Source organism: Salvia hispanica, chromosome 1 (genome assembly GCF_023119035.1).
Source record: "Salvia hispanica cultivar TCC Black 2014 chromosome 1, UniMelb_Shisp_WGS_1.0, whole genome shotgun sequence".
Taxonomy (NCBI): Eukaryota; Viridiplantae; Streptophyta; class Magnoliopsida; order Lamiales; family Lamiaceae; genus Salvia; species Salvia hispanica.
In genome coordinates this window covers 25099224-25225665 of record NC_062965.1, presented here as the reverse complement: position 1 = coordinate 25225665, position 126442 = coordinate 25099224, and the positions used below count along the sequence as shown (strand labels likewise).

Here is a 126442-nt window from a genome sequence, read left to right as displayed (position 1 = left end):
CATGATTTTGCTTAACCAAACAAATCAACGATCTTCATCTTCTCCTTCTTCATCTTGACCTCCTTCTTAGGCACAGTGATTGTTAGCACCCCATTTCCCATGCACACCTTCATCTCATCAAAATTACCATTCTCCGGCATCCTCCACCGCTGGACAAACCCACTCCTCCTCTCCTTACGGTGCCACTTGCCGCCGCCCTCCTCCTCCTCCTCCTTGTTTCCCTCTGCAAAAATCCGGAGAATCCCACCCTCTTCAACCTCAAACTTAACCTCCTCCTTGTTGAAACCAGGCACATCCACCTTCAACAAATGCACCTTCTCCGTCTCTTTCCAATCAACATTAGCCACACCCGTGTCGCTAGAGGTCGCCTTCTCTTCGCCAGAGAGACTTCCACGGCCTATTTTGCTCCAGTCCGTCGAGCCTATGGCGAAGAGGTTTTCAATTTGCGTCTCACCCCAAGAGATTGTCTTGGTCACCACACGTTGTTGAGCAATATTAGTGACATATAAGGTGGTTTTTCCTTGCTCATCGACAACATTACGTCTCACAAATGTTGTTAACGCACCCTTCTTCAACAACCTATAAGTCAACCTAAAGAAAAGAGTGACGTTCCGATTTCCCCCATCCTTCAAACTAGAACCATCGATTTTAACATTGATGAAAAAATAATCGGAAGACGAGGAACCAGAGAGATCTAAGTAATCACAATTAGGGAAGCAGGAGAAACAAATTGGGCCATCATATAAACTCGATTCAGCCATTGCTAGCACCGAGTCTTGATAGTTGGGACGTCTCATGTCAACAACACAAATTTTTGCAGAGGTGCTTGAACCTAGATTTTTGGGTTTCAAACCAACTTGAATCATTCCAACCTCAAGGTAGTCATGATAACTCCAATTTGCTATTTTAGAACATTTAGCCAAGAGAGGAATTGTTGAATATCCTTGAGGTAAGGAAATTTTTTTCTCTAAGGTTTTGATTGTATAAAGTGGAGAAGGATTGAAACAACTGCGTGGCTTATACTCATTGGCAAATGGGGGTGAGAATGGAGGCAGTTTCCAATCTCGAAAAGACTTTTTCTTTTCGATTTCGGAATCGTAAATAAGCCGTTTAACATTAAAACAATTATATCTATATACTCTGTACCAAGATTGCTGCTCCATATTGAAGAGGGTGGAAAATCAGGTGTAGAAGACCTACCTGAAGATCAGTTGAGAAGCATTTTAGTCATTAAATAGGTGTGGCTAAACAGAATTGAAGATTCACAACTCACCAATTTCAAGTAAGCACTGTAAGAGGTTCTCAGAAATAAGATAGCTCTATTACATGAGTTGCAGCCCTTTTAAAACAATGAAATGCATGTACTTCCTCCGTTTCTTTTCTTTATAGTTGAGTCATTTTTCCATTTTGGAAAGTTTCTTCATAGTTGAGTCATTTTCATATATGGTAATTTTTTTTTCTTTCTTACTTTACTCTCTCTTACTTTATTATCTCTACTTTATTCACTTTATACTTTATTTTCTCTACATTTTTCTCTCTCTTACTTTTTTTATCTATTTATTTAACACACCCAACATTTCTTTCTAAAACTCCGTGCCCAAAAGTTCCGCCTCAACTATGGCGAAACGAAGGGAGTATAATTGTATGCCCTTCCAAATTAAATACTCCTCTTTATGCCACTTTGACTTGTCATATTCTATCAGTTCGTACCAATATTTTAAAAATTGGACCGGTAAGCGAATCGGTGAGGCTATTGGTTCATAGTTCAACTGATCTGACCGGTTAAACCATTGGTCGGACCGGAATACTGTACATAACTAAATATATATTATAAAAAATATTATAATTTAATATATTACCAAATATTGTATTAATTATCCATCATAAATCATATATATATATATATATATATATGGATGTACTAAGATGACAACCCTCATACCACCAATTTAGGCCATTGGATCTGAAAATCGTGTGATTGTCATGCTGCCACGTGTAAAAACACGGAGGGATAAAATAGGAAATTTCTAATTTTACGTTACCAGATTGCAGTGCTGTTCATTGAATATTGCATTCTTACCACAACAATATTGCAGTTTACCACGACTGCAATATCCAATACAGTAGACTGCAAACCCGTGTTTTTTCACGAAACTTAATCCTAGGCGTCCATAAATGAGATCTAACGGACTATATTGGTAGTATGGTGTTATCCTATCTATGGTGGCACCATAGTGCACCCCTATATGTATATATATATCTAAAAAATAAATTTAGTATCATTAAATACAAATTATTATACAAAAATGATTAAAGTATTGTATTATATGTATATATTACTATCATATAGTAACAATAAAATTTAATTATAGATAAAATTATAATTAAAACTTAGAAATGATAAACATAATTTCATTAGTGGTTGATAAACAAAATTACTACATTATTATACATAAAATGATTAAATTTATACAAAAATTATAAAATGATAATTTATTAGTTTATAGGAGTATATCATTGCAACATAATATTAAATTGATTTAAAAAATATGTATAAATATATATTTTAAAGATTTTGCAAGTATAATACTTACGTATACATAAAATGTTGATAGTATTAGTTATTTAAGGAATAGTATATAAAAGTGTTTACAGTATGGATGATAAATTCGGCAGTTTGCATATTAATATAACTATAATTAAAGTTCATGCTACGTCAGATACGTGAAAGTGGTGGAGTGGTGGAGGTTACAGTCTATTGACAACAAGGAGGTCTAAGGATCAATTCTTGTGGGAGCAATTTTATAATTTTTGAAAAACCATAGTAAAATGAAAAAGCGGTCGACCCGGTTTCTAGCTGAACCGCCGGTTTATCCGGTCCAAAACAGCCCAATCTCCAACTGGTTTAATAGACCAAAACGGACAAGACTAGGCACCGGTTCGCGGCCAAATCGTTCCGACCGGCCGGTCCGGTCCGTTTTTTAAAACACTGGTTCCTACCACTAATATGATTAGGGATGTCAATTGGGTCAGTCCACCGGATTTCGGGCCAATCCTATTTGGGTTGCGGTCTAATCAGGTTGTCATTTTTTTCGGGTTATAAAAGTTTAACCCTAACTCTAAAAGTTCGGGTTTCGGGCTAATCCAGCGGGTTAATCAGGTTGCTACCGATAAAATTAAATTCGACCAATCCAATAAATAATGGTGAAAATTAGTTGTATTTATTAAATGTAAAATATTTAATTATGATAAATTTGAGATATATGCTTAAACTCAAACATAAACATGATCAAATACTAATATTTGAGATTTATGCAAAATAAAACATAAACATCAACAAATTTTAAAGCATGTTTTAGAAATTTATATATTTTTTAGTGAATTTGAAGTTTCTAATTTATATATCTATTATTATGTTAATAAAAATTTAATATATAATTTATATATTTAATATATAAAATTGAAAGTTATTTTTTTAGTAATCTATATTATAAAATAATCAATGAAGTGTCCAATTAGAGTCAAACAAATAGAACGATAGAAATTTTATCGGGTTTTCGGGCCAGCCCATCGGATTTTCGGGTCTGGCCCTAACGGGTTGCGGGTTAATTGGGCTGTAATTTTATCGGGTTAGAAATTTTCAGCTCTAACCCCATAAATTTGGCGGGTTATTCGGGCCGGTCCACGGGTTGCGGGCTACATTGACATCCCTAAATATGATACTCCCTCCGTCCCAGATTAAGTGTCACTTTTTGCCATCAAAGTTCGTCCCAGTTGAAGAGTCACTTTTAGAATTTTCCATATTTGGTCATACAATTTTACCCCATTCTTCATCAAAATTACATAAAAATGTCATTATCTACATTAAAATAAATCAAAACAAAAATCAAAAGTCAAAAGGGACTCACCTTCAACCAACTCCACCATCTCACTTCATTTATTACACACTCTATCATTTCAATTCATGTATTACACACTCCAACATCTCACTTCATTTATTACACACTTCAACTCTTTCTTAAAATTCGAGCCATAACAATAAGTGACTTCAAATGTGGGACGGAGGTAGTACATATCTTAGTTCAAATGGAATTTTAGATGTATAGAAAGTAGTTAAATATACTAACGGGAGAGAAAAAAAATATGTTATCTTATTTAAGATAAAGAGTGAACTACATAAATGGTACCTGATCTTTCACTTTCGCACATAAATGGTACCTGATCTTTATTTTATATCGTTTTTGGTACCCAGTGACAAAAATAACCCTAGGTACCAAATATATGATTTTTTTTTCATGGAGGATAATTTTGGAAATTTCCATGAAATAGTACCAAATATGTGATTATTTTTTCTTCCTTTCTTATTTCTCTTTTTCTTCTTTAATTTCTTCTTCTTCTTTCTTTTTTCTTCATTTTCTTTCTTTTTAGTATTTTATCTTCCTTTCTTTTATCTTTTTTCTCCTTAGTAAAATGTTTCTTCTTCCTTCTTTTTTCTTCTTTCTTTTTAGTAGTTTATACTTGCATCTAATTGCATTCATAATATAAATAAAAAAACAAAATACCTAATTAAATTAATTATTTTAAATAATTAAATCAATTGAATATTTTTTATTAAATTATTTTATACTCATTTTAAGGTTGAAACACATAACTAAAAATATTCAACTTTTTATATCATTATGAATACAATTCACAATATTAAATTTTTATTAAGGCTATATTGATTAGTTACTAATTTAATGTAAAATAATAATTATTATTATTACATAATATTATGTGATTCATAATTATATAATTATACTATAATTATTTATTAATTACTATTAATTTTTAGTATTATAACAATAATAATTATAACTATAATTATATTTAAGTATATTTGAATGATATTAAAAATAAATATTAATCTTAATATTGATTAATAATAATAGTATAAAGAATTAGGAGAATGAGAGAAGATATTATAATATCACTCTTGGTACTAATTTTATATTTGCCAAAAATACCCTCTATGACATAAATGGGAAAATATATTTGCTTAAAGGGCATTTTGGGAAAAAAAATTGCATCAGGTACTAAAAATGTGATTTATAGGTACCAAAAATGATAAAAAAAAATAAAGATCAGGTACCATTTACGTGCGAAAGTGAAAGATCAGGTACCATTTATGTAATTCACTCTAAGATAAATTATAAAGAAAATTGTGTTAGCTAGTTGGGACGGAGGGAGTACATTTTAAGAAATAATCTCTCTATCATATTCTAAGTGGAGCATTTCTTTAGGGCGGAAGGAGTATTTTTAATTACTCCCTTCATTTCATGTTATATGAGACATTTCTCTCTTTAACGAAAATTAACCCTCTATTTGACTCACTCTATTTCCTTATAGTTGAATCATTTTTTCATTTCGAGAAATTCTCTTTTGAGTCATTTCCTTATATATTAATTACATTTTTCTCTTTACTACTTTACATTTTCTTACTTTATTCTCTTTATTGTATTCACTTTTTACTTTAATTTAATTTCTCTACTTTTTTTACTTTTATTATTTATTTAATGCATTCAACATCTGTTTCTTAAACTTAGTACCGAAAAATTTCGTTTGTAGTCTTAGCCAATAGAGGATTTTTATTATAGAAATTAAGAATAGTGTTTTAAGTGGATGGTGAATAAAATAACATAAAATTAAATACTCCCCCGTTCTCTTAGTTGAAGTGAAATTTTTCAGTATGATGTTTAAAAAATAAATATTGAATGTATTAAATAAATAAATAAATAAAGTAAGAAAGACTAGTTAATATTTCTCAAGTTTAATCACAGTCCAATTAAAATCCTATTCTTAATATCTTTAACAAAAATCTTCCATTGGCTAAGAGAGCATCGACAATGGATGCCCTAGTGGAAGCCCTAGTGGAAGCCCTAGTGAGAGCCCTAGTGGTTGCCACGTCAGCATGCCCTATCTTTCTGCAATGGTGGAGCCCTAGTGCATGCCCTATCTCTTATCCACTTTTCATTTCAATTTTAAATCATTGTTTTTTAATTTTGTTTTTAATTACTATAAAATACCAAAATATATTATTTTAAACACCACAAATGCAAAAAAAAAAAAAAAAAAAAAACTACAATACTTAATTGAAAAGTGGAACTACATCATACTTAGATAAAAAAAAAAAAAACTACATTAAAACTAAAATACTAAAAAAAAGAAAAAACCAAACTAGTCATCTAAATTCAACCTTTGCGTCAAATTCTTGATCATATTCTTAGTCCTCTGTCGGGCTTCCGGGTCGGTTTTCTTGACGAAGGTTGTTTTGGGCGTCAAGTATAAACCTATACTCAACCACCTCGCGATAACCTCCGAACTCCTCGATCGCCCTGTCCATGAGCTGAACAGATGGAGGAGGCGCAGGCTGCGGGGGGCCGCTGATCCAGACGCGACAGCCTTCGCCTTCCCTTTGGCCTGGGCTTTAGCAGCCTTAGTACCAATGGGACGTCTAAAAGTAGACGTAGGCATGCCGGAACTCCCTTCCGGCTCAGCGTTCAGATCCACAGGAGATGGGTCGCTGCTCGTGTAATCGACAGCGCTGGTGTTCTTCGTCCGCTTCGGAGCCGAGGATCCAACCGGTATCCCACCGTTGAACTTCCTCTTGTCTTTCATGATCAGCCAAACATTGTACAGCTTGATCTGCCCGAACTGCCGTTGGTACTCGGACAACGACTTGTTGAGGACATCCTCCATGCTCTCACCCCTTCCGTCTCCCTGTTCCTGTTGTAGATATAGCAGAAGTTGTTGATGTGTACCTTGATCCGATCCCAACACTTGCGCAGCTGAACCTTGGTCCGCTTGAATGCCCACTTCGGTTTCACCTCGTTGTAGCGTTCTTCAATGCGATCCAACATCCTGGCCGAAGTCTGGTTGTTGGAGGATATCGAATCCTCCGATACATCGACCCAACACTGAGCCACCTTCAGGTACTCATCCAACTCGTAGTCAATACGCCCTGTTGCGTACTCCTCGTTCGGCTCGTCGTGTGGGAGTGGGACTGGGACCGATGGCGCCTTTTCTTTCCGCGCCATCTTCTTCCTCCCTTTCTTCGGCGGCGGCCGAACAGGGGCAGGAGGTTGCCCACAACTAGGCTCCATATCCTCAACCCGATACTCCTCGGTGCCGAAGAACGGATCGAACTCGAGTCGGAGACGAAAGTGGATCCTACAGATCCGGACGTCTCAACCTGGTAGTCTTCGTGGCCGGGCCACCGGGCGCCGCCGCCGCCGCCTCCTCCTCCAAACATGGGCATATCGTCGTCGACATTATTCGGGCTTGGGTATTGACTCGGATCCATTGTTGAAAGTGTGGATATTGAGAGAATATAGAAGAGAAAGTGAAAGGTTTGGTGTGTGAAAACTGAAGAAAATGGAGTATTTATAGTGGTTTAAATTAGGGTTAAATAATTTATAAAAAAAAAAACCGAAAAAATCAGGCTGGGACTCGGGCGCGCCTCTGCAATGGGCGCCCGATTTCACGCCCGATCGATCGGGCGGGCGATCGGACGTGACCGACGCCTGCAATAGATGTCCGACCACCTCCAAACCCGATCTCTACCGACCGGGCGCGCGATAGGACATCCATTGTGGATGCTCTGACCATAATGTCACATCAGATCTCATCAAGCATGCAAAGCAAATATTGTCCGGTCATTTCCTAGGAACCAGATGTGCAGGTCTAGTTCATTTTCTTTTGAACCCATCAAATTCATGCACAGCTTTCTGTAGGAGTAATTGAATTTACTCTAGCTTTAAAAGCAGATTCTCAATCACCTAGATTGATCTGCTGTACCTCAGGATTGTGTAAATAATTTTTTTTCTTTTCATTTTTTATAGCTATTGAATGAATTACTGCCTTCCTTCGTTCCCTAAATTTTGACACATTTTGATCTGGCACGGATTTTAAGAAATGTAATAGAAAGTAAGTTAAAAAAGTTGCTAGAAAGTATTAGTTTTATAATAAAATGTGAGTAGGAATGAGTTAGTAGAATATGAGGTCCACTACCAAAAATTAGTAAAAAGTGAAGTGTGTCAAATTTTCAAGGACGGACTGAAATAGTAAAATGTGTCAAAATTTGAGGGACGGAGGTAATAATTTTTAAGACAAATCTATGTGACCAAATTTTTAATGGCCTACTTTTAGCTTCAAGATAGTGCATATTTTAAACAATCTGTCGTGATCCTCATCTAATTTTTTTCGTACTACTACTCAACTTATTAAAATATTGGACAAATTTTGAGACACAAATAAATTTTTTAAAAATAATAATAATTTAGGATGCAAAAGAAAACATTTTTAATAAATGATTAATTGACTTAATCTATTGTTTTTTTAATTTAGGACGCTTCCATTTACGTTCTCTAATTTTAATTAGGACACCAAAAATAAGGACATTTTTTGAGGCGTTGGTGTTATATTAGCGTCCTTAATTGTTTTAAAATATGTCTTAACGGTTTTTTTGTTGTAGTGTCCCCACATCATTAAAAAAAATAATTTTCAAAATTAAAAAAAGTATATACACTTGTAGAAAGGACTAATAAAGAAAGAGTGCATATTCTTATGAGACAGAGATATTATATATTATGAATATATTATGATTCATAAACATTGTATATATTACTCCCTCCGTCCCACATTAGGAGTGTCATTTAGTTATGACACGGATTTTGATAAATTGGTGGAATGTGTAATAAATGAAGTGAGATGATTGAGTGTAATTAATGAAGTGGATTAGTTGAAGGTGAGAGTCCCTTTTAGACTTTTTGATTTTTTTGATTTTTGTTTTGGTTTATTTTTATGTAGACGGAGTGTGTAATGACATTTTGATGTAATTTTGATAAACAATGGGATAAATTTGTATGACTAAATCTGAAAAATTCTAAATGTGACTCTGAAACTAGGACGAACTTTTATGGCAAAATTTGAGTCTTAAACTGAGACTGAGCGAGTATATATTATAAATATATATAATGATTCATAAACATTGTATAAATTAAACTAGACTTCCAATGAATATTAATGCTATTATTTAAATTAGGGGTGTCGAAACGGGTAGCGGGTAACGGGTAATCCCGAACCCGACCCGATACCCGGCGGGTATCGGGTACCCGTTACCCGACGGAATCGGGACACGGGGCGGGGTCGGGTATAATTATTTTGGGTTTTGCGGGTATCGGGTATCCCGATATCCGACCGGATAATCCCGATAGTCCCGAAATACCCGATATGTATATTAATATTCTATAATTTTTAATTTTAAGTGAACACAATTTCTTCCATTACCAGTTATCATAAAGATTTACAAACCTTTTTAATGGAGGATTTGGCATAAAGAACATATAAGAAGAAGCATGAATAACAGTGTACCACTATACCAGTTAGCCATCAAAATTAAAGTTCAGACATATGTTTGCTAATCTGAATTATTGATTTACCATGAATAGACTTTCTTAGTCATTTCTTCCATCTACGTGAAAATTGTATTTCAAAATGTGTTAATAGTATATAGATCGATACCTCATAGAAACAAAAGAACTTGAATCATTTTCCTACTAAAAACAATACTCATTCAGTTATTGAAGTGTTAGCATACATAACAAAATAGTAATAAGCTTAATATTAAAAAAATATATGAAAAATAAGATTTTAAAAAAAATGTTGCGGGTCGGGTACCCGCAGCGTCGGGTGCGGGATACCCGACTCGGGTATCGGGTTATACCCGACTCACTGCGGGACGGGTATCGGGACTGCCATTTTGTCCGAAACGGGTAGCGGATACCCGACTCGTCGGGTGCGGGTATCCGCAGGTACCCGTTTCGACACCCCTAATTTAAACCATATCAACAACAATCTTATATGTATAGTAGGGTTGCATTATAATGCTAACTTTTCTTAATTTGCTAACTTGCTAATTCATCAACGTAGTGCATAAAAAATGTCAACACGATCCAATAAAATATTAACTTAAATTTGTATTGACATTTAAATATCAATATCAACACACTGTATTAAAAATCAACTAAGTTTATGTTGACATTTCAATGTCATCTTGTTAACATTTTTAATAATTGCATTAATAATTAGTAAAATTAACAACTTAAGAAAGTTAACAACTATGCATTGATAAATTAGTATAATTAGCCACTAAGAAAATTAGCAACAGATCACATCTCTCTTATATATATACTTCATATGTTTTATATTTTTCTAACCAACATAAGTTTACAAAATCCGAGGGCTTATTTTGCAAATGTATCTTAAATATTTGGGTTGTGCTACTTAACGTGTATCGGCCCACATTCGTAATATATTCGCTAATTCTGTTACACACCGATTCATTGTCCCTACTCCGAGCTGACTTGAATAATGAAAAGTACTCCATTCAATATCAATTTTCTTTTCAAAGCAAAAAATAATTAATTCTTTTGACAGTAGGGAATAATAACGTGTTAGTAGCGAGATAAAAAAAGAAAAATAAATAAAGAAAAATAGACCAAAAAGAGCCTTTTATTAAATAATTAGAAAGTATTCCTCTATCCCACTTAAAATGTTTATATTCTTGGATTATATGGAATTTTAGAAAATATTGTTGTGTATAGTAAGTAAATAGAAAAAAATAGTTGAATATGTTAATAAAAAGAGAGTAGAGACATTTAATGTCAAATATAGAGAGCGGCATTTTAAGCAGGATAGACTAAAAAAATGGACATCTTAAATAGAACGAAAGAAATATTGATTAAATAACCTCCCATATTCCATTATTTATTTAATTGAAACAAGAGAAGGATAATGCTTTAGTTCTCATATTAAAGTATTATTCCTACAAATAAAAATAGTAGTATCATCCTAATTTTTTGGTAGGCAACTAAATTCTTGATGACTCTTGTCAAACAAACTCATAAGTTTGATAAGGAGTAAATATTTGGACAACATACTTGAAGTAAAAATATACTATCGTTTAATCGATAGATTAGGAGTTCTAAGTCACTATATTATATTCCTCTCTATTATATTCAAAATATTCATCATTTCTTTTTAATTTATTCCATCGAAGATGTCCGCAAATAAATCATTCACTATATTTTCTCTCTATACACCCCCTAATATCTCATACCTCCAAAAAATATGAACACCTATATTCCATGTTAATTGAATATTTTTTTTCAATTTAAAAGATCTCAATATAATTAAGTTATTTTCATTTCTATAAAAAATTATTCTCTCACTCATTTTATTCTTTATTCACTTTCTTACTTTATTCTAAATTATTTTGATTTCTACAAAAAACTATTCTCTCCCTCATTTTATTCTTTATTCACTCTCTTACTTTATTCTAAATTATTTTCATTTCTACAAAAAATTATTCTCTCACTCATTTTATTCTTTATTCCCTCTCTTACTTTATTCAAAAGCCATTAATCTTTATTCAAAATTATTCAAGATCTATTAACAAATTATTCTTAATCCTCGTACCAGGAAAAAAATTCTATCTACTAACACGAAATAGGAATATTATTGTTTTGTTTTTCAAAGTATAAATATACTTTGTAATAAAACTTGTTGTTTGGGCTTTGGATAGATAAAAAGTTCAAACACTTAATTTAAGACTCTTTATTTATGTATTCAATCTTTTACATAACTTCTTGGAAAATAGTAACATTAAGAAACACCAATCTCCACAAAGCACAAACTGAAAATCAAGAAAGACTTAGCCAGAGATATCAATAGCCTTCACTTCAGGCTTCTTGGCTTCCTCCTTTGGCACCGTCACTGTCAGCACCCCATTCTCCATGGCCGCCTTCACCTGCTCCAGCTTGGCACTCTCCGGCAGCCTAAAGCGGCGGCAGAACTTGCCACTGCTCCTTTCCACACGGTGCCACTTATCATTCTTCTCCTCATGCTCTTTGCTCCTCTCTCCACTGATTTGCAGAATGCCACCATCTTCAACCTCAACCTTCACTTCTTCCTTCTTCAATCCGGGAACATCAACTTTGAAGAGATGAGCCTCCGGCGTCTCTTTCCAGTCGATGCGGGCGTTGGCCACCGCGCTGGTTTCTCGGGCAGAGGAAGGGAAGTTAGCGACGGCGGAGGAGAGAGGAAAGTCCTGAAAAGGATCCCAAACATCAAGGGAGAATGGGTCGAACACGTTGCTGCTGCGGCGCCCGAAGAAGCTTGGGATCAGAGACATCTTTGCTTCTAATCGGAAAATTAGTATGTGCGGTTGTTTTGATTGATGGATTGATGTGAGACTTGAGATTTCTGATGAGGAATCGGGATGAAGAAGGAGGAGAATTTATAGTAATGAAGGAGAAATCGGTCCGTTTCGTGCGGATTCTGGAATGCTCTGTTTTGGGATAGAAACGGTAGATTCTAGATTCTACTCTTATGTTCTACACACGTCTCACAAGGATGATTAATAAAATTCACGGCCCATGACCAGCCAGCCCAAATTGTAGTAGCTCTTTTTTTAGTACTTGTATAGTTAATTTGAAGTTCATGAAAATCAATTAAAATATGGAGTACAACTTTGAGTAATGATTGTTTTATTAGCAACATTTTTGTTAAAAATAACCTGATTATGATTTTTTTTACTACACTTTTTATAATAATCTCAAACAGCTTATAAGTTTAACTATTTAAATACTTTATAATTTATGATCTAGCAAGATATTGCATCTTATAAATTCCAAAAATATCTCAAAAACTCATGAATAAGCTCTCTCTAAAATAGAGGATAAATAATGAAAAGTGCAGATATATAATATTCGGTGCCTTAATTAACATGGAATAGAGAGACTGTGTACAATAAGTCTTACAAATCAACTACAAACATACAAGTCCTAAGACATGGACTCCACAATTCTTAATCACCACAATTGTCTTAATCAACCAGAGATATCTTCAACCTTCACTTGCACTTTCCCACTCACTTCCTCTTTCGGCACCGTTACCGTCAGCACCCCTTTCTCCAACCCGGCCTTCAACTCATCCAGCCTGGCATTCTCCGGCAACCTCAACCGACGAAGGAACTTCCCACCGCCCCTCTCCGCACAGTGCCACTTGTCTCCCTCCTCCCCCCCTCCCTCCTCCCTTCTCTCCCCACTAATCTGTAGAATTCCACCACCATCTTCAACCTCAACCTTCACCTCCTCTTCATTAAATCCCGGAACATCCACCTTCAACACATGCGCCTCAGCCGCCTCCCTCCAGTCCACCCGAGCCCGCTGCCACTCCGAGAAGGGGCTCTCCTCAACCAACCATCTCTCCGGTATCGAAACCCTATCCCAATAAATCTGACTCGACACCACACGGTTGCTTTGAGCAACTTTGGTAACGCACAATGTCGTTTTCCCACTCTCATAAACAAAATTACCACCAATCCTCAAGCTTGCATTTTGCATCTTCATCGCATTGTAATGGAACCTAAACATGAGAATTACTTTTTCTTCCTCACTAGAATTGGATCCGTTGATTTTGATATCAAGGGTTAAACTAGTAGCCAAATCAGGATCACGCAAGGTAAAATATGCATGTTTAGGCTTAGTAGAGACGTGGGAGAAATAAATTGGGCCGTCACATAAACTTGATTCAACCATGCTCAATATAGTAGTCTTGTTACGAAGGCATATAGTTGCGGATTTGGTTGAACCTAGTTTTGTCGGTTTCAATCCTACTTGGACCATTCCTAGATGAAGGAAGTGAAATGATGAGTATTCATCAGATATAGGAATTTCTGCCTCCTCAGATTTGACTCTATAATTACGACTATTATTGAAAATACCATTTCGATGGTAAATATCTGAGGCTGAAGATGGAGGGAGTTTCCAATCTTGAGAGATTTTTCAAAATTTTCTGAGATCGTTGCTTCTTTGTTTTTCTTAGAATTATTCATAATCTAGATAGTACTATGTGTCTATAAAAATTGCCCAAGATTTATGAATAAGGAGAAAAAAGAAGTGTAGTGTAGTGGACTTACCTTTACGACACTCTTAACACAATTTCAGACTTAAAGATGTGAGCTGTGGAGAGAGTTGAGTTGAGACTTGAGAGGATTGGTTTGCTATATAGAAGGACGAAGGTGCTTAGTAATGATATTATAGTAAATTTTAGCGGCAATAATTGTGTCGAAACGGTACATCCACTTGTTGATTGAAAATAAATTTGGCTTAAAAAATTGGAGGGCACGTCAATAATTGTGTCGAAATAGTACATCCACATCCACTATGTTATTTTCTCTTGGCGAAATACAATAGAAACTTCACCTGCTTATTTGTTTACACATATATATTAAGGACTTTTTACAAAAGCAAAGTCTTGGTCATCTGATAAACTATAAATTTTCAATTACAGCATCACCGAACACACCCTAGCGTGACAACTTAAATCGTATTCTACATAATAGACATCGTGAAGGAATCAAATCAAAGCAAACGGAAATAGACAAAAATAAATATTAAATGAATTTATATTAACCTAATCCTCCCACAATACAACATCGTGCCACACGCAGCTTTGAGGGTGATCTAAGAAGTTTTAGAACTTAATTTCTTAAAGAACGGTCATATAACTTCAACTAATCAAAAATGTTCTAGTCCATTTCCATGGAACTAATTGCAGGCCAGTCTACACCATTTCCTCGGTAAAAAAAGCTCACCTTAATTTCTCTACTCAATAAATGATCGGACAAAATTTAAGCGCAAACTTCGCCTTAATTATTTCACCAATTTTTTATGATCAATGGTACCAAATTATCAAGCAATTCAAGAGGAGGTACATTAATCATACATCAGACTCGTGTCAAACAACCACAATAGAAACTTTTTCGTTGACGAGAAAAGTAGAGTACTACGTAACATTTGATGCTTCGAATTTAAACATAGAATAAAAGTAGACTAAATATAATAGTCTTAAAACTTAACCACCAGTCTTACTATTATTACTACCAACACACATATAGAATTAGCACCACAACAAATATTAATAAGGCAATTCAGTTAATTAACCAAACACTTAATTAATTTTCGGCACCGTTACCGTCAGCACCCCTTTCTCCAAGCCCACCGTCGATTCATCCAACTTAGCATTCTCCGGCAACTTCAACCGGCGGAGGAACTTTCCACCGCCCCTCTCCACGCAGTGCCACTTGTCTCCCTCCTCCCCCCGCTCCACCCTTCTCTCCCCACTGATCTGGAGAATTCCAGTGTCACCATCTTCAACCTCAACCTTGACTTCCTCTTCACCGAATCCAGGAACATCCACCCTCAACACATGCGCCTCCGCCGTCTCCTTCCAATCCACGCGAGCATTACCACGGCGCTGCTCCTTCGAAAAGGCAGCATTGTTCTCATCCAGCCACCTTTCCGGCACCGAAACCCTATCCCAGATGATCTTTCTCGACACCACACGGTTGTTTTGAGCAACTTTAGTAACATACAATGTTGTTCTTCCACTCTCCTCAACAAAATGACTACTTCTCATTCCCACATACTGACAATCTTTCATCACATTGTAATGAAACCTAAACATAAGAATCACCTTTTCTTCCCCAAGCATCTCACCAGAATTAGATCCGTTGATTTGGATATCAAGGGTTAAGCTAGTAGCCAAATCAGGATCATACAAAGTGAAATCATATTGAGAATCGGTAGAGAAGTGGGAGAAGTAAATTGGACCTTCGCTTAAACTTGATTCAACCATGCTCAATATAGTGCTCTTCTTACGAAGACAGATGGTTGCAGATTTGTTTGAAGCTAGTTTTGTAGGTTTCAAAGCAACCTCAACTCTTCCTAAATGAAGGTAGACAAATTTTCGGTAAGTCAATTTTAGATCATCGGAGAAGAGGTTAAATGATGCGTATCCTTCAGATAAAGGAATTTCTTCCTCTACTGTTTTGAGTTTGAAATGAAGACTGTAATTGAAAATACCATTTCTCTTGTAAATATCTGAAGCTGAAGAAGGAGGAAGTTTCCAATTTTGAAGATATTGTTCGGTGCTCTTAGGATTTTTACAGCTATTTTCACCAAGACAGAAATTTCTAGATAATTTATCCATGTCTAACTATACAATTCATAGACTTACCTGGAATACTTGGCAAAAAACAGATTTCACGAGGTGAAGTGTAATTAAATAGGAGTACTGAGAAAAGAATTTGGGCACATGTTTTCTCACAAGAGTTGGTGTATGTTGAAGAGGTAAATATAAACTGGAGTGATTATATTGCCTGTACGTACTTGATTTTGAGTTGCTTTCTTTATTCAGGGCGTCTCCGGTGGCGCCCTCCCACTCGTTCCTCCACTAGCCTTTCTCACAAAAACTGCATGTCACGTCAGCACTAGCCCTTCCCGAATACTGCCATAACACTAGCCCTTCCCACTGCACTAGCCCTTTCCACTAGCCATTTCCACAATTAAATTAATTCACAATTAAATTAAAATTCACGGAATTAAAATTCGACACAAATACGAACGGGAAATACGAATATTTCATTAAAAAAAAAAACATACATCATTCGAAAAAAAAAATTACATAGTAGATAGAAAAAAAAAACAACCACATCAGTGTCCACCCCTCCGCATCCAAACCTCTTCGATGATATCCTCCCCGAGTATTGGCGTGTGTCCGGGTTTGCCAGCCGCATCCTCCCTGATCCTGAAAAACTCGTACCTTCTCTCTAATGCACCAACGATATGCATAAACAGAGGACGATGCATCCTAAAACGTCGGCGGAATAAGGCATCCCCAAAACACGGCTGCGGAGCAAAGTAGTCCTCATACAACCGAATATGTGCAACAATGTGGTCCCGGGATACATGCCGTCGGCGATGGATCGGCCGAGGCACGGCCGCCGCCGCCTGCTGTCGCCGCTGCTATCTCTGCCGGATCCGTCGATCAATTGTTTCTTGCACAGCGAGATCCAATTCATTATCACTATATCCATCACCATCACTAGCGCTTCCGCCACTACCACCCGCACGACTACTCGTCATTATAGATAATTGAAAAAAGAGGTTAGAGAGAGAAATTTGTCAACACAAGTGGTGTGAATGGAATGATGTTGGAGGAGCCCTATTTATAGAGTTTTTTTTTTTTAAATAAAAAAAATTAAAAATTCTCGACGTCCGACCTTCGCCATAGTGGCGGACGTCCGGTCGGACGTCGACGCGAGGGGCGAGCCCTTCGCAGGGGCACTCGGGACGGGCGTGGGCGCCCTTCCCGCTCCCTACGGCGGACGTCCGGTCGGACGTCGCCGACGAGCAACCGAGAGGGGCGCCGGTGGAGATACCCTTAGAGCTCTCAAATTATTATTGCATCCTATTTTGGACTCAATGTCGTATATCACTTGTGGGAATAATGGGTGTGGGTTGGATAGACTAAAATTTACTCTGTCCGTCCAACAAAAGATATCACACTTGTGAGACGGCACGAGATTTTAGGAGATTTGTTTTATGTGTTAAATGGAGAGATAAAATATGATTTTTATATTCATGTGAGAGAGAATTTTTCCAAAAGGAGAAATGTGACATCTTTTGTGAGACAAACTAAAAAGGAAAGTGTGATATCTTTTATGAGACGAAGGGAGTACTAGTCTTTTGTGTTGAGTAGCAAAAGCTTGTCGAATCGCTCGGGCATTGAAGTCCACGGCATCTCCCATTGCAGGGTGGGGGGAACCAAAGACGGGGCATGGTGGAGAGCCACTCCGGGCTGGGAGAGACGGCTTGCGTCTCTGTCCGACACCTGTCCAGAGTCAGACCCCGGGAGGTGGAGTGGGTTCAATCTCATTTTTGTCATGGTTTTGCAGTGAGATCACCCTCATTTCAACCATAATTTAGTTTTTATTAAAATTATGATATTTGTAAGGACAATTGGTTACTATATTATTGAAATTGGACCAATTTCAGATTTTCCATCGACTTAGAAAATTGTCCTAACATTATTATTAAATTAAGCTGAAGTGTTAATTAAATATTGAACCATTGTTCCTAGTATAAATATCACTAATTTCGACAGCAATCCAACTTTTCTCACGACTTAAAATTTGATCCTAAATACTCTTGGTCATCGAAGATGACCCATTTTTTTTATTGTCCTAATCAAAATGACTCATTACTTAAAATAATTTTTTCTTTCTTACTTTCTCTGTCCCACTGCAAGTGAAACATTTCTTTTTAGCTGTTATTTTTCGAAGATGATAATAAATAGTTAAAGTAGAGATACAATAAAGTACTCCCTTTGTCCCACAAAAGATGTTCACTTTCCTTTTTAGTTTGTACCACAAAAAATGTCACATTTTCTTTTTTTTTGGAAAAAGTTCTCTCTCACATGAATATAAAAATTATATTTTCTCTCTCTATTTAACACACAAAACAAAGCCTCCTAAAATTCTGTGTCGTCCCACAAGTGTAATATCTTTTATACTCCTTCCGTCCCATTGAAGATGACCCACTTTCTTTTTTAGTTTTCTCAACTAAGATGATCCATTACTTAAAATGGAAACACCTTTATCTCTACTTTATTCTCTCTCTCTTACTTTACTCTCTCCTCTCAACATACAAAATAAAGTTGCATAAAATCCTGTGCCGCTTAAGAAAAGGGTCATTTTTCTTGGGACGAAAGGTGTAATAAAGAGAACAATATAGTGATTACTACGTATATTTTATCCGTATTTTATCTATCTCCTCTTGCCACACAAAAGTAGTCATGTTCCTTGGATGGGGTGAGTATCATAAATTTGTCTGTTGTTGATTTTTTAAAATGTTTGATGGATAGCATATCACGTCAAGCTAGACAAGTAGTATTGACTAGTCATTTCGTAGGAACTAGTTGAGCAGGTCTATCTAGTACACTTCATTGGCACCAACTTTCCAATTCACACTCAACATAAATAAATAAATTTGTGTCCAAAGTAGTTTTGCCTCCGAGAATCTCTTCACCACTGTCTTGGTGTTCATCATTTTATTCCCATCATTATGTACAGCTATTCTTTATCAATTCAACTTCCAATCTTCAAAAACGTACGTTGATGGGTGACCATGCATGTATTTGAACATTCATGCCAAGCAAAGATTAACCTTGTGATGTTCTCTACATTCGTTGCTACATTACGTAAACACTACAAAAAACACGCTGATTACCAACGGCAAAATCCGTGGGTAAAATTAAATTATCCGTTGGAAAACTGTGATACTAAGGGATTACCAAGGGACACCAGACGTGAGGAAAAGGCACGTCGCAAATTTTTTTTACCAAGGGATATTTGTCGTTGGAAAAATTCCCAACGGCAAATCCCTTGGTAAATCTTGGGTTATGGTTTAGGGAATTTCCAACGGCAGTTGTCCGTTGGTAACTGATGATTATGGTTTAGAGAATTACCAACGGCAATTGACCGTTGGTAATAATGCAGAAATTTTATACCGCTCCATTTCACTTTTCATCATGCCTGTACACAATATCATGTTTCTAGCTATATAATAAAATCCATAATAAACAAATAATGACCAACAAAATAAGAATCACAATAGATAAAATTCACCAAAATATAACCAATATCGTACGAATCAAAAAGAAGCATAGAGTATCAAGTTTAGAAGTTAGTTTGTGAGACATCAATTCTAATAACTAATAGCAGCAGCATCATCATCATCAATTCTAGCTAGTAGCATCATTATCATCGTCATCATCAACAACAGGAGTGTGACTTGATTGTTGGGGTAGCTTGGACATAAACCGCTTCATCAACTCTTCCATCTCCAGTTTTCACTCGCGTCTTTCCTTAAGAAATTCTAGCTCCATTTTAGCCATCATTTCCTGTTGCAATCCATCTCGTATTCGGTCCACAATGGAAGGATCCAAGCCAACTGAGGGGTTTTGTGTCGAGTTGTTACACATAAAGCGTTTTGCAAAGTTCCCTGCCCCTATAATCCTCTTTTTCTTGTCGAGCTTGCCTCCAAGAACATCATCTATGAAAATCTTGCTCAAATTTGGATTGTCACCCTTTGTTGCAGCAATAGCTTTCACTTTCGCCTAAATAATAACAAATTTATACGTGTAAAATTAGCATTCAAGGATATTCAGACATAAACAACAGCCCCTCGCCACAAGTAAACAGATATTCAGACCTCCATCCCTCTCTCACTCTCTCACACACACTGTGACTTTTATACGTGTAACTCCCATCCTCGTAAGTGTGTAGTGCGTGGAACGAGTCATAAGTACAAAAGGCAGTAGTAGAAACACATGTTGCCATGTAATATTGAAAAATATAGGACATATTTTCATTGAAGTTCCATAAAAAATAAATGAGCTTGCACGAGCAGTAGGAAGCAGAAAATTGGTCCTTCTAGCTAAAAGTTTTGGTTACTCGGTTACTATGCTCATATTGCAAAGAAGTAAACAACACAGTGGATCCTTCATTCATCTAATAAGTAATAAAAAAATCATACCTTATCCAGAAAATCAGACAGGAATCCGGTAAGCAGTCAGCGATCAAATAAATATTAAGTAGGATTTATCGGATCCTTGGTTCATCAATAAGATTCAATATCAGCAAACTTGAGGTAAACCAGAACAACAGAAAATCATCAATGTCAGTTAATTCCTCACCATTGAAAGAAGAAGAAAACGATTGGAAATCAGAGTTAAACCAAGATCTAATGAGAGGAATACCCATAAATGAAAACACAAGGTATGCTCATCCTCTCACATAAATGAAATGGAATTTCTTTGCTTTGTTGTGATGAGAAGAAATGGAAGCAGATTAGTGGCATGACTATTCTACCTTATTATATATAATGGTGTTATAAGTTACATGTCAAAAGACAAATACAGCTAGAAATAAAAAAGAAGCAGCCTGAAATATTATGATGATTGTTACTTTAACTACAAGAATTATACTAGTACTTCGTATGAGTATCATAAATCTCTTTTTCAAGGGAAATGGAATGTCGTCTCAAATATTAGTTAACAATCGCCTGAACGTAATAAAAGTCAGTATTTTGCAATAGTGTACCTCACCGTGGAAGTTGCATAAGTAGGCCCCGATCCTTCTATCAGAATTAAGCCTTGCTCCAAAGCCTGGTCCATTGCCGATAGAGCATAAGCAAGTAGCAGATGAGCACAAAATAAAATGGTACTACATCTGTTCTTCATTGTCCATTTATTTTGACATGTAACTAATAACACCAAAACCAAAAGAAATCATAGAATGAACCATCTATATTTGATCAAACAACTAGCATTTTCTCCTCATTCATTCTTCGCTGCATCAAAGAGTTCAAATAAAAGCAAGCAAAAGCAAGAATATCTGCCAACATAATTAAAGTTAATGATTAGCAACAACAAATAATCAATAGTACAAAAAGAGTTTATTTATCAAAGCGTGAAACTAGAAAAGACCAACTCGGCTATCAAGTTTATTTAGTTTACACGGGAATGGTGGTCTGTTAAACCCATATTTCTGCGTGATATTTTTGTGAATACTACATTTGTCTTTTGAAATGAGTTTGGGAGAAGCAAATGTTTTACATCTACTAGAATGTACAAATGCATTTTGCAGCTATTAGTCCATAACTTCTTATCATTACCGATGTCCTTTCCTCCTCAGTGGCAGCCTTGCGAATGTATTTGGACATAAAAAGGGTAACACGTGAGAAGTATAAAGAAGCTCAACTGAACAATGAGTTTAACTTATATATAAAGAAGCTCTTAGCAGTAATAACTCTCAATAAGAATGAATGCAAACACCACAATTTTTAAGTCCCGGCCAAAGCAATGCTACGTACAGAGATCGCTAGAACATGAAGGTCATACAAATATGCTCTTTTGTTTTCCACTGAGAAGTTTCTCCGCTATCCACAAATCAAAGTATCAAACACAGAGATATAGCAGATGATAGTCACATCAATGTGAAATAATTTCCATAGCCTTGATGGATTCTACTAGTTTGAGAGTTTTTTATAAACTAACGCAATGAAAAAAGGGCATTCTACTGTCAATTGAGAAATGTTTGTGAACACCACAACCTTCTAATGCAATGTATACTAGTAGTTCATAGTTTAACCCAAAATCAACACTAATTCTGAACTAAAAATCAAATGCATCAAACTATAGTTGAATGACAGAGTTGAATATAGAGAATGAGAAAATGCACACCAACACTCAGGGACGAAAATTGACAGAGTTGGATTGATAGAAAAAAATGCATAAATAAAGCATAAAAATGTGGAGAATTCCTAAAGTAAACCGCAGAAAAGAAGAGAGAAATCACCGAATCAGTGTGGGAAAAAACGACAACTCTCTCTCTCCTTCTCTCTCCTTCCTCGCAGTTAAAATGCACAAGCTTCAAAGCAATTTTCCCAGATTGGAGATAGAGAACCGAACGAACAATTTTCACTGATTGGAGATATCAATTTTCGCAGATTGGAGGAGAATCGAGCAATTTTTGATTTCACATAGCTGAGGAAGTAGAACTGTCGAAACGGTAGAAAGAGCTAGGGTTAAAGTAAAAGGCGGAATAGTGCATTTTAATTTCCCATGGATAATGGCCCTCAGAAATTAAATTCATAAACTAATGATTAAAAATGGAATATAGCATTTTAATTTTCCCACGGATGTTTCCTTCGGAAATTAATTCCTAAATTAATGATTATTAAAATAATAGCTTTACCCACGGAAATCTTCCGTTGGTAAAATAAAATGCCAAACTCCGTCCCAGATACGTTGGAAATGACGGCAGGAAAGTTACCAACGACAAATCCCTTGGTAATCCATCGGTAAATTCCTACGGATATTGTGTTCTCGGTAAATCCCTTGGCAATTAGCGGTTTTTTTTAGTGAAAAAAGCAATAGTTAATGATATTTAAACTGAAATGATTAGTTCATAGTAGGAGTACATAACAAAGAACATGGAAACAAGAGTAGACAAATTACAGGAGTCTTACAACTTAATTAAACATAGCAACTCCACCCTACAAACACATAATTAAAATATATTTAAGGCAATACGATTCCTAAAACAAGCATATACTACTATAAACTACTTCAACACATGATTTGCTTGCTTAACCATAGATATCAATGCTCTTCATTTTCAGCCTTCTTCATCTTGACCTCCTTCTTAGGCACAGTGACTGTTAGCCCCAGCCCCCATGCATTACTCCCCTGAAGGCCTGAACCAATCCAACCTCAAGGTAGTCATGATAACTCGAATTTGCTATTTTAGAACATTTAGCTAAGAGAGGAATTGTTGAATATTCTCCAGGTAAGGAGATTTTTTTCTCATAGGTTTTGATTGTATAAAGCGGGGAAGGATTGAAACAACTACGTGGCTTATACTGATTGGCAAATGGGGGTGAGAAAGGAGGCAGTTTCCAATCGCGAAGAGGCTTGTCATTTTCGATTTCGGCATCTAAAATGTTTCTATTAGGATTAAAACACATTGCTATTGAAGAGGATGGAAAATAAGCTGCAGAGCTTCAAGACTTATAAGGTTAGGCTAGAGTGAGTCGATTCGATACATGAGATCTATTAGTACACGAGTTCTTGCCCTTTTTTTTGTCCACAAACTTTGTCAAACTATTATTTTAAATCCTTTAACTTTTAAAATATCATTTGAGGTCCGTCAACTATGAGGTAATATCAATCGAAATACTGTTTTTACTATTTCCAAGTTTTTTCAGATGAAAATACCTCAATAGTGTACTACTCCTACAAAATTGATAATTGAAAAAAAATAATAATGAGGTCAAAAAAACATAATGCAATGCACTCTAAATGACATATTTTTTTAAAATAGAAACATCATTGTTTTACTTTATTCCTTTATTCTTTGACATTTACTCATAAAACAACATTACATAAAATCTTAATGTCAAACAAGAAATGTTTCACTTAGAATGCCACTAGATACCCGATACCCGACCCGAATTTGATTTCGGGTACCCAAATACCCGACTCGGGTATCCAGTCCCGAAAAATCGGGTATCCAGTCCCAATTGTGATTTTGAATTTTTTTTAAAAAAAAATTAACTACAAACTTTTAGAATTTATTTAATATTATTTAATTCAAATTTAATATAAACTTGAAGTACTAATATCCAAGTAAAAATAACTACAAACTTTTAGAAATACAAAATTCTTATAGTAGCTCGAATTAAAGAGAAAATAACTACAAACTTTTAGGAATACAAAATTCTTGTAGTAGTTCGAATTTAAAAGAAAATAACTACAAACTTTGAAAAATACAAAATTCATAAGTTATACATATTAAATTTTTTTATCCATCCATAATAAGTCAATAACCATCAAAATTCATAAGTTCAAACATTTATCCTTTATAAATATCAAAATTCAATAATTCATAAGAATCAAGATCTAACAATAATATCATCAAAAAATTCAAAATTATAAATATCACAAGTCAATGAAATTAAAATTTAATTAAAAAATTAAATTACATATCTTATATGCTAACTATTAAGTATTAATTAAATTATAGTTAAGAAGTTAAATTACATTTAGTTATAATAAAAATATAATTTATTAATTTTAGAAAATAAATCGGATAAATCGGATAATTCGGGTGTACTCGATCGGATATCGGATAACCCGATACCCGATAATCCAAAATTCTCACTACCCGATTCCGATCCGATACCCGAAAAATCAGATTTCGGGTATCCAATTATCCAACTTTTTCGGGTTTGGATATCGGATATCCAATACCCGATATCCATTTTGACAGGCCTAGCTCTTACTGTCACTGTTATTGTACATTACAATAGGATCATTTCTTTTCTAGGAAATTAAACATATTCCACTATTTAATTTCTCTTATTTTACTTTCCTTTACTTTATTACTATTTGCTCCTTTAGAATTGTTTCGTAAGAAATTTAATAACAGAATATTTAGTGTGTAGTACTAATAGGTAATAAAGCAGATAAAGTAGTATTCACTCCGTCTCTAATAATTCGTCACCATTTAATCCGACAAGGATTTTACGAAATGTAAAAGAAAGTGAGTTAAAAGAGTTGGTGACATTTGAGTTCACTTTTATAGAGTCCATTACCAAAAATGATTTAAGTAAAAGGTGACAAATTTTTAAGGACGAACAAAAATATAATTAAAATGATAAATTTTGTGGGACGAAGGAAGTAAAGAAAAACAAATAGATAAAATAAAATCTAAAATTGAATAAAGTTAATTAATTTCCTGGGACGGAGGGAGTAAAAGGAAAACAAATAGAGAAAAAAAAATCTAAAATTGAATAAAGTTAAGATAAAAATTAAAAAGAGAGGATGAAGGAGAAAAAAAAAGTAAATTAATTATTACTTATTAATTAATATTGTATATAGAACTCAACTATAAAGAAATTTCTTGAAATGAAAAAAATTCAATTACTTTTTTATTATTTTATTTTTAACATTTAATTTATTAAATACTCTGTACGTACGTACTGAAAAAAAAATATTCCAGCGGCAATATAGAGTCAATTCAAGCATATGCGCGCAGATGCAGTCAATAGTGTTTTGGTCATTTCCTATGAAGTATGAACAGATCACAGATGTAAAGGTCTAGTTCATTTATTTTGAACAAAACTGCTCCCTCCGTCCCGCTTAAGATGACACGTTTTCCTTTTTAGTTTGTTCCAACTAAGATGACACATTTCCTTTTTTGGTAACTTGCTTTCTCCAATTAATACACTCAACCACTTTTCTCACTCCTATTAAAATATAAATCTTTCTTTATCTCTCTACTTTAATACTTACACTCACCTTCTCTCTCTTCAATTAAACACTTTAACCAATAACTTCTAAAACTCCGTGCCGGCTAAGCAATGTGTCATCTTAGCCGGGACGGAGGGAGTACTACGTACTCCAATTTCTTTTCAAATCAATGAATCATGTTTAATATAAGCAGATTCTCAGTATCCTAATTATTTATGCTGTGCCTCAGGAAAATCTTATCACATCTGTCATGCGGTATTTTTTTCTCCATTTCATTATTTTAAAGCTATTGAGTAAGGTAATTTCAATGGGCTACGTACATTTAGCTTCAAGAATGCAGTAATTACTTTTTTATACTCCCTCCGTGATAGGGTCCTCGATTCAGAAAATATGGCCGAAAATCATTTCCAATATATCTTTCATGAATTTAGATGACAAAGAGTATCTTTACTTTAGTTAGTTATCTTTAGTTATTTTCTATGTCTTTTGCAATCTTTTATTTTAATCATCTTTCTTGATTAGCAAGACTATGTTAGAGTTTAGAATTCTATATAATAGAATTCTATTGTATTTTCAATTATTGAGAAATAAAGTTAATTACTTGTTCTCATTCCCCGGTTCTGGTGAAAATTGCCCCCTAGCATCTAAACTAGGGTTTATCTTTTCCTTTATCTCGTTCTTCAAACATTCGTGCTCTAATTCGATAGAACAAGGTTTCATCAATTGGTGCTTTCATCGAGAGGAATTAAATTATTGCTAATTCCCCGGTTTAGATTCTATTTTATTAACTTTTATAGGCTTCAATTTTATAGGTTCTATCAAGTTATTATTAAAGTTAATAATAACTTTTATTATTATCTGCTTTAATTGCCTATCTTGAAGAAAATGGTGATTGGCCTGAATTTGAGAGAGACTGGGGGAGATATCGGTTTTCTCCAAGAGGGAGAAACCGTGTTTGAGAGAATGATAAATATTAATTTAATTCATTCTGCTTGATAATAATAAAAGACTTCACACATCCTATAAACTAGGGAAGTAAATCAAAAGCAAATCAAATCCTAACTACTAGGGAAAGTAAATAAAATCATAGAAACTAAATAATACTAAAACATAAATAAACTAAATAAATATACGGAGAGAATACCAGCTCCCTTCCAGAATAAAATAGAATATCAGGTCCCTGTCAACTCCCCCACTGTTGAAAACCATCTTGCCCTCAAGGTTGAAGTCGGAAAAATAATCTTCCATCTCGTTGTCATTGTTTAGATCTTCAAGCAAAATTGTATTGCTTGTGACCTCAACGAATGATGGAGAAACCGTCTTCGGGCATGAGATCTCTTCAGCGATTTCAGTGACATAACCAATGATGACAACATTGATTTTTGGGCTATGAGATTGTGGAGGACATTTGGTTTCCACCAAAGCCATTGCCTCATTCAACGCTTGAGGCGATTCGTCGTCATCTTTTTCCGTCTCGTTGATGACGAGATCAGACTTGACATTTGTTGTTGACACATCGTCATTTTTTGCAGTAGTCTCGGCGACAGAATCATATGTGGCCTCCTTTTTAGCCATGGCCTCTTTTTTTGCTAAATATGCAACTGCCTCCGAAATTTTGTTGAGAAGTTTATTCGTCTCGGCGAAATAAATGGCATCCTCATCAAAGTTATGATAAACAGCATCCAGAAATTCTTGCCATGAGCAATTAAGATTCGAGCGTCGATACTCGTGGAGCCATACAGATGCTGGATGGTCAAAAAATAACCTCACAGAAAACAAACGATCAGTATCAGAAAACAAATGATAGTCAAAATACTCCTGGACATCCAAAATCCATCTCACGAGGTTAACACCAGAAAACCGAGGAGGAGAGTCTGGAGGAGAGTTTGACAGCAAGACGGACATGGTAGTAGAAATCAATAGGAGGATGAGAACCTAATAAAAGCACCAATTTGATAGGCTTTAATTGCCTATCTTGAAGAAAAGGGTGATTTGCGTGAATTTGAGAGAGACTGAGGGAGATATCGGTTTTCTCCAAGAGGGAAAAATCGTGTTTGAGAGAATGATAAATATTAATTTAATTTATTCTGCTTGATAATAATAATAGACTTCACACATATTTAGCATATGTGTGGTACAAAAAGATCTCCTATAAACTAGGGAAGTAAATCAAAAGCAAATCAAATCCTAACTACTAGGGAAAGTAAATAAAATCATAGAATCTAAATAATACTAAAACATAAATAAACTAAATAAATATACGAAGAGAATATCAGCTCCCTTCCGGAATAAAATAGAATATCAGGTCCCTATCACTCCGTCTTATAAAACTATGGGAATGAGAATGACACCGAAATTAAGATAAAAATTGATAAAATAAGAGAGAAGAGGAGAAAGAAACGGTAAAGTAAAAAAAATTAGGAGAATGCACATATTTTTATAGGACGGACGAAAATAGAAAGTGCATATATTTTTATGAGATTGGAGAGTAGTATTTTTAAAAAAAAAATTAAATATTGCATAAATTATACTCTTTATGTCCTTAATAAATAGACAATATCATTTTTCTCCGTCTTCCAAAATTAAACCAAGTCTAAATATGAAAAACTTTTAATAAATTATACAATCCATTTATACTATTTATACTAGTTTTCTTCGTATCTCTCTTACTTTATCAGTGGCACGTTAAAATCCTGTGATATTTATAAGTTTGTCTATTTAAATATCCGAGGGCTTCATTTGCTAGATGAATCTTAAATATTTGGGCTCAGCTACTAATAGATATTGGCCCAAACATACGAGTGCCCAAATTCTTAATATCTTCGCTAATACTGCTACATCGGTCCATAGTGTTATCCAACTAGGAATTGCTTTGTATAATGAAAAGTATTCAAAATAAATTTTCTATTTCAAAAATAGTTGTTTAGGTAACACTATGGAGTTATAATCGATGAGTTAGGAGCGAGATAAAAGAAAATAAGAAGAAAATATTAACCCAACAAAAGTCTGTTATAGAGAACTAAGAGTACTTATTAAATAATGAAGAGACATCACTTATTAGAGGATGTACAGTGTTTTATCCTCAAATTATTATCCAACATCAAATTTGTTCGAAGTTCTTGACAAACAAACTTCCAAGTTAGACAAAATACTTATTGTGAACTCAATAAGTACTGTGTTTGAGTGGATCGCCTACTTAAAAAATATGTATCATTTCTATTTCACACTCACAATAAAATAAAATGAACCAATAATCACTTATTAAAATTACTTATAAATGAACTTATTTGGCAGACACAAATTCGAACACCAAATGAAAGACTCCTTTATTTATCAATTATCAATCTTACATAACTTCTTGTCGATATTTTACATTACATTATACACCATATTCAAATAGAAACATAAACAAACACCAATCTCCACACAAAGACTCAAAAAAGACTCAGGCACCAAATTTTCAGCTTAACCAGAGATATCAATAGCCTTCACTTCCGGTTTCTTCACTTCTTCCTTTGGCACTGTCACTGTCAGCACCCCATTCTCCATGGCCGCCTTCACCTGCTCCAGCTTCGCATTCTCCGGCAGCCTAAAGCGGCGGCAGAACTTGCCACTGCTCCTTTCCACACGGTGCCACTTGTCATTCTTCTCCTCTTGCTCTTTGCTTCTCTCTCCACTGATTTGCAGAATGCCACCATCTTCAACCTCAACCTTAACTTCTTCCTTCTTCAATCCGGGAACATCAACTTTGAAGAGATGAGCCTCCGGCGTCTCTTTCCAGTCAATGCGGGCGTTGGCCACCGCGCTGGTTTCTCGGGCAGAGGAAGGGAAGTTAGCGACGGCGGAGGAGAGAGGAAAGTCCTGAAAAGGATCCCAAACATCGAGGGAGAATGGGTCGAACACGTTGCTGCTGCGGCGCCCGAAGAAGCTTGGGATCAGAGACATTTTTGCTTCTAATCGGATAAATTAATGCGTGCGATTATTTTGATTGCTGAGAGCTTATACTTTAAGACTGGAGATGTTTTGATGAGGAAACGGAATAAGTGAGGAGAATTTATAGTAATTTGGGGATAAATCAGTTGGTTTCGCGTGGATTCTGGATTTCTCTGTTGATAGAAATGGTAGATTCTAGATTCTGCGCCCACTTTCTACACGTCTCTGGTTGCTCCTCTATTAGTTAGGATTGTATTATAAATTTGGGCTTGTCAATTAATTAACGGCCCATTTTAAAACAGCCCAAATTGTAGCATCCAAAGTAGGGGGTATTCAATTATGGAGTAATAATCTTATGTCTTGCATATATTTGAACATGTGTCACGTCGAATGGATTTTAAGAAATACCTCTTCCATCCCACTTTAGCAGTTTCGATTATCTATTTTAGTCTATTTTATACTAAGAGTCCTAGTTAAAATGTTCCATAAAGGATAATCAATCCCATATTCCATTAACTTCATATTATTTATTTTATTATAAAACTAATACATAAAGATAAGATCCACATTCCACTATCTTTTTTCACCAATGCTCTTTACATTATTAAAATCTATGCACAATTCAACTTAGACTGTTAAAATGGGACGGAGGAGTTTAAAAGAAAATGAAAAGTTAATGTTATGTGAGTCCTACTTTTACAAAATAAAAAGTAAGTGGAATTGAGTTAGTGGAATATGAAGTCCATTATAAAAATACGAGTAAATATAAAGTGAGCCAAATAATAAGGAACATACCAAACTGAAAAATTAGGGCACGTAATAAGGGATGGAGGAAGTATTATATGTATTCCTCTCTTATGACTATTCACAGTTTCCATTAAAATACTATGAACTTTCAATGAGAAATATAAGGAAAGAAAAAAAAAATGTGATTGAAGTATTGTCAATGGAGAACCGAGAATGAGTCTTACTTCATTTTAGAGAATTTTTTTTCCATATATAGAAAATGCATAATTTTAATGATTCAACTAAAATGAAAATAGTTACTACTATTTTTTATGAACGAAGAAAGTATACTAATTTTTTTGAATGATTAAAATATAAAAATAAGATTATTATTCTGGATAGAAATAGTGTATATCTATATATTTTATTAATTTTAACAAAACATTAGCTAACCCGAACTTAGTCTGTCTTGAGTAATGAAATGTTCAATTCAAATTTCGCCTTTTAAAGTAAACTTTGCTAGTCGATACTGTAATGGGCGAGTTAAGTTCAAGATAAAATTCAATAGCTAATTTTGTTTTTAAAGAAACACACAGACTAATGAGCAAGATAACGCGAGATAAACGAAAAGAGAAACATTAAACTTTTAAATATCTGTTGGTTTTTAATTTTTAATTTAATCGAGTAGCGGATTATACATACAAAATTGTTCTAATATCTGTTGGTTTTTACTCCCTCTATTTTTTTTAATACGTAAGACACTTCTTTTTAGGATAAAATTTAAAAATGGATGTTTTAATATGTTAAGTGGATAGGTAATAAAGAAAGATAGAAAAAATAGAGAAAATTAATATTGGAAAGTGAGAAAGAATGAAATAGGAAAGAAAATGTGAGTTAATTATTTCTGTATATGAAAATGACTATTTTAAATAATAGAAAAATAACTCAATTATAAAAAAACGGAGGAATAATAATACTCTTGAGTACTAATCTTATTTGATTTAAAATGAATCTGCCTTGATCCTGTATGGTCCTGAAATGAATCTTGTTTAATGTTATGTTTTACTATGATCTCCATGTTGGATTATTCAGGAATAGATTGTAAGGTCAGATTCCTCCTAATTGAGAAAAGTTGTATAGTATATTATCTTATTTAAGCTAAAAATTATAATCCGATTAGTGTTTTTAGACTGTCCCAAAAAATAAAATAATTTCATCTTACTCCACCTCTAATCTGATAAGTACCAATGAGGTTGATGCAAGTTTGAAATTGAGCAAACAAACTTTTTATGTTGCTAACTGAAGCATGCGATCTAGTTTAGACGATGACTACTTATAAATTTAGAACATGTATTGGATGTTGCTGAGGATAAATGTTCAAACAATAAATCAAAACACACTGTTTATTTAACGATCTTATACAACATTTTGATGATAGTTTACATTACAGTGTCCGGAAATTAAAAAAAACCACACCCACACAATAAAATCAATCTTCACAAACTGAAAATCAAGAAAGACTTGGCCACCAAAGTTTTCACTTAACCAGAGATATCAATGGCCTTAACTTCAGGCTTCTTGACTTCCTCTTTAGGCACAGTCACCGTGAGCACCCCATTCTCCATGGCCGCCTTCACCTGCTCCAGCTTGGCATTCTCCGGCAGCCTAAAGCGGCGGCAGAACTTGCCGCTGCTCCTCTCAATACGGTGCCACTTGTCATTCTTCTCCTCCTGCTCTTTGCTTCTCTCTCCACTGATTTGCAGAATGCCACCATCTTCAACCTCAACCTTCACTTCTTCCTTCTTCAATCCGGGAACATCAACCTTGAAGAGATGAGCCTCCGGCGTCTCCTTCCAGTCGATGCGGGCGTTGGCCACCGCGCTGGTTTCACGGGCGGAGGAGGGGAAGTTGGTGGAGAGAGGAAAGCCTTGGAAGGGATCCCACACATCGAGGGAGAATGGGTCGAACACGTTGCTGCGGCGATTGCCAAAGAAGCTCGGAATCAGAGACATTTTCGCCTCTAATCAGAGAGTTTATGTGTGCAAATGTTTGATTGATGAGGAATTTTGTATCACTCGAATTGTTGGATGGGGAATTGGGAGAAGGAGGAGGATAATTTACAGCGCGAGGAGAGAATTCTGGTGATTCTAGAAGAGTCGAGGTTGGGCTGAAAATGATGAACTCATGATTTAGCCAGTCGCTTTCCAGATGCATCTATTTATTCATATACGTAATTTACTTAAATATTTCCAACTCGATAACACATAACTATTTTAAGCTTTTAGCATTATTCGGGACTTTCAGATTTTTTTTGTAAGTTGCTGAATATTGCAAATTTTAGGTTCATTCGGGTTTAACTAATATAATAGTCATTTTTTTTTATATTCTCTTAAAATTCTAATTTTTAAATTGATTTATATGAATATATGTTTTCTTTCTCTTGTTGTGTTTATGATGATCGGTTTGCAAAGCAAATTAATTGTTATTGTCGAAAACTATGGAAGCAATTGTCGTATACGTTTATAATAAATCATATAATATTGAATTATAATAATAATTTACTTATTATTTTATTTTATTAATAACTAATATAGAGTTAGTTGAATGAGAGATCTGCTAATAAAAATGAAGTGTGACAATTATTGTGGGACGGACCGAAATGGAAAAGAGTGCTAATTATTATGGGACGGAGGGGGTATACAGCAATTAAATTAAAAATATTCAATTAATTTAATTTAGTTTAAGTAATTAATTTAATTTGGTATTTTTTCCTTAATTTATATTATGAATGTCAATTAGGTGTATATATAAAATACTAAAAAAGAAATAAACCGAAGAAAAAAGAAAGAATTGGAAATAAAAACTAAGAAGTAAAAAGAAAGAAGAAAGGAAAAAATAAAGAAATTATATTTTTGGTACTTATAATTGAAATTTCTAGATATACCCTTTAGTCAACTCAAAGAATCACATGTTTGGTATCTAGGGTTATTTGTGTCACGAGTTACCAAAAATGATATAAAACAAAAAAATCATGTAATTTTTGTGCGTAAGCAGAAGATCAAATACTTCCTCCGTCCCACAAAGATTGTTCCATTTTTCTATTTCCGTCCGTACCACAAAGTTTGTCCCATTTCACTTTTTACCATTTTTGGTAGTGGACCTCATATTCCACTAACTCATTTCGACTCACATTTAATTACTATAAAACTAATATGTAAAAGTAGGACTCACATTTCACTAATTTTTTTAACTCACTTTTCATTATTTCTAAAAACCTATGCTTGGTCAAAATGAGACAATCTTTATGGATGGAGGAAGTACTATTTATATTACTCCCTCCGTTCACAAATAATAGATCACTTTTGCCATTTTGGGACGTCCACAAAAAATATATCACTTTCTTAAAATGAAAAGTTTATTTCTCATACTTTTCCCACTTTTTCTTCCCTCTCTTATATTTTACTCACTTTTTCTCCCTATCTCTCGTACTTTACCTACTTTTTCTCCTCATCTCTCTTACTTTACCAATTCTACATTAAAATTCATGTCATATACCAATTAATCTATATTTTATGAACGGATAAATACTATTTATATAGTTCACTTAAAAAATTAATTGGGACTCCTAATATGGGAAATAAACAACCAGACCCTAATGTGAGAGTGACACGGTTGAAATAATAGGACAATTTACACTGTTAAAAAATGAAATAAATTAAAGATGGGCTCAAATGGGCCTTACTCTTCATGGTCTAAAATTAAATACGCTGATAAGAAAGCCGATTTTGTAATAGTAACTATGAACAGAACGTACGAGAATTGTCCAGAATCTCCGGATCTAAACAGATAAAATTCGCAATTCGTAGATATTACTAGAATTTACTAGAATCAGCACTAGCTGCTATAAATGAAATGCTCACTTGTCAAAGACTATCATCAAATTCCGATAAAATATTTGACAATCAAATCCAACAATCAATTCTTCAAAAATGTCTCTGATCCCAAGCTTCTTCGGCAACCGCCGCAGCAACGTGTTCGACCCATTCTCCCTCGATGTGTGGGATCCCTTCCAAGGCTTTCCTCTCTCAACCAACCTCCCCTCCTCCGCCCGTGAAACCAGCGCGGTGGCCAACGCCCGTATCGACTGGAAGGAGACGCCGGAGGCCCATCTCTTCAAAGTTGATGTTCCCGGATTGAAGAAAGAGGAAGTTAAGGTTGAGGTTGAAGATGGTTGCATTTTGCAAATCAGTGGAGAGAGAAGCAAGGAGCAGGAGGAGAAGAACGACAAGTGGCACCGCGTGGAGAGGAGCAGCGGCAAGTTCCTCCGCCGCTTTAGGCTGCCGGAGAATGCCAAGCTGGAGCAAGTGAAGGCTGCGATGGAGAATGGCGTGCTGACGGTGACCGTGCCCAAGGAGCAAGTCAAGAAACCTGATGTTAAGGCCATTGATATCTCTGGTTAAGTGAATAATATCACAAGAATTTCTGATTTCATCGACGATGTAATAAATTGTGTAATTGTGTAATCTATGCTTGATTTTGTATGTGTGAGATGTTAATAAATTTTTTTTTTTTTAATCTTACTTCTACTCGAAATTTATACCAGTAGTAAAAATTACTTCCAACTATTTACTTATTTTAAAAGTTGAAGGTCTAGTCAGTTTAACGAAATTTTTAGGTTTTCCGGCTAACAAATTAATGGCATTAATAGTCTGCATCTAAACTACTTATATCATCAATTTAATATATATGTATGTTCCACCCTGAATAATTCATGACATATGGACCACTAGAATTTTATTTTATATTAAAATTGCATAAAATCGAATCATCAGATTGAGACACGTAGTATGTGCTATGTTAAGATACATAGATTACTGGACTTTCTATTTTGTGATAATTGCCAAAATTGAAATTTTTTTTATCGCAGAACAATTAAAAAAAAATCATGACAAGCAGCTAATATCAACTTTATGGTGCTAAATAGAATAGAATTTGACATAATTTTGAGATTTCTTGGAAATTTTCAACCAATTGGAAATTTATTGACTATTACCAAATTTGCAGAATTCATTTTAGAAGAAAAAGAAAAGACGATGACAAACGATGTGGTTTGAGATTTTTTATTTTGATTTATAAAATTACAATTTTACATATCATTAAAATGAAATAACTTTATTTACGTCTCGCTTATTCACTTCTACTAATTCCACTCCTTCTAAATTTGTATGCTTATTCGCCATGAAGCACATTGTTAACAAAGCAATCTTATTTAATTTGATCCATCCAAATTGCTACTTATGAATAACAACATACACGACAATTCGTTTCCACCTTTCCATGATCATCCAACACATAGATGATGAATTAAATTGATTAAAACCTTCATAAAACCGTAGACTTCAAGAACTCAATCAATCGATTCAAATTCATATACGAAGACCCCCCTTCACAAATAGCCTTCTTAGCCAAATTCGCCACACCACAAGCCTTCTCCAACAACTCATCTCTCCTAACACCCATCACCTCCCTAACCATCCTCTCAATCACCACCCTATCACAACTATCCTTCATGTCCAATCCAATCCCCCACACCTCACTCACAAACCTACTATTCGTCGTCTGGTCCGCAAAATAAGGCCAGCATAGCATCGGGACCCCAATCACTATACCTTCCAGAGTCGAGTTCCATCCACTGTGCGTAAAAAATGCCCCAACCGACTCATGTCCTAGAACTAGCTCTTGTGGGACCCACTCCACCATCAACCCTCTCAGCCTCGTACCTTCCTCGAGTTCAACTGGGATCTCGTTTCCATCCCCGATAACCGAATCCGGTCTAACCACCCACAAGAATCTATACCCACTATTAACCAAACCATACCAAAACTCCAACAATTCATCTTTTGTCAACATTGTGATACTCCCAAAGCTAACATATATCACAGAATTGGGAGGGTGAGAATCTAACCAGGCAATGCAGGAGTTGTCTTCCTTCCAGAAGCTGCTAGAATGATGAGATGATTCGATTTCTTTTTCCTTTAATAATGCTTTTAAATGGGAGTGTAAGGGGCCGATGGAGTAGAGATTGGGGATGTGTTTGCGGATTTGATCGAGGATTGGACCTTCTAAATCTTCGAATGTGTTGAGTATGAGAGCGGTGGCTTGAGCTGTTCTTTTGGTCTCTGTTTTGATGGATTGGAAGCCGGCATCGTTGATGTCTTCGACTCTGCAGAAGGCCGGGATGTCGCGTCGCCGGAGAAGGTTCTCCATTCCCGGGACGCTTGTGACCATTAAGTCCATCTCTTTCCTTTTCCAGAATGTCAATTTGTCTTCATTTTTATCTGAATTAGATTCATCAATAGTTTGGAGGGTTAGGTTATCAATAGATTGTGTTTAATGAGACATGGTATATTAAATATGATATATATATAGAAGCATTCTTTTTCCTTGATTAAGTGTTTTTTCCTAGTGTGTAACTCTGAGATCTAGTTTTTGTGAACTTCACTATGCTATTGAGTTTGTTAGACTAATAACGTGGTCGTTTTATGTCGATTGCAAATTTAGACCTAACTTTGAGCAAAATTAATTGATTTATTGGTAAAGGTATTTAGTGTGCATGAGTGATTTACTATTTCGTAGTTTCCTTTATCCCACGCGGAACATATTTTTGCGATAAAAAATTGTGTTGAGTTAAGTAAAATAAATAAGGAGAAAATAAGAGAATGAATTAATATATACTCCATTAAGTATGAGAAATAATAAATTAATACTTTTACTCCCTCCGTCCCACGTTACTTGAGGTGTTTCTTTTCGGCACTAGATTTAAGAAAGTTGTGTTTAGTAAATCAAATAAAGTAAAAGAGAGAATAAAGTAAGAGAGATGAGAGAGGATAAAGTAAAAGAATGAATAAAGTAAGTGTGATCAGATGTTTTGTTTTTAGCCAAAAAAAGAAATGACTCAACTCAAGTAACTTAAGACAATTTAAAATGGAATACGACTCAAGTAACTTGAGACGGAGGGAGTATTATAGTTATATAAGGGAAAATTTTAGGGGGTATGCTCCTCCTAGTGAAGTGAAGTACGTTGCAAAATTGAAATTCAAACGGAATTTTGAATCTTTGATAAATGTTTAATGAAAAATAATAGTAGTACTACTAATCATGATACATAGGTATTCTTTTTCATTAATCTTTTTGCTCGTAATTATAGATTGTAATTCTAGTTTTTGCTAACTTCTTTATAGTACCGAATTTATTTGGCTGTGATGTTGTCTTTTTATGCTAATGATTTCAAATTTAGACCTAACTTAGAGATAATTAATGGATCTATAGCTAAAGATGTTTAGTTTATTGTATTTTGTGGTAATTCTTTGAATAATATTTTTTTCCATTTGATTATTTGATGACATTATATTTTTTGGAGCGTTACTTTACAGTTATCGCCGCTTCAATAAAATATTTAAACAAAACATAATAAACAAAATAGTAATGAATAAATACGTAAGAATATACCTTTCAAAGGAACTTCGCCGGCGTCGATGATCTCTTGAATGCAGAAATACGGCCAAAAAGAGCAGGCGCTGATCGTCCGGAAATACACAAACGGAATCCCCATCTCTTCCGCCACCGGTATAGCGAAGCTGAACACCCCGTCCATGATCAGGCAGCTCACGCGCCGCCTACCGCCGCCGTCGCTCGACTCCATGAGGCTGCGGAACTGCGGCCCGCCCACCTCCTTGAGGCTGAGCACGATGTCGAGAATTCGGTGGCCGGAGCGGGGGTGGTCGTCGGGGAGGCCGTCGGAGATGGTGGCGACGCGGAAGGCGGCGGCGTAGCGGGAGAATCGGGAGTCGAGGCTGGCGTGGCGGAGGAGGCGGCCGTGGGTGTGATCGGAGAGGAGGATGGTGACGTGGAGGCCGGAGAGGCAGAGGATCTCCGCCAGGTTGAGCATGGAGTTCACATGGCCTTGCAGTGGGACAGGGAAGAGCAGAATATGCGGCGGCGGCGTAGCGGTGGTTTCTTGCTTCAACATACTGTTATGTTTTGTCTTAGGCAAGAAGTGTATGCTTGATTAAATTAAGTGATACTATTGGAGTTGGGAATATATTTGTAGATCTCAATAAATGGCTCTTTTTTTCTAGGTAGATATTGGACTTTTGTACGAGGGAATCTCGTACACTTATATGCTTTTGCAATCTAATTCATGAAATAATGTCCGGCGATTTAAAATTTTTTAGAGTTTATTTGGAGCATGAAATTAGAATTACTATAATTCTATGAAATTGAATAGAAATTAAATCGTAGGTAAATACAGTAATCGATACTATAAAATTGAATTTGAAGAATTTGTGTGCACGCACACAACACACATAATACACATTGCATGCATGCATAGTGTGTTTGTATGTGTACGTGTGTGTGAGCGCGTGCAAGCGATAGATATATGAGGCAGGGGCGGATTCACCTTGATATAATGTGGGGCAAATGCCCCTCCTCGAATATTTTTAACATATGCTATTTTGTTAATTTTGTGTTTTTTTTAAAAATTTCTTTTTATTTGCCATTTCTCAAATTTTCAAATTTTCCTTACATATAGTTTTCCCCCTGTCCATTTATATTCCTGGATCCGCCCCTGATATGAGGGGAAAGCATACAATTAAAAACTATTTAGAATTTATCTACTTTAGATATAGAATTCAAATTAATATCATTAGATTTGGATTTGAATACTCCAATTCTAATTCTAATTCTAATTCTAATTCCACTTCCACGTTCCAAATTCCATGTTCCCTAACGGGGTCTTACTTTTTTCGTTTTTATTCAATATAAGAATAGTTGGATTAAGTTGAAGCCAACGAACTATTTCAAAATAAAATGACCCATCAAAATGAGCTATTCAAAAAAGTGGAATGTCCAAATTATAAAACAAAAACAAAAACATTTAAATGAGACAGATAGTACATTTTAAAATTTAACCGTAAATGATTGTAAACTAACCATATCGAAAGTGATAAAATAATAAAAACAAAATGGAGACCCTACATTAATTTGAAATTAAAGTACATTAGTGTTTTCTTTTCCGAAGGAACTGGCTTGTGATTGAAATCAAATGAAACTGAATCGCACATGTGACACTCAATAGATGCGTATCATAATACTCTATCCATCCCACTCACTAAATATCAAACATTTAGTTTGTGACACGAAAATCAAATGAAACTGAATCGCACATGTGCACTCACTAGATGCGTAACATATCCCACTCACTAAATATCATACATACACGAAATTTTATATAATGTCGTTTTGTAAATTATTGAAGAGAGAATAAAGTAAGAGAGAAAAAAAAATATAGATGATGTTGTTTCTATTTTAAGAAACGTTTCATTATTAATGAGACAACCCAAAAAGAAAAACGTTTCATTTTTAATGGAACAAAGGGAGTAGTTAATACTATTACGATATTGTCGTTATTGCATACTATAGGGTTTGCACTTAATATATGGTTTAAAATATTCTTATATATATATATATATATATATATATATATATATATATATATATATATATAGGGGCGTTAAAATAACAACACTCTTAAAATGACACTGTGACACCACGCTAGACTCGCAATATTATATATGCTAAACGCAATAGTATAAACGCTAGACTCAGCAATCTATAGATTGCAGTCTAGCGTATTGGATATTGCAATCGGGAAAAATTGCAGTCTAGTGTATTGGATATTGCAGTCCGTGAAAATTTACCCTTGAGCAATTTTTATAATTGCCACATGGCAGCTTATTATTCGTCCACATGTACAAATGATTGGCTAGGAATGGTGGTATGGTGTTACTTTAAGAGGTGTTGTCATTTTAACACAATCCTATATATATATATACATATAGGAGAGCACTAGGGTGCCCCCTTATTTAGAGTCACAACGTACATCCAATCTGGTGCTGCCATATGGCACAAAACATGCAATATTTTAAACACAAAAATGCAATCTAGTTGTATATGCATTTTCGCAGATTGCATTTTAGTTGTATGTAAATTGCATTTTATAGTGTTGAGTTTTGCATTTTCACATAAATTGCATTTTTTATTGTTAAGTTTTGCATTTTCACATATAAAAATGCAATTCGTCTATATATAAAATGCAAATTAAACAGTCAATATCAAAAATGCAAAACTCAATGATAAAAAATGCAATCTGCATATAACAAAAATGCAATCCGCCGAAATTCATTTATAGCTTCTACAAATGTGTATTGCATTTTTCTGTATACAATATTGCATTTTTCGTGCCACATGGCAGCACGTGGTTGGATGTACGTTGTAACTTTAAAATTAGTTGTTATACTAGTACATCCCTATATATATATATATATATATAGGGGTGCGATCATATCATAACTCATATTTATGTGATAACCTAAGGGTAATATCGTCATTATGTTATCATATGATAATTTTCGTGGATGTTTTTTTATATCAACATTGTGTATTACAAATATCAACAATATGACATTAGAATATCAACACAAGGACAAGAAAATATCTAACACATTTTTATTGAGATTGGACATGCATAATATTGAGATTTTGCCTACAATATATTGAGATCTCGTTGGAATCCTTATTAAATTATCTTTAATTTGATATATTTTTTGCGAAAAAATAATTTAAATTGAGAGAGTTACGTAAATTTAAAGATTTGAGATGATTTTGAGGAGAGAGAAAGTAGTTAGTTATAATTACTACATATAGGATTTGACATTAATACCCTTTTAATTTAATTAATAATTATTTAAATTTAAAATATATTACACTTGACATTATATCAACCACAAGATCTTCTAATCTAATGGTTAAAAATTGGTCTCAATTTTGGATTGCTAATTAGTTAGCAATTGATCACCTCCCTATATATATATATATCCCATCCATTATTAAGATCTAAAGGCTGAAATTAGTTCCTGATATAATCATTTTTATTCATTAAAAAACTATAGAAGGGCGTTTAGGGGATATGCATTGACGTCGGTTATGATAAGTCCATGATTCTCTCCCTCACAATATCTTGCAGCGGTTTTTTTCATTCATAGTACAGAATTGTCTCTTCTCTTTCATCGTTCTCCATTCTCCATTCTCTTTCATCATTCTTCATTCTCGAAAATTCTGGTCTTAACAAATAGTGCGATCGTGTGAAACTTGTAGAATTATTTTTTGGAGAGTTCCGGGAAGATTATCTTTACTACAATGGAAGAAGGTGGTTCTTCAACAATGGACGAAGCTTATGATTCAACTATGGAAGAAGGTAAATTTGTCGAAAAGTATTTGATTATTGTATCAACGTTTCATTAATTTCCATATCACACATATTAATGCAACCCTTTTTGATTTTCTGTATCTGTTAATTGGTACTAGTTCCATAATTGACGTTAACAATGGAAGAAGGTTTATGTAACTTGAAACTATCCAGTAGGCTTTACCGGTAATTGGTGGATGTGGTTTAGGGTTTAGTGTTTATTTTGTTTTCTCGGCTGCTGTGTTATGATGTACGAATAGTAGTCTTTTCTGGATTGGAGCAGCCCCGTATCGTGCCATATTTATTTATGTATATACGTGTTCGTTATACTGTTTCAAATCAAGGGATATCGCTTACGCTACGGTTTTATTCGACGGCTTTGAGACTTGACATTGACGTGCTTCGTGCATGACTGTAGGTGGTTTGGAAGAACTTGTTAATTCTCTTTCAAGCTGGAACTCCTCCAACGTCGGCCTTTGAAAAGAGGCGCATGATTGAAGAGTTTTATGCGGAATGCCAAGTGCCTGAAGTAGTAGAGGTCCATCCTCTGGATGTTGGGTGGAAGACCATGGGTCATGCTAGCAGCTCAAGCGAGCCAACTGATTTCAAAGAGAGAAAAGGCTCATAAAGGAGGCTAGTAGGCCTCTTAGAACGTTGTAAGGCGTGCGATGAGTTGGGACATCACGACTCTAGAAACTGTTCCAATGCTTAAAGAGATGACGAAGGAGAAAGAGTTTAGTAAAGGCAAGAGGAAAGCTTGATGTGTTTTGTACCTAAAAAATTAGTTTTATTATTTGTTTCGTTGTCTTAGTTTTATTATTTCTAGCGCTGTGAACAATTTTATGCATAATAAATTTGCATTTTTTGGGAGTTAATGTGCATTATCGAATAATAGCCTTGCATTAATAATGATTTTCTGTGCATTACTCCCTTTTTTATACCATTATTCCATCACTTTGTTAACGTGCATTATCGAACAATAGCCTTGCATTAATAATGATTTTCTGTGCATTACTCCCTTTATTTATATCATTATTCCATTACTTTGTTAACGTGCATTATCGAACAATAGTCTTGCATTAAGAATGATTTTCTGTGCAGTACTCCCTTTATTTAAGTACAGAAAGTTAAGTGCTTGTAGACAATAATGTACAACTTCGTTACTAATAATGTACATTAACAGACTAAAAATGTATAATTATTATGCATAAATTGTTGACAGTGGTAGGATTAATAACACATTCGAAACGAAATGATAACTAAGATTAAACCGAAAACTAGAACTAATAATGTTTTTAGGTACAAGATACATCAAGATTTCCTCTTGCCCTTATGAAGCTCTTTCTCATTCGCCATCTCTTTAACCATTGGACAGTTTCTAGAGTCATGATGTCTCATCTCATCGCAAGCCTTCCACCGTCTAAGAGGCCTAGTAGCCTCCTTTATAGCCTTTTCTCTATTAGAAATCAGACGGGAGGCAATAGGACCTTTGTGCTCAACCAACCTCTCCCTGAACTTTTGCGCAATCGCAAGTGGAAGAACATCATCCACCGCTTCGTCAATATCTAACCAAGGCTGCTTCGCCGCTGCCCGAAAATCAATAATGTATCGCATTAATGCACAATACTAACTGTATAATGTACAAAAGTAAGCAAATAATGCACCAATGAATATTACATTCTATCAACCATTGACCTTTTATAAAACCGAAGCATTTAAAGTAAAACAAAAAACATAATGTACACCACTCCATACAATAATTTACACCACTCCCTACAATAATGTACAAATGGCAACAAATAATGCAAATATGAATACAAATTTCACTCAATTTTAAGGCATTTTATCAAACCGACTGATGTAGATTCAAACAAAAAAGTAATGCACACCACTACCTACAATAATGTACACATTGCATCAAATAATGCATGAATGAATATAAAGGCAAATGCAAGACAAACCAAAAATCAACCCAGATACGATTTCATCTACCAAATCGCCCAATACACAATTGGAAACCAGTCATTCACTACAAACTTCAATAATGGACAGAACCCTATAAAAAATGAACACGATTTTACGATTTACAGTGGGTATTACGAAAAAATAGGCGATTAACAGTGGGTATTACGAAAAAATGAACCCTATCAATAATCGACGATTAGGTTGTGTGTCGGCGGTGAAAATAGGCGATTAACAGTGGGTATTACGAAAAATTGAATCATTAAATGTGTCGACCAAATGTGTGAAAAAATCGTCACTGTTTTAATGACGAAAATTGACGATTAGAAGTGTCTCTTACCAAAAATCGGAACTTTTGAAACCCGCCTTGTTGTCGACTGTAAATCTATCATCGCGCGGCGAAGGAATCACATTAGAACTATGAATCGTCGATCGGCGGTGCTTTCACGGTGAAAAATCGGCGGGAGTGGTGGTGTCTCTTCAATTTGAGTAGCGGCTAGGGTTTTTCCTAGTTTGAAATGGGGGAGACGATTTGAGAATCGTGGGCTGATGGGAAGAGACGTTTGGAGTGAGAGAGAGAGTGAGCATATGGAAGGATTGCTTAAATCTCGCTCCTGCCGTTTTAATTCATGGTTGTTTTACAATTTTACCCATATAAATGCACAGAATGAACCTAATAATGCAACACGGGATGATTTTGTGAGGCTTCATCTAGTCCATCCATCATACTAATCTAATGGATGTGATTAAGAAGGAAATAGTATCTAAAGGGGTAAAAGGAGTTTAATGCTACAAATATATATATATATATATATATATATATATATATATATATATATATATAGTACCTATTATCCACAAATCCACTCTTAAAGACCGAACCACCGAACCCTACCAAATTAGGGCTTTTAGATCAAGTTTTTTATGGATAAGATACAGAAATTTATAAATTATTTTCGCCTTCATCACGAGCCTATTTTAATTCATCTGAAGGTAAATAAGTCATACTAACATGTTACGAAGATTTAACTTCGTTCTAGAATATATTACTTCATTCTAGTAGGTTTTTACTTCATTCTAGTAGGTTTTTACTTCATTCCAGTACGTAAATGTGGTTTCGCCGTCGCGTGCCGTTCTTTCTCTCTACAATATCTATCACCAACGCCATGACGCTAATATGGTTTAATAAACACATGGAATAATGTAATAAATTATTGGAATGAAGTATGTGTAGAAGCATTTGAAGTACAGAATGAAGTAATAAACCTATATAATGAAGTAAAATGGGCTTGTAATGAAGCCGAAAAAATTTTCACAGCAGCACATCTCATCAAAAAAACTAGATCTAATGGCCCAGATTTGGTCTCTAGTTCGGTCTTTAAAATTGGTTCGACATTGATCACAACTCTATATATATATATATATAGGGATGTATTCAGGTCAGAACGCTAAGTATAAGTAAAACTCAAAACACTTGCAGTCCATTGGATCTTATGATCTAACGGTTAGATTAATGCCACGTGTCATCTAATGATGTAGAATTTTAGACTAATAATGTAGCATTTTAGTTTAATAATGTACAGTTTTAGTCTTACAATGTACATTTCTAGTCTAATAATGTACCTTGGCTAATAATGTAGATTTTTAGTATGATAATGTAACTAATCACAACCATCCAATCTAATGATCCAAGGGCTGTGATTAGTGCTGTGTTTTACACTAAGATGCTGTAAGGACCCTAACACACCCCTATATATATATATATATATATATATATATATATATATATATATATATAGGGTTGAAAAAAATATGATCGGTTGAAAACTATCTTAAATTGATAACCCGACAATTGTATCTACAATCTATGTTATGGACATGTCAACGAGAAGACACATATCGTATGTCATTTGTCAACTAAGAGCATCCACAGTGGGGTGGATGATAGGTTAACCATCGTCCGCACCCGATCGATCGTCCGCGGACGATGCTCATCGTCTGTGGCGTCGCTGATGATGCGACGCGTTTTTTATTTTTAATTTTATTTTATTTAATTTTCAAAACCTATATATATTCTCACTCTTTTCACTCATTTTTCACTTCTTTCGCTCTCAAATTCACACTACATATTCTACACTTCAAACAAAATGAATCCCGGAGATTACTTAAGTCTGAATAGTCCGATGTTCGGTGGTGCACGATGGTCGGGTATAGAACCCGATGAATATCGGCCATTCGACACCAACGCCTAGTACGATCCCGAGTTCAGCACGGACTTGTATGGGCTGTCAGACATGGAGCCTTCTCCGAACTGCACAACCGTCGCCGCTGCTCCTCACGGCCGATCCGCCGCCGCCGCCGCGTCGGGCTCCGCCACGAAGAAGAGGCGGCCTAAGGCACGAGCCCAGAAGCACCCCGACTTTTTGACATCATTTAAGCTCTTCTAAAAGGGACGCCGAATGGCTAGACAAAATTTTTTTTACACATAATCGTTAAGACGATCAAAGGAGCATTGGACATTTAACATCGATCAAGAGAATTTTCGAATTTCGTCTAGTACAAAGGAATTCAAATCCAAATAAGCAATCAAGTCCATAATGATAAAGTACAAGTGTTGGCCCATGTTGAATCCAGCCATTGGGCCCAGTACAGCTAGCTAGAATTTTTCAAACAACACCTGCAATGAGTATACAAAGTCATTTAATACCAAGACCCGCAGCCATTCCATTAACATTTATGACACAGCCATGCTTTTCAAAAATAAGCTAAGACCTTACCAAAATAGGACAAGTCAGCCACCTCTTTCCAGCACCTGCATCCCCCAACTTCCCCTGCCACAATGAAACAAAGATAATTATTAGACATGTACCTAGAATTCCTAATAACACAAAGTTCTCTTAAATTAAAGTTGTTGAAGAATCAACAAAGAGAGATCTTGCTGCAAGGAGAAGACAAGAGATAATAGAAACCCAATTAAGTCCTCACAAGATACCAAATCAGCTCCAATAAAGCCATGAGTACACTCTACAAAAGTTGTCACAACAGCTAGTAAGAAGCCAAGAAAGGGCAGACTTCCTTAACCACAATAGAAACAGTCAACAAAGACCAAGGGGACAGGATCCCTCTTTGGCAGAGATTAAGGCAGACCCAATCCCAACAAACTGCAATCCCTCTGCCAAAATCCCAACAACCAAGCAGATTTTTTGCCTATATATATATATGCGTATACATAGCCATCCAATTCCATCCTCTCTCCACAAATACACTTCGCAATCAGTAGCCAAAGAATAGAGGGTAGGGAGAGAGTTTAACAGTGAGTAAGTTGGAGGAGAGTTTGAAGTCAGCAAGGAGAACTCCCCAATCTCACCACAGTTCCTTATCTTTCCAAGAGGTAAACACCACCATACCCTTTGCATCATATAGAACAGTCACAAGAGTAAATTCCAGAACTTAGAATCATAGAAGCATGATCACTTAGGAAGTCATACAAATAAGGTCAATAGCCAAAGATATGATCTTTATGAGCCAATGCATAGCCAAAACATAGTAGTCAATAGGGAATAGCGTAGCATATATATGTAAAGACTCATACCAGTGAGCTAATTTTTCTCTCCAAGATCACAACCTTAAAACTAGGGCTGGGGAAAAATACCGAACAAATGATATATCGCTCGTATCGTATTGAAAAATATCGAAAAATTATCGAATTTTCGATATATCGTAATTTTCGATACAATACGATATCGTATCGTAAGTTTTCGATACGATAACGGTATGAATTTCCTTATATCGCGATATATCGTTTTATATCGAAAATACGATATATATCGAATATTTAACGATATATTGCGATATCTCGATATTTAATGATATATTGAATTTCGGTACGATATATCGAAATATCGATACGATAACGATATAAAATTTTTTTATATCGAAAGTTCGATATATCGAAACTTTCGATACGATAACGTTATGAAATTCTTTCATATCGATATTTTCGATACGATACACGATACAACGTTTTCGATACGATATATCGTATCGACCCAATCCTACTTAAAACACTATAATCAAAAGTCTCCAACATAGCTACTGTCCAAGAACTCAAAGCTTAATAGACCGAGCTTTAAAAGGATAAGAAAGAGATAGAGGACTTAGCTTAGTGCGTAAGGCTGTCCGCGGAAGCCGAGTGACGACAGAGCCCCAAAAATCACCGCGGGGCAGCGACGGAGGGCCACACTGCGAGGCAGCGCACGGCAGCGTTGAGGAGTGACGGACAGCAGCGGCACTGTCCAGCCTCACGACGCAAGCAGCATCGGTGAGATTTCTGCCGACGCAAAGCGAAAGGAGACCCGACGTTGGCCCGAAAGGGAGTCGGAGTTGGATAGTACGAAAGAGGGGAAGCAGTGGCAGGTTGCTGCTGTCAAAGGGTCGGCCGACGACGCACGGCGGAGAGTCGAAAACGCCGAGAGCTCCTCCGTAACTTGTCGAGAGTAATTGAGGGAGAATCACGCCGACCGTGAATTAGCCGGCGAGGCGGCGGCGAGTCGCAGAGCAGTCGACGGCGGGCGGTGTTGAGCACAGAAAAATGAAGATCCTTCGATATATTAGTACTTGGATGCGTCGTGTCTCCATACACGATGTCATCTGCTCTTGACTCTTCCGCTGCAATGTAAAAGTCGAGTTCACATTCTCTTTACCATGTACTCTAATTTATATAAATTCCAAGTTATTTCAGTTCATGTTCAGTTGTGCCACAGTTTTCCCCCTTTCTTCCCCGCTTCTTTCATCCTCCTCTAGTCGCGATCAGCCGGGTTTTCTATCCTTAGAAAGTGCGGTCGTGACAGAGTGGTATCAGAGCAATTTTCTTCCTGCTCTGGACCCAAGATTCTTATTCAGTCTTAGTCTAGATTTGTATCCCTAGACTAAAAGGTTAAACGTCGAAGGATCAACACCCCGACTCATCACGCTCAACTAGGAAATGATGTAACCTTACATTTTTCAGAAAGAGACCAAATTAAAAAAAAAAAAAAAAAAAAAAAAAAAAAAAAAAAAAAAAAAAAAAAAAAAAAAAAAAAAAAAAAAAGTTTTTGCCTAAAGGAATTAAATTCCCTTTGTGGAGCAGTTTTACAATTTTTCAGTTTTAAAGGAAAAGTGTTGTGCAATCCCTTTGTGGGACAGTTTTCAGTTTTAAGGAAATGTGCTTTTTCTTTTTTTCCTCTGTGGGACAGTTTCAATTTAAAAATAAGAAAAAGTATGTTGTGTTTTGCAAAATAGTGCTTTTTGAAGTAAGAACATAGTTTGATTCTCAAATTGAAAGTTTGAAAGTTTTTCTATAGTGATGTTTAATTTCAGTCAGAGAGTTGGAAAAGTACAAGATATCTTTTATGAGTCAAGTTTTCAAACAGTGAGACCTATAGAGTAGAGAACCTAGACATTTCTCGCAGAACATAGAGTGCTTTAAGATGCATGCCTTTCTCCTAGAACATGGTTCGACCTCGAACTTAAATGGAATAATTTCCAAGATCACTACTGCTTTCCAGAGCGATAAAAAAATGAGAAAGGACTAAAGGGAAGATTAGAAAAAAAAACAGATTAGAGCTATGAAGAGAAACTTGGTAGTAAATTTTTGGCCGATGGGCGCAATAGTTAGGGAATCGGTCGATTGTCCACAGTAAAGGTGTTAGGGAAACACCACAGACAAGAAGGGGCTACATGAGAATTGGAATGAGATTTAGGAGAAATATAAAACGATTTAAAGTATATCGAAATATCGATACGATAACGATATGAAATTTTTTTATATCGAAAGTTCGATATATCAAAACTTTCGATACGATAACGTTATGAAATTCTTTCATATCGATATTTTCGATACGATACACGATACAACGTTTTCGATACGATATATCGTATCAACCCACTCCTACTTAAAACACTATAATCAAAAGTCTCCAACATAGCTACTGTCCAAGAACTCAAAGCTTAATAGACCGAGCTTTAAAAGGATAAGAAAGAGATAGAGGACTTAGCTTAGACTGTAAGGCTGTCCGGCGGAAGCCGAGTGACGACGGAGCCCCGAAAATCACCGCGGGGCAGCGACGAACCGGTAGCGACGGAGGGCCACACTGCGAGGCAACGCACGGCGGCGTTGAGGAGTGACGGACAGCAGCGGCACTGTCCAGCCTCACGACACAAGCAGCATCGGTGAGATTTCTGCCGATGCGAAGCGAAAGGAGACCCGACGCTGGCCCGAAAGGGAGTCGGAGTTGGATAGTACGAAAGAGGGGAAGCAGTGGCAGGTTGCTGCTGTCAAAGGGTCGGCCGATGACGCACGGCGGAGAGTCGAAAACGCCGAGAGCTCCTCCGTAACTTGTCGAGAGTAATTGAGGGAGAATCACGCCGACCGTGAATTAGCCGGCGAGGCGGCGGCGAGTCGTAGAGCAGTCGACGGCGGGCGGTGTTGAGCACAGAAAAATGAAGATCCTTCGATAGATTAGTACTTGGATGCGTCGTGTCTCCATACACGATGTCATCTGCTCTTGATTCTTCCGCTGCAATGTAAAAGTCGAGTTCACATTCTCTTTACCATGCACTTTGATTTATATATATTCCAAGTTATTTCAGTTCATGTTCAGTTGTGCCACAGTTTTCCCCCTTTCTTCCCCGCTTCTTTCATCTTCCCCTAGTAGCGATCAACCGGGTTTTCTATCCTTAGAAAGTGCGGTCGTGACAATGCCGCAATCCCGGCCCTGAGCTCGACCCCGACCGAGACTTCGGCTGCGTCCCATGCCTATACCGATTTGGTGGCCTCCCCCGACTACAGGACGTTGTTGGACGCGCACAACGTCCTGATGCAGGCGACCAACCCGGCTCAAATCGAAGGCATCCAGCGGATGATCGATGGCCTCAGCCGCAGATTGGGACTACTCTAGACCGGATTTAGTGCACTTTTGTTTTAATTTCTTAGGTTGTAACTTTTTTTTTATTTCTTATTTTGTATCTTTTTTTTAATTAAGTAAATGTAGGATATCTTACTTGTGTTGTTTTTATTTATTTATTTTGCTTGATATATTTGCATGAATTGTATAAAAATATAAAATAGAAGTAAAATGTTTAGGGCGTGGCTTAGGGCGGGCTATAGTCCGCCCCATTGCAGGTGGAAGTGGCGGAGGATAAAATGCTGACGTGGCGCTGCATAGGGCGTCGCTTAGGGCGGGCTATAGTCCGTCCCACTGTGGATGCCCTAAATGTAACTACATTTAATCGACTTACAATTGTCTTTGTGTTGATATCCATAAAATAGATTGTTAACATAATTATCAGCTATGAATATAAGATAGTTGTCAACGTAGCAAGACCATACAGGTATATATTACAGTTGGGTAGTGATAAAATACAAAATATATAACTTATATATTGTACAAACTCAAAATTTCTCAACACAGCTTCAACACAGTTTCAATACAATATCAACACAGTGTAAAATTTCAAGATTTTAATGTCAACACAGTATCAACACAACATCAATCATTCACTACCGTTAAAATGTTGTTGACATTTTTCTATTGATGTTTTTTTGTGATCTGTTGATATTTTTCAATAGTCCAGATCATAGTTTTGAGTTTATATAATATTTATAGTTTTCATTTGATCAGATCTATGTCTTCTTTATAAATTCCTCATTAATTCTTGTCTTGGTAGTCTAAAAATAGTTTCTCCATATTTGACTATGTTACGAAAATACGTTTGCCTATTAGTGAAATATTCATATACATTTGGACCAAACCGGTATTAATTATTAACAATGCTTTAATATTATATTATCTTTCAAATAATAAAGTCCTATCAGAATTGTTATATAGGAGTATGACGGCCCATGTGTTTTGACCCAAAACAATACTTAAATTCCACTGACCCATCTAGGAGTATTAGATTTACTTCAAAGTTCTTGCATCTTGTGTTTGTTGTAATGGATCTATTACCTCTTCAAATTACTAGCAAAGAAATTCCCAATCATGTAGATATGATCCTTACAAAAATTCATACTCCCTGTATCTCAAGTTACTCAAGTTACTTGGAGCCTATTCCATTTTGAATCATATCATATTCTATTTTGATTTAAAATTATTTAAATCATTTCTTTTTTTAACTAAAAATAAAAAATCTAATTATATTTTATTTATTTTGGATAAATAATTTTACTTTTATTTTATTATCTCTATTTTATTTTTTACTTTATTCTCTATTTTATTATCTATATTTTATTTTTTACTTTATTCTCTCATCTACCTAATATGAATTTATTAAACACAATTTTCTTAAATCTCATATAAAAAAAAACTTTATTCTCTCATCTACTTAATTTAAATATATTAGTTTATGTCTTCTTTATAAATTCCTCATTAATTCTTGTCTTGGTAGTCTAAAAATAGTTTCTCCATATTTGACTACGTTACGAAAATACGTTTGCCTATTAGTGAAATATTCATATACATTTGGACCAAACCGGTATTAATTATTAACAATGCTTTAATATTATATTATCTTTCAAATAATAAAGTCCTATCAGAATTGTTATATAGGAGTATGACGGCCCCATGTGTTTTGACCCAAAACAATACCTAAATTCCACTGACCCATCTAGGAGTATTAGACCCATCTAGGAGTATTAGATTTACTTCAACGTTCTTGCATCTTGTGTTTGTTGTAATGGATCTATTACCTCTTCAATTTACTAGCAAAGAAATTCCCAATCATGTAGATATGATCCTTACAAAAATTCATAGTCCCTGTATCTCAAGTTACTCAAGTTACTTGGAGCCTATTCCATTTTGAATCATATCATATTCTATTTTGATTTAAAATTATTTAAATTATTTCTTTTTTTAACTAAAAATAAAAAATCTAATTATATTTTATTTATTTTGGATAAATATTTTTACTTTTATTTTATTATCTCTATTTTATTTTTTACTTTATTCTCTCGTCTATCTAATATTGTTTTTTACTTTATTCTCTCATCTGCCTAATGTGAATTTATTAAACACAATTTTCTTAAATTTTATATAAAAAAAACTTTATCTCTTTTTCTTAAATTTTATATAAAAAAACTTTATTCTCTCATCTACTTAAGTATATTAAACATAATTTTCTTAAATCACTTATTAAAAAAAAACAGATATATTAAACATAATTTTCTTAAATCATGTATTAAAAAAAAACCTAGAAGCGAAAATAATATAAAAATTGTCTCATACTATTAAATTAAAAACTCCAACCCCATAGAACAAACACAGTATGATATTATTTCATTTCACTTCATTGCACATATGTTACATTCGACTCGATACATATTCAAACATGATTACAAAATAAAACACAACACACTTCTTATTCAAATTCCAACCACATTTCTCAACCTGAGATATCAATGGACTTGACCTCAGGCTTCTTGACTTCCTCCTTGGGCACCGTCACCGTCAGCACCCCGTTCTCCATACTCGCCTTCACCTGATCAACCTTCGCATTCTCCGGGAGGCGGAAGCGCCTGAGGAACTTTCCAGAGCTCCTCTCCACGCGATGCCACGTGTCGTTCTTCTCCTCCTTGTCGCGGCTGCGCTCGCCGCTAATCTGGAGGACGTTCCCTTCCTCCACCTCCACCTTCACCTCCTCCTTCTTGAGGCCGGGCACGTCGGCCTTGAACACGTGGGCCTCCGGCGTCTCCTTCCAGTCCACCCGAGTCGCCGCGAACTGCGACGTCTCGTGGCCGGAGGAGGCCACGGGCCAGTCGCGGAAGGGGTCTAGGAGATCGAGGGAGAAAGGGTCGGAGCTGCGGCGGCCGAAGAAGCTGGGGATGAGCGACATTGTGATTGATGATTTGTGATTTTGAGAGTGAATTTTACTATGAAATGATGATCAAAGTGATTCTGATTTCTGATGTTGTTGATCGGTGAGGAGGAGGTGCAAGCTATTTATATGGTCATGAAATGGTGAATTTATGAATTTTAAATTGTTTTGCTAGAAGGATATGGTGTTAGGGAGAATGTTATGGAGGATTCGAGATTTAAAAAGTTGTTTCTAGAGATATGTCGTGTATGTAGGCCGTGTTGATAGCCAATCAGGTGTTAACACGTGTTTATTTGCTATACTTTTTTGTTAACACGTTTTTATATATTTAAACTTTTATGTTCTCATATTTCATGAAATAGTTATACAGAAACCATTTGTAATTTACAAGAACTCATGAATATTTAAAAATTTGTGGACTTTAAATTAAGTATATGAAAAAAATGCACTTTACAGTTTACATCTTTTAGATTTCTGAATTTAAAATAATATTGCTAAAATTACTGAAAAATGTAAAAAAAAATATGAATCTAGTCAGTTCATTATCGTTCTCGCCATGGTTAATTAAATTATACTATCTTGACAGAATCACCAAATTCAAGAAACCATTTCAGAAAACATGGTTATGGTTTTCTGAGCTTCAAAAATGAATTAAATACTTTTGGAAAAGCAAAAGAAGTTTATTAAGAATGCCCTCAAAAAATATGACTGCTTGAATGCTACAAACACATCCAAATTCTAGACTGAATTGTTGGGCGTTTCCAATATTAGGAATGCCCTCAAAAAATATGAGTATGTTGCTTGAATGCAACGAACACACGGTATTCTTTAGTAAAAGGCGAAAGAATAGTTCGCTTTGTGCTCGAGGCGCAACTGCTTGAACCAAGTCACACACAACCAGGAGAATTTGAGTAAGGAGTTTCCTACCTCATTTTTTCCTTTTATTCGATGTGGGACATATATATAGTATACTACTACTATTCAAGTTGGTTGTGTCTCATTTTTCTTTCATAGTTGTTTGGGGAGTAGTTTTTAAGCTTCTTCCAAAAATAGTTTTAGTTAACTCTTTGACAGAGTTCTTTTATACTACCTCAATTTTCTTAGTTCAAGAAAATGGAGGTCGTTTTAGCCTTCTTAATCCACCCATTCACCATGACTAAGAAAAAAGCTTGAGTAGGAACAAGAAAGTTCTACTTCTTTTAATTACCGCTCGGACACACTCTATACTCACGCTGTCACGGACATTCGATGACTGAAACAATCGACTTATTAATTAGAAAGCAAACGTTTTTACCAATTGAGTAGTTCACCGTCAAGGGAAGATGCAAAATAAAATAAGTTAATGTAATGTATTCAGGTGTACTATATTATGAACTGAACATCTCCAAAATATACATGATGACTAGGGGTAAAATCTAGACTGAATTGCTGGGAGTTTCCAATTATTGGAATCACCCTTCAAAAATTATAGTATGCTGCTTGAATGCAACGAGCACAAGAATAGTTCGCTTTGTGCTCAGTGCACAGCTGCTTGACTCAAATGCTGCAAACAATGGATGATTTATACAAGTTGTTTCCTAGGTTGTTTGGTTGTTATTCAATGTGGGATGTATATCATGACAAAGCTACATCTCCTCTTAACTCTTTCGTACAAGCTAAATCAATATTAGTATTAAAATGACAAATCCATTAGATTATTTTACTTATAATCCGTGTCATCCATGTCAAAGTTGTTTCTGGATGAAAGCAGAATTAGTTATAATCTATACAAGGAAACATAAAAAATCTTATAAGAGAGAGTGACATAAAATAAATTAATGATTCCAACAAGACTTCATAGACTTCCTAGAAATTTCTTTGAAATATGGTCATTACCTAATTCAAAGTGCTTTACAAATTTATGTTTTCACCTGAAACAATGAATACCTCAAAAAACAGAGCTTTCTTCTTCCTCCTCATCACCATCTTCTCCAACTCCCATTCCTTCATATCAATCCATGGCGGCAGCACAAGTTTCTGCCACAAAATCGAAAAGCAATCTCTTCTAACCATGAAGCAATCCTTAAAAATTACCAACCACACCCTCTCCTCATGGAACACCACCAACTCCAACTGCCGAGCATGGAACGGCGTCGTTTGCAGCAATCTAACCGTTCACGTTCATCGCCTCCATCTCCGTTCTCAATCCTTACACGGCAAGCTAAATCTCTCCACACTTCTTGATCTCAAGCACCTCACTTATCTTGATCTCTGCCAAAACAGCTTCCAAGGATCAATCCCTTCATCCATAGCTTCACTCAAGAATCTCGAGTATCTGAATCTCTCCAACGCCGGATTCCACGGAAAGATTCCTCCGACGATAGGGAATCTTTCGAGCCAACGCACTTTGGTTCTAGAAGGATCTTTGTTGTTTCCTCTAAAATAATTTGATTATGAGTAAAAAATAACAATATTCCAATAAAATTAACCGCAGTTGTGAACCTCTACAATAGTTCAGTTAAATTAGAATATGAAGTGTGAACCATGTCAGTGATTTAAACTAGAATTAATGTCAAATATAACTGTGAAACTCTTTATTAATAAATTACTCTAAATTTTTTAAAAGGTCCCGCAAACTTAGAGGTGGATGGGGATCCTTTGAACCCCCGACAACTTGAGGTATTACAATATTATACCGTAGTAAAATAATAAGTTCACTCTTTAGCATAGTTGGTTTGTGAAGCTGCCTTGGTCTTGGAACCAACAAAGCATAAGTTCCCGCATTTGTATAAATTTTCTTATACTAATTCATATCTCTAGTAAATACTCTTTCCGTCTCACTTTAGGAGTCTCAGTTTATCAATTTTAGATATCCTACTTTAGAAGTCCCGGTTGAAATATTCCATAAATAGTATTAGGTACAACATTCCACTAACCTTTTTCCACTCATATTTTATTATAGAACTAATATAAAAAAGTAGGACCCACATTCCACTATCTTTTTTCACCAACTTTCCTTTGCATTTTTAAAATCCGTGCCGAACTCAACCAGGACTTCTAAAGTGGGACGGAAAGAGTAATTTTTTTTATGATTCTCATAGTAAATTCATTAGCTACTAATTAATTACTTTATACATTTTTAATTTTCTCACTCTAGTAATTTTATGTAATTGTTATTGTAAGATTATAAAGAAATGTATCTTTTATTTATGGAGTATAGTTCATTCTTAAATTATTTATCTTTACCATCCATCTCTATATCTCGTAGCTTTATATGTTCTTGTCGGACTGTTTATGACGTCGTTGACACTAAAAATATACAACAATTGATAATACTAATTCATTTGTGAAAAATATTCTCATTAATGGACGACACGAATATGTAAAGTAGTATATAAATTCGGAATGACTTTCCATTTTTAGTATGAGACTAATTTTGGTAGACAGATGGAAGTAGAAAGATGAAACAATTTTTTTGTGAACTAAAGAAATACTAGTAATTTGGACCCAGTATCAAAATCTTGCATCCGCCACTCGCCACTGCGCCACAAAGTAAGCTCGGCCATTTGGGTCGACCTTAAGTAGATGTCTCTCCAAAATGCAATGGAGATCACCAACTTAACCCATCGTAGAAATATTAGATCAGTGCAAATTAAAATTGATCGGTTTGACAGTGAACCGGCCACCGAGTAAACCTGTTCGCGTCGCTCTTGTTCTTTTATATTTCGCCAATTGAATTCTCGTTTATTATTTCTTGGGCCTTTTTGATTTATTATTAAATGTGTTCAGTGTGTGTGGGAATGCATGTGTACATTTTCCTAGGATGTAGGGTAAAAGTGTTAATAATGCCTTTCCTTCAGAGCTAGGTTATGTTAGTACTATTATATTAATTCGGTTTGAGCAGTTGTCAAGATCAGTAAACATAGTAAACGATAGCTTCTTTCATTTTAATTTCTAGTGGTTAGGTACTTAAGTATCAAGTCATTGTAAATAGGGAGCTAGCCCGGCGTATGAAACCCAATCATAAGGTTAATTTTGTAATTATTTAATACTAGTACTAGGATTTATTGTACTTAATCAGAGTATATACTGATAATTTCAAACTCTTAAAATTAAGTTTATCATTTAATAGTAGTGGAGTAGTAAGTATCAAAAATGACAAATCCATATTAGATTATTTTATTAAAATCCACATCATCTTTGTCAAAGTTGCTTCTAGATGAATGTAACATTATACAATATACAGTTATAAGAAAACATAAAAAAATCATAGAAACAGAGAGTGACATACAAAAGTAATGTTGGTAAACAGGATTCCTAGAAATTTCTGAATTTTGATAAATTTGGTGCATGATTACCTAATCCAAAGTCTTGATTTCACAAATCAAATGATGATTACCTCTAAACACAGTGCTTTCTTCTTCCTCATCATCACCTTCTTCTCCAATTCCAATTCCTTCATATCAATCCATGGCGGCAGCACAAGTTTCTGCCACAAAATCGAAAAGCAATATCTTCTAACCATGAAGCAATCCTTAAAAATCACCAACCACACCCTCTCCTCATGGACCACCACCAACTCCAACTGCTGCGCATGGAACGGCGTCGTTTGCAGCAATCTAACCGGCCACATTCATCGCCTCCATCTCCGTTCTCAATCCTTACACGGCAAGCTAAACCTCTCCGCACTTGTTGGTCTCAAGCACCTCACATATCTTGATCTCAGCCACAACAGCTTCCAAGGATCAATCCCTTCATCCATAGCTTTACTCAAGAATCTCGAGTATCTCAATCTCTCCAACGCCGGATTCCATGGAAAGATTCCTCCGACGATAGGGAATCTTTCGAGTCTACGCACTTTGGTTCTAGAAGGTTCTGGCCAGAAAGTGCATGGCCTCGAATGGCTGTCTGGTCTAGTCCGTTTGAAGCATCTCAACATGAATTTCATCGATGTCGGAAGGGATAACAAGTGGTTGCAAATCATCAACGCTCTTCCTCGTTTGGTTGAGCTGCATCTTCGTGGCTGCAAGCTTCTCTCACCTAGAATTGATCATGTTAATGTCACTTCTCTAACCTTTCTTGATCTCTCTAGGAATGAGATTGCCTCATTTTCCATTGCGAGGTGGATTTTCAGACAAGGTAGCCTTCTGTTTCTTGATATGAGTCGAAACTATTTCGAAGGCTACATTCCATCTACTAGCAACACAACCAAATTGCAACACATTGATCTCTCTTGGAATAAACTTAGCTCCCCAATTCCGGATTGGATTTACTCATGCCATGATCTGAAGTTTTTGTATCTGGGAAACAATTTCTTGAACGGTACGATTTCAAAACACGTAGCGAATCTAACGTCTCTTGAAACTTATGATTTAAGGTACAATGTGATTTCGGGGGAAATACCAAGAGAGATTGGTAGTCTGTGCATGATGCGAGTGTTGGACTTGTCTGGTAACAGACTGGAAGGGAATGTATCTCGTTTATTTGAAAATATGTCAAGTTGCTTCTTAGAAGCGGTCGTGATATTGCGCCTGAGGCAGAATAAACTGTCTGGTCACTTGACGGATCAGTTTGGTGAGTTCAAGAATGCGAGGTTTCTTGATCTCACCAAGAACTCAATATCCGGAGTGATTCCTAACAGTATAGGTAAATTATCGCGCCTAAGGAGATTATGGCTCGGATTCAACAAACTGAGTGGAGAGCTGCCAGTGAGCATAGGGCAGCTTTCGAAGTTGAGAAGTCTTACATTCGGGCGTAATATGATGGAAGGAGTTGTGAACGAAACTCACTTCGAAAAACTCACTAAACTGAAGTACTTGTTTGCATCTGGAAACAACTTTACTTTGAAAGTGAGCCCAGATTGGATTCCACCTTTCCAACTTGAGGAGATTGGCATTGGTTCATGGAATCTAGGGACAGTTTCTGAGATACCCTCATGGATTCAACTACATTGTAAGAATGTTTTAGTTCTTGATTTATCTGACACTGGGCTGTCTGGTGAAGTTCCAATATGGGTTTGGGATGTGATTTCACTCAACCTTTCTCACAACAATTTTCATGGAGAAATCCCGGATTTTAAACCGTGGGGAAATCGCCTTGTTTTCCCTTATTATCGTCACGCTTATTTGAGTTCCAATCGATTTAGTGGCTCGTTGCCTCGAGTGTCATATGATACATTGGAGTTGGATCTTTCCAACAATTCTTTCTCGGGCACTTTGTCACACTTTCTATGTAATGCCACAAGTGATAGTACTAATATACTGAAGATTCTCCATTTGGGAAACAATTTGATAAGTGGGGAGATTCCAAATTGCTGGATGAATTGGTCTTCTTTGGAATACATCAATCTAGGTAACAACTTGTTGTTTGGAAGAATCTCTAGCTCTATAGGGTCTTTGTCTAATTTGTTATCCTTGAATCTTTATGGAAACAATTTCTCTGGACAAATACCTTTGTCAATACAAAATTGCACCAAACTAATGAAGTTTGATCTTGGTGGCAATGGCCTTGTTGGGAAAATGCCAACATGGATTGGAACAAGCTTCTCCAATTTGATGATTCTTATCTTGAACTCCAACAAATTTAGTGGTGACATTCCTTCAACTTTATGTCACTTGCACACTCTCCAAATCTTGGATATCTCAAGTAATGATTTCTCTGGGTTGATACCTCCTTGTGTTCATAACCTCACTGCAATGGCTACAAGAAGAGGTTTTGGTGGTGGAGGCATACAATATTCTCAAGTGTTTGATGCATTTATAGAAAGTGTGTTAATTGATGCAAAAGGATTAGTACTTCAGTATGATACCATTCTTGTATTGGTGACAAGCATCAATCTCTCTGATAACAATCTGACCGGGGAAATCCCGGAAGGATTGACAAGCTTGGTCGAGCTCAAATTCTTGAACCTGTCGAGGAATCACTTGAGAGGGTCGATCCCGCGTGGAATTGGAGATTTAAGGGAGTTGGAGTCACTTGATCTCTCAAGAAACTCCCTGGTTGGTCAGATACCAATTACCATTACAGCACTCTCATTTCTGAGTTACATCGACTTGTCTTATAATTTGTTGGAGGGTAAGATTCCGGAAAGTACTCAAATTCTTAGCATGGGTGCGTTGAGCTTTGTCGGGAACCATCTTTGTGGGCCACCGTTGCCATGTAACTGCAATGAGCCTTGTAGCGACGACGAGGACGAGGAAGAGGATGAGAATGTTGATCATGAGAATGAAATAGATTGGTATAAAGTGCTGGTGTTGTTAGGATATGTAGTTGGATTTGTAGTTGTGTGCATTATATTGGTGTTGAACAAATCATGGAGTGAAGCCTATTTTGGTTTGGTGGAGAGAGTTTGGCACAAAATTTGTGTCTATTCCACCATAAAATGGGTGAGGCTCAAAGTATCATTGATAGGATAATAAGGTAGTAGTGCAAGAAAGTCCAATCTCTATTGTATTATCGTGTAACATCTCTTATTTTATATAGAGGTCGAAAATGTACTTATGAATTAGATTAGCATATTTGGTTTTAATGAATCAAATTGGGACCATATATTAATTCATCCAAAAAAAAGTATACAGGCTCTGAGCCCTGAGGCTCATGAGGCCATGCTGATGGGTCACTCGCGATGCTGTAGTAGCATTTGTTTTTCTCAATAAAAAAAGAGAGTAATAAATTATAGAACACATGATTATGAATTAATCACCAATGAATATGAATATGAATATGAATATGATACAGTGGCTAATCAATACTCTAACAACTGAAATGGACACGTGCCCACATAGTAACAGTCGGTTGATGTATATATCTAGATTCACTCTATTTGGAATTGGAATTGGAACATGTGATAAACTTCTGGAATCCTAAATTCAGTTTCAAATCAATAATCAAATTGCGGAAAATCCTCATATTCCATAGTATAATTATGCCACGTGTCATTAGCACCGAAATTCTACGAGGAAAAGTTAAAACAGTATGTTGTCGACACATCCAGCATATTGGACCCATGCCTACACATTAGCATTAAACATTTCCAAATTATGCATTATCGTCAGTAGTAATAGTGATAAATTTAATTAAATAATTGCATTAAAATCATCGTACTTTTGACGAATTATTTTCAGCGTTTGAGCCCAATTAAAAGGGCCTAGTTTAGAACAATGCGAGAATCCACGCTTGGTATGATTGAGCCCAATTAGTTTCTTTCTAAGGTAATTACAAAGGTTATTCATGGACAGTAACTATTTCCACGCTAATTTATAGTCACATATCACTCAATTACACCCCTTGACCCTTTGATAGTTTGATTTCTTAATGTTATCACTCAATTACACCCCTTGACCCTTTAATAGTTTGATTTCTTAATGTTAGAACACAGTGATTATAGACTTTAGAGTAAAATTTAAAGTACATAAGAAACTCCAAAGACCAAATTTTCGATTTTAGAAGCCATTATCCCTTGAGTAATCAGAGATTAATTAGTTGAACTTGAATTATTCGAGAGAATTCTGTGTCTATTTCAGATAAAGGTTACTATCTATCACACATGTTCCTGAACTCTCTAAACTTCTCCACATAACTTATTTTTAAATAAAACAAATCTAAAGCTGCACATATATATAAATACCTCAATCTCCCTCCTTCAAAATCACTCATCAAATTCAAACATCAAAAATTCACTCAAACATATCTCAATCTCACCATCAAATCAAAACAGGAAAAAAAATGTCTTTGATCCCAAGCATCTTTGGGCAGAGCGGGGCAATCGACCCCTTCTCCGGCGACCTGTGGGGCCCATTCCGCGACATGCGCGGTGACGAGGCGTCGCAGTTCGCGGCGGCACGCATCGACTGGAAGGAGACGGCGGAGGCGCACGTGTTCAAGGCGGACCTGCCCGGGCTGAAGAAGGAGGAGGTGAAGGTGGAGGTGGAGGACGGGAACGTCCTCCAGATAAGCGGCGAGCGCAGCCGCGACAAGGAGGAGAAGAACGACACGTGGCACCGCATCGAGAGGAGCTCTGGAAAGTTCCTGCGCCGCTTCCGCCTCCCGGAGAATGTGAAGATGGAGGAGGTGAAGGCCGGCATGGAGAATGGGGTGCTGACTGTTACCGTGCCGAAGGCGGAGGTCAAGAAGCCGGAGGTGAAGGCGATTGAGATTTCCGGTTGAGACGGCGGCGGAGTGGAGTTCGGAGGCTTGTTTTTTTATCAGTGTGATTGAATAATGAATTTGTTGTTTGTGTTTGTAATATACTTCTACTTTGTATTGCAATAAATAAATTTTACTACTATATTTTGTTTTAAATTTGAATGATTAAATTTATGATTCGACATGTTAATTTTAGACATTCATATGTAAGAATTTGGTTTATTGTTTGAACATGGGGTGATGTTATTGTATTGAAGAGAATATAAAATGAAACGTGAGAAACATCGTTTTAGAACGAAAGACTTTATATTCGGAAATGACGTGACTCATGTTTAAGAGTTTTTATAAAATAGAACATGAGAATCATTTTTCGGCATTGAGGAGAAAGGCATTTGAGTGTTACGTGTATGCATATCACGCCTCGCGCAACCATAAACACATATCACGCTTCACGCAACCATAAACGAATATTTCGTATCATTTGAATTGTATCACCGATATAATGTGACCATATTACCCTAATTTTGAAAAATCTATAAATTCTGTTTTGTAAGCTATATAATTATAAAAAAAAATTATTGATTGTATTACGACTATATTAAGTTATTTAAGTTTAATTTCGATTATTTACATGTAAATTCAGATATAGCACTTAGCCACTTAGACAAAAATATTGGCGTCCCATTAAATGAGTCTTGTGCTGATATTCGGTCAAATTTTACAGAAATAGTATGAGGCAAATCTCTTGTTCATTTTTAAGAAAATACAAAAATCAAAAATTAAAAAATATCCTTCTAATTTATTTTTTATACAAACTTCATCTCATTTTCAAACTAATCTTCTAATTAAGCTAATTATGCTTTTAATTTTAATGTAAATAGTTTATATGTTGGGCCATAATATATGACGATATATAGACATAATTTTCTACCTTACTCTATTTATACCAAAATTCGAGCCCATTTTAAAAGGTCCAAAACTCAAAGTCCTAAAATGCAATCAATCATTTACTTTTGATACAGACGTACAGTGTATTAAATCTAAACACTAAAGAATACGCTTCTCTTTTCCCTATGAATTGTAAATTAGTGTCCAAAAATGGAAAAGGCAAATAAACGTAAAATAATGTTAGTATTGATTTTATAATAAATGCCCATTGACGGTGAGAGTAATTTTATCACCTGCCAAGACATGAACCATTCAAAGAACCTAATCATATATTTAAACCACAAAGCCAACTCCAAATATCAATAATTGCAATTCAATAGCATACCTACTACAAATAAATTAATAAGAGTAATAACAACAGTCACAAATGATATAACACAATTCCAATTACTATTCATGATTATTGCCATTCAATAATAGCCTCCAATATTACCAAAACATTAAGAATTATATTTACATTTCTATCTACCATCCAACAACACAAAGGGTAATAATTTAAAGAGGGCAGATTGGCAATAAATAGATAAATATGATACATTAATAAGCAAAGCTACCATTCTTATTACATTATACTTCAGCAATTAAATACTCTATCTATTACAACAGCAAAAGGGGGACTGTGGATTTTCCTTCACTAAAACATTTTCCCAAAATGAAACTAAAACCCAATTTTTTCCAACATCCCTATTTCACACATAGGAATAAGCCCACTTATTTCTTGAAAACATTACAAAAAACCCCCAACTTCAAACTAATTTTCTTGCTGTTCTATACTAGTACTAATTCATACCCCCTTCTTCCTAATCTTGTAAAAAGGATAAAATCTCAAAAAAAAAGGAAAAATAACATGGGATTATCCTATTATTACCCTTCCCCTAACTACAATCATTCAAATTTTGACTGGTAAATCATCATGAAAACCAAACACCATATAGCTAATTATAGCTTAGAATGTTTCTTTTCTACCATCTTCAAAAAAGGCTAAAACACCATTCCTAGATGAACCTGCAGGGCATCATCAATAGGTCCACTCCTGAGGGAGGTAAGCACCACGGTTGATCGGAGACGAACCCTCGAGCAGAAAGCTCCGACGTTGCTGTTGCAACAACAAGGCGTTCCTTCGTGCCATCAACAGATCTGTTCACACATCATTCCACAAATGTAAGCAACAAAACAAATCACTGAACAACCACATCTATGCAACGTGTTAAGTTCCGGGATTACACACCGTAGTCGGAGATAAACCCCCTATCCAGCTTGGGGTGGTAAATTGGCTGAGGTTGAGATTGAGCAAAACCATTCATGTTATCCAAGTTCTTTTTCAAGGCATGAACATTTCTAATTGGAATGGCAGCAGCTGAGTAACCTGAGATTAGGGGAAAAAGAATATGTTAAACAAAAAACACAACTAGTAAAAAGAACAGTATAAGAGCATGTGAATCCAGTCAAATTGTCACACTTTTGGAATATGAACTAAAATGGACATATTCTTTTGACAAAATAGACATTGCAACCTCCAATTTCATACTATATTCATGATGCTATTACTATAAGTTTGTATGTTTCCTTAGTGCTTTAACATGGAATCTTGTGCTAGCACAAGACAAGAGGCATGGATTTGAATTGTTTTGGAAATACATGTATAGTCAAAAGTTTGCTACAAAACCTAAACCTTTGAAAAAGAAAATGGTCAAATTAAGGGCCCATTCCCACTGGCTAGCTATACATGCTTTGCAGTGAGAGAGACAGAGCCCAGTACACTATTTTTCTTTAATTAGTATTTCTTCCTCACCTATACCAACAGATAACAGGCAAGTTATTGAAAAAGAAGACAAAAGTAAAAGGCATAGACGATTCCAAGATCACTTTTTTATCACTACCCATTTCATGAAAAACACAAAACTAATCAAGAAAAGGAAATGAAGAGACGGTGGAGTGTGAAAATATACCTGCAGACTTCTTCCGAGCATCCGAAGCGTAATAAGCGTTACAGTCATTTTTAATAATAACATCATTATTAATAATATAATTATTATTCGGATTAGGATTAGGATTAGTATTATTCCCATATCGCCGTGGCAGAAACACCCCAGTGCCAGCGCACCCCTTTTTCACCGCCGCACCGCCGCTACCAAAAGCCGCCGCCCTTCCGCCCAACCCGACAACCCGAGTCGGGTTGGGCTGAACGGGCCAGGCCTCCTGACCCGCTCTCATTTGGTACTTCTGCTTTACCATTTGCTGCTGCAGCTGTACCCCAACATTTTCAAATTTCAAAATTCAAAATTAAAAAAACAAAATTGAAAACAGAAAACAGAACACGAAAACACCGTGAAATTTTTTTTCAAAAAAAAAAAAGTCGTACATAAATGCTGTGGACGAGAGAGGGATTGGGGGTTTTTGCAGCTGCGGCGTTGAGCTTGAGTTTGGCGAGCTGGCCGGCGGCAAGGTAGACGAGGTCTCCGACGGCGTCGTTTTTGGGGGTGGTGGGGGGAGAGGGGAAGCCGTTGGGGCTGCCGTTGTTTGACCCGGCCCAGCTGCTCAAGTGGGAGAGCGTCGACTGCGGCGACGTCGACATCACCCAACGCTTCTGCAAAAAATTGAAAAATGTGAGAAAAAAAAATCAAACAAAATTGAAAAAAAAGATTGGTACCTGAAGAAGGTGGTCGGTTTTAGCGCCGAAATCGTAAGGGAACTCAGTGGGAAAGCAGAACTCGGGGTCTGACTCAGTGAGATTCTCCTTGTCGAGGAGGAGGTCGTCTAGGAACTCGGAGGGCAAGAAGAACCCAGCTGCTTCGGCGTTACTTGACATTGTGTTTGTAGAGAGAGAGAGAGGGAGTGAGGAGTTGAGTGAGTGTGTTGAGTGAGTGAAAAGGTTTCTGCTTGGAGAAGCTATAATAATGAGGCGGTAATGGGAATGAGTATTTTGTGAGCAGAGAGGGACCCAGTTTAGATAGAGAGAGAAATTGTAGAGAGAGAGGGGGGGGAATGTTGAGGAAGACAAGGGAGAAGCATTTATTATGGGTACAGGGCTATTTTTGGACAAAGAATATAAGAAATTCAAAAATCAAATGGGTTTCTTTCCGCTTGTTTTTGAGACTGCGGTATTCGCTTTTTTAAATTTTAAATTTAAATTGGATAATAATCGAGTTAGGGGAGGGAAATATTTTTAAAAAATTGGTGGGGGTGTGAGTGTGTGTCAAGAGCCCTAAATTCATGCAGGGTTCAAGACATTTGTCACACTTGTGCTCCACTACCATTTCGTATTTTAATATTATTAGCATAAATGCAGATATAATATGATGGGAATTAATGTACTATACTTTTATTTCATAACTTCATAAAAAATTGATTTTACAAGAACGAAGTTACAACTACATTCATTCAACCTCATTTCGTATCCTAATTTATATTACAACTCACAACATTCCGTTTTACTAAAATCACACAATAAATTATAAACCATACCTTTTACTATCATATAGTAACACTTTATATCTATATTTCATCTTTTATAATTATCAATTTTTATAATTTTTATCAATTCAAAATTGCACGGGTGATCATAATCACAATCTAGTCTTTCCCACAACGACTTCATGTTGTTGTACTATGAGGCGATCTTCTCCCAAGAGAATTTCATCTTCTAGTTGTTGTCAAGAATAGATTTTTCGAAACGTCAACTCTGATGTAAGTTGGCATATTCGTCTTCTAAATTGTGTACTTTTTGGCTACTTCTTTGATGGCCGCTTTCTTCCCATTTCGCGAAGGCTTGATGGTTCCATGTCGAAGACTCCATAGTCTTTGATGTTCACCCTCATCAATTAAAAGGGAATATCGGTTGAACCATTCATACGTATTTGGGTTGAGCATGAAATCTGGATTGTTAGGATCCATTCGAGAAAGTTGTTTGAAAGGAAGTTGGATGAATTTATAAATGTAACTTTGAAATCGAAAAATAACTACATATCTTGCTTGATGCACTGCATCGCTCTCGGTATCTAGTGGCCATCGCCCAACCGGTATCGTACTAAGTACGGCATCATGCTCGCCATCCGCAGCACGAGCCACCACGCTATCACACCTCTGGCTCTATCCTAGAGGTGTGGTACCATGGTTTTTTTTTACGGGTCCTAATAGCCGCATACCCCATTCTTTCAACCACCAAAGGTGGTCTTTGTCACACTATTGTAGATTAACATTGCATAGAATTCGAAATTATGTTTAGAATGCTTCCCTATGATCATAGGTGGACCATATGAAATGTCAAACACAATGATGAGAAAGTATCCAAGAATTATTATTTTGGGTCAAAACGAATTAATTAACTAGGGTAACAAATCGCTTTCTATGAGGCCATATGCAATTGTGGTTGCCTCAACATGCATAATTCTCACCCCTTTAATTGCGGCTAAGAAGGACATGTTTGGCAAAAGTTGGTGAGTCTCTACTGTTCTAATTAGGTGAGTAATCATATGCATTGTGGCCTCGACATTGACATTACATCATTTATTTCTTATTGTATAATTTTCTATCAATACAGGTATAATGTATGTACATAGGTGGATAAACATGAAATGATATCACCAGGGTTGCTCATGCACAATGGGTCAAGAAAAAGATCGTTGTCGATGTCAAAAAAACAATGACCATACGTCGATTGTTACTAGCAATGGGCGACAAACAAAGAGCAAAAACAAAGCTGAGTCGAATTTCTTTTTGGGATATCCGAACTAAGTTGAGTCAAATTCTTTTTTTAGCTATCCCAACTAAATTGAGTTTTTTTTTTGACAAAAAGCAAAACATCAAATTGCTGGTACTTTATTTTATTTCATCATCTACTTTACTTTCTCTTTATTTTTTCTAGAGTACTTTTTTCTTCTCTCTTACTTTTTAACATAACAAAAAATATTTATTCAACTTAGTTGGAACGAAGATAACTTTATTTCTTAAGGGCTTGATTGGTAGCAATCTTGGGCTTTTACTGGAATCCCAGTTAACGTGAATTACAATAATTTTAGATTATTAATGTTGGCTTTAATGATGTTTGGTACAGACCTTTTTTAGCTTAAACCATTGTTTGGTAGGCCAAAGTCAATTTACTGGAAAGTCATACTAAACATTGTGCTACCATTTATGTCCTTCCTTTTTGAAGGCAAATGACTCTCTTCTCCCTCTCTTCTTCCTCGTGACCCCTCTGCCTCTCCCTCCCTCTATTCGCCCCCTTCTCTGCCTCTCCCTCCCTCTCTTTGCCCCCCTTCTCTATTGCCTTTGGGGTCCTCCCAACTGCAAAAACCCTCATCCGGAAAACCCCAATTTCCCTTAATCACCGGAAAATCAAACCCAGAGCAAAATCAATCTCATCAAATCGGCTAAACTAGAATGAAATGCTTCCACTTCACTGCCGGCGGAGGGGACGACGACGGTCTCGCGCAAGGTCTCGTGGGCGCGCTCCCTCAGTGTGGCGTCCGTATTGTATTGTATCAGCTTTCAATTTTTCATAACTGAGGGAAAGCTTTCAACGTTTATCAGGCAACCTCGACTCAGCTCCGAGTTCGACACTGAGTCGTGCCAGGATTTCATAACTCAGGGCCGCGCTAATCATCTGTGGGTATTCTCCTTCGCCGACCTCAAATCGGCTACCCGCGGCTTCAGCCGCTCTCTCGTCATCGGCGAGGGCGGCTTCGGCAGCGTCTGTCGGGCCTTCCGGGCTTGTTGTTTCTGGCTAGCTGCGTCTACAGAGTGGAGTCGTTGGTGGACAAAATAGGTACACAGTTGCACTTCACTTTGTCAGAGATCAGGGCAAAAACTAATACCACAAATCTCCTAAGATAAGGAATTGCCAATATCCCAGATTTCAGTATGAATTTGTCGAAGATCCAACATTTTTCTTCCGGGTTTGTCGACTAATTCAAAATCTACCAAACAGGAGATAAGTCAGTAAAAAGGATGGCTTTTTAGGCTTTTTTAGGGTTTTATGGATTTTTAAGAGCTAACAATCAAGCCCTAAATACACATATGTCTAATATTGTTACTCCTAGTAAATGATTCTCCAAATCATGGCCTCTCGTCAAAAGAAATGAAAAAATGGTGCATACCCTGATGTAAGGTCCACCCTTTTTAATTCAGATTCACTAATTTCTAATTATAATTAATTGATTATTAGAGTACATAAATTATTACTACTAATTCTCAGTTAATAAAACTTAGTTTTTTCAATCTATATTCCTTTTTTTTTTGGCAATAATTAAATTGCTGTCAACAGTATCTTTGACACTAGAGATTTTGTTTAAAGATTTTAAAGGCCTCTAGATAATGATATTGTTCCACATGTATATAGGATTTCGGAAGATCATTTGAGTGAAGGTGAGTAATGAGTTGACATCTAATTAAGAATTATAGTACTACACAATTAAATTGGCCTTTGGCATCCGCGGTAGAAATACATATTCCTATATGGCAAGGGTGTGACAGTTATTAGGCAGAAGTACATAGTAGCTAGACTGTGATAAAATAAATGGGGCAAATCGATACATATAAATTATGAGTACAAGGATTTAGATAATTGGAATTATTATAATTTCTGTTTAAATCAAAATATTTTTGTGATAGGAGTATTAAAATGCTATTTTAGATTTGGAGTTGAAAGTTTTAATTTCGTACTCTCATGGATAATTTAAATTTTAAATCCAAATATTTTTACGATTTTAAAATACTCTTTTAGATTTGGAATTAAAGGTTTTAATTCCAATTTCATACTCTCAATTCCATGGTAACAAATAAAATATTTAAATTATCTTATTCATGACACTTTCTCCATTCTATAAAAATAAAGATATTTTTTATTTTGAGATTTCCTATGAAAAAATCTCAGTCAATTTTTGGCAACTTTATGCTCTCTAATATGGTGGACTCCATTCTTCATTAATAATAGGAATATTAGTAGTATTTTTTTATTTCTACTTCTTTATTACTTTACTAATTGTGCATTAATTCATGTATCGTCCTAAATATTCATATTTCTATACGATGAAGCGAGTAGTTCAAAAATCAAAACTATTTAAGTAGAATATTTAAAAAACTTTTATAAAAAACAATTTTCTAAAATTTACTGACAAGCTTTGAGCCCTCTGAGCTGATTGAGAATGCGACTAGAGCAATGATAGTCTTGAAGTGTGTCTCTCTAATTATAGAGCTATATTTATTGAAATTGAAACATCCCCATTTCTAAAGATATTTAATTTTTTTATTTTCTTATAAATCTAGAAAGGTTAGTTATTTTGTTGAACTATATCAACACTTTGCTTCAAACACTTAGAGCATCATCAACGTTGTTGGGCCGGGCTGCAACTCACGAGGTCCCGGCCCAATTTTAGCGTTGGGGGTATTGGAGTCATGGCCTGGGACGGTCCCGAGGACGTAGTTGCGTCCCTGGGCCGCTCCCAAGTCCCGTCTAGGCCTAGCGTTAAACGTGTTGGGCCGTGCCGCGGAGAGTCCCGGCCCGGCGTTATTTGGGGTCCGGGCCGGACCGGGACTCTACTTCATATTTTTTTTTAAATTCGAAAATTTTTATATAAATACCACTCTTCCATCCATTTTCATATTACTTCAACTCCATTTCTCTCATTCTCACAATAAAATTCGAAAAATGCCTCCTCGCCGTGAAGGTCAACGAGCAATCGAAGCTCAAATGGCTTGAATATTAGAGACGGCGATGCCCGCAATCCAAGAAGAAATCAACAACGAGGTGGAACGCTATCAAGCTGCTATTCAAGCGTGGAACGAGCAACACGTCCGGGTACCGTGTACTCGGATGTATATCCACCGAGACCGTGAACAAGCTGGTTTGTGGCTTTTCATGGATTATTTCTCTGCAGATCCTCGATGGAGTGATCAGATGTTCCGTCGCCGGTTCCGGGTGCGGAGGCATGTGTTCTTGCGCATTGTCAACGCAGTTGTAGCTCGTGACGCGTACTTTATGCAAACCTTCGATGCTGTCGGGCGGCAAAGTATATCGACTTTGCAGAAATGCATATCCGCCCTCCGCCAACTCGCTTACGGAACAACTGCAAATATGTTTGATGAGTACCTCCATGTGAGCGAGCATACTGGACGTGATTGCCTAGCCAAATTCCAATGTTGTAATTTTCTATTTTCCAAATGAACAATGAATTTTTCCGATTTTAATTGTTCAACGTATTCTATTTTACGAGTAAAATAGGTAGTAGTTGTGAATAGTGCAAATGAATAGTTGTGGCCCGAGTTGTGGCCTGTGGTGTTAATGTCGTTGTGGCCCGAAACTCCAAATTTAGAGAAATGATGACGTGGAGGGGACTTGCAGCCCAAATCCAGGATGAGGTTAAGGATGCTCTTACTACTTGGTTACTTAAAATTAGTTTTCCCCGAAAATGCTCAAATTGAATTGATTCTTCAATATTAAACCATGTTTCATACTCATCCAATCGAACAATAATTATAAAATATAATTTTACATTAGATAAATTTTTTTTAAAAATCAAGTTTAATTAAATTATGATCCGCAATTTTAAAAATCAATCCAAAAAATTATGTAGATTAAATTTGTCTTAATACAATATGATCATCATGTGCAATATACTCCATTATTCTATGTCCACTTATGATTTTTAAAATTTAGCCAGAATTTGATTTTATTTTTTTTCTAACAGCAATTTAATTTTATATTTTTGGCAGGGATTGAGTGAGAAATTTAGTTTGTACAATACCATTTGCTTCAACGCTTTATACATCAGTCTTTCATTAAACACCACCAATAACAATTGGGGAATTTGCTGCTCCCTGAATACGACCTTTCACTTTCCCGCCCAATTTCAGCCGTCGCTTTCAATATCGGCTTTTTTTTCTTCCAATTTTCCAATTCTTACTCTGCTGTCTCCCATAGACACACAATTCCAAACTTACCTCAAAAACAACAAATATTACTCCTTCACTTTTAATTTTAAATATCCATTTTGAACAATTTTCATTTTCCTAATTTTAGTCCTAATCTTTTACGTCTAAGAATGTGCTCTGCAGCTATTGAATCAAGATCCGATTAACACAGCTGTCTCGAATCCATTTTGAATGGGATGACCAATTAGGAGTACTATATATTTTAAATTTATCTCAGTTTGAAAATGATGCAACATTATTAAACTTGCTTTTGTCTCATTCTTAGACAATTCCAATACAATTCATTCGGACCCATCAACACAAAACTCTAAATTTGTCATATTTTATGATATTTTTGGAATTCGAAATTTTTTGTTTAAGGGAGAAATAAATAGTTACGCCCTCCGTCCCACATTTGAAGTCACTTATTGTTATGGCTCGAATTTTAAGAAATAGTTGAAGTGTGTAATAGATGAAGTGGGATGATGGAGTGTGTAATAAATGAAGTGAGATGGTAGAGTGTGTAATAAATGAAGTGAGATGGTAGAGTTGGTTGAAGATGGGTCCCTTTTGACTTTTGATTTTTGTATTTTAATGTAAATAATGACATTTTTATGTAATTTTGATGAAGAATGGGGTAAAATTGTATGACCAAATATAGAAAATTCTAAAAGTGACTCTTAAACTGGGACGGACTTTTATGGCAAAAAGTGACTCCTAATCTGGGACGGAGGGAGTATATACTACTAGTATGGAAAAATTAACACGCGCAACACGGAGTTGGGAACGTCACAGCCGTCAATGACAATGCAGAGTCAGGGGCGTTCAAGCAGTCGACACCATCGACATAGAATTGGAGGTTCGGATAATATTATAATTTAAAAATAAAATAATAAGTGTGTGGAACGTGGGTTCGGGTTCGGATTATATTTACAATTTAAGAATAAAATAATAAGTGTGTGGAACGAGATCCCCTGTTGTGCTATCAGCCACATCGGGGGATCCAAACCGAGAGTTAGTTCTCTAATTCTTGGTCTCCATTCTTTCGATTTCTTTATGTTAAATCACTCTCACCTCTCTTTCTCTATTTTTGAATGTTCTGAAATATATGGATAAAATAAGCTAATGACCGTAAAAGGGTAAAATAATAGAGTACTGGAATGGTTGATAAGTGAATAATAAGTTGGTAGGAGAGTGATAAATTGCTAACTCATCATTTGATTGCTAACTACAACTAATTTAATGTCATAGGATTTTAGAAAACGTGTGGTTTACAATTTACCACGTGTAATTTTTGTTTTTATTAATTAAATAAAAAAAGATAAAAAAAAACTCCAAATTAAAGTTTTGGATGAAAATGTCAATATAGTGTTTAGAAAATATCAACACAATGCTTTGAGAATGTCAAGATAATGCTTTAAGAATGTTACCCATTGCTTATATTGACATTCTACATGTATTATATTGACATATTTTATATAGTATGTTGACATTTCTGATGTACGAAAAAATTTGAATTTTTTGAATTTTTTTTTTTCAAATTTTGACGTCAGAACATATGCACGTAGGATATCGTTGGAATCCTTATAAAATTATCTTTAATTTGATATATGTTATATGAATTTAAAGTTTTGAGATTTTTTTTAAAAGTTGGTTATAACTAATTTTGTAGTTAATTGACATTAATACCCCTATCGATATTTTTTGTGCATGATATTAATACTCAAGGATTGAATGATCTTCACCTTTAATTTTTGTCACCTAATTCCTTTTTCATCCGTTCCTAAAAATTTGTCACCTTTTACTTTTACCATTTTTGGTAGTGGACCTCATATTCCACTAACTCATTTCTACTCACATTTTATTATAAAACTAATATATAAAAATAGGACCCACATACTATCAACTTTTTCAACCTATTTTCTATTATATTTCTTAAAACTCGTGCCGAGTCAAATGGTGACAAATTATGGGGACGGAGGAAGTATTATTTAGTTGTAGTTAGCAATTTAGGGGTGAGTTAGCAATATAACACACCCCTGAGTTTGTATGTATGTTGGATAAACAGATAATGGTTTCTTAAAATTTAAATTAATTAATGCTGCATAATTTAATTTATAATGTACAGTACTAACTTATAATTACAGTATACAACAAAAAAAATATTTGGGAGTGTAATACAGTAATAGTACGTCCCTCCTTATTCCCATATATACGGGGGCTGCATTTTGCTCTTATTATAAAGAAATTTTCATAGCTAGGGAACAAGTCGATAATTTAAGATTGAGTGAAAATAATTAAAACCTGTTGGCAAAATTAATTAATGCAAAGCTCAGACAATTTAAAGTACAATCTGGAGGCAGACAGAAGGTGTTTATCAGAGCACTTAAGTTGAAGAATGTCTCCTACTATCATAGAAAAATATAAAATTATAAATCATGGAAGATTAAATAATGCTCAGCCCATTTGAATCTGTCTTAATCATATGCTACATCATATATGTGATTCCATAACAATATGGTGTTTTTAGCAATATATTTATTATAGCTTTTCAATTTTAAATCTTTGTCTCATCATATGATCATTACATGTATGGATCATGCATCACATGATTAGTCTTTGGCATTATTTAGTGCATGAACATGTGATCGTATGGAACACAAATTATTTTAGTCAAGATCGAGATGTGAAAAAAAAATATTATACTACTATTATTCATTCGTAGATTTACTCATCATATTTAAATAATTAATCTCTTGTATAAACGCATGAAAAATATTCACTTCGTTCGAGATTCTAGGAGTAGACCATATCTATGTTCTGCATTATGATTATAAAATAGTAGTACTTCCAAAGACTAAATACATTTGTAACGTAATGTTTTAGAAATTTAAATACTATTACATGTTACTAGGATTGTATAGAATAACGTGTTAGAGTACTTATTAATTATTCGTCGGTGGATATTACGTATTATACAATGTTTTTAATTCATCGCATTATATATTTTCTTTGCCTTATTTTTATATGCCACGATATTTTATTTGTTAATTAAATTAAGAGAGTAAAAAAATAGTAATCTCATTTAAAAAAAATAGTCCAAATAACAATTTGAATGGGATGCCTAAGGAAAGTATTTTATTTAAAGTAGAGAGGTGAGTAATATTTTGGATCATGTATTAGAATAATGATTCGAATTACATGATTTTTGTAAGAATGTGATACGATTAAAATATGAATTTTCAATTGTTTTGCATGAATGAAAATTAAAGAGCTGATTCTCATTTTTGGAGAAACAAACTTAACAAAAAAAAATCAGGGAGAACTTAATTATATATTCTGAAAAAAAAAAAAAAAAATAGAATGATTCTTCTTTTCCTATTTTGTAACTCGGTCTTTTTCTCATTTCCATACTCGAACCAAATAAGTCCAATCATATAACTAAATTCGATTACGAAGCTATGATAAAATTCCCAAAAATGTATGTGAACACCTTTTTTTTCTTGGAAAAGAGAAAATCAAATTGATCAAGGCAATCCTATTATTTATTTAGATATCTTTAATTTTTTTTTCTAAATTCCATTTATGATAATTATCCCAAATATGTATGTGAACACCTTTTTATATCTTGGAAAAGACAAAATCAAATTGATCAAGGTAAATAGGTATCCCTATATTTTTGCTTTAGATCGCATTAATTCTTTTCTAAGTTCCGATTGTGAATCATCCCAAATATGTATGTGAACACCTTTTTCTCTTGGAAAAGAGAAAACCAAATTAATCAAGGTAATGCTATTTTTCTTTACATTTCTTTCTAAATTCCAATTATGATATTATTTCCCAAATATGTATGTGAACACCTCTTTTTGCTCTTGGAAAATAGTAAAATTATATTAATCAGGTAAATGCCATTTTGCTCTAGATTTTTTTTAAAATTTTATTTTCTAGGTTTGAGGGGTGGAAGAAGGCATGCATTTAGGATTATCATTTTCTTTCCACTAAAGACATTATTACTGCATAAGCATGGGGTCTGTCTTTGGAGGGACATAACTTCATTGATTCCAGAGATAAAAGAAGGCATTATGTCGGAGATTCACACCCAAAAACAATTTTATTTTATGATTTTTTGCCTGTCTTCCACTTAAAGTATTTATTTATTTAATTTTATTAGTATTTATATAGCAATCCCATTCATAATGTTATTAAATTATAATTAATGTGACTTCTGTAATTGTAGTTCCAATAAAAATTAGCCTATTAGTTAGTGGTTGAATGACACATTAAATTCACCTGAAAACATATTCCTTTTGTCTTAAGGTTTCCTTTTTTTTTGTTTGAAAAATCTCAAGGTAAAAAAATATTCATCATTTGATAAAAAAATTTAACGTTTTTTAAACTTTTTACACTTTAATTCTTTTTCCCTATATTTTATTACTTCTATATTTAAATCAGTAATTAAACACAATTTTCTTAATTATCGTGACAAAAGAATGTCTTGATAGAGGTTAGTAAAATCCACATTAAATGTTTCTTTTCTACCGAGTATATAAAGTAGCCAAATTACTAGTTAATGATACCTATAATTATGTACACGAATATGCCAAAGATAATATTCCTAGAAACAATGAATGAGATTCTTGATCCGCTGTTGTATTGCCTGGCCTCAATCTTTTTAACTTTCGTCCTTTTATTATTTATGAGGCTTAAATATAATCTACGAATTTGGTTCTAATATAAAATTGTAGTAATACATTTACTTTGTGATGGTTCAATAATTATATCCAAAACCTTTAAAATTTAATGCTGATTATAAATGTGATTATCAGTAATGCAACCAAGTAATTACTATACTCATATGCATGGAATTGGAGTATATTGCAACTTTTAATTAATCTAGTGACAGGGGCACCTTATCTTATTAGTCTTCATTCATAAATATTAAGTACTCCTATATAAAGAAATACAACTATACACTTTCACACTCACACCTTAACTAAATTAGGGTATCATGATATAATTTGGTAGGAAAAAGAAACATAATCAATCTGACAAATCCAACATACTAATAAATATCAAGTCCATAAAAGTATCCAAATATTGGATCCTAGCTTTATCATTCCTTGAAATCCACCCCAGTTACAATAAAAGTCTCGATTCATGAAATTATAGTTTGGTTGTTAAGTAATTTCCTCTTCGTACAATAAGTCATAGATTCGAGTCATCACGTGGGTAGTGAGCAATCATTATTAATCATTTTAAGAAAATGACAATAAGGTATACCTTATCAAATTTATACTATCAAATTGTTGATTAATAGTACCTTCAAATTCATTTTGCATTAGGCATATAATGAACATGTTTGGATTGAATTTTAGCTTTGAAGAATGAAGTGACACCTAGGCCCAGCTCACTATATTAGCCCATCACTACAAAAGGGCCCATTTATACTAAATTACTCTAGTACAGTATTAGATACTCTTATTTGTCGTTAACAAATTTTATTAGACGATATAGAAATTACTAATAAAATTAGACAACCTTAAATAATACTAGTAGGAGTAGTAAATTATTTGAACTCAGCAAAGTTTTAGTCAGTGTAGTTAATGAATATTTAAATAATGAAATGGAAGTGTGATGCTCTCAAGGTCTTTGCAGTTATATTTTCTGGTTAGCCCATAAGTCTGAAATATATTCCTGTCACGTATTAATTCTTCTTGGAAATTGTTTTTCTGGACTCTTGTTTTTATTATTTACTAGTATAAAATAGTGTAGTTAATGTTTACTACTCCTATATTCAGCATTACACTACTACTAGTAATTAATTAAATAGAAATGATGCAATTCCTTTTGTTTACAGTATTGTTTATGCATGGATAAAGTTGATCGGTCAAAAGTAACAGTGGCTTTTCTCTAAAGGAAAGAATTATGCTGTTGACATTAAGCAGTTTCTTTTGTTTAATTTTTGAAATTACTATTGTGATCTCAATTCAAACAAAAGTGACAAGCATGTTATAAACTTAACTTTTTCGAACTTAAATAACCATATATTCCATTCAAATATTAAATGTTATTGAACAAATTAAAGTAATGAAAAAATAATCTATTTTTGTTTTTGCGCGGCTATGTGAGGTGTATAGTATCGAGGTTGTTGCTTGTAGCGTTATATAATGCATCCGTTATAAACTGTATTTGTAGGTTGCTAGCTGGTGGTGACAGATGCTTTTTAGAGCAGTTTGTTTGTTGGTTAGCTTTTTTGAGTCCGTTGTTTTTGGACTCTTGCTCGTTTCTTGCTGCTTGAGTCTTTTCTTTCAAATAACAAATTTCTTAACACTTCATTCTCTGAATATATCGCTGTGAATTTAATCATAAATGGTAACGAATGGGTAAATGGGTAAATTACTCCATACTTGTGAGTTGTGTCTTTTTGAAGTAATATGTTTGTTACCGTATGCAAGAAAATTTATTATGTATGCCCAATCAAAATTCACATAAAAGTAAGTGATGATCAATTCATATTTGAGTTAGGTGAATATATGAAATAGCACAACATATCTCTTAAATTTCTACCAACTTTCAGTTAAAGGTTCTTAAAGCAATCAATTGTACGAGCAATACATTTCCATATTCCAACTCTAAGGAGAATATTATATTAATACAGCAAATTACATTAAAAAATTTTATACTAATAAAATTAGATATAGAAGAAATAAAACAAGGAGTATTTCCTAGTACTCTTATCATATCACATGAGATTTATGAATTTCTATTACATAGGTGTAACTCTGAAAAAATAATTGCCAACCAAAGTTGTAGTAGTAGTAATTTAGTTTCTCTTTCTTTTACATGTTTGTATGGAGTATATTTCTTTCAAGAAAATCCCCACCTGCCTAACACTTATACTACAAAAAGATGGAAGAATTCAAATTTTTCTTGCTCCCTCAACATTTTCAAACATACTGTTGGTTTATTAAAGATGATGGCCCATTTTCGTCATTTTGCAAGGATATCTAGAATTTGATTAAACTACAATGCAAGTTGTAGCCCAAGTTTAAAATTTAAACTTTCATTTGCCCAAATGTCAACTTAATATATCTAGTTTTCTATGGTACTTTTGTTTTATGTTTCCATCTCTTTGAACAAGATGGTTTTCATCCATATTAAATAGTACTACTTTTAAGTTTAATTTTTTTCCTTGGCAACTAAGAAAATACATTTAAACTAATGGTATGTTTTAATAAATTTCATTTTTATGTAACACCTAACAAACACCAAAATTTAAACATAGAAGAGAGATACAATGAAATTGATAATGCGACACATACTACACTTCCATTCAATAAAAATAAGTATTGATTAACGAAACATTGGTACGATGTAATGATAAAAGGTAATGTTATAAGTTAATAATATTAATTTGAAAATTTAAATTTAAAAGGATACCAATTTAAATTCGAGATGACTTTTGCAAAGGAAAGATCCAATTTTTGAAAATGAAATGGTGGGAATTTAGAACCTACCATAAATCGGCTCTTTTTTATCAATAAGATTTAAACTTATTTTACTAATATACCGAAAACAATTTCCTCATTCTATTACTTGGTCATATACAGAAAAATGATTTAATTGTCTCTTGCTCATGATTATAAAATCCAAAAAAGGGATGCATTTTAATGTCCAAATTATTTGAATGTTGATTTCAAAATCCAAGTCCAAACAAGAATAATAGACGTTGGATTTGGCACTTGGCAGTTGTGGCTAACAAACCCTGAAAAGAAAATCTAATTTCTGCAAATCTCACTGCACAGTATCTATTAAGACAAATCTCACCCAAAACCCTTCTTAAACTCCTCTCCCATTTGAATTCCACCTTTTACACTCTTCCACAGCAATAAAGATTGGATCTTTACAGTGGAATTGATGGGTCTTGATGAACCCTTTTCGGGAAAGGCCAGAATTCAAACCGAGCTCTTCTTTTCTTGAACAAAATTAGCGGGTTTTTACCTTTTTTGGCAACTTTTTTGTCGTTGCTCTTCTTGTTTAAATGGAGGTTGTAGCTGAGGCTGAGTCAAGAGGTAGCAAACCGAGTTCTGATGATAATCCTTCTTCGCCCCAATTTGGATGGCCGATTGGAAAGAGGGGAAATTGTTTGAAAGTTGGGGTGAAAATCAAGCCTCATTTGATTGTTGAGAGTGGTGATGGAAAATCTGGGATTGAAAAGCAGGATTCAAAATTTTCAGGTTTTTAAATGCTGTTTAATTTTGTTACCTCCATTTATTGTTTTTTGCAATGAATTTTGTCAGATTCTGATTCATACATTATGCACTGTATAGTGTTGGTTTACTGTGTGTGATGATTGAGCAATTTGATCTGAATTTATGAATTGAGCTGTTCAAGTAAAATAGTGGATTTTGTTTGGATTGAGTAGAAATTAAGATGATGAAGGAGCGGTTTGCAAAGTTGTTGCTTGGTGAAGATATGTCAGGAAGTGGCAAAGGAGTTTGCCCTGCACTCACCATCTCAAATGCCATCACAAATCTATATGGTAAGTCATGATTCTGTTTGTGTGTGTGTGTTTGTTTATGTTGCATTGTGTTGAGATGTTTTCCTGCAAATGTCATGTGTAGCTTCTGTGTTTGGACAACTATGGAGACTGGAACCGTTGCCTTCCGAAAAGAGATCAATGTGGCGAAGGGAGATGGAATGGCTTCTCTCCGTGAGTGATCATATTGTTGAACTCAAGCCTTCTTGGCAAACATTTCCGAATGGGGGTAGAGTTGAGGTAATACTACGTTCTTTGGTCGAGATTTCTCATGTTAACTTGTTCTCAAACCATGCTCCTTGATTAGATGTACTATGCTATCTAGTTGGTCTCTCTTTGCTATCTTGTTTTAGGAGATTGATACACAGTTAGATAGTAGATGAATTGAGTTATCGATGACTATCAATTATCGTAATTTTGGCAATTTTCTATGGTTCAGGTTATGAGTTGCCAACAAAGATCAGATCTCTTTATTAATCTGCCAGCTCTTCAGAAACTCGATAACATGCTACTTGTAAGAATTACCTAAGTTTGTAACCTTTTTGTTTCGTCGTTGTAGTTGTTGTTGGTGATGGTGTTATGAATATCTGTCTTATACGTATCCACTTCCTCTGTATTAGGAAATACTTGATGGATTTGCCAAGGCCGAATTTTGGTATGTCGATCAAGGTATAGTTGCACCAGAAGCTGATGAATCAGTCTCCTTCCCGAAAGCTGTTCAACGCCAGGAGGACAAGTGGTGGCTTCCCGTCCCACGTGTTCCATCCGGCGGTCTGCCTGAGGCCTCGAGGAAGCTATTAGGTCACAAGCTCGAATCTACGAATCAGATTCTCAAAGCTGCCACTGCCATCAATAGCAGCACTTTGGCTGAGATGGAAGTTCCAGAATCATACTTGGAAACACTTCCAAAGGTTCGATTTTGTCCAAGAAATATAATCTCTTTGATTCTGCAAAATGTTAATCTGAAATGATTCTTTTGTTTCATCATTCAGACGGGGCGAGCTTGTCTCGGGGATGTCATCTACCGTTACATTACCACAGAGCATTTCTCCTCGGAGTGCTTGTTAGACTGCCTCGATCTTGCATCCGAACAAGCTGCTCTGGAGATGGCGAACCGCGTGGAGGCAGCAATCTACATGTGGCGGAGAAGACAGCACCCGAGCCATACTGCTGTCAGATCCTCTTGGGATATCATGAAAGATCTGGTGACGTACGGTGACAAGAGTGAACTGCTCGCTGAGAGAGCCGAAACCCTCCTGCAATCCCTGAAGCAGCGATTCCCGGGACTCACGCAAACAACTCTAGACGCCACCAAAATACAGCACAACAAGGTTTGCATCTCGCAATAAATGCTTCAAATCATCATCAAACTCGTTTAATGGTATCGTTTCCTGCTTCAGGACGTCGGGAAGTCCATCTTGGAGAGCTACTCGAGGGTCTTGGAGAGTTTGGCGTTCAACATAGCAGCACGCATCGAAGATCTACTCTACGTGGATGACATCAACAGGCAGCCGGACAAGCTCTCGTCAGCGCATTCTGCCAGCTTGATGTCTCACAAGAAGATACCACTCCCGTACCCAGTGTCCGTCTCAGGCACTCCTTATCGGACAGCTTACGCAACGCCTAAGAAATCTCCCGGTCCTCCTCTGGCCAGTCCCTTGAGAGGAGATAGGACGCCTTTCCCAGACAACAAGCCTGCACGTCGAGGAGTAGGAGTGAAGAGAGTTCTCACGAACTATCTTGTCGGTGAAGGGAAGGCGAATGGCCGCGAAGGGGTGGATGCTGTTTCGAACCGAGCGAGTGAAGGGAGAGCATCGTCTCATCTGAGCATGGCGTCGCCTTCGATCCAGAAAGAGTCGATTTCACAGCTAATAGACCGGTAGTGTTATACATATAAGGCATAGCTTTAGTTTGTTTTACTTGGTTTGAGAAAGAGGCATATATATAGAGAGAGTTTCTGCTGGAAATTGAGAGATGCATTGAACCATATATATGTACATTTTCATATTCGAGCCATTTTTTTGTATTGTCGTGATAGTTTTTGGTCTTCAAGTGGAGTCGTGTAGTATTATTTAGAAATAAATTCTGACGAGATGAATCAGCTTTTCGTGATCGAATTTTGTATAGCTTTACATTTTTTTTAATGGATAAATGAATTTAAATTTAAAGGATGGACTTAGATGAAATTAATCAACTTTTCCGTTACCGAGTTTTGTGTAGCGAGACATATAATGAAAATACTAAAAGGGCTGAACTGAGCCCATCGTCCAAAAGAGTGGCCCAACCGACTTAAACTTGGATCACATTGTTGGGCCGGGCTAGGTTGGTTTAGAGGCTATTATATAACAATATTTGTAAAATACTATTCGATTCAACCCAACATTTCAATAAAATAATCATTTTTCTTTTATATTTATCAATCATCCTATTCAGCCTAAAATATTCTTCTCCATATCCATTAAAACATGTCAAGTGGCAAAGGCCCATGAAAGATGAATTGGTTGGCTTGGGTTGGTGATCCTACTTTGGTCACTATCGGTTATTGCAAAAATATGGAAATTTAAATCTGTCCTCACAAGACCTAGATAAATTAAATTTGCAAATGGAACTCTTATAGACAAGTAGTGCGACAATTGTTTTTGGCTATGAACGGTAGACGAAGAATGGAAGTAAATCTAAGTTTCAGAGGTTTGGACGAAGAGCATGGAAGTAAAAGTCCTGGGAGTCGATCGATCTCATCGTCGACTAATCAGTGCTGCAAAATTCCATCAAATTTGGTTTTGGATTTGCTATTTTCATAGAATGATGAGAGTAGGTGAAAGGACCTTCTAGTAAAGTCATTCTCCACAGCTCTACCTCATGAACTAATTTAACTTATGAAATCCAACAACATGATTCCACTAAATCCCAGCATTTTTTGACACATACTCAATAATCCATTTTTCAATAAAATTAGTAAATTACCAAAGTGCTCCACTAAAATGGTGGATTTCCACTCGTCGCATCTCCAAACTAAACCCTCCCAAAATCTCAACACTATATAAACACACCAAAACCATCTCTTATCATCACAACACAAACCATCACTACTACAACAAAAAAACACACATCAACAATCAATCATCATTCATCAACAAAAAAATAATCAAGAAAATGGAAGTGTCGGTGAAATGCCTCTTTGTCCTTGCAATCCTCGCGATTGCGGGGATCGCGGTGGATGCAACGGGCGAATGCCCAAAATCCACCCCGGACGCGGAGGCCATGAAGCTATACCCATGCGCCTCCGCGGCACAGGACCCGGACGCGGCGGTTCCTGCGAGCTGCTGCGCCGAGGTGAAGCGGCTGGGGCAGAACCCCAAATGCATGTGCGCCGTGATGCTTTCCAACACCGCCAAGAGCTCCGGCGTCAAGCCCGAGGTGGCATTGACCATTCCCAAGAGGTGCAACTTCGCTAATAGGCCCGTCGGGTACAAATGTGGACGTGAGTCGATCCTATTTCAATCTCGTATTTTATTTTCAAATTTTATGTGCAGTATGAATCATTTCATTAACAACTAAGGACGGCAATCGAGACAGTTTTCAGAAACTGAACTCATATAACTTTTTGATTCATTCATGTCAATTAGTACCTCAACCCCACCTGAATCTCCCATAAATAATGATATATTTTACCCTGCCGTTATTACTTATTTTATTTAGAATTTAATATATCAAGAAACGTGGGATAATTATATTTTACTGTCAACTAACAATTTCTTAAAACCTGAGCGGTCGTCACAGACATGCATAGAGTATATTTTATTATTGGATTAGTTATTTTCTCAATAAATGATGTATTACATGCATTGTTTATCTAATTATCGGTTTGTTTTAATTTGCAGCATACACTTTGCCTTGAGATGGAATAGAAAGTGAAGAAGATCGATTTGTGATTTCTAGTTATAATTATGTGTATGTAAATGGGATGTATCGTGCATCCCGAGCTAGTTCTTCTAGCCTTTAAATAATGTAATTTATCACTGGAATAAAAAAAGTCACCTTTATAAAAATATATAGTAGTAGCATTTTACTCTTGCGTGATGCATATATTTATCTTCTATTTTATTAGAAAAAAAGATTTAATTATTATGGATTAAATTTTTTAAATATCATGAAAATGATATACAAGCATATTTAAATATTGAAAATTATTGTTCAATATTTCTCAATTAAATATATTCTATATTTGCGTATAGATTGTATAAATATATAGTGGATTAATGTATTCAATATGATAGTGCATGCAAATTGACTTAGCCATTCATACCCAACTATATAGATATATCAAGGATAAACTGTAATTTACCATATGGAGTAATAGCTATATAAACCAGGTAGAAATACTTATACTCTACAATACAAGATAAAGGAAATAGAATGATACAATGATTAATTAACTACATACATCTATTTATATAAACTTCTCTAATATTCTCTGCCCCTCTGCATAATGCTTGTGGTCATATATATTCATCCCTGTTCCTGCAAACATATTAAAATAAGTTAGCGATTAACATCCCAATCAAATATCAAAAGATAAATGCCCCACATAAAAGTGTAAATTAAGAACAAGATCTTTCTCTAAATTACCTTTTCATTTTTAGTGGAAATTCCTAATATTAGATCCTCAATAATAGAGAGATCCTGCAATGTGTTATAAATTGAATTGTTCAGCAATTTTTTTGTGAAAAAAAGAAATACATATATACACCAAGAATAGTTGTTAGTTAATTAAAAATAAGCATAAAAGAAAAAGAAAAATTCCTATACCTTGCCACCAATTTCCTCTAGAAGCACAACTAGAATTGCTGTCATTTTGCGCACCATTTCCTCCATCTTTCTTGAACTGCACCAACGATTGGTATTATCATGAATTTTCAAAAATAATAAAATTCCCAATTCTTGAAATTTTACAAATAAATAGTAGACTTACATTTTGTGGAGGACTATTAGTTGTTGGAGAGTAACTTTCTTGGCCACCATAATAAATTGAAGAATTGTAGTAGCAAGGTTCAGCTGGATTGTCTTTCACACTCTTATAATCTGATGTAAAAGCAACACTCACATAATTATATATTTTGATTTTATAATTAACTTTTTGAAGAAAGTTACTAATAATTTTTTTTATCGTATAGTAAAATACCTTTAGGAATTTCTTGTTTGCCATTTCCATAAGCATATGTGTAGTCTTTGTGAGAAGGATCTCTTCCAGGAACCTGAAATTTTTTAGAAAGTATAAATATATTTTTGAATTAATTTATATAGCATGTTAAGTGTTCATCGTTTTCACAATAATACATGTTGCGCAAGAATATTCTCTAATCTTGCACTAAAGTAAAATATCTCAATGGAAGAATATTCACAAATTATATAATGCAGTTATTAAATTTTATAATCCAAAAAGGAAAACTTCTTTAAATGATTTCCATGCTTGCAAGTTTTCTTTTTATGGATTTCCTAACAACATTCATCTACATATACGGATATAAATCTTATAAGAATAATATTAGTAGGAGTATATAGTTAATACCTTTGGCTTTCCAATATACTTGGAAAAAAAATGTTTCCATATGTACATATACTATATTATGGCTATAAACACACAATTACTAATAAATCATCTAATTAACCAACTTTAAGTGGAATCAAAGTAAAAGGAGATTCGACGATTCAATATATTCTAACATGATAACATTAGTTAAAAATTACTCCATAATGCTAGAAAATAATAAATTAAGATAGTATGAAGAATACCATGGATGTTTGTGGCCCAAAGATTGATCCAAAGTAACCTTGGGAGGAATTCGGAGGATTTGAGGAGTCTTTGGGACCAAACAGATCGGCTGCTAACGACGAGGGCGAAGACGATCCCACTTGCTTATTTGCTCTCTCCATTTGAAGTGTGATAATTCTTGAAAATGGAGGTGTGGATAAGATAATAAAGATTTTGGTGAAGAAGAAGAATTATGAAGATAGAGAGGGAGAGGACACGTGAAGTTGTGAGTGTGAGGAAAATGATAGGCTCTATTGCCCATATATATAGATACTCTTTTGAGAGAAGAAGATAGGGTAAAAGTATTATTCTATCTATCTCCTACTTTATTTTTTATTGGTATTTTTGTGTTAATTTGGATGGAGTCTTGATGGAAAATACTATAAAATATTAGAGTACATTTTGTGATCAAATTCATTCGAATAATAGTGGTCGGTTTCAATGAAATCTCACTTACCATAATCAAGATCCCACTTGTGTAATTTGACAATTATATTGCAAGCCTCATCTTATTCTCTTTCTCTCTCTTGGTTGAAAATCAAATTGTTCGTTTGTGTGCTTTATAGTAAGGGTCAAAATTCAAATGATGGTTTATGCTTTTGGGATTGGAGTTGTGCCTAAATTCTTCTTTTTTTTGGTGGGTTGGAGGCACATATTTTCTATGCATGGTAGTTGAATTTTGGTGGTACTATATTTTTGGAAGAACCCATGTTTCCTTGAAATGTATGTGTGATAGATCCACAAAGTTCCATATACAAGGAAGGATTCTTTTATAAAAACAAAATAAAGGAGAATTAAATACATTTATGATCAATGTTCTTGGAAAGGTATTATGGAAGTTTTAGTTTTGTAAACTCATACTACCTCCGTGTCATGTTATTCACATTTTTTTTTCATCTCGTTCCAAACTACTTGCACTATTTATATTTTAAGTAAGACCTAGTGTATTTAATTAAGATATTAGAATTAATTAATTAAGTGTTTCCTTATTACACTCAAAATACTACTCCCTCCGTCCCACTAAGTTTGTCTCAATTTGACCCGACACGGGTTTTAAAAAATTGCTTGACTTTGTATTAAATGGAGGTGTGTAGTGGAATAAGGGTCCCACATCAAGGAGATTGATGTGCGTATTTAATGCCGTTTTTGGTAGATTGTGAGATGAATGAAATGGTAAAATGAGACAAACTTTGTAGGACGGAGCAAGTAGTTTACTTGCATTAATCACTCAATCCTTAAGCGACGATCAGAAAAGAAAAGTACGAGGAGAAGGGTCTATAGTAGTATAACTTGTACATGTATAATACTCCTATGAGACATGATAACAAACTAATTACATATTTTAATAAGTCCAATTCCGGTCTAATCTCGTTCAAATGGATATTCCATCAGATTAAGGGTATAATTCTGAATTGAAATGCAATTAATACTCGTAGTAGCATTTATGCTTTTATAAATTATAATGTCTAATAGAAAATTAGCCATAAATGGTATGATTCATTAACATCTACATCTGGCAAATCCTCGATCTTAATCTAGCATAATCTTATTCGGTAGATTGACTTTTTAATCCAAATATTGAGCAATGAGAATAATGATATATACATATACATATACATGCACAAACAAATGGAATATCATAAGTTATATTCTCCTTTAGAAGAGATAACAAACTAGCAAGTGACCTTTCATTACTGTTAAACCATTGTATGAGGAATCCAATCAACTAGGCCTATATACATTATGAATTTATAATGCTAAAACTAATACTTTGATGCTGTAATTAATTAATTTTTTTTATAATTATGGGTATATGAATTGAAGCAATCTTTGACCTATCTGTATGTATATACATGTTTCCAGACAGGGTGAGAACCTTATCCAATTATCTAGGATTATCTCCTAGCCACCCCACGTCCCCACCCCACCCCACCCTACCCCCATCCCACCCCCACAACATTATCCATCACCTTTCAGACAACAGTAATATATTCGGATGTCAATTTCATGATCTTGTTCAAATGGTTGACTCTTAATTCCTCCATTCTTTTTACTGCAAATGTTGCTTGAATGACCATGGGATCAATAAAGATATTAGAGCATCCACAACACGGGCTTATTGGCATGTCTTGTAGGAATGAGATGGCCACCACCCGCGTGGGATGAGACGTCTTGCAGGGAGGGAAGGCTGGTGGGCCACTCGCCACATGTGCAAGTGGCCCGCGAAACTAAGAGGTGAATATCTGGTTTCAGGAAAAATGAAAAGAATTCTCTAAAAAAAGAAAAATGAAATAAAAGATAGACATTATTCTTAGGCTCAATTATTATTTCAACTATGTGACCTTGTCTTCATGTTAGTTTTTTATGAATACAAAATGCTCATACCCAAATTAAAGGTGATCAATTAATAAAAGAGAAAAAAGGGCAATAAATAAACCAGAAATAAATAAGTATATGAACAACAAATAGAAAAAAAAAAAAACCACTCTATGCTAACACTCAATCACAAACAAGAACCAAAAAAAAACATCGATGCCACTGATATTAAAGTGCTTGGCTTTAGTTTAATTTAATCTTATTTTTCCCTTCTTCTTAATATAATGGAGTATTCCACATTGATTAAAATAAGTCTCCAAATTATATAGTACTACTAATTAATTATATGTTCTTCGATTGAGTGTAAAACTGGTCGGTTCCTTGTGCCTTTAGACTGAATTTCATATGCAAAGCAAATTAAACCATGCATTTCAAGAAGATATAACTTTTATTCTTGGGCATCCAAAAACACATTATTCTTAGGGTATATTATTTCCATTGACGTATATTTAAAGAGAATATTTGATTTGAGAAAAGAAAGAGATCAATTCAACATGTGATAGTAAATTAATAATATTCTTCCTTCAATTTCTTTTTAAATTGGAGTCCAAAACTATCTCTGTAGATTTTTTTAAATTTCTTTTGTGCATGGATTCATTTTTGCTAGCTTTTCATCCATCCTTTTATTTTGGCCCTTGACCCCTATCCATTGCTGAAATGCAACGACCCTTTACTGAGGAATGGAGCCACAATAGTATATAAATAGGGAAAATAATAAAACAAAGGTTTTTTGAATAATTCGAAATTTTCTTCATGATAGCTAGTCATATCACATATGTGATGAGCTATCTTCAAAAGTTATGAATCGACTCAACTTTGTTTCTAGCTCATTTTCTCATATCATCGTATTTAAGGCCATACACCCACAAATAATTAAAGTGGTTGCATTTCACTTTAATCTCATCGATCATTTCAATCAAATAGTCTTATGATTAAAATAGGTCCACATTCAAGTGATCTTGATTAATTAGCCCATATTCACTTTAATTTCATCGATCATTTCAATCAAATAGTCTTATAATTAAAATAGGTCCACATTCAAGTGATCTTGATTAATTAGCCCATATTGCAATAATTAATTAATTTGATTTGCATTTTAAATATTATGTGGCCCCCCTTAGATAATTTTCTTGCCTATATGTCATCATACAAAGTAAGATAATTTTTAAATGTATTCATAATCTTTTCTTGGAAATTAAAGATATATTATTTTTATACTACTATTTTGCGCACACCAACTTTGCTTTTGGATATCCTTAAAACTAAAAGTTGCGATTGCCATTTTTTAAAAATGCACATCATTCACATTTATAAAGCATAGAACACTTTATTATTACATGGTGAAACATTGTAGCTAGAAGGAAAGAATCTCAACTAGATAGGCTTGTTTGTAATAATCAATTAAAGCATGCAGAGGATAAAAAGCAAGAGATATGAGTAGTGCTTATCTCTTTGCCGCGATTGAAATAAAATTGGGAGCAACTTTATGCTAATTACTTGAAATATTCATCTTTCTATCTATACATAATTTTCGTTGTGTATCATTTGATTATAGCAATGAATTCCAAACACAATGTATTACTTATCTTGTTAATGTATTTTAATACTATCTTGATTGGTATAAGGTGACCCCTTCAGATTTTATGAGAGGTGTGATCCTTCTTCTTTTGGTATTTTCTCATTAACATCTTCTGTTTTTTTGTTGTTCAGACACCTTCAAGTTTGTATTGTTGGTTTGCTGTTTGTAATAAGCTTCTTGACTGCTTGTGAAAATTATTGTATTGTTGAACTTTCAGACTTGTCATTTCTTTAATTTGACCATTTTTTACTTATACTAAAACTTTAATTTGACCATTTTTTACTTATAATAAAACATAGATTCAAGATGGTTTGATACGAGTTCATAGGAATATTAACATAAAAATGTTAATCAGAGACTAATTTACTTAATTATTGATTAGCTATTTAATTTCGTGCCATTTTTGGTTCGGGCCGACATCGAACTGAAAAAAGTTCCATCAATTTAACGTCATATATCAATTATGCAAGCCATTCATTGTATGTAGGACATTTTTAATGAGCAACTCCCAACTCAAAGCTGCCATTATATATCCTTTGGCATGTGAATTTTCTTGAGCATCATCTTTTTCACCTTTTAACTTGTCATAAGGTGCGAATTATTTTGCAGGTGAATAAAACCTAAATTACTAAATCAATCCTGCCAGTTTTTGAAATTTTCAATAAAAACCCAAATATGTAAGGAAAAATTTAGTGAATCTTAACTAAAACACTTGAAACAATGTAATTGTAGAATTCATTAGACAACAAACAACAGTAGTAGCAGTGGTGTAGTATTCAAGAGACTAGAGTTGCCAACTGGACTGGGTTGACCCAACGCAGTTGGGCTCAAGACTAACCCACCAGAGAAATGAAACGGGTCTAGACTGGCTGAGCTTATCAGTTGCAGAGAAATGAATCATGAATTTTTATTTCTGAGTGTTATGTGTATTGACAATAATATTACTATTACTATTACTTGACTAAAATTGATTCATGAATAATGAATTGACAATAATATTACTATTACTTGACTAAAATTGATGCTTCCATGGAACACATTTAAGCTTGTTCTGACAATTGCCCTCCCATTTGTCTTTGCACTCCCCATTTGCTTCATCGCAACAATGACACACTAATCCAATGCTCGAGAACGTTCCTGAATATTCCAAAGTAATGAAAGAAAAGCTTTAGCCACGTTTATTAGTAGTAATATAGGAATGTTAAATTGTTAATCATGTCAATCCTCTCGAGTTTGGGCTACTCTTATCGGGTTAGCTATTCATTCATATGCAATATGCAAGTTATTCGGTTTGTAACTTTTCCAGCTAGATATTTTCAATTCTAACCCTAACTTTCCGGTTTCAGGCTAACCCGACTCACGGGTTCAAAATAATTAAATTATTCTAACTGAATATTTTCTTGATAATTTTGTATTTATAAATAAACGAAAGTACTCGTAAATGAGTGTCAGTTTTAACTTGAAACTAAAATGAAACTCTTAAATAAGAGTTCGAGTAATGATTTTTTTGGCTATAAAAGTTTAGTTATATTTCTATCGGATTATTCAGGCCTACCCATGAGTTTCAAGCCTGACACATTAAGAGTTAACTAACTGCACACATGTATGTCAAGAGACTTACTCTGTTGATAATTAAGAACAGCAGCTGTGGCTTGAGAGCTCCGAATGTGATGATTGATGGCAATAAAAGATATGAGAAACAAAATCAAGCATTTTACTTGTTTGTTAAACATGGCTCTTAAACTTTTCTCAGCTTCAAGAAAAATATATGTATATGCTAAGAGGAATAATAAAAAGATAATATTGAACTTTTGTAAACTTCAGCTACATATTTACATATATATAGGTGTTTGAATTCAAACTAAAAGTAATTAAAGTTTTTCTAAAGTCCGATCGAAGTGCAAGTTTGAATTCAACTCGCCCCAAAAAGTGATCAATTGGAAATAATTTTTAATTTCTTTATTACTAAGAAATTAATAGCAAATTTTAGCCAAATATTGGCACTAAATTTCTCAGAAGTAAATGTAGCATATTTTCGTCTAATAATCGTCTTGTAAAATAGCAAAACTTTAGATTAAAAAAACTTAGGTATATATAATATATATCAGCCAAAATGTTAATACAAAGAACATCATGTAATAGATTCAAACATATAAATGGAGTATGGTTGGGATCAAATTGGTTATATATTTTCAAATTTGTTTTTCACAAAATGTAAAAGTAAATAGATGCTTCCATAGAAAAGGTCATGTTAGTCAAACTACAAGCTAAGGAAGATATATTTGTCTCGAACATGCATGATTTTCCAATGAATTTAATATGATTAGGTGCAAATTCATCCCATTTAATTTGTAGTAGTAGTATAAGATTTTTTTGACTGTGACTTAAAAATAACTCTATGAAAATTTGGTCCAAAGCAAAAATACTAGTATTGATATCGGATGTCCATCGACGAATCCTTCTACTTTATACTAATGTTTTATCTATATGTACAATAGAGCTTATGAACAAATAATATTATTCAATTTCGGTATGATATTCGAATTCAGAATAAAAAAGCATAAGAGCACTCCCAATGGCACTCCCTTATTTCTCCCTTATTTCTTCCTAATTCCTGCCACATCAGCGCCACATCATCATCACATTTTATCCCCAGTTTTTAGCCAACTGATACAATGGTTTCTCCCTTATTTCTCCCTAACTCAACATTTCATTTTTACATCATTATTTTTTATATTATTTAATTTTCCCTACAAATGTATTTAATAAATAGACTAATAATGAACAATTCATCGTTGTATTAATCATTGGAAAATATAATACAACGAGAAAAAAAAAACTACAAATAAAAACGGCAAATAAACAAAGATTTAAAAAAAAAAAACTAAGACGGAGGGGCCGGAGGGGCGTCGGGCTCGAGGCCCATCTTAATCTGCAGGCCTTGGATGCATTTCCAGAGGGCCGCCTTTTCTTCAGGGGTCCCGCCGCCGGTGAAGTACAGCGTGTACATCTGCGTCAGATTGGCGACATTGTTCGAATAAGTGGCTTTTTCTAAGTCGATGTGGGGTTCCGAACCGACTTCCGACGTTGTGCCCTTCCCCTTCCGCCTCCCCTTCGCCTTCTTCGCTCCCTCCGGGCGCTCGTGCGGACCATCCCCACTCAAGTCGATGTGGGTCGCGCTCCCCTCGCTCTCCGAAACGCTAAGTCGCGAGCGCACCGATTTCCCGTGCAGCGCGGCGTGCATCCCCGTCCGGAATTTGGGGAGATCCTTCAGCTTATCGTAGATGTTCCAATACTTGAACCCCTTCGACAAGTACTTGCCACAATACCTCTGCATGGCCTCATCTCGGACCATATGCTCGTTCTGGCCACTGGGCATGTCGGCCAACAAGTTAGAATAAATACCGTTGAAGTGGCCGCAGTCCCTCATGAGGCGCTCCCAATGCCGACGGATCGCCTCGCCGCCATGGTCCTTCATTGAGGCGGTCTTGTGGCTCCTGTACTTCGCGGCAACCCGCTCCCGGAATATGATCTCGGTGCCCGTAGTTGCTTTGCGCTCCGCGTTCGTGACGTGTCCGCCCAGCAGGTGGCTATCGGCCTCGGACTCTTGCGAGTGTAAGTAGTCCTTACCCGATTCGGCCTCTCATCGGAACCCGTATCTCGCCGCAGCGGCTCGGTGGGCGTTTCTTCCACCTCGAAGTCCTCCGCGCTCGAGTGTCGCGGCCTGAGATTCTTGGTCGCCCGGGGTTGATCCGGGGGTGTCGAACTGGGGCCGATACACATCGTCGGCTGGAGAGGGCATTCTGCGGCATAGTTGAAGTACGGAGAACGTCTCCGCGCCGGAGGAGTCTGCAAAGGAGACGGACCCGTGTATGGAAGTTGGCCGGGAGGAGAACCCATCGCTAACAACGAGTGCATCCACTGCTCGTTTGCTTCATCCATGTTGGGAATTTGTGAACTCGACTCTTTCCCCTTACCCTTACCCTTACCCGAGCGGGAATTTTTCTTCCAAAAGCTCATAATTTGATGAAGATTGAAGATTGGGAGAAGAGATTGAAAATGGAGAGAATGAAGATTGTGGGTGATGAATGGAGGAAGTGGAGGAAATATTTATAGGGGTGGGATGTAAAAATAGCCGTTGGGCCGAAAAAAAAAAAAAAAAAAAAAATTTAAATATCGCCGATTTATCGCCGAGCGTCGCCCACAATGGCCGGCGATCGCTCGGCGATAATCCGGCGATAAAACGCCGGTTGGCGAAAAAACGGTAACATTATCGCCGAATTATCGCCGTTTTCACCACAACGGCCGGCGATTTATCGCCGGATTTTCGCCACCCCCATTGGGAGTGCTCTAAGAGCATTTTTGGACGATGAAATTCTACTAGTTGTTAAGTCATTTTCCTCAAATTAATCAAAAGGTTTGGAGTTTAAGTAATTTCAAATATTTGAGTGGTGAGTTGTTACTAAAAATATTTGTAAATTTCATTATGAGAGAAATCAATGTCGTAAAGTAATTAGCACGAAATTTATAATGAACAAATCGAAGGTATCGTTGAAATTAATTTAGACATTTCGCTTTCAGGTTTCATTTATTCTATAGCGACTTAAAAGAGTAACAACCATGTTTGTCGTTGTTCAATTTCAAGTTGAAAAAACAAGTGTAAATATGGAAACATGAATCGATTGGGCGTGTAGCATGGGCTCTATTGATTGATTGGTGCAAAATGTCCAAGTTATATGAATACAAGAACTTAGTTACGATTCAAAGCAAAAAAAAATAAAAAAGCTTCTTTTTGAGATACAGGCATACAGCTGTGGGTAACACAAATAAGATCTATATTTTCAAAAAGATTATCTTAATGTTTTTTGCAAGTAGGAAATGTCAAAATCAAAGAACTTGACTATGTAGCTCGTAATATGGGCTTGTTTCCAAATGTACATCAAAGTCGTTTGGATTAAAATTTTTAGTTAGGTGAAAGAATTTCACTACTTACATAGGAATGTAGGATTAAATTGAAACTGTCGATTCAATTTGCAATTGAACTTGCAGTTCTAATTTGGTACCATAAATGTTTTAATGTGTTGAAACTGAAATTGGCTATACCAATTCAACCGATATCATTCCATTCAAGAATTTTTGGAACCATAACCAGCAATCAACCGCCTATGTTGGGCCAAAACCAATAAACCATGATAAATAAATAAAAAAAATCAGAAAAAACCTTGAAAAAAAACTGAAAATCAGTAAATGTTGGCTAAAATCGACCAAAGCCCTTGATTTAAAATGGAAACTGGATTCGTCAGTTATGGGTTCAAAACCGAATTTGTGAATCTACTTACGGTTTCATTTCCCTTGTTTGGAATCGGCGATTCTAGAACGAGAGTACCAGTAATAATCAAATATTCCCTCAATCCACAATAAATAGTAGTAGTATCATTTTGGTTTATTCATCAAAATTAGTCTATATGTATTTATATAAATTTTTTAATTGCCGAAAATCTCATTTTTATTAGAAATTCTTTAATCACATTCTTTTTTACTTCCGGCATGTTTGATAGCCCAAGTTAGAAAATCCAAGAAAATAAGATCAGAAAATAAACCAAATGTTATAGGTGGGCTTTCATTTTTTGGAAAAAATACCCAATTAATATTTATATTTATATATCATGCTAACCCTAACCTTCACTGTAACCTCTCCCATTGCTGCTGCTCTCTCTCTTGATTCATTCAATCAATCGATTAATCAATCATGGGTAAGGTCCACGGTTCGTTGGCACGTGCCGGTAAGGTGAGAGGGCAGACGCCCAAGGTTGCGAAGCAGGACAAGAAGAAGAAGCCGCGCGGCCGAGCTCACAAGCGGATGCAGTACAATCGCCGTTTCGTCACCGCCGGTAATCTCACTCTTCTCTTGTGTGTTTTTTTGCTAGAATTCTGTTGCATTATGACCTAATTGTGTTTTATTGAATTTACCATAATGTATTGTTTGCATTTAGCATGATTGTATTTGTTTGATTTTTTCTTCTGAATTGGGGATTATAGGATTGGAAATTGAACCCTAGTTTCAGTGATGTGTTTGATTAGATATGTATCATTATGAATGAATTGATATGTGGAAAGAAGAGGGGACGAAATTCATAAGCTGGTATTCGTGTATTTGTTGCAGTTGTTGGCTTTGGAAAGAAGAGGGGACCGAATTCATCTGAGAAGTAATTGGTGAAGAGATTTTTATTGGTTTGATTTCATCATGTAGTATTGTTATTTACTTTGTCCTATCATTTTGAATATAAAGATTGGATTTTTATTTCTATTTGCCTTCCTTTTGTGAAAGAATTTGCTTATCTCTGAGCTTTCTTGATAGTTTGAACAGCCATTATCAGTAAATCGCAGTATTTATGTTTGGTTTCGATTGGTACAACGAACTGGCTGGGGAAGTACTCTATGAATCAAGTTACATGAGAATCTAGTTATTTCCTCTCAAAAGTTAAGTAGAAATAGGTAATATCCCAACATTCACTAAATATTGGCTATCCAAAATGGTTAGTTTTTGCTTGGCAAAAGAATTAGTTGGAGATGAATTTCTTAAGTATAACTAATTGGAAAACCAGTTGAGTTATGCAAGAACAAACTATTGAAACATTTAGGGGTGTTGTTGAACTAATCAAGTCCGTTGTTTTTAACCAATAATTGAAATTCTGGCTTTTGGTTAGTGTTTCTTTAAAAATTTGGTTTTCAATTCAAGGAATGAAGATGCGCAATGCAATTTGCGAGGATGATCACTTTGACCAAATTAATATACTTATTCATAGAATGAGAGAATGATGTTATTTATCCATTTTTCTTCATGCTAAGAAATCATATTGATACGAAGGGAAAATAGACAGCGATTACATACACACATTGCCCTAGGGCGTTCAAATGGCATATGGCAAGATTTTAAAAAAATTCAATTATTTTCGATAAACAAATTTATCAAAATGTTAGAATTTCAGTATTGCATTATAATCTCATATAGGGACAGAGATTGGTATAAAAGAAAGGATAGTGAGTAATTTTTTATCAAGAAATTATGGGTTAATAGGATATTATGATTAATTAGCTGGCAAAAAAAGTATACAGAAAAAAATTCCGACCTACCGGATTCGAACCAGTGACCTAAGGATATCAGCACAAACTACAGTCCTCCGCTCTACCAACTGAGCTAAGGTCGGATGTGTTAAAATCTGTCAAATTTATATAACTTACACTAGGAAACTTCATTTTCTCAAGTAATTGATTAACATTTCTTTTTTATTGCTTATATTATTACAACTACTCTCGTAGTAGAATGATTAGTTGGAGTCTGTGATGAGTATAAGTACTATGTTTTGGCCAATCCGAGCCAAGGGTAAATTTCGAATCAGTGGCCTGAATCGACACTTACTATTGTAACCCCAAGGGTAATTCGATTTAATGAATTAGAGATAACATAATCGCATAATATGTTGTTTGTTTAATAGATATGATATTATGATCTGATATTGAAAACATAATTTTAAGATAGAGATATACACAAATTCTAAATTTCAATTCTAAATAAAACACAAAATTTCTTATTTAGCCAATCTTATAAAGCCAACTCATAACAGGTCAATATGCGGAAGAATCTCTGAAGATCACAATTTTTTAAACAAAATAAAAATAAAAATTATTCCCCTCATTTTCATACATAACACTATGCATTCACATTTGAAGTTGTATGAATAGATCATATGATCCACTAATATATGATCAACTCAATCTTTTGAGAACCTCCTCTTTCATCTCAACTCACTATTCCGGGAAGGTTCCCGTGAGTCGAATATGGTCCAACGTACGTCGTAGACCATACCTATTCACGGCTGCCATGGCGGCTCTATACCCCCCTCCATATGCTGGAGATGCATCGTGGGCGATCTGGTGCATAAAAAACTCGCCTAGCTTGTTCTCGACAGTCGACTTACCTCCCTTCTTGGATGCTGACCAAGGAGAATATGACGATGATGAGGAGGAGGAAGACGAAGCTGTAAAGGTGGTGGATGGTATGCTCAATACCTCTGACTCCAGCCATAGGCGCGCGAGCACTTGACAGATACCTTCTTCCACCTCGTGCCTCAGATGGCGATAGCCTGCATAGTGCCATAAGTGGAATGACTTATTTAACATAGAAGGCGCGTACAAACCATCATTAATGTGAAGTGAGACACCATTTTAAGGGCTCGGATCAATACCATTGAGACGTAGCCATCCGTGCATCAGCTCGTGTGCAAGGATTGCTCCAGTCAGCAACCTGCAGCAACAATTGGTTAAACACATTCAACGTTGCAAACCCGAGATCTAGCTAGACAGTAGTTACCTTGGAAGGCCATACAAAACCAGAATGGCTGTAACATCACACCTCCTAACCAGCTTCTGCAGTTGTGTCCTCATTCCCACTAGTCCACACCGCTCCATTCTTGGCCTTCTCGACACCTGAATATTGGTCGTACGACACAGAATTTGAAACAAACAACCTAATAAAACTTCTGTTGAAGGAAAGAATGATCCAATGCTACTGGAGAAGAGCTTACACTAGTAACAGTTTGCTCTTCGGATAAGCATAAGCCTCTTGTTTCCGGCATGTGATGATAGCCCTGCAAAATGGTAGTCATTCGTATAAATAATACTACTAGTAATCAACAATACAAAAAAATGGATATGGAGAAAATACTTACATGCTTCTCGCCCTCAATGGCCTCGTTAAGGGCTATTCTTTCAACAAGAAGCATTGGAATTTGCTGATCAATCCTCATGTTCAGTCCCTCATAGTAGTCCCTAATGGCATGGTACAACGGCTGGCAGTCACCGGTGTCCATGATAGCCGACTCCATACACTCCAAGCATATGCTACGACTATCTCCCAGCGATATGTATCTAGTATTCCATGACTTCAAAGTTGAAACAACAAAAAACTGTAAGCTTAAGAATTTCATTTAACAGTGTAAAAATGACAAAAAATGTATACCTCCAAACGTTCGCAACTGCAACACCTAGCTGTGTTGTCGTGTTCGTGTGAAGGACAGTACTTTTGAGACCAGAACGGGTGGCATCTGTATTCGATCAAGCCAGCTCCATTAGTGGGAATCTGCAGATTTAATGGACAGTAGCAAATTAATGTGAATAATCTGATTTCAATGACTGGGAGTTAAATAAATGGATGATGTTACTTACAAACTGATGACAGACTTCACATTTTGGATGAGTGAGCTCCTTGAAGCAAGACTTGTGGTATGTGTCTTTTCCTGACAAAGAGAACTATACTAAACAAAAAGAATTGCATATTAAAAAAGGTTCGATGATAACGTTCGATTGATATGAGCAGTACTAACTAAAGACCAAAGGACCAAAATACCTCAAGCTCAGTAATAGGGTGACCACACGCGAAGCAGCAGAAGCACTCGGGATGAAAAAATGTCCCCATGCATCCGAGATAGTTCCCCTGCACGATTTCACGTTCGCACCCTCCACACTTTCTGCAAAAGATCACTGCATCATTGACAGGAAAAACTAGAAATTTGTGAAGAAATTTTCAAGATCTCTTGGCAGAAATTGTGTAAAAAAAAGTACCTATAGGCCTCCGGATAATAGTCTCTAGGGCCATACTGAGGGTTATATGGGGCTGAGTTTAAACTGTCGTGAAGTGTTCTCGCTAGATCTTCATCGTTGGCAGTTCTCCATCTATAGCCTGCACAGTTAAGTCCATCACCTTAGATTTCACTCATTATGTGGTTGCTGTTGAGGATGAAAACAAGAAGATATTACCATTCGGTTTGCTTAGATCTTCGTTCAAAGAGGCAGCTACTGCGCGATCTAATTCCTCTTTCTCTCTATTGGCCCGAGACCGGTCATCCTGCAGGCCCAACCAGCGAAAGTTTAACAATCGAAAACTGTTCATTCGTTGTCAATGAACTTTCCATTTCTTATTGTTTTCGATCAAGCCATGCAAATTCAAACTTTGTAGAATAATGCAATATGCAATTATCAAAGATAATAGTACAGAATTATGACAACAAAAGGCAGGATCATATAATAATTAAGCACTAATTAGTTCTTTTTCTGATCTCCAATAGTATGTGTGGTTTAGCTCTATCCAAGATCTACTTTTCTTTCTTTGGGATAATGCAGTTGACAACTCAGTTGGATTTAAGATAAGAAAATCTTAGAAGATAAAAAAAATATCTAAAGTAGGATAAGTATATGATACCAATTTGAAACATCTCTATTGATATATTCATATCAGGAATATATTCCACCTATCTTCAAACCGCACTTTTAAATTCAAAATCTTAAGATAGAGCACAAAAATAATCACTAAAGTATAATATTCCAACAGCAGACAACTAGTGATGAAAATTCTACATTGAAAGATGAACATAAGGCACATTTAGAGACAGAGGGATCAATACCGAAGATCTAGTTGGGGCTCGTAAGATGACATTTCCATCACCGGGCTGTTGCACCCCCGTTGCAGCTCTCCTTCTACTACCTCCACCTTGGAAAACCTTGCTCAGCCATCTCATGAGGCGCGACTTCCTCTCTCCGTACGAAGAGACGATATTCCCTGCTTAAACCCCACAATTAATACATAAATTTCTTAATGCTTGAACAGTTAGTTATACAAGAGTGAAGAAAAGTAGCCCAAACCTCAAAAAAACTGAAAACTAAACTAAGAACTAGATCAAAATGCAGCCTCAAATAGCCCTTACACATAGTTATGATTAATCCAGATTATACAGAAACAACCTTCTTGATGCATAACTGATATAAATATGAATAAGGGCATTACTAAATTGGCAAAAAGGTATAATCTTGAGGCAAACAGAAGCAAAATTCATCCCTCAAAACAAAAATATCATGTGGGAATTGTGAAAAAAGGCAAAATTTGTTAAGTTAGTTAGGAAAAAAGGAGAAATTCATACCATAAATGCAAGGCTGGGCAAGGTGGTTGACATTTGAGGAAGACATGAGGTATTTCCAGGTTGAAGAGAAGGTTGTAAAAATTTTCAATGGTGAAAGGGACTGAGAGAGGAGGAGGGGAGAGAGAGGAAGAGGAAAACAGCATTGTAAATAAAGGTGGAGAAAAGAGAGAATCTGAGATGGGGGAAAGAGATTCTTGGCTTGGAGAAACAAGAGAAGAAAGTTAATGGTGGGAGAATCTGGTGATGAGGATTGAGGTCAGATCAGAAAAAGGAAGGGAATATGCAGAAAGGCTATGAATTTATCAACTTGAGTTTGAGTGAACTACAATCTTCTTGCCCACCACCTTTGGTGTTATCTTTCAACTTTACAACATGAATGCATATGGCTCTCACTAGAGTTTGATTTCACCTTTTCAGCTTTTATAACATTAACTAGCTAGAGAGTCCAGTCTAATGAATAATTAGGTATTTTTGGAATATGATTCGCAGGCAAATTAATACATGTTGAATACGAAGGATAATGAATGCAGAAGCGTACTTGTGTTCATGCCTCGATGAATCTCAAGTAGGGTTGAGCGTCTTGCAAATGATACGTATGAAAATGTAGATAAAGAGTTACTACTATGTTTCTCGTTTGGTACCTTCGGTTGATAGGAATGAGATACTATCACTTAGAGGTCATGGCCTCTTATATAGAGAACAAATTCATAGCTTTATTCTAACTTCAATTTCAACCATAACAAATAGAGTTATCTCCGCACCATTGGTCCTAATAATTGTTATAGATGATCGTTTGACCATCATATTTATATTAACTTATAAATCACGTAATCAGGTTATTCAATAGATAATCATAAATATGCACAATCGTAAGACGATTATATTGTACCATATTATAATAATTCGACACCTCGCATGGATTTCTTAGTGAAGTTCTAAAACATGTTATATCTCTAGTGAAAAATGAGACCTAAAGACTAAAGTCACCTTTGATGTATATTTTTATGGTCTTTCACCTAGAAAGGAAAACAAGTCAAAAGTTGCAAATAATGGGGTTATCAACAATGAAAATGCTTTCAAACTTCTTCAATCACCATACTTAAAAAATAACAATATAGCCTCAAGACTAAGGGAATATTTGCATTTTTAGCATGTGAAAAATCTAAAAATCACTGGATAAAATTCTCATGACCGATTCATTTAAGGTATAGAATTGAAATCCTCCAGCCACCCCTAGTTTTAATTATTTCAAAAAATTTAATTTGTCAAACTTGAAATGTATTTTGTTTAATTGAAATTCTTCCTTTAGTAGAAGTTGAAACATATATAGGTAAACTAGTGTGGAAAGAATTCCATTGAGAAAAGGTATAATTATTATCATGCATTCTTCTTTTTTAAGCCAAGAAAAAAAGTGTAGTTATTAGATCAGCATGATACTTGGCTTTATTAAAGAAGGGAGACAAATGGCGAATCTATCATAAAGATTAGATCTGTCTGCTGCAAGAATAATCAGCCTTGTTTCAAAACACATTTAACTTAAAATTTAATTTTCAATTATGTAAAGTTTAAGATATATTCTATTCCTTTCAACGATATGAACTAACTTGTTACGATTGCGCAATCTAATTAAAAGTAAACGATGCTCAAATATTAATGCAATTACGTTACGTTAGTGTTGTGGGGCATACAAATTAGTTAGCAACTAACAACTTTTGGATATAAGGATAATGCCCTATTTGTTATTACTTAAAAATAATTTAAACTTTTCATGAATATATTTTAAAAAGTATTCTTATTACAAAATCACCCGATGTTGAATCGGAACCAATACTGAAATCATGTATTATCTCATCGGGTTGGTTAAAGTTTCGATTTTTTGGATGAGTTCTTAAACCAGCGACATCACTAAATTCCACTCCTTATAAGATACTCCTAAAGGAAATTGATCGAATAATTGGACTACTACTATAACCCGTTTAAGATTTCATAAAGTTATATTTTGTCAGTATAAAAATCGAGAACAAATCACCTAATATATTTTATGGGAGGTAAAGATGTAAACTTGGATTTAGTGTTATTCCTTTTGTGACTTCTTTTACAATTTCTGACGTATCTCCAGCCAAGATGTGCTTGAAAAGGTTTGATTTAGATTTAGATTTTTATTTAGCCACATGCAATAGTATTACTACTTTTTTACTTTTATAGTTGTCAGCACAATATTATTCCATTCAATTTATAGAAATAAATTTATGAAGATTTATTTTTGATAAAAATTGTGACGATCATTTGAACTTCTATGTCCAATAATTGAGTTTCAAAAACTAGGCTTGAGAACATGATCTCATCTTGATTGTATACCAAAGTGGTTCTAAAAAATACATGACAAAATAACCTTTTTCCTTTAACTTGTGACGCTTAATGGGGTCTCTTGAATGATCATATAGAAAAATTAGTGTGGAAATAGAAATCGGGTGCACTATTTGTCGTTGTATGATCAAAAGTAATATATCCCGAATACGAGACTCGTGGAATCGAACACAGTGAAAGTTATCGATGACTCACCGTTGTTTGATGACATTGTCCATCATCTTTTGTAGATGATGTCTAGATCTGAAGATAAACAAACTGAAGTACTCCCTCTGTTTCTTCATAGTTGAGGCCGAACTTTTCGGCATGGAGTTTTAGAAATGAATGTTAGGTGTGTTTAATAAAGAGATAAAAAAGTAAGAGAGAGGAAAAGGTAGAGAGAATAAAGTATAAAGTGAATAAAACAGATAGAATAAAGTAAGAGAAAGTAAAGTAAGAAAGAGAAAAAAGTTACCATATATGAAAATGACTCAACTAAGAAGAAACTTTCCAAAATAAAAAAATGACTCAACTATGAAGAACCGGAGGGAGTAAATATAAACAACATAAGTTTGTACTTAAAAGCTCAACTTTTTCTTAATTTCACCGAGCCCAAAAATAATTAAATCTCAATTTTGAATGTATATATATTCAAGTTTCTCCTATTTCACTAATTCTCTTTTTATCTCTCAAACATCATAACCACTTTTAGTGTCTCACCTCAACTGTCATTTATGAGAATATTAAAAGTGTCTTTTTGCATCTTATCCGTTACATAATTTCAATTTCAATCAAAGAAAGAGATATTAACAAGTGAGGCAATTTTGATCAAAACCACACAATTTTCAGACAATTATATTGTTGGCATATAACTTGAAAATGACCCTTGACTAAACGAATCCTTAGCTAAAATAAATGAATGCGACTATACTATATAATTGGTCCATATAATCCAAATAATTTTCATGACAAACTGAATTAGTAATTTTCTAATTAAATGTGCATCTTAATTAACGAGACCTTCTATTTTGTTCCTTCCTCACATATGTTGAAAAATCTCACAATCTCTCACTAAAACTCATGAATTCAAGTTAAAAGAATATTTGAAAAGTATTCTTGATTTCACAATCCCGCTAATTTTGATAATGTAATTTAACATCAATATTTTTCATTGATGAGATGAAATATTAATATTAAAATGAATAATTTTGGAAGTCAATGCACCAATCAATTCAAAAACATTACGTAATTACTTTTCTCTCAAACCCCCAAAATATCTGTTGCAGAGACCCACAGAGCAACAGGGCAAACGACTCTTCTCGCTCAAAATCCCAAAAATCGCACACACCCATGCGTATGTGTGTGTGAAGAAAACGCACTCGAGAGGAAGGGAAAGAGGGCGGCAGGGTGAGCTAATGGACCCTGTGGTTTTGGACAGGATAATTGACAAACTAATTGAGGTCCGATCCTCGAAGCCGGGCAAATTAGTGCAGCTCTCGGAGTCTGAGATTAAGCAGCTTTGTACCGCATCGCGTGAAATCTTCATTAATCAGCCCAATCTTCTCGAACTCGAAGCACCTATCAAGATTTGTGGTAATTTTTTTCGCTTTTTTTAGGATTAAGGTTTTGATTTGATGATTTTTGGGGATTTTGCTTGTTTTTGTGTGTGAAGTTTTCCGCTTTTGTTCTAAAAGCTTTAGGAAAACCTAAATTGTTTTATTGTTCTTTTCCTGGGTATTCAAGTCTATGATTGCTGTTAAGTTTCTCAAATATTATGCAATTTTAATTCAAAGCTTAATTTAGCATATTACTGTTAAGATAATCCCTATTATTCACATAATATTGTTGACCAGACTGGAAATTCTACAGGGAGGTTGTATTTTCTGTAGCTGTATGTAGTTGAAGTTCCTTGTATAATTTTAGTTGGATCGGTTGGTGATGTTTGGCCTTTGTCTATCATTTTGGTGAATTAAAGGCTAACAATGGCACCGTGCAATATTTAGCTTCGATCTAGTCTAATTGGGACTTTATCATACCTAGTGTAGTGACGAAGATAGTTTCCTTTTCTGTTAATTGTGTTTCACTGGTAAGTCATCATAACATGCATGTACTCCTGTTTGGAATCTTTTGTTTGTATTCTTTTATACATAAATGTAAAACTTACATTGATTCTACATGTTGTGTGGTTGTGTTAGGTTTGTTGTTGTTTTTTATACAGCTAGAGCTAAGATTGCAATGTTTTGTACTTCCTCGATTAATTTATGCTGCACCTTCATGGCTCAGAGCTTTAGAAATGTGACACAAACACCGATTCAGATGAAGTAAAATATGGGTTCTAAAGTTATTTCTAATATTAAGACAGTTGGTATTGTCCAGTTTTCATAGAAATGAAATGCTTTTTAGTGTCATGTTTGTAGTCTTCACTGAAATGCTTTAAGCAGGAATCAGGATCAAGTTTGTAGTCTTCAATGAAATGCTTTTGAGTGTCATGTTGGAAAGTGGAAACTAAATATCAACAAGGTCTTGTTAAATGACAAACTGCCCCACAAAGTGAATAAGGGAGCTTTAGTAATATCCTGCCTGTAGTCGCTAACCAAGATACCTCCATCTCTAGATAGGAAAATATAAGTGACACTGAGAAAAGTTATCATGAGCACAAAATAAGTTCTATCATGCTTTAGAGTTGAACAGTGATTAGTGAAGGAATTTTGCAATCAACTTGTCATAGATTATACAAACTTAATACTCCCTCCGTCCCATAGAAATTGGCTCTTTTAGGGTTGGCACGGGTTTTAATACGTAATTTGGTAAAGTAAGAGAGAAGGAGAAAAAATAGTTGAAATTGTGTAGTGGATGGTGGGTCCATAAATGAAAAAGTAGAAAAAGAAGGAGAAAAAGGTTATCATAAATGGATATGGCCAATTTCTATGGGACGGACGAAAAAGGAAATATGGCCAATTTCTATGGGACTGAGGGAGTAAAAATAAAGAAAGAACATCTAATATACTGAGGCCGTGTGCTGTAAATGGAACAGGAGGGAGCTTTTGAGATCCCACATTCCCATATTGAATGGTTATATGACTTTTCACCCTGGTTTCTGTCGGTTGTCTTGACAAGGGAAAGGGAAGTGCTTGATGACCCAAAACAGTGTCTCATTTGGAAACAAAGAAGAGGGGCTGGTGGTTTGGTTGTATGTGAAGTTTATGTCTTTGTAGTTAGATTACTTCTCCAATTTCGTACTGCGAAAGTCTGTTCATAAACTTAATACATTTACTAAATATTTTTGTTTCACTAGCTTTTTGTTTAATAATGTTTTGCTCAATTATAAGTGATTAGTTAATCAATTTCTCTTAGTAGCATCATGATGAACGATCGTTTATTTAATAATTGAAAACAATCAATCATGTCTCTAGCAGTGCTGTGTGATGAATGTTAAACTAACCAGTAGTAATTCCGTTCTTATTTCAGGTGACATCCATGGGCAATATAGCGATCTTTTAAGGCTTTTCGAGTACGGGGGGTTCCCTCCAAAATCCAATTACCTATTTTTGGGTGACTATGTAGATCGTGGGAAACAGAGTTTAGAGACGATATGCTTATTGCTTGCATACAAAATCAAGTACCCCGAGAATTTTTTCCTTCTTAGAGGAAACCATGAATGTGCTTCTATAAATAGGATATATGGATTTTACGATGAATGCAAGCGCCGCTTCAATGTGAAATTGTGGAAAGCCTTCACTGACTGCTTTAATTGGCTTCCTGTTGCTGCACTAGTCGATGACAAGATACTATGCATGCATGGGGGCCTTTCTCCAGAACTGAATAACCTGGATCAGATTAGGAGTTTGCCCCGCCCGACTGCTATACCGGACACTGGTTTGCTCTGTGATTTGTTATGGTCAGACCCTGGTAAAGATGTTAAAGGATGGGGAATGAATGATAGGGGAGTTTCATTTACATTTGGCGCTGATACAGTCTCAGAGTTCCTGGCAAAACATGATTTGGACCTTGTCTGTCGTGCTCATCAGGTAAATCAATCTTTGCTCTGTTCCTGGGTTAAGACTGTGTTCCTAACCTCTATCTTATTTCAGGTTGTGGAGGATGGTTATGAGTTTTTTGCAGATAGGCAACTTGTAACCGTTTTCTCAGCTCCAAACTACTGTGGTGAATTTGATAATGCTGGTGCAATGATGAGCGTTGATGAAAACTTAATGTGCTCTTTTCAAATTCTGAAGCCAGCCGAGAGGAAAAACAAGTTCATGATGTCCACTAAAATGTGATGCTTCATCACATCCTAATTTTCAAGGTCAGCTCAAATTGTTGCTTATGTTTTTCAGTCAATTTTCTTGAATTGGGACTGCTTGCATGCAGTTTATTGATATCCTTAAAGCTATTTCATAATCAATACTAGATATGAAAACCACGTAAAAAGCAAAAGGCAAGCCTAAAGGAATGAAGTCAGTTCTGATAAGTAAAGTAATCAAAGTTCTCCTGTGTTCTTGCTTAGCAGTAGACTTTCCATAACAAGACATTACATTTTATCCCTTCATTTGTCTACTTTCAACTACTGTGTGGTGAACTTCCCTCCTAACATAACATGATATCCTGTGGTCTGACATCAGTGCATGTTCCATTCATCCTCGGCATGAAACACCTATCATCTTAGACAAGATATCCTGCTGTTTAATATCAGTGCTTAGTGCTTATTGCCCATGTCATTATCATAGCTAAGAAATGCTATCATATACATATCATTAGAATGCTTGCGCAGATGAGAAAACCCAAAATCAGTGCTTGATTTGGAATCAGATCTCAAAACATCTAAACAAGCATGAGCTATGGCTTGCGGCATCAGCCTATGGCAATATCCTGATAGATATGTAATTTCATATTATGGTTTATATAAGTGCATAAATTTTTTACTGTGGTGCTTAATGTCGACCTAATGCTCTAGTTAAAACTTAAAAGAATGAACATATAGGCTCACAGCTAACCTACCAATTGCTTTGGTGGATTGATTGATTTTGAACTTGTTTGACCATCTTATTATTGGAATACCCAGTCCTATCATTTATCAAAGTAATCCTCTCACTGAAGGTAAACACTCCCTAGATACTAGATGGTTAAAATGTTATAGACTATCACTGTGAACTAAGATGTATTGGAATTTCAGAAAATCCCAAGGCCCTTAATAATCTCTGTCGTTGAGCTAATTGTACTTGATTCTATCATTGGTATAGGACTAACCTTTTTTTCCACCCTAGAGAAAACTTGATAAAAAATTGGAGACCACTAAAATGTGGGAAAATATACCCATTTATTTGTATCCCGCACTTTATTATGGTAAATTTGCAACAAAAGAGAATGCACCCTCAAGCTAACTGTTTGATACTTTTATCTGTATGGATGCCCATTTTGAGAGAGGTTCCTATATAAACTTCAAACTTTTTGAGTAATTTATTTGGTTCCTAGTACTTGTTAAATCTCTAATGTATGAGACTACGCAGCACTGTTGAGCCCACTAAACATATCAATAAAGTCCCTTTGCATCCTATTTCGGTAATTCAAGCAGCTAGCTAAGTTTTGTACACTGCCAAACTGTAGAATTATTTAATTGGAGTTCATTTAGGCTTGTCATTACTTCAAATGTAAAAATAAATGATTGATTCCTAATCCCACGATCTACTAACTATGCACTGCATTCTGTATCTTATTGCTGCAGGTACTAGTCTTCAGTTAGTAGAAGTCGCAGCTGCACCCGGCTTGATCTCCCCCAAGAGCGTTGAATAAGAACCGTGCTTAAGCTTTTTTTGTTTTTTTTCCTATCTCAAACTATAGTACACTTGAGAAGGAGTTTTTATTAGCGCATCTTCAGGGGTGGATTAGCGGTAGATAAAGTTTGTTTCAAACTCATGTTAGCAAACCATGGGCGCCATAATGGGCCAATTTATTTGGAAAATCTTGGCATATTTGTCTAGATTTGAGCTTTGCTTGCAGTGCCTCCATGAATTGATTGAACTATGTTTTTACTAGTTTAATGGTAGAGATGATTATGTGTACTATCCCCCCTTGTTTGTGGATAAATTTGATTGATATTAGTAGCTTGTTTTCTTTGTTTGGAGTTTGGGGTGGGGAATTTGGATATTGGTATGAAAACTAGACTACTAAACCTTAATTAAAATTGGAAACAGTGACAAATCTCAAAGACGAATATATGAGGATGTTATACCAATTATGACATTGGGAAGATGAAATCATTCCCGAAGATAAACAGTATAAAACAAATAGACAAACTAAGAATGATTATTATTATCTCGTAGCTAGCCATCAATTTTTTAATCCTCAAACAGAACTAGGGAATAAACGACGAAGTGGTCTGGCTCTGAAATTGTTTGTAAGAGCTTTGTAAGCAGCTTCTGATGGATTAATTGAATCCCAAAACACATACTCCGAATGAACATTACATGCGACTGAGGCTACATTGCAAAGTGGCCCCAACTCCACCGAACCACTTCCACAACATCCCTCTTTTGTAGACTTGAACCCTAAATCACAAAATTATAAACACATACATAAAATATAATTAGATAATAGTATTATGTTATGCTAAGTAGTACTAGTAGGTAATTATATATAGCTCACCAAATTGATTAGGCTTATCAATCATCTCCATCATAGGGTTGAAGATATCCATATAAACAGCCTTGAGCGTCGGCATTGCTACCATCATCCTCCTCACTCGAACTTGTAGCTTCGCGTTGTATTCCTTTGCGTCCTTGTTGTGCTTCACTTTGCACTCCCGCCTTAAAAAGTCACCGGTCAAATTTGCATTATTCTTAAAGAAGGTGGTGTCCACCGGTAGACACCCTAGCGGCGGAAGTCCAATGATAGCTACATATTTGGCACCGGCCTTGTACAATTTCTGCATAAACCCTAATTAGTTTTTTAATTTACGAAAAGTGAATGGATGACAGACGAAGAATATGACAGTCGTACTTTTACTAAAGTGTCTAGGTTTTTGAGCAACATGTCATGGTAGGCAGGTAGGGAATACTTAGCCCTAGTGGTTGGCAACAAATAGTAATTATCAAGCATGTCACTTGACCCTGCTGATATTATAAACAATGCATTCCCTATTGTTGCCGTTGCCCTTTGAATCCCAAATCTCTCTTCCATTTTCACAAACGCCTTTTCGAAGTTTTTGAACTGTTTGTCCAAGTTGAGGACGCCGACCTCCGCGGCCGTCAGGTCGTGGTAGCCCGAGCACGCGGACGCAAAGCTGACGCCGGTGAGGAGGCCGTAGACGTCGACGGTTGAGTCGGCGTAGGCCGGCAATACGTCCTTGATGCGGAAAGCGGAGACGAGCATGTCCCCGGGGAGCTTCCCGTTGGTGAACCTTCCCGTGGGGCTTCGGCCCGGGAAGTCGAGTCCATAGGGTTTGTGATTGGCGCGGCAGACGGTGGGGAGGTTGTTGTTGTTGCCCGGGTCGAGAAGGGCGTCGCCGAATGCGTATATGGCGCTTGGCCGAGCGGCGGCGGCGGCGGCCGGAATGACTTTGATGGAGATGAAGAGGAGGAGGAAGAGTATAGGGAGATGGCTATTTTTTTCCATTTTGTTTTGGCAGGTACTATTAATTAACTGATTAACTAATTAGCTCACACTTAATGTTAAACATAAACAAACTATGAAATGCCCCAAATTTATACACAGCAAACAAGAAGGAAGGAGGGAGGATTTGGATGCTATTTTAAAGTGTCAAAGGAGGATGACCAATTCAATGTTTGAGTATAGCCTAAATCAGATCCAAAAATGAAGAGAGTTATTACATTACACACGATTAGTAATGCAATAAAAGTGGATCCATTGCTTTTTTCTAGGCCACAAATCAAAGTTCTCTTTTAATTGATCGTCTAGATAGTATGAATTGATTAATGAAAGTAATAGTTTTGTAATATAGATATTAATATTGATCGATAGATATGCACAGTAATAATTAATGTAAAGAACAATAAATTTGAATTGCAAAACATCAACACAATAATAAAGTAGGAATACATCTTTAATGTGCTGATTATAAGCATTTTTTATAATAATTCATCCAGTATTATTATCTCATATTTCATAGATAATTATGGAGTATTAATGAATTATTGTTATTGAAATTACCACTACTTTGATGTTAATTTCATGATCGTAAATAAGTGAATCAATAGATTGAATTATTAGAATTAAAACTCTTTATAATTGATAAATAAATAGAAATTCAACCTAAGGTTGAGTACAATGATCCAAAAACTGACTAAAAATGAAATTCTTGCAATGCATGGAATAGACTAACTAAAACTAGAAAGCTAACTAGCCTGAATTAATTCTTAACTCCAGGAAAAAGTTGACTAAGCGCTCTGTCTTTGAAACTCTTTGCAACAACTTTGTAAGCAGCTTCTGTGGGATTAGATGAATCCCAAAATACATACTCTGAATGATCATGACACATGAGGGAGGCAATATTGCAAAGAGGCCCCACCTCGAATGCACCAGTTCCACAACATGAGGTTAGTGTAGTCTTGAACCCTAAATCACAAAATTATATACATATACAAGAATATTAGGAAATATGTTACTGAAATTAGTAATTAATTAGTTAAATAGGTAGCTCACCATATTGGTATGGCTTGTTGATCATGTTCATCATAGGGTTGTAGTAGTCCACATAGACAATCTTAAGATCAGGCATTGCTTCCATCATCTTCTTAATTCGGGTTGCGAGATTAGTGTTGTATTGTTGGGCGTCAGAGTTGTGGTCATCTCTGCACTCGCGCCTTAGAGGGTCGCCACTCTCGTTCTTGATTGGTGGGATGTTGGTGAAGGCATCTACCGGCATACACCCAATCGGCGGAACACCAACCAGTGCTATCTTCCTAGCACCGGCATTTCTCAATTACTGCACCGTCACATCAAAATTGAATTAGTCATTAGTGTCACTAATACAGTAATATTCCATCTGTCTCATTCAAGATGACTGACAAAAGATTTAAAGTAGAGTTATATACTCCATTAATATAATTAATATACAGTACTATTTAAAAGAGAATGGATGACAGATGAAGAATATGATACGTACTATAACAAAATTTTCCATGTTTAGGAGCAACATTTGAATGTAGGCAGGGTAAGAGTACTTGGCCCTAGTGAGTGGCTGCATATAGAAATCATTGATTATATCAGTTGAGCCTGCTGCAACCAAGAAGAGTGCTTTCTCCACTGTTTGTGTTGCCTTTTGAAGGCCGTATGCCTTCTGCATTTTGTCAAACGCCATTTCGAAATGCCAGAACTGTCTATCCAAGTTGTGGACGCCCAGCTGCAGCGCGGTCATTTGGCTGTAGCCCGAGCACGACGACGCGAAGCTGACGCCGGTGATTAGGTCCTTGTCGGTGACCGAGGCGTCCGAGTAGGCCGGCAACATGTCCTTGAGGCCGTAAGCGGCGACGAGGAAGTCTCCGGGGATCTTGCCGTTGCTGAACCTTCCGGTGTGGCTTCGGCCAGGGAAGTCGGACCCGTAGGGATCGTGATCGGCGCGGCAGAGGGTGAGGATGTGGTTGTTGTTGCCGGCGTCGAGAATGGAGTCGCCGAAGGCGTAGATGGCGCTTGGCCCGTTTGTGGCGGCGGAGGGAGTGGTGGTGATGGACAGGAAGAGGAGGAAGGCTAGAGGGACGAGAGGGCTATTGCGCTTCATTTTTTGATTGAATTCGAACTGCTTTGTTTTGATAGGAATTGATTAACTCGATGAGCTCTGATGAAAAATGCTATGAGAGGCCACATATTTATACACAAACTTGAGAGGCAGAATTTGTTGCAAGAAATTTTCAAAGAAGAATGCCGATTCAAGGTTAGTAGTAAAATGAGAGAGCTAATCATAGGTAGAGAATTTTAGTGTTTATATCCTATATCTTAAAATGGGAGAGCTAATCATAGGTAGAGAATTTTAGTGTTTGAATCCTATATCTCAGGATCATTTTGTAGTGGTATGAAACAAAATTAAACATTAAGACATAAAAAAATAGCAACAAGTAGTATGCATGAGTACGGGGAGTGATCAATTGCTAACTCATCATTTAATTGCTAACTACAACTAATTTAAGGCCACATGATTTTAAAAAACGTGTGGTCTACAATTTGCCACGTGTAATTTTAATTTTTATTAATTAAATCGAAAAAGATAAAAAAAAATGCCAAATTAGGGTTTTGGATGAAAATGTCAATATAGTGTTTCGAAAATATCAACACAATGCTTTGAGAATGTCAACACAAATTTAGGATTGACATTGTATATGCTTTATATTGACATATTATCTTAGCTGCATTGACATTAACCTGTGTACGAAAAATACGAAAATTCTAGATTTTTTTTTTCAAATTTTGACGTCGGAACATATGCATGTAGCATATCGTTGGAATCCTTATAAAATTATCTTTAATTTGATATATGTTATATGAATTTAAAGTTTTGGAATTTCTTTTAAAAGTTAGTTATAACTAACTTGACATTAATACCCCTATTGATTTTTATTGGAATTAATCCTATAAACTTATTGACGTTTTTTGTTGATCGTATTGACATTTTGTGGTAGATGATCTAGGCCTTTAATTTGAATATCTAATGGCTATTATTGAGTTGTAGTTAGCAATTAAGCATTGAGTTAGCACTATAACTATTTAATTACTTAGTAATCCAAAGTGTGGTGTGTCCTAAATAATTTATTGAATTCCTTTTTTGAATTTCTCGTTCCACTTCGTTCCTAAAAACTTAGTAATCCAAATTATGATATACATCTAGATAAGTGTGGTGTGTCCTAAATAATTTATTGAATTCCTTTATTGAATTCCTCATTCCATTTCGTTTGTGAAAACTTAGTAATCCAAATTATGATATACATCTAGATAATTGCATTCACTATTTACGTCTTCATATCCGGAGCATAAGATACATGTGTAGGAGTAATTTAGTATGAAGGAAATATTTGAGAGGAGAATGAGTAAAATATATGGAAAATGATTTAGGACAGGTTGGTGATGTGGAAAATGATACAACTATGTCATATTTATTGGCATTCATTCCATATTCTAGAATTCTCTACTAGATTCTTTAATATTTTATATCTAGTTTTCTCCATAAAAATCTAGATATTTTACTACGAATTCTACTAAAAATATCTATATATTTCTACTAAAATATCTAGATATTCTCCTACTTAATTCTAGATAATTCTATAATATCTACATATTTGCATCATATCTAGATAATCTATACATCTATACAATATATAAAAGGGGAGTTTTGGAGAAATTTACAAGATTGGCATTTAATTTTAAAAATTATATTAAATTGAAAATCTATAATTAAAAGAGCATATAAAAGGGGAGTTTTGGAGAAATTTACAAGATTGCCATTTAATTTAAAATTTTTTATTAAATTGAAAATATATAATTAAAAGAGCATTTAAACATTTGATTACAAGCCTACATGGAGTGAGTGGGAGGTTGGAGTGAGTAGAGAGGTTTTACAAGGTTGTGCAATATTGGCTCATTTATACCCAAAAAAATGTTGTTTGTCTTATTATTATGTTATGGAGGAGATGAAGTTTAAAGGTTTTTGAAAAATAATTTACAATGGAAGAAGTTTCATTTTGAGCAGAAAATTGATATGGATTTGTGATTTTTTGGGAGATCTGTTTGACTTTGTTTAGGATTTTGTGATGTTTCTTGGTTTTATGGGTTGCTAATTGATTTTTGCTTCTTTCTAGAGTTTATGTCGCGTAAAATACGTACAAGGTATATGGAGAGAACAAATTTGAAGAAAGCAGGAGGAAGGACTTGAGTTTAGAAGATAAGGATTAGATCAGCAGGAGAGCTAGATAAAAATGACCTATTTTAGCTAGGTAGAAAGAGTTTTGCTTCTCGATCTGTTTTTCTTTTTCTCTTTCAAATCTCGACCAATTATATACTCATAACTCTTTCAGCATGAACTTTCCATACACACACTGTGGTCCGAATGCAATGCTTGAAAGACGTTGAAACAAAATCTTGTACCATTGATTCTCCTCGCTTTTCATTCTTTTCAACTTTCATGCATTGACAATATATTTTGAGTTTCATGCTCTTATATATATATATATATATATATATATATATATATAGGAAAATGATCAATACAAAAATCGACCCCAATACAAAATCCAGACCAAATCCTGACCATGAGATTTGACAATCTAAGGGTCAATAATTAAAGAAAAACACGGAGGGTCATTATAAAACAGTTTTAGGTCATATTATAAACTTTGGGGTTGAGGTCATGTTAAGATCCTTTTATGTCATCCTTATTATAATGATGTAAAAATAAGCTTACGATGACCTAAAAATGACCTCCATATGCTTGGTTATGTATTTTTGAATTAAAAATGGGTTTGCATGGATCAAAACCCTATATATATATATAGAGGAAAATGATCAATACAAAAATGCATCTCAATACAAAATCCAGACCAAATCCTGACCATGAGATTTTTCAATCTAATGGTCAATAATTAAAGAAAAATACAGTGGGTCATTATAAAGCAGTTTTAGGTCATTTTATAAAATTTGGGTTTGAGGTCATGTTAAGATCATTTTATGTCATGCTTATTATAATGACATAAAAATAAGCTTACGATGACCTAAAAATGACATATGTATGCTTGGTTCTGTATTTTTGTATTAAGAATGAGTTTTACATATATCAAAACTCTATAGATATATATAGATAGGGATGGGAATGAGAAGAACTTGAGAGAGAATAATTAGACTGAAAGTATGAAGGTTTGCTTAAAAGGTATGTAATTAAACTATTTAGCGACATAAAATGTGTGTTGCAGAAAATAAAACACGAAGAATCCATCGTGAAAGATGCAAAGTTTTAATATTATTTCTTAATTTTTTTTGTGATAGTTTCACTATTAAACTATATATATATTCTTAATTATATGTGGTTGATGTACGTTATGAAGTTTCTGTATTTACTAGATTTTTGTCAATATTTATGTGCTAATTTTAATGAGCATATTAGAGGAGCATCCGAGCATGGGTTGAGAAGAAACAAAAAGCACAAACAATCCATCATAAAAAGATGCAAAGTTTTTTTTGACTTGTTTCACTATTAAAGTTTGGATTTAGGGTATCAAATAGATTTTTGTCAATATCAATAAATACTATATTACAAGAGTGCGAGTCGAGAAGAAACACGAACACAAAGAATCCATCATGAAAGATGCAAAGTTTTTTTTTTTTTTTTTTTTTTTTTTTTTTTTTTTTTTTTTTTTGAATTTTTTGGTGACATTGTTTCACTATTAAACTTAGGATTTACGATATCAAATAGATTTTCGATAATATTTATGGGCTAATTATAATGAATACTATATTAGTATATTACAGAGCACGGGTCGAGGAGATACGAGAACACGAGAATCTATCATGAAAGATACAAAGTTTTATTTTTATTTTTTAATTTTTGGTAATATTGTGTCATCAATATTTATGTACTCCTAATTATAAGAATGTATTTTTATACTACTTTTAATGCATAATAATGTATTATTATACATATTTTTAAAGGAAATACAATATGTCATAGCACGAGGGTGATACTAGTTCTATTATAAAAATCAAGTTTATTTATTTTAATTCCAAAGATGTTTCACTGGCCACGACGTCAAAACTTGATGTGTAATTTGGAACTCGTGTTTCGTTATATACTTATATTAAGAACTGATCAAGCTTAAATTTGTAGTGTTATAATATTACAACTATCTTGTAAGAATATAGTTCATATGTAGTACTATTATGGAGTTGAACCTCATGGAGGTAACTTTTATCTTATTCTATAAGAAAATTTAATGTTTTTGGAAACGATTAGGTTAAAAATCACATAAAACTAGGTAACTAAAATACAATTAAACAATCAAGAAAATTAGAGCATAAATTGTACTTCCTCATTCCCATTGAACATGACTCATTTTCCTTTTTAATTTGTCCCAATTAAGATGACCCATTACTAAAAATGTAACGCCCCGCTTTTTCGAACCCTAATTTTGTGACGTGAAAATTTTTTGCATTAAATACTTTTAATGCTATGATATGTGGAATTAATTGATGAGTGATTTAATTGCAATATTCTATGTGACCTAATTGCGATTTTGAGTTGAGATAAACTTGTTGAATATGTGACGTGACTATTGAATAGTCAACATGGTGGAAAATATGACGTGGCCGTGGAATGGTCAAAGTCGTTGGAAAATGTGGAATGGAGGTGGAAATTCGAATATGTGAATATTTTGATGTGGGAAGAAATAATATTTTTGGTGAATTGTTTTTCTAAGGGATGAGTGAGAATTAAATAGGAGCATTTTTTAAGTATGTGGAATTTTCGACCCTCCTATTTATTGGAAAGAAATCCTATTTTTCTTGGATTTAATTATTGCTTGGGATAGTTATCCGAATTAAATCCAAAGTCCGGATATTCCTATATATTCCATGAAATTTTCGAAATCCCTACTAGTTCATGGAGATTTTCGAAATCTCCTATTTTATGGGAGAAGGGATTATTTTATTCTATTATTGGATCCCTTATTTATTCTCTTCCATAAATAAATTCAAATATCCTAGTATATCTAGCCATATCCAAGAAGATCTTGCCATATCTTATTTAAACAATATTTGAAATTGATTTCCTTGTGGAGAATCAATAGGTCACGCCACTTTCTACTTTTTGAGAGAAATATTATTATTTTTATCTTGCTCCGTGATATTTTATTCTACTCCGTGAAATATCCAAATTAAATCATATGCTAAATAAATAGCATAGAAATTCAAAATCCCCTTATTTCTCCTAGAAAATCACGCCAATTACAACTACCATATCTCCTCCAATCTTTTAATTATTTAATTGTGGGATTAAATCTTGCATTCTATAAATAAGAGTGAGAGACTTAACCCTAGCACACCAAAATCACGCCTCCCACTCTTGGAAAAACCGTCTCCCACTTCTCCATTCTCTCTCAAATTTTTCTCCTACTTTCTCCATTAATTCTTCATCTTTTGGAGAAGAATTGAAGCTGAAATTCAAGAATTCATTGAAGAATCAAGATTCTACTTGTTTCTACCGTTTGTTTTTGCAAGAAAAGGTACTTCTATTATTAATCTTTTCTTCCTCTACCGATTAATCGGTGTTCTTGAGTCCACATGCATGTAGAACGAGTGAAGGGGGAAATTAATCGGTGAATTTGGATGCATGTGTGTGTGTGACCGTGTGTGTGTGGGTGTGCACGCCTCGGTAGGCGTGTATGTGTGTTTGTGTGTGTGCGTGTGTTGTGTGTGGGAAACACTCATGCGTGACACGATTTGATGATAAATCTGGAGTTGTTGTGTGATAAAAACGATATGATAATCGTACTTTGATTCTGATTGTTGATTTTGGAAATAATCGAAGGGAAATGGGAAACGAGAGATCATGCATTATTTTAATCCATGATTTGAGACTTATTTGAAAAATATGAACTAAAGGTGATAGTTCGCGTTCCCGGTGGGATATCAAGAGGAAGTGCATTTTTGTTGAACTCGAAAGAAATCGAGGTGGGCTTTATTCTAAACTCTCTTCTATGTGCAAATTTATGATGTTGGAGAAATAAGGGTGGATTGAACTGTTATGCCATGCCTATAAATTATTTTGGATATTGTGATTGCCTGATGCCTAGATTGTGAGTACGCTCCATTAGGCTACAGTGGCTATAAAAACGAATTCGGGTCTGAGTAGGGCCGCAAACCCTATCAGGCTAGTGTACACGGGAGATCGGGAGCCGTCCTTGCTAGTCGGCCGATCTCGTGGGCGAATAGTGTGGCCACACTTTCGTCGCACTATGAAATGATGATTGATGAGAAAATGGGAGGTATTATTTGACTGGCCAGTCCATGATATATTTTTTTTTGTGACTCGATGCTTATCTTTCAATAAATGCAAAAACTCGAGTTCACTATGGTAAGGGTGGCATAACTATAAAATGTTTTGGCATGAGTCCACTGAGTATGTTTAAAATACTCAGCCCTGCATGTGTTTTCCCTATGTGCAGGTTGAGCGGCGATGGGCGGTCGGTGGTGTTGAGAAGATTGAATCGAATAAAATGGATGTTTGGAACTATAAGTGTAGTCGTGTCTTCATACATGGCTCCGCTTTTCTCTTGATATGCTTCCGCTGAATATTTGAAACTATCATTTTTGGTTGTGGTGAACTTAATTCTTTGTTTTGGAATGAGGGGAATTATTGCGTTTTGTTGGAATTATGCTAAACCTTTGACTTTTGAGCCTATTCTATTAAGTCTTGATTCTCGTGAGTTAGCCGTTGACTTTTGCCTTGATACTTCATTAAATGCTAGGGTAAATCTCTTTAATTGAAACCCTAGTCTACATTTTTGTCGCTTTAAGTTCGCCTAAGTAGCAGTCGCCGCATTTATTATACCCTAGAAATGTCGGGCTGTTACAGTTGGTATCAGAGCCTCAGTTCTTTCCGCTCTGGACCCAAGAGTCTTGTTGAAATAAAATCTGAAATTTGGGGAAAATGATTAAATAATAATCGTCGAAGACTCAACACCACGACTCATCACCGCTCAACCACGATGAACGAGGTAACAAGTATCTCTTGAATATTGATTTGAATTATGAAATATTGGAAGTTGAAGCGAATGTGAGTTATTGTGATATTTGGAAATTTGTGATGGAGTATAAAACGATGATTATGCATGCAATTGAAATTTGCGGATTATGATTATGCAAAATAAAAGATGAATGTTGTTATGCAAGTGATTTGCGATTAAGATCGCTATGAATCGAATAAATGAGATTCTATATGATTTGTGATTTTCGTGATGAACGACATCTATGAGTATTGATTTGAATTGTGAGATGTTGGAAATTGCGATGGGAATATTACTCTGGTGAAAATGAAAATATTTCAATGGTAATAGAAGTTAATATGACGTCTTTGAAAAAAAATATATATATATATATTGCTGGGGAGTGTGAAATGATGTATATGCATGGATATGAAATTGCTAAGTGCGATTATGCCAAGAATGATGAATGATGTTGTGCAAGTGAACTTGTATTTTACTCGATAAAGAAAATCGGCGAATACGTGTTAGACTTCTATGTGCTTGGATGAATGAAATCCTATATGACTGTGATTTCTTGATTGTATGTGAAACAATACCTATGGTAAATGTGAAGTAAATACTATGGCTTTTGGAAAATGTTGTGAAGATATAAAATGGGAGACATTATGAGAATATACAAAATGTTTTTAACAATGGGGCATGAATGCGTTGAATGTGATGGATATTGAAGTATGATTGTGAACTTGTATTGGTTGATGTTGAGATTTGTTATCACTTCTGCGAAACTAAAGAATTAACTTGAAGGAAATACATGTTGCTTCCATGAACGACAAAACTTTGTGCCTATGTGGTTGAAATTTCATGACTATGAAACTGTGAAAGGCAAAGCATGATACGCGTGTGGTTGCGAGTTGTGATTGTGATGTACATGCGCATGAACTGCATGATTTATGAAATGCGATTCCATGAATGATTGATGGATTGAGTGTTGCTATTCACATATATCGATTTACGATATTTGTTATGAAACACCAAATGGGTTATATGACAAACATGTTTGATTGTGCAATATATGAATGAAGTTTCATGTGGTGATAACCCGTGTATAATGGCAATGTTTATCGAATATGACTATGTGACATGGCAAGAAGAAGACTTTGAAGATGCGACCATCAAAAAAATAGTTATTAATTTTGACGATACGATGAATCTCAATTTGGAATCCACGGTTTCATAGCCCTTTAAACGATGTTACCATGTTCATGCTCGCAAAAAATGTGCGAGGGGCGCCCTTTGTAGCTTAATGATCGTTTTTTTTTAATCAACAAGTTTTCTTTGGATCCAAGTTTTTTTGGGGACTTTTTGAAAAAATCGGGAGCCATTGTCTTTTTAAAAATTTCTTGGTGATTCACAATTTTCCCCCGAGATATCCATTTTTTTTCTTTTCCTATAACGAGTCAGGACTACTCGCTTAAAAATTTTGGGTTTTTCGCCCTTGTAACTTGGACACCCTGGATTGAGTAGTTTTCTTTAATTCCATTTATAAGGACGATTTTTGGGATTTTATGACCCCTCCGCTTGAACTTTGATCCTAAAGTTTTTTTGGCAGTTATGATCTTTAGTATGATCACATCTCCGCACCCCGATTTTTTCCAAACGATGGAATATTCTACCTGGAATTTTGTTCACCTCTTCATTTCGCCCCCCGTTTTTTGCAAAAGTGAAATTTTTTGTGGCTCAATGATTTTTTTTTCGCCAAACCCAAGTTGAGGTTTATGATGTTCTTTTTCCCAAGGGGTTTGGGATCGAATTAATATTTTGAAAAGTTCCAATCATTTTTGATTTCCCTCAAAAAAACCCGGAATCCATTGATGTGATTTCATTTTTAAATAACATGATGTCTTTAACCTTTGATAGTGCTACATCATAAAATTTTCCCCCATGTTCTAAATTTCCCGCGACAATTTTTTTAAAAGGTTTTGACTTTTTTTAACAATATCATTCTTTACTGCCCGGGAAATTTTTTTGGAAATTTTGCCCAAAAAGGGATATGGAATTTGAGATTTATGGAAAGTTTCACCCCTTTTCCCATGACCCACCTCATGTTTTTTCGAACCCCGTCAAGAAAATTTCCCAAAGCCCCCAGGGGTTTTATTGGGTCCCTCAAAAACCCAAATTTAAAATTTCCCTCGTAAATTGGACGAGTTAAGTTCAAGGGAATTTAGTCCCTTTGTTTCAACTCAATTGTCAATGATGAGAAAAAGCCCACCCAGAAATATTTTTTTTTTTCCCCTTGATTAAGTTTGGAGCCTTCCGATGAAAGACTTTTTGGGGGTTTTTTTTTTTTTTTAGTTGAAATAAATTTTCCCTATCCAAGAAGCCCTTTTGATCAATTTTCGAATTATTGATACTAGCCCCAAAGGAAAGGGAAGGGTTTTTTTCCCGAATCACGCTGAAATTTTACACCAACTAAAAGCGTCGACAAAACCCAAAAACAAAACGTTAGATCATCCCAAAAAAACCCAATTCCACACGCCGGTAAGACAATTTAAAAAAAATAATCCTTTGAAAAAGGAAATATGTGTGCGAATAGCTTATGATAAAGGTACATTAAACGTGAAAATTTGTTTATCGATAAGAGATGGTGTTTCCCCAAACCGGGGGGACGATAAATCTTCGAACATGCTCGAACGTAAAAAATTTTTCATTGGGGGGGAACCTTTAAATTAGTCGTCACGATATGCAAGTTATAACGAGGGGGGATATCGATATAACCCCAAAAAATGGAATGGTGATACCCCCGGGTTTTGCATGCTTTTAAAGGGCCCTTATTTGTCCGTTTTTGTTATCAAAATCACTTACATGTCCATTATTTGATTTTTCTTTTACATTTTGGTATTTTTACGTTTTTTTGTGAGAAATGTGCAATTTGGCCAAAAGGGGGGTAAAAAGATAGTCTGAAACGGAGTCGACGGGGGACCGGGGGGCCGCTGGAAAAAATTTAACACGGCCCCGGGGGTGGGGGCCGAAACATGTGGGCCCCCCGGGAAAATTTTCGCTGAAAGAAGTCTCCCCCTGGCCCCGGGCCCCCGGGGTCGAGTTCCCGACTCCCGCTTTCACCCCCCCAAATTTGGGGGTTGGGCCCGGGGAAAGGGGGCGAAACCGCCCCTCCCAGATTTGCCCAAGATTTACCAAACTTTGAAGATCTTTTCCCTTTTAAGGGTTTTTTTAAAATCTTTTCCCCCATAAAAGGGCCTCAAGCTTCATCAAAAAAAGTTTTCACACAACAAGAAAAAACATTCATAGAGATCAAAAGCTTGGGGTACTTCAATTGGGGCAAGGGGTTGAGAAGGGTTTCCCAAAAAACATCAAGAACGGCAAGGATTCAACCTACGGGGTTTTTTTTGCTTTAGTTTTATGTTCAAATTGTTTTCCCTTCAATCTATGTTTTTAGTTTATTCAAATGGGAATTAAACTCATAGGGTTCTAGGGGTGTTTAAAAGCAACTTTGGTTATACAATTCCGTTTTCTATTTAATATCCGTTTTGTTTTTTCTTTTTTTTTCTTCCCCAAGTTAATCATGATGCTTTAAGAGTTTACACAATTATGTTTTATTAATACAACTTTGGGGTTCTAACCTGGGCAGAGTTCTAGCGAGTTAGGGTCCACTTGGGGGAGACACTACGTTAAATTTCCCTTTTAAAACGGCACCGTTAATTGAGAGTGAGGACTTTTCAAGGGTCTTAGGAGCTTTTGGAGTTACGTGTTAGATTGACAACCCTAATGTTAGTAATCAACGTTTGTATCGATGAGCATAAGCTAGGTGACTCGCCCTTTCAAAGTATTAACTGTGCTATGGTATTGTAGTTTGGAATTTGTATAACCATAAAGTGAAAGCACATCCCTCGGAATTCCCTTATCTCTATACTTTTCTCTCCGTGATTTGCTGCATTTAGTTGTTTACGCTTTTAATATTTACGTTTTCAAAAGTTTCCAAAAAATTTTGTTTCTCCGATAGTAATGAGTTCTTAGAAGATAGACACTTTGGTACATCTTCCCCGTGTTCGATACCCGTACTAACCTTTTGCTATACTATACCTACTCGATACTTTGGGAGTATTTATAGTGCAAATAAAAAGTGCATCAAATGGTTGACTACAAATTTGCGACTGATTCTGTAAAGGAGAAATATCTATATAAGCTCCAGAAAGGAACCCACCATATACCATCAATCTCGGCTCATGGACCTAGGTTTTGTTAGGCCTAGTGTTTCACCGTGGGGCGCACCAGTACTTTTCGTAAAGAAGAAGGATGGATCGATGAGGATGTGTCCAGTCGCCGGCGGACCGCCGAACACCCCGCAGCGGCCCGCCACTGAGACGGCAGAGTCAACCACGCAGATCGCTGGGCGCGGCGGACCGCCGACACCCCGCAGCGCCCGCCACCGAGAAGGCACCGTCCACTGCCAGAGCTTGTGCGGCACAACGGGATTGTACTCTTTTCAGCCAAAGAGGAAGTTCAAGCTTGAAGAGCAGCTCAAGCTTCCTTAACATGTTTTGCAAAGTCCATACTAACATTCCTCTTGTTGAATCGTTGAGATACAAAGTATGCGGCTACTAAGGAGGCGGTAATGAGGGAAAAGCCGACTAAAGCCCCCTTAAGCTACCGCATCATTGAAAACATCATCCAAAAGGAAAGGGCAAAGAACGGTCCCGGGCCCTCATTAGGTGCCGAATTGGAAAAAGGCCGAAAAGCACCGGCGTTAGATTCCCCATCAATCTCAGCCACCGACTACGAAAAACTCAACATCGGGGACCAAATCTTCGGTAAACCGTTGGCCGATAACTCGTCCATCAAGACGTAGGGATGATTGAGGATGTTTAGTTAAAGCTGATGATTTTATTTTTCCCGCCGACTTTTTTTGCTTGGGAATAAAGTAGACAACGTCCCCCTAATCTTAGGGGAGATTTTCCCCCTTGCAAAGCTTTGATTGATGTAGGTCGGGGGGACACAATCAAGGGTAATCATGGTCAATCCACCTATGATCGAAGCAAGTAAAGTTTAGGGGGGCAAAGCGGGGAAAAAAGGAACAACAAGGGAAGGAAAATGGTACCACTGCCAAGTCCAAAGATCCCTTTTAAAGGGGGGTCCTTCTACCTCCACTATCTACATTGTCAAAGAGGAAGACACTTTCTAAAAGGGTGATGCTAATTCTTCTACATCCGTCCAAAAAGAAGAAAAAAGAGAAAGAAAACACCCAAAGAGGACCCCGAGAAAACGTCATCAAAAAGAAAAAAAGTACAAAGGGGGGGGGGTTGGGACCAAATTGCTCCCCCTGCCAATTTTCAACACTGAGTTATTGATCCGCCCAACTAGGGGCCACTTCAAGTCGAGCTAACGATTTTTAAAAAAAGCGCTTTTTGGGAGGCAACCCAATTTTCTTTAATTTTTTTTTTTTTTCTCATTTTTTTTTTGTTTTCTAAAAAAAAAAAAAAAAAAATTTGGGGGAGGCCCACACTTAAAGACGGCGGCCCACACGGGGTTAACATGTGGGGAAAGGGTCGGGTCAGGGGCTTAGGCGGGCGAGTCTACGGGCCCCC

General features: G+C 35.4%; 19 protein-coding genes and 2 non-coding genes across 23 annotated transcripts; 8 read left to right on the top strand and 13 right to left on the bottom strand.

The window, feature by feature from the left end:
- Positions 1–11631: 11631 nt before the first annotated feature.
- On the bottom strand, positions 11632–12332 carry LOC125200967 (17.3 kDa class I heat shock protein-like). Its single transcript, XM_048098821.1, has one exon. It carries the CDS (start codon positions 12230–12232, stop codon positions 11753–11755), a length of 480 nt encoding a protein of 159 aa, XP_047954778.1. The 5' UTR covers positions 12233–12332; the 3' UTR covers positions 11632–11752.
- A 451-nt stretch (positions 12333–12783) lies between these two features.
- On the bottom strand, positions 12784–14101 carry LOC125202229 (16.9 kDa class I heat shock protein 1-like). Of its 2 annotated transcripts, none has more exons than XM_048100591.1 (2): positions 14021–14101; positions 12784–13729 (listed from the first exon to the last, which is right to left on the bottom strand). In XM_048100591.1, the coding sequence occupies exon 2, from the start codon at positions 13725–13727 to the stop codon at positions 12930–12932; it is 798 nt and encodes a 265-aa protein (XP_047956548.1). In that variant the 5' UTR covers positions 13728–13729; positions 14021–14101; the 3' UTR covers positions 12784–12929. The 2 variants fall into 2 exon arrangements, with proteins under 2 accessions (XP_047956548.1, XP_047956549.1); XM_048100592.1 differs by having other exon boundaries at positions 12784–13467.
- A 14967-nt stretch (positions 14102–29068) lies between these two features.
- LOC125201196 (17.3 kDa class I heat shock protein-like) lies at positions 29069–29799 on the bottom strand. Its single transcript, XM_048099212.1, has one exon. It carries the CDS (start codon positions 29707–29709, stop codon positions 29230–29232), a length of 480 nt encoding a protein of 159 aa, XP_047955169.1. The 5' UTR covers positions 29710–29799; the 3' UTR covers positions 29069–29229.
- A 2009-nt stretch (positions 29800–31808) lies between these two features.
- LOC125201765 (18.2 kDa class I heat shock protein-like) lies at positions 31809–32588 on the bottom strand. The gene has a single exon (XM_048100006.1). The coding sequence runs from the start codon at positions 32433–32435 to the stop codon at positions 31965–31967; it is 471 nt and encodes a 156-aa protein (XP_047955963.1). The 5' UTR covers positions 32436–32588; the 3' UTR covers positions 31809–31964.
- Positions 32589–34346: 1758 nt separating this feature from the next.
- Positions 34347–34998, top strand: LOC125201582 (17.8 kDa class I heat shock protein-like). Its single transcript, XM_048099755.1, has one exon. The coding sequence runs from the start codon at positions 34413–34415 to the stop codon at positions 34881–34883; it is 471 nt and encodes a 156-aa protein (XP_047955712.1). The 5' UTR covers positions 34347–34412; the 3' UTR covers positions 34884–34998.
- A 673-nt stretch (positions 34999–35671) lies between these two features.
- Positions 35672–38631, bottom strand: LOC125212870 (7-deoxyloganetic acid glucosyl transferase-like). Its single transcript, XM_048113154.1, has 2 exons — positions 37933–38631; positions 35672–36761 (listed from the first exon to the last, which is right to left on the bottom strand). Exons 1-2 carry the CDS (start codon positions 38450–38452, stop codon positions 35806–35808), a joined length of 1476 nt encoding a protein of 491 aa, XP_047969111.1. The 5' UTR covers positions 38453–38631; the 3' UTR covers positions 35672–35805.
- Positions 38632–52981: 14350 nt separating this feature from the next.
- LOC125200663 (17.3 kDa class I heat shock protein-like) lies at positions 52982–53657 on the bottom strand. The gene has a single exon (XM_048098375.1). The coding sequence runs from the start codon at positions 53561–53563 to the stop codon at positions 53114–53116; it is 450 nt and encodes a 149-aa protein (XP_047954332.1). The 5' UTR covers positions 53564–53657; the 3' UTR covers positions 52982–53113.
- Positions 53658–54302: 645 nt separating this feature from the next.
- LOC125202924 lies at positions 54303–54421 on the bottom strand. Its single transcript, XR_007173254.1, has one exon. It is a non-coding gene; the product is annotated as a U5 spliceosomal RNA (small nuclear RNA).
- A 1042-nt stretch (positions 54422–55463) lies between these two features.
- Positions 55464–55970, top strand: LOC125191799 (leucine-rich repeat protein 1-like). Its single transcript, XM_048089220.1, has one exon. The coding sequence runs from the start codon at positions 55464–55466 to the stop codon at positions 55968–55970; it is 507 nt and encodes a 168-aa protein (XP_047945177.1).
- Positions 55971–58047: 2077 nt separating this feature from the next.
- On the top strand, positions 58048–60939 carry LOC125191790 (receptor-like protein EIX2). Its single transcript, XM_048089209.1, has one exon. It carries the CDS (start codon positions 58048–58050, stop codon positions 60937–60939), a length of 2892 nt encoding a protein of 963 aa, XP_047945166.1.
- Positions 60940–62163: 1224 nt separating this feature from the next.
- LOC125202283 (class I heat shock protein-like) lies at positions 62164–62810 on the top strand. The gene has a single exon (XM_048100658.1). The coding sequence runs from the start codon at positions 62249–62251 to the stop codon at positions 62687–62689; it is 441 nt and encodes a 146-aa protein (XP_047956615.1). The 5' UTR covers positions 62164–62248; the 3' UTR covers positions 62690–62810.
- A 1315-nt stretch (positions 62811–64125) lies between these two features.
- LOC125206560 lies at positions 64126–66593 on the bottom strand. The gene is made up of 5 exons (XM_048105807.1): positions 66267–66593; positions 65979–66203; positions 65566–65863; positions 64845–64982; positions 64126–64753 (listed from the first exon to the last, which is right to left on the bottom strand). Exons 1-5 carry the CDS (start codon positions 66423–66425, stop codon positions 64635–64637), a joined length of 939 nt encoding a protein of 312 aa, XP_047961764.1. The 5' UTR covers positions 66426–66593; the 3' UTR covers positions 64126–64634.
- A 13675-nt stretch (positions 66594–80268) lies between these two features.
- LOC125202834 (rop guanine nucleotide exchange factor 5-like) lies at positions 80269–83078 on the top strand. Its single transcript, XM_048101309.1, has 7 exons — positions 80269–80760; positions 80949–81065; positions 81148–81302; positions 81502–81576; positions 81683–81973; positions 82055–82393; positions 82463–83078. The coding sequence occupies exons 1-7, from the start codon at positions 80565–80567 to the stop codon at positions 82943–82945; spliced, it is 1656 nt and encodes a 551-aa protein (XP_047957266.1). The 5' UTR covers positions 80269–80564; the 3' UTR covers positions 82946–83078.
- Positions 83079–84138: 1060 nt separating this feature from the next.
- LOC125202832 (putative lipid-transfer protein DIR1) lies at positions 84139–85111 on the top strand. Its single transcript, XM_048101306.1, has 2 exons — positions 84139–84543; positions 84944–85111. The coding sequence occupies exons 1-2, from the start codon at positions 84216–84218 to the stop codon at positions 84958–84960; spliced, it is 345 nt and encodes a 114-aa protein (XP_047957263.1). The 5' UTR covers positions 84139–84215; the 3' UTR covers positions 84961–85111.
- A 238-nt stretch (positions 85112–85349) lies between these two features.
- LOC125202139 lies at positions 85350–87095 on the bottom strand. The gene is made up of 6 exons (XM_048100487.1): positions 86856–87095; positions 86245–86317; positions 86035–86144; positions 85872–85947; positions 85692–85745; positions 85350–85583 (listed from the first exon to the last, which is right to left on the bottom strand). The coding sequence occupies exons 1-5, from the start codon at positions 86994–86996 to the stop codon at positions 85729–85731; spliced, it is 417 nt and encodes a 138-aa protein (XP_047956444.1). The 5' UTR covers positions 86997–87095; the 3' UTR covers positions 85350–85583; positions 85692–85728.
- A 9420-nt stretch (positions 87096–96515) lies between these two features.
- LOC125201694 (40S ribosomal protein S30) lies at positions 96516–97136 on the top strand. The gene is made up of 2 exons (XM_048099907.1): positions 96516–96720; positions 96993–97136. Exons 1-2 carry the CDS (start codon positions 96579–96581, stop codon positions 97037–97039), a joined length of 189 nt encoding a protein of 62 aa, XP_047955864.1. The 5' UTR covers positions 96516–96578; the 3' UTR covers positions 97040–97136.
- An 817-nt stretch (positions 97137–97953) lies between these two features.
- Positions 97954–98037, bottom strand: TRNAY-GUA. Its single transcript is given in 2 exon segments — positions 97954–97989; positions 98001–98037. It is a non-coding gene; the product is annotated as a tRNA-Tyr (tRNA).
- A 361-nt stretch (positions 98038–98398) lies between these two features.
- Positions 98399–102029, bottom strand: LOC125208765 (protein DA1-related 2). 2 transcript variants are annotated; one of them, XM_048108348.1, is made up of 13 exons: positions 101803–102029; positions 101290–101444; positions 100646–100733; positions 100451–100568; positions 100236–100356; positions 100055–100138; positions 99849–99968; positions 99559–99771; positions 99415–99477; positions 99201–99316; positions 99076–99134; positions 98900–98973; positions 98637–98823 (listed from the first exon to the last, which is right to left on the bottom strand). In XM_048108348.1, the coding sequence occupies exons 1-13, from the start codon at positions 101846–101848 to the stop codon at positions 98782–98784; spliced, it is 1299 nt and encodes a 432-aa protein (XP_047964305.1). In that variant the 5' UTR covers positions 101849–102029; the 3' UTR covers positions 98637–98781. The 2 variants fall into 2 exon arrangements, with proteins under 2 accessions (XP_047964304.1, XP_047964305.1); XM_048108347.1 differs by having other exon boundaries at positions 98399–98973; positions 101803–102023.
- A 3378-nt stretch (positions 102030–105407) lies between these two features.
- LOC125200721 (serine/threonine-protein phosphatase PP1) lies at positions 105408–110210 on the top strand. Its single transcript, XM_048098463.1, has 4 exons — positions 105408–105741; positions 107617–108176; positions 108240–108454; positions 109871–110210. Exons 1-3 carry the CDS (start codon positions 105564–105566, stop codon positions 108426–108428), a joined length of 927 nt encoding a protein of 308 aa, XP_047954420.1. The 5' UTR covers positions 105408–105563; the 3' UTR covers positions 108429–108454; positions 109871–110210.
- A 141-nt stretch (positions 110211–110351) lies between these two features.
- On the bottom strand, positions 110352–111812 carry LOC125200780 (GDSL esterase/lipase At2g40250-like). The gene is made up of 3 exons (XM_048098548.1): positions 111145–111812; positions 110791–111070; positions 110352–110693 (listed from the first exon to the last, which is right to left on the bottom strand). The coding sequence occupies exons 1-3, from the start codon at positions 111757–111759 to the stop codon at positions 110491–110493; spliced, it is 1098 nt and encodes a 365-aa protein (XP_047954505.1). The 5' UTR covers positions 111760–111812; the 3' UTR covers positions 110352–110490.
- Positions 111813–113158: 1346 nt separating this feature from the next.
- Positions 113159–113881, bottom strand: LOC125191782 (GDSL esterase/lipase At1g20120-like). The gene is made up of 2 exons (XM_048089198.1): positions 113270–113881; positions 113159–113167 (listed from the first exon to the last, which is right to left on the bottom strand). Exons 1-2 carry the CDS (start codon positions 113879–113881, stop codon positions 113159–113161), a joined length of 621 nt encoding a protein of 206 aa, XP_047945155.1.
- Between the last annotated feature and the right edge of the window lie 12561 nt (positions 113882–126442).

Bases quoted from the DNA above. Each gene is read 5' to 3' on its own strand.
- LOC125200967 (XM_048098821.1), bottom strand. From the start codon at position 12,232: ATGTCTCTGATCCCAAGCTTCTTCGGGCGCCGCAGCAGCAACGTGTTC.
- LOC125202229 (XM_048100591.1), bottom strand. From the start codon at position 13,727: ATGGTCCAAGTAGGATTGAAACCGACAAAACTAGGTTCAACCAAATCC.
- LOC125201196 (XM_048099212.1), bottom strand. From the start codon at position 29,709: ATGTCTCTGATCCCAAGCTTCTTCGGGCGCCGCAGCAGCAACGTGTTC.
- LOC125201765 (XM_048100006.1), bottom strand. From the start codon at position 32,435: ATGTCTCTGATTCCGAGCTTCTTTGGCAATCGCCGCAGCAACGTGTTC.
- LOC125201582 (XM_048099755.1), top strand. From the start codon at position 34,413: ATGTCTCTGATCCCAAGCTTCTTCGGCAACCGCCGCAGCAACGTGTTC.
- LOC125212870 (XM_048113154.1), bottom strand. From the start codon at position 38,452: ATGTTGAAGCAAGAAACCACCGCTACGCCGCCGCCGCATATTCTGCTC. The intron at 36,762-37,932 runs GTATATTCTTAC...AATCTAATTCAG, and splicing joins CGGCGAAGTTCCTTTGAAAG to ATAAAAATGAAGACAAATTG.
- LOC125200663 (XM_048098375.1), bottom strand. From the start codon at position 53,563: ATGTCGCTCATCCCCAGCTTCTTCGGCCGCCGCAGCTCCGACCCTTTC.
- LOC125191799 (XM_048089220.1), top strand. From the start codon at position 55,464: ATGAATACCTCAAAAAACAGAGCTTTCTTCTTCCTCCTCATCACCATC.
- LOC125191790 (XM_048089209.1), top strand. From the start codon at position 58,048: ATGAAGCAATCCTTAAAAATCACCAACCACACCCTCTCCTCATGGACC.
- LOC125202283 (XM_048100658.1), top strand. From the start codon at position 62,249: ATGTCTTTGATCCCAAGCATCTTTGGGCAGAGCGGGGCAATCGACCCC.
- LOC125206560 (XM_048105807.1), bottom strand. From the start codon at position 66,425: ATGTCAAGTAACGCCGAAGCAGCTGGGTTCTTCTTGCCCTCCGAGTTC. The intron at 64,983-65,565 runs GTATATTTTCAC...CCCTAATCTCAG, and splicing joins TGCTCGGAAGAAGTCTGCAG to GTTACTCAGCTGCTGCCATT. The intron at 64,754-64,844 runs GTGTGTAATCCC...ATGTGTGAACAG, and splicing joins GGGGTTTATCTCCGACTACG to ATCTGTTGATGGCACGAAGG.
- LOC125202834 (XM_048101309.1), top strand. From the start codon at position 80,565: ATGGAGGTTGTAGCTGAGGCTGAGTCAAGAGGTAGCAAACCGAGTTCT. The intron at 80,761-80,948 runs GTTTTTAAATGC...TGGATTGAGTAG, and splicing joins GCAGGATTCAAAATTTTCAG to AAATTAAGATGATGAAGGAG. The intron at 81,303-81,501 runs GTAATACTACGT...TCTATGGTTCAG, and splicing joins CGAATGGGGGTAGAGTTGAG to GTTATGAGTTGCCAACAAAG.
- LOC125202832 (XM_048101306.1), top strand. From the start codon at position 84,216: ATGGAAGTGTCGGTGAAATGCCTCTTTGTCCTTGCAATCCTCGCGATT.
- LOC125202139 (XM_048100487.1), bottom strand. From the start codon at position 86,996: ATGGAGAGAGCAAATAAGCAAGTGGGATCGTCTTCGCCCTCGTCGTTA. The intron at 86,318-86,855 runs GTATTCTTCATA...AAAAAATTTCAG, and splicing joins TTGGGCCACAAACATCCATG to GTTCCTGGAAGAGATCCTTC. The intron at 85,948-86,034 runs GTAAGTCTACTA...TCGTTGGTGCAG, and splicing joins CTAATAGTCCTCCACAAAAT to TTCAAGAAAGATGGAGGAAA.
- LOC125201694 (XM_048099907.1), top strand. From the start codon at position 96,579: ATGGGTAAGGTCCACGGTTCGTTGGCACGTGCCGGTAAGGTGAGAGGG. The intron at 96,721-96,992 runs GTAATCTCACTC...TATTTGTTGCAG, and splicing joins TCGCCGTTTCGTCACCGCCG to TTGTTGGCTTTGGAAAGAAG.
- LOC125208765 (XM_048108347.1), bottom strand. From the start codon at position 101,848: ATGTCTTCCTCAAATGTCAACCACCTTGCCCAGCCTTGCATTTATG. The intron at 100,139-100,235 runs GTATTTTGGTCC...TGTTTAGTATAG, and splicing joins ACCCTATTACTGAGCTTGAG to TTCTCTTTGTCAGGAAAAGA. The intron at 99,772-99,848 runs GTATACATTTTT...TCAACTTTGAAG, and splicing joins GCAGTTGCGAACGTTTGGAG to TCATGGAATACTAGATACAT.
- LOC125200721 (XM_048098463.1), top strand. From the start codon at position 105,564: ATGGACCCTGTGGTTTTGGACAGGATAATTGACAAACTAATTGAGGTC. The intron at 105,742-107,616 runs GTAATTTTTTTC...TTCTTATTTCAG, and splicing joins AGCACCTATCAAGATTTGTG to GTGACATCCATGGGCAATAT. The intron at 108,177-108,239 runs GTAAATCAATCT...ATCTTATTTCAG, and splicing joins TTGTCTGTCGTGCTCATCAG to GTTGTGGAGGATGGTTATGA.
- LOC125200780 (XM_048098548.1), bottom strand. From the start codon at position 111,759: ATGGAAAAAAATAGCCATCTCCCTATACTCTTCCTCCTCCTCTTCATC. The intron at 111,071-111,144 runs GTACGACTGTCA...GGGTTTATGCAG, and splicing joins ACCTAGACACTTTAGTAAAA to AAATTGTACAAGGCCGGTGC. The intron at 110,694-110,790 runs GTGAGCTATATA...TTTGTGATTTAG, and splicing joins TGATAAGCCTAATCAATTTG to GGTTCAAGTCTACAAAAGAG.
- LOC125191782 (XM_048089198.1), bottom strand. From the start codon at position 113,881: ATGAAGCGCAATAGCCCTCTCGTCCCTCTAGCCTTCCTCCTCTTCCTG.